The 140,406-nt window shown below is 31.1% G+C and overlaps 2 protein-coding genes across 3 annotated transcripts; one reads left to right on the forward strand and one right to left on the reverse strand.

Annotated features, from left to right (window-relative positions):
* Positions 1–4,115: 4,115 nt before the first annotated feature.
* On the reverse strand, positions 4,116–44,404 carry LOC127724872 (two pore channel protein 2-like). The gene is made up of 26 exons (XM_052231877.1): positions 44,252–44,404; positions 39,867–39,919; positions 38,858–38,934; positions 37,254–37,431; positions 36,146–36,262; positions 34,706–34,812; positions 33,811–33,883; positions 33,236–33,316; positions 32,426–32,513; positions 30,709–30,774; positions 29,689–29,753; positions 28,380–28,486; positions 23,790–23,865; positions 21,885–22,024; positions 21,358–21,475; positions 19,760–19,816; positions 15,994–16,122; positions 15,532–15,578; positions 14,902–15,004; positions 13,947–14,018; positions 13,273–13,358; positions 12,707–12,776; positions 8,820–8,902; positions 8,413–8,494; positions 8,058–8,164; positions 4,116–6,843 (listed from the first exon to the last, which is right to left on the reverse strand). Exons 1-26 carry the CDS (start codon positions 44,349–44,351, stop codon positions 6,750–6,752), a joined length of 2,376 nt encoding a protein of 791 aa, XP_052087837.1. The 5' UTR covers positions 44,352–44,404; the 3' UTR covers positions 4,116–6,749.
* A 263-nt stretch (positions 44,405–44,667) lies between these two features.
* On the forward strand, positions 44,668–74,349 carry LOC127724059 (transmembrane protein 39A-like). Of its 2 annotated transcripts, XM_052230842.1 has the most exons (9): positions 44,668–44,813; positions 49,196–49,400; positions 50,194–50,277; positions 51,103–51,257; positions 52,757–53,030; positions 67,312–67,341; positions 70,655–70,839; positions 71,372–71,492; positions 72,515–74,349. In XM_052230842.1, exons 1-9 carry the CDS (start codon positions 44,734–44,736, stop codon positions 72,737–72,739), a joined length of 1,359 nt encoding a protein of 452 aa, XP_052086802.1. In that variant the 5' UTR covers positions 44,668–44,733; the 3' UTR covers positions 72,740–74,349. The 2 variants fall into 2 exon arrangements, with proteins under 2 accessions (XP_052086802.1, XP_052086803.1); XM_052230843.1 differs by lacking the exon at positions 67,312–67,341.
* Positions 74,350–140,406: the final 66,057 nt, after the last annotated feature.

Raw genomic sequence — 140,406 nt, forward strand, 5'->3', positions numbered from 1 at the left:
TTTTAAATATAGATAATTTTTTATACTTAATAATTTCAGATACACTTTTGAAGAAGTTTCACTTTTTTTAGAATAGGGACCTGTGTTGTCAAAATTTGTATACCCCACCTCCTAGCACACTAGAAGTACAACGCTATGATATAGTTACCAGGTACTCCTTTTACATGGTGTATTATATATTTCTGATACCTAGACATTTTAAAATCCTTATAAACCGATTTGCATATCAATTGGTAGATTCAGCTCAATGAGGTATCCCAGGAGTGGTGTTTTATAAATACTGCTTTGAGAATTGTTTTACTTAGTTAAATGTAAATAGAGGGACGTTATGTAAATGTTTTTTCTAGATATGTTATTTGTTGTTGATATATTTTTCCACAATATATATTCTAATGTGTTCCTTATATTTGTTACTCTGAATTAATTCTTTACAAATAGTTAGATTTTAGAGAATTAATCATTTATATACTTGTAGTGTGCATGTATACTTTTTTTATAATAAACCTTGTTAAATTTATCTTAAATTAGTTTATTTAACTTCAAAACCCTGTCTAAAGAAGTCCAGGAGTCAAGACTTTAATTTGTGATATGATCAGTTTACAGGAAACCACTAATGTGTGGTCAATGATATTTGGTATGCAGTTGTATTAAGATTTCCACATCTCATATCCATGGAGATTATTTGGCCTGCATCGCTCAGTCATGGTTTTGATGACTTTGAAACTTTTGTATAGTTTACATGTTAAAGTTTTGTGTTTAGACAAGTTTAAAGGGAACAACTGATAGTCAGTCAATGGCATTTGGTATTCAATTGTTTGAGTATTGGCATATCTCATTGGATTGAGATTATTTGACCCTGTTCTTTCAGTCATGGATCTTGCAATTGACTTTGAATGATTTGCATAGACAATTAACATATTAAAATATAGCCATTTTAATTTCAACTTTTGCATTATACTATCAAAATTTCTTATAGATAGCCATATCTCTGTGTCAACAGTTTGTTAAATTAGACGCCCTAAGAATGATTTGCCATATTTGGTTTCAAATTGTTCTGACCAGTAATTTTCAGAGATTGAATTAATTTAAAAAGTTGACAATGTACACTAGAAAATGACTAAGAGACAAAAGATGCAAATTTTATAAATGATCAGAAAAGCTCACTCACACTGACCTTTTGTCCGTGGTTAGCTATGAAAACAACAAACTGTCACAAAAATACAAATGATAATCTTTCTTGATATAGGCACTTAAAACATAAATTATCCCGACCTGGTATATAAAATCGACAATGAAATATGGTCAAAGATTCAAATGGCTTATTGCTATTCTTTGGTATGTAATTTGAAAGGTCATGTATAATAGTAATGACACAAGCAAGAAGCATCTATTCAAATGATAGTTTGGAAAGATGATTGATTGATTGGTGTTTAATGCCACTTTCAGCACTATTGTGCTATTTATTCTTGACAGGATAGGGATACAGAGTATTAATCGACTCCGCCACTGAGGCCCCCAGGAGAGATAATAGCTACTGCTTTCTGGTCATTTCTACAAAGGAGAAGGCTAATCTAGACAAAACTAACAGAAAATAGGTTACTCCATTGTATAAAATCAGATATAACTTTTTGTGTTTTGTCACCATCAACATAATTTCTAAGTCAGATAAAGGATAAAACATGGTTGACTAAAGGTTTCTTCTAAAATTCTATGACTTTAATAGATACTGACTTTTTAAAAACAAATCGATTAATTTGAATAGTATTTGCACAAAATAAATTTTTCATTTGTTCACATAGCTGCCATAGTAAAAACAAATACTCGAACTACCCAATTCCTGCTGCTACTGTTAAAAGTTAGGCATATCACTGTAGCAGCAGAATTTCTGTTAGTAAGGGGGGCATTATACTGTCATGAACCAAAATTATCAAATAGGAGGGGGAAAAAAGTGTTTTTCACTCTCAAGTGAAGTCAATCAACGATTTTTTCCAACCTTCTGTTTCTATCATTAAACCTAATAAACTGTTGAATTTGCAAGAATTTTAACCAATCTGCTCCAGGAAAGTCATTAAAATTAGTGCTTCTCTTCTTTTAAAAAGGGGGGGCCTCTGTGGCCGAGTGGTCTAAGTAGTCGAACTACTATATCACTAGCCAGTCAACACTGAGGTTGTGAGTTCAAATCCCGATTGGGGCAGGTGCACTCCACTCCAATCTTAATTGACAAAGGATTGTCAGTTTGCCTACCAAAGGTTGGTGGTTCTCTCCCGGCACTTCGGCTTCCTCCAATAATAAAAACTGACCACCACGAAATAGCACAATAGTGTTGCAAGTGGGTTAAACACCAATCAATCAATCATCATTTTTTTTTAAATTAGTACAACTACTGCCCTTCCCCTCATTCAAATAAACATTACAGACAAAACAACACCGTTTTAGCTTATTCATTTATTATAAAAGCAACCAGTTTTGTGTAATCTACAAAAATAACTATTGCACTTTGCACCATTTTCTTCAACAGAAATATTATGTCAACAATGGAATGTTTCCTATATTTTTTGTATACCAATTTTTCCTGTATGAACTATCTGTTTCAAAGTTAACAATTACCAGCCATCAATCTATTAATTAACAGTTTGGATTGTAATATTTTTAAAATAAATTATTGATATATAAATACATGGTACTGTGGATTTATTTATTTTTGTGGGAACCAATTTTTGAGGATTGAGGGAAAATTGTATTTTCGTAGATATTTGAATCCATGGATTAGTTCAAGCGTATAGAAAATTTGTACATCGTTGAACATTTAAATTTATGGATTACTTTAACCCACATAATCTACGAATAATGGCATCCCACGAGTAAAAATGAATCGACAGTTATCTCTGTTTCAAAGTTTACAATTAAACAGTTTGAGTTGAAATATTCCTAAAATAAACTATTGATATACAAATACATGGTATTTGAATTTGAAGAAAAAATTTAGTGTAGGTCTGTAGATGTTAAAAAATAGGTATACAATAAATAATGATTTAATATCTATACTTAAACAATTAAAATACAAGCATTAACAATACATAGTTACAGTTACTGCAAAGATTATTCTACCGTAAATGAGTTTGCTTGCAACTAGTTGATTCCACTGTACTTGACGAGTTATATAAAAAAAAAAGAAATAAAACGTGCTCAACTAAAACAGAATAGGTTTCAACTAAGGATTTTGTACTTTTAGTTTAAGGATAATCTGCAACAATTTGGAAATAACTTACAGCTTGCAAGACAATTCATTTATGGTAGAGACACCATTGCTGTAATATAAATTTTGTTCAACTATATCCTCATACAAATTCTATAATAGACTATTTTCATATTGAGTGCAATTAATGGAAAATATTAATTGTTTTCTGATGATTTTGTAGGGTTTACAAAATAGGTTTTGTACGGTATAGGTGACCTATAATTGTTAACTTCTATGTCATTTGGTCTCTGGTGGAGAGTTGTCTCATTGGCAATTATACCACATCTTCTTATTTTTATAAAACATAAAACAAATATTTTTTCCCCCAAATTGACCAGATTGTTAGCTTGGTTTTACTCCTTTTAGTTGCTCTTACTTGACAGATTACCAGATTGTCCTACCACAGAGTAGGTAACCTGTTGAAAAATTATATACTTCGGAGTCAAAAGTAGGTAATATGAAAATAGTCTAATCCATGACTTCATCAATGATATGATCGTATATTCATACATTTTAATACCCTTCTTGCGAAATATTTTGAAATTAAACATTAAAAACAACTTCCTAAAACCAATCTCAAATTATTTTAAAAACAAACAATTAAAAGAAAAAATTATTGTAAAACTATTTTGATCTTCAAAACAAGCCAGTGGAAATAGTATAATAATAAAATAAATACTAAAACTAAATAGTAGAAAAAGTCTTGTGGATATTTTCTATGAAAAAAATTCAATACTATTTCATCACAAAACTGATAAGAAATAATATTTTACATCTTATTTTATAAGAGTTTTTCAATTAATAAAAGTACATTAAATCTCAATAAATGAAAATATAAATACCAATAGTATTCAGCACTAAAACCATTATGCCATTATGTGGTTTCCCTTTGATAAAATCAACGACAATTCCTTGGTCATTAAACATAAAATCAGGATTTACAATGTTAAAATTATGAGTAATCACCAAATCTATTTAAAACATTTGTTAATTTTTAAATATGCATTGTACAGTACAATAAAAAAAACACCACACAAAAACAAATAAATAATTTTAATTTTTTATTTTTCAGAAATAACAAACTAACAACAACAAAAATTAAAGCACAACATATCAATTTTGAAAGAAAACACACTGAAATGTCTTGCCTGCTTTACTGATTATGATTGAGTTTAAGCTGAAAGTCTTGAAGATGGTGGTTTAAGTATCATGCACATAAACTTAACATTATCAATGGTCCAAGTAAATAAGGTCACGGTCAGATGAACCCTGCCAGATGGACATGTACACCTAACAATCATTCCATACATTAAATATGTTTAACCTATTGCTTATAGAATCTTAGAAACAGACATAACCTCGAAAATGTAATGTTCGCCAATAATGAGGTCAAGGTCTGATGAACCTGTCAGAATACCTATACACCTTACAATTATTTCATAAACCAATCGTGGTTGACCTATTGCTTATACCGTCTAAGAAACAGACATAACCACAAAAACTAAACACTGACCAATGATCCATGACAATTTCTGAAGCCAGCAACAGATTAGCATCCCAATGTCTCACATTCTGCTACTTTTGTTGTCAGGTGAGACAAAAGTTACATAAAAATTATAAGGAAACATGCTGGAAAGGGATATAACTATGTAAAAATTTATACATGGGTGCCTCCTTACATCAGTTTATAATGCCCTATAAAACAAATAATACACTTAAGCATATTTTAATAAGACTGTCTCCTATAAAATTCTTTATTTAGGAATTTATTCAGAATAACCTAGGTTACTTTTTAAATGAAATGTACCAAATTTGTTTAATTGTTTACTGATTGTATTATTCAGAATTGATGAACTAAGGTGGTACATAACACTACAGGGAGATAACTCTGTAAAAATCAGCTGAACGTTTTATTCACATTCTATTGTTAAGGAAATATTAAGTACTCAATGATCAAAATTAGTGTTTGTCAAACTGCTATATATCCAATGAAATTTTTCTGATAAAGTGTGTGGTTCAAGTTTTTTGAAATTTTTATATTTTGTCAATGGGTCAAAGTAAATATTTTGTCAACATTTTATGAAAATTAAACGAGCCAAATTAATTTTAGTCAAGGTGTTTGGTACCTCCTTAATGATGATAGGTTTTCTAGATACTTAAATCAAAAAAATCCATTGGAGCTGTTGTTAATAGAAATTACAGGAATGAAAATGAAATATTAAATAACCCTCTAGATATAAAACAATTTATATCTTTCATATAAAAGCATCCCCTATCAAACAAAAACTTAACTGCTAAACTAATGTAATAATATTAAGGAATTTATTCAACTTTCAACATTTAAAAAAAGAAACAATGAACTTTAAAATACATTAAAAATTTAAAACAAAAATATGAAGAAATACTAAAGGAAGGATTAACCACCTTAACTGCACATGTAGGTTCAAAAACTAGAAAACTCTGAATAGCACTTTAAAAGTTTTTGTCTCAAATTTCAATTAAGAATTTTAACTATTTTTTGTTTTTATTAAATATCCAATTATGAATTTTTATATGAACATTATATATAACAAAATGATAGGACAGTAAATAATCAGAGAAAAAATGTTAAATAAAAAATAACTAAATATTTTTAGAATTCATTATAGTAATAAATTCTGCATATCTCTAGGTTCATAGTGTATAATTGATATGGTTAAACAGACCAATAAACTCAACTATGAAAGTTAAATCCACTCCAAAAACCATTTTGTATCACATAGCTTGAAATTAAAAACAAATACCTGTAAAACAACTTTATAATGCCACACTAAAATATTTACAAAATTATGAAATTACTGTAAAATTAAATACTCAAAATTAAAAAAATTGTATTTATGATAAAATTTTGATACTGTGTTTTTTTTCATCTGAGATAATGTGCAAATATTTGAGATTTAAACTATAAGTTACTTTAATAGCACTCTTATATCACATTCAAAATAACATAATTTGAATACTACCATTCAATTAATAAGCACTTTTTTGTTTAAAAGTAGAATAGCTAACCAAGGTGTTTTCAGAATAAAATTCAAAAATTTGAAAGCAAAATACCTGATGCAATAACAAAATATAGAATGTTTATTAGCCGAAACAAAACAATACCTTGGTAAAAAAAGAAGAATATAGGAATTGGACCATATGTTGATCTGCCTTTAAGAAATAAGTCTCAATGTCTTATATTCTTTGCTACTTATGATTTTACCAAGATTTTTTATGTCATAAATTTGGTACAGTTTTTTTTTTTTTTTAATTTAGTTTGTATAATATTTTAGTACTTTAAATGTCGATAGTTTTTAAAACATTTCGAACTATAAAAATATATATGTATATATCTGCAACTGTTTCTTGGCTTCTGAAATGTAAAAAAATATATTTGTATACATCTGCAAATGGGGAGATAACATTAATAATTTGAGATCTCATTCAGAGAATCATACAGAATAACATCATCGTCGTCTGCCATAGAATATCATGTGACTGATGGAATCTGTCTAAGTTTTAAATATCTGTGGTTACTAATCTCCTGCAGTATTTCTGATTCTGAAGGCTCCTCTAGTGTACTCCTACAATTATATAAAATTACATATATTAAACTTCATATCTACATATACCAATTGTATATATGTTTAAAAAGTCATTTAATTAATAAATATTGATAAACCAGATTTAGATGTGGTATCCTATGATATCATTATGTCTCCCCTTCAACAAATAGAGACATGTTTTAATAGTATTTTTTCTTGTTCTGGTTCTTCTTCTTCTCATACAACCTTGTCTTTTGACATATTTATGTCTAGACCATAACTTTAATATCCTTTGAGGTAAGTTTTTGATATTTGGCATATCCCATAGCCAGTAGTAGTATTGCAAAGTTATAAGGGTCTATTCCAATCAAAAAAGTTATTGTTCGATAATAACATCAAACGGTACCAATTTAAATGCATCAGATGTGCATTTTGACAATTAATGTCTCTTCAGTGATGTTCAGAGACTATATGTTCCTCCAAAATTTTTTTAAAAAGAATTCATGATATTAATTTACGTGTGGTGTGCAGAATGAGTTTGAAAGATCTACAATGATTTTATTATGGGGAGTTTAAATAGGTTGTGTAACAATTGTTGTTATTCGGTTTGGCAGTCAGTATATAAGGTAATTGCACAGGTTTTAATTACTAGTATCGAGGATTAAGTAGTGACTAAACCAGTGCAAGTTTTATAGTTAGATGTTGAATTTTTCTTTTACTTTTTGTTTTTCATAAAGTATAGGTATCTTAGGGCTATTCCATTAAAATGTATGTGGGAGGGTAGGAAGGGACTTTCAAAATATCCCTAAAACCAAGAACCATTTTTAAGATAATTTTGTATAATGGTAATGGATGCATACTGAAAAAAGACCCATGACCCACATTCAATAATTAAACTTCCCTTCCTACCCTCCCACATACATTTTAATGGAATAGCCCTTTAACATGTTGTTTTTATTTTAGAGATTGTTTTGTTACAGAACATGTATAGGGTTCTTCCATGCAGTTTCCTTTGTGTTGATATAGACTTTATATTTTAGTTTGATTAACAATCTCTTATAAAAAAAGGTCAGGCTTAATTTGAGGCAGTTTATCAACTCCCTTTGAAGTATATGTATCATCTCCCTTAGATAACTTGGTTATGGGTACATAAATGATTTAATTTTATTACTGAAATACATATGTTATTCCCCCTGTTCAACATGGTTTAGGGTAGACAAGTGACTATTATTTTAAACAATTATTGTTTTTACCTAAACATATCGTGAACAGACATAAAATGATGTGAGTCTTCAAAACTCGATGTTCTTCTTCCTCTGTCAGTATTTAGTTGACTTTTATCCCATTTCATTATAAAATTCTACAAATATAATTATACAATATGTTTTAATATACAAAGATAAAGTTTGATAAAAAAAAAAGATAATTTTTATTCTTAATTTGTAAAAACAGAAATTTTCTTTAAGATTTTAATTCATTTATTTTGTGGATGGATATTATCCACAAAATTGAAGCCTCAATGAAATTTTAACCTACCAAGAATATTACTTTCACATATTGGAAAACACAAAAATTAATCGTTAAACTGCAGTATATTGTAAATTTTACCTCTATTATAATGGCTGTAAACAACTGTAGGACAATAACAACAGAAAATAACCACCATATTATGAAAAACAGATAGGACCATCTGCAAATAAATAATAATAAATGTGATTAAAAACAGAAAGGGCCATCTGTAAAACAGATTAAGAATTTCGTGAAATTTGTGGGTACAGTTGAACCATGAATTTAAATGCTCAATGAAGTACAACTTTTGTTTTAGGCTTTTATTCAGACTATTTTAAAACCATGAAAATACAATTTTGCCTTAATCCTTCGAAAATAGGTACCCACGGAAATAGGTACCCACGGAAATAAACAAATCCACAGTATTTGTGATGCTTGGTTTGTGGCTGCACCTTCCTTGAAAGGTCCTTCTCAAATCTGATAAGAGATAGTTCTGATGGACTTACCGAGAGGTTGCACTTTTGTAAGCTGAAAGGAACACACTCCAGTTATTGACTACCATTATATCCCATAATACTACAATGGCTGCCTACAAAATCAAAAATATATTTCAGACATTATATACATAAATAAAGGCAACAGTAGTATACCGCTGTTCAAAAGTCATAATTCAATTAAGGAAAAACAAATCCGGGTAACAAAAACTGAAACCAAGGGAAACACATCAACTATAAGAGGAAAACAATGGAACAATAGAAACACTGAACTACAACAAAAGCAAACGCCGATCTTACATAGAAACGGACTGTCTGATAACAACTGCCATATTCCTGACTTGATACAGGACATTTTAAGAAAAAATGGTGGGTTGAACCTGGTTTTATGGCTAGACAAACCTCCCACTTATATGGCAATGTTAAAAATACCACTAAAATGACAACACTACGTGACAGGAATACAGTACAAACAAACGCAAGAACACTCTGCACAAAGAAATACATAAATAAATAATATAATAGTACATTACAACATGTAAACTGCAGAAAAACAGCAGACATCTCCCATGAATTTATGACAGCACACTAGTCACAATAGTTAATCTGACTGAGTCTGATATACAGACCCTGTATATATGATCTGACAACTCTCAGTTCTACTATCTGTTTTACAGACCTTTCAGGATCATCCTGTTTTGTCATAATAAAACACATGTAAAAAAAATCAGAGGGCTAAAATTTCATTTGCTGATGTAATAATTTCCAGAACAGAAAGTAGAACAGAGTGTTGTTAGATCCTTGTAAGCAAAGCATAGACACAGGGATTGTTTTTTTAATCAAACTGGGCCAAAAATAAAATTTGAATTGTTTGATGTTGCCTACTTACCCACCTAAAATGCAGCCTACCGGAAAAATTTTATGACACAAATTGGTTCAAATTTTTTTAAAGATATTTTCCTTCTCTAACATCGTTTTCTCATCTAAAACATGTAACCTTTGTTGTTGGCCAAAAAAAATTTAATCCTGACCTATCTACCCAACCTCACAAGGCATGGGTAGGCAACATCAAACAAAGATTTTCTAAGGGTGGCCCTGTATAACAGTGATCTTGGAGTACAGAAAGGAATGCTCTTGAATAATTGAATACAGTTGAATGAAAAAGTTATATTTCTCATTTATAAAGATCTTTTTAAAAAATCTCTTTTAAAATGACAAAGTATTAACAATTCTGATATTCTTTTTCAATAAAATCTTGAATTTCCAAAATCCAGAAAAACAATTAAAAAAAAAAGGATAAATTTTGAAAATATCATTGAAGAAAAAATAACCAAGAACGTTCTCACAAAATGCTTACACTGCACAAAAATGGTACATTATACAAAAATAACGAGATGTGGTATGATTACCAATGAGACAACTATCCACCAGTTATCAAATTATGTGGATTTAAGCAATTATAGGTCACTGTACGGCTATCAATAATGAGAAAAAACCCATCCTGTATAGTCAGCTTTAAAAGGCTCGACATGAAAAATGTGAAATAATCTAAATGAGAAAACTCACAGCTTAATTTATAACAATATCCTTTACGAAAAACAAATACTGTGAATTCAGAAATTATTGCAAGCATTTATTACTGCAATTTCTGGAGAATGGACAAAAATGTGAGTTTAAAAATTGCGATTTCAGAAAAAACTGCAAACAGATATATATATATATATATATATAGAGTGAACACGCTGAAATGTCTCGCCTTCTTTACTAATCATTGATATTATGTTGATAGTCCTAAATATAAAGCTTTATTACAACTGTCACATAAACTTAACATTAACCAAGTAAACTAAACATTGACCAATGAACCATGAAAATGAGGTCAAGGTCAGATGAACCATGCTAGGCAGGTATGTACAGCTTACAATTCTTCCATACAACAAATATAGTTGACCTATTGCTTATAGTTTAAGAAAAACAGACCAAAACACAAAAACTTAACACTGAGCAATGAACCTTGAAAATGAGGTCAAGGTCAAATAAAACCTGTGTGACTGACATAGATCATAAAATATTTCCATACACCAAATATAGTTGAACTATTGCATATAGTATTATAAAAAAGACCAATACTCAAAAACTTAACCTTGACCACTGAACCATGAAAATGAGGTCAAGGTCAAATGACACCTGCCAGCTAGACATGTACACCTTACAATCATTCCATACACCAAATATTGTAGACCTATTGGATACAGTATAAGAAAAACAGACCAAAACACAAAAACTTAACTATAACCACTGAACCATGAAAATGAGGTCAAGGTCAGATGACACCTGCCAGTTGGACATGTACACCTTACAGTCCTTCCATACACCAAATATACTAGACCTATTGCTTATAGTATCTGAGATATGGACTTGACCACCAAAACTTAACCTTGTTCACTGATCCATGAAATGAGGATCGAGGTCAAGTGAAAACTGTCTGACGGCATGAGGACCTTGCAAGGTACGCACATACCAAATATAGTTATCCTATTACTTATAATAAGAGAGAATTTGACATAACAAAAAATCTTAACTTTTTTTTTCAAGTAGTCACTGAACCATGAAAATGAGGTCAAGGACATTGGACATGTGACTGACGGAAACTTCCTAACATGAGGCATCCATATACAAAGTATGAAGCATCCAGATCTTCCACCCTCTAAAATATAAAGCTTTTAAGAAGTTAGCTAATGCCGCCGCCGCCGGATCACTATCCCTATGTCGAGCTTTCTGCGACAAAAGTCGCAGGCTCGACAAAAACTGCAAACAGCTTTATATATATATATATATATCAGTTATTAGAATGTGAATTCTAATTATTGTGAGACTCATCCAGTCGCATTATTCGCATTAATAAAAGCCTCACAAGAATTTCTAAGTTTACAGTATGACAGACATGAACCAACGACAACAACTGAATTACAGGCTGCTGACTTAGGACAGGCATATAAAAATTGTGACAGGGTTAAATATGTTTGTGAGCACTCAACCCTCCTCATCATGGGACATTATAGATATTGTTACAGAAGATACACTAATCGCTGAATCTGGTTCTTCACTGTACATATAAATATAAATATTAAATTGTTAGGTACAATGTATGTTTCTGTTTAAAACATCACTTACATAAATCAAAACCTAAAATTTCTGAACATGTCAATTCAGCATAAAATCAACAATAAATGTATATTGGTCCAATAAAAAGCCCTGAAAAAAGCCTGGTAAGAAAAAGTGTTTATCAAAAACTACCATTTCTTTCAAAATAATCAAATAAATCATGTCGGTGATACAGCACAAACTTTAGGGGAATATAACATTTGAAATGCAATATGAAATTGACACTTGAACATAGTTACTTTATGTCTCTAGTGCTTTTGTTAGTTGTTTTGTGCTTTGCATTGATATGAGGAGTCAAGCCCTTTTCAACTGATTTTTATAGTTTTTTCCTATGTTGTGCTGTTACACCACTGTCCCAGGTTAGGGGAGGGTTGGGCACCCACAAACATGTTTAACTCCATTATATTCCATATGTGCCTGTCACAAGTCATGAGCCTGTAATTCAGTGGTTGTCATTTGTTGCTGTACCGGTATATCATATTTGTTTTTTGTTTGTTGTTTTGTAAATACATCAGGCCATTGGTTTTCTCATTTGAATTATCTTAAATTTTATCATGTCTGGTCTTTAATAGCTTGCTATGAGGTGTGTGTTTTTCTCATTGATGAAGGCCTTATGATGACCTATAGTTGCTAACATCTACTTCATTTGGTATCTGATTGAGAGTTGTCTCATTGGCAATCATACCACATCTCCTTATTTTATACTACCCAAATATAAATTTATAATCACTCACGGCAAAATCATCGAAATTATTGGCCCAGTATTCCAACTGTTGGTATGATCCACATTTGTATAGTAGACCTCTACAATAAAATAATAAACACATCTTTCATCTATACCAACAATAGTGTTCAATATAATCTTGTTATATTTGAGCAAAGGAAATTTGTAGCAATGGAATTTGTAGTTAAAACAAAATGTAAGCCAAGGCAGTTTCAAAAATGCTTGACATGTGGTGTAGTTAAGTTGTCTTTCATTTTGAGGTGTATGTTGACCTCTCCATATCTTTTTTTTATAGTGTTGTTCGGTTGCTGTCATAGACCTAGAATCCTCATCTCTTTTTACTTAAAACCAACTTTGTATATCTCAGAACATTAATTTAACAACTCATACAGGGATCTTGAGAGCCAATCACATATTATTCAATAAAAAGAAAGTAACATATGCTTTAGTAATGGTCATCATACTGTAAAACTGATGTTCAAAATCCTAAAAAATTGTATCTTGTAAATAAAAGTTAATACTTAAATGTGAATTTATTCACTTTTTTTCTCCAGGATTATATGGTGTCTTCCTTACCCTGAAACTGTGGCATTAGGAGGGTTGTATTCTATAGACCCATTAAAGATCTCTATACCCATAATGGCAAATGAATAATATATCACCTGGAAAATATTATTCAAAAATTATTTATGCTACTCAGTTTGCATGTTGAACATGTACAGCATTATATTTAACTGTGGTAAATTTAAATATAGATATTCACCTTCATGTAGCCACCTACAACATTGTTTGTCTTAAGAAAAAACAAGCTTGTCCAGCATTTAAGACGATGGAAAAGTGCTTATTCAGCAGTTTAAATATTTAAATATTTAAATATTTAACATTTAAGAGTGAAAATTAATTCCAGACTGTGATATAATCTGTTCCCAATGAGATTTTTACAAGCTCTATGAATAACATCTATGCTTTTGTTAAATTTGAAAGTAGTATTTTTGTTCAAGTATGACACCATGAGGAATCAGGGAAAAGGGCATCATTCCTCATGTTTTGTCGAAATATCTGTCAATATGATTTAATTTCATCTTGTTTATTTATTTTTTATCTTTTATCAGTATCGTTGCATAAATCTTAAGACTTTAATGATTTTGTTTGTTTGAACTGAATTGTCGTTAGATGATTCAATATGTATTAAATTTGCAGGTTGGTTGTATTCTATAGACTCTTATATTTATATGCTAATTAAAACTTACAATTAAAATACCAGCAAATGCCTTCATATTCTTAATCAAATCTACCAAGGTATTGACCACTATGGACATGGACTAAAAAAGACAAATTATCAGTATCATAAAATAGATCAATACATATACAATGCATCTGTCATGCACACAAAAAAAAAACAAAAACATGAAACAGAATCTGAGGCCATTTTTCACTTCAAATTCTAAGGACTTTTTGCAGAAGAAAACATGTATAATTAGATATCTTTGTCTGTGAATATAAACTTTTAAAGTTTTGTCTCACTGTTATTAGAAATTTTAAGTCACCTATTCTGTTTTGCAATAAAATTTTCATGTGGGTGAAATACTACAAACAACTGGAAACATGATTTTAATCACTAATCCTTAGAACTTGTACATGTAAATACACCTTGTGCAAAATAAAATTAATTGATCCTAGCATGAGTTTTATTTGTATTTTGATGTCTATTTATAACAAGAAACTGTGTTCAAATCAATTCTTGAAAAACAGAAATAAAAAAATATCATATAAACTACCAACTGGTGCAACAATAAACCTTCTTTTTAAAATGTTTTTGATAACAACATATAAATTCATGCAAGTATTACAGTAATTAATTTTCATACAACTGATCATTTCAATTTGATTTTCATATTCAGCTATTAAAGGAGAAACAGCTTGCAACAAATTTACTAGAGTTTCAAATGAGCAATTTCAGTTTCAACACAATTTTAAAAACATCTCTTTAATAAAAAGGCTTCATCTTTTCCCAATACCAACTGCTAAAACCTATTGTGAAACTGTCCGTTTATGCCTGTCTCAGTTATTTTAGGATTATAACAAAGGAAATACAAAAAAATTAAATACATGGTTTCATATCCTAATAACATACAAAAAGAAAATGGCTAATAAATCTTGAGATACAGGCATGTTAGTTTTAACTTCATATATTTGACCACTCACCTTTATCTGTGGTATAATTCTAAGTATTCTGGCCATAATTAGTATGTTTATAATTCTGACAACATTCCAAAGGGTTACAGAATCTTGAGGGACTATTGCATCTCTACAAATAATCAAACAATTACATTATGTAAAAAATTCAGATAGCATAAAAGAATCCTTCGGCATATGTATCTGAGATAAGATTGAGACTATCTTTTCCCCAATTGCTTAAATAAAAGAATGGTCATTGATTGCAGTGTATTTACCTATAAAACATATAACAGCACCATAAATCATTCAGTACATTAAAAATTAATAAATGAATAAATAACTATCCTCCATCCTCATCCTCCAATTTGGTGTTTAAAAAAAATTAAATAGAATATAGAATATTAAACCCTTTGTAATACATAAAACATAAACATCATCACTACTCCTTGTATATTTAAAAAAATGAATGCCCTTGATTCCCCTCTTGATTACTCTGACTTGCTTGTATAACTTTGGTTACAAAGTTTAAATAGATTGATAATGGGATAAACAAATGTCTCGCTGCATCAGATGTTTTTATGGAAGCCTAGTCCTCATTTAACCTTTCTTCAAAACTGCATTAAAATTACTATAAACATTGTCTACAAAGCTACTTACCCAGTTAATGGAAGCCCATATTCAGCAACAGAAAATATTTCTGTAACCTAAAAGAGAATGAAAAAATTATTTTTTTAACACTTAAGCCTAATATTGATATTGACAAGTATTGAAATACATTACAGTATCTTATATTCCAATGCAATTACAACCTGTTGAATGAATGTTTAAATCAACAGAAAATGTCATATAACTTCATAAATACCTGAACCAATTCTCAACACCACAAACCTTGTCTGAGATTTTTTATTTGGATTTGTATTGATAATTTGCTAAGTCAAGTCAAAATATGTTATTATTTTTTTGTATATCCAGCCAATGATGATTTTTGCATTGATTTTCCTATAGATTGCGTTATGGATGTGACTTTCTATATTCAACACGATATTTTTCCAGAATTCTGTTTATGAGGATGCTATATGAAAGTTACGGTGAGTACACTGACATCTATAATATTCTTACCACTAAAGCTACTGTAATCAGGCCATCATAGATATTGGATTTTTCAAAAACATATCTTCTCCATCCAAACATTACAAATTTTAACACCTGTTCCAGGAGGTAGTAGGTTACAAAACCAAAATTTACAATCTGAAAGAACAAAATTTACAAGTTGAAACATGGATTTTTCATTGTTACAAACACAAATAAATCTGTTTTCTTGAATACTGTAAATTAAGAAATTATTGTGTGCATTTATTTTGTGATTTTTAAAGAACCGAAATTTATTATTGCAATACTCACCCAGTGGTAATATACGCATTTATAAAAACCTCATGATGTTGGAACTTACAATACATTGCAAAACAGTCAGAATTCCAATTCCCTTTTATTTCAAAATACTAATAACAATTAATGTTAATTATTATGCTAATGTATAATGTAAATAACATTTAACATACAATAAAATAATGATCTCAAGGATACAAAAAGTTGTACCCTTAAAATTTTGTGAATTGATTTCATTCAAAGAGGTCAATCCCAAACTTTCAAAGACTTCAATAAAAATACATAATTTGGGTTGCATTGAATAAAGAACATGATATACTGTGGATTCATTTATTTTCATGGGTACAAATTTTCGAGGATTTAGGAAAACTTACATGTTTTCGTGGATATTTAATTTCGTGGTTTTGCCAAAGTCTGCATACAAGCCTATGGAAATTTTGTTATTCGTTGACCATGAAAATTGGTATCCAACGAAAAATAATGAATCCACAGTATATATATAAAGACAAGGAGATTTGGTATGATTGCCAAGGAGACAACAATTCACCAGAGAACAAAGAGCATAGCCTACCTGAAAGACAACTATTGTTTGAATTACATTTTCAGACTTTACTTTTTCAAGTTAATTCTAGAGGACTATTGCCATTACATTAAAACATGTTTTAGAAAAAAAATAGATGCCATGATATAGCCAAGTTAGCTGAAAGTGGTGTTAAACACAAACAAACAAAACACATTGTTGTAAGCATTCAAATATTACATGACACTTTTCCCCCATACACATACTACGGGAAACCACACTCCTCTTTGTGTCCCTATAAATATCTTGTAATATGCTCCATTGCACAAACAAAATAACAAAACAAAACAACTGGACTTGTAAGCCTTACATACTACAGAACCTTCAAATCTGAGATGTGGTATCTGAGACTGCCACAGAAAAGTTCAGATGCAAGAAGAATCGGATGAAGCAGAATAACTTAGCATAAACAATGAGTTTTCAAACTTTGCTGAACTTCACCATTTTTACTTTTATTTTACTGTTTTAAAACATGTTTTTAAAAGAGAATAGCTCATCTTAACAACTATTATAAGTGTTATATCAAAAAGGTTTTGAAAATACTTAAAATGAATAGAAGAAACATTTCATTAAATATATAATATTAACTGTAATCTTGTTTGATATCAAGTAACAAATAAAATTTTAAAAGAAATTCTTATATTTCTGCATGAATCAAGTAAGGAAAGATGAGCACCTTCAGGCAAATCAGAATAAAAACATCTTCCTTCTCTACAACCTCAAATTGTGACATTCTATTTGATGCTGACAGTGTTCAAGATAAGTATAAGATAAATTGGATAATGTAAAATATTATTCCATGGTTTTCCTTAATTCTAGTTCAGTATATTTAGATGCAAGCCTAATTAAATACATGTAGCTGTATTTCAAAATGAACATCCTCATTTCTAAATAACAACCTATTTGAATCAAGTATAATACAGAGTCCATATTGTGCCTGTGGCACTCCACGTGAGGATGCATTTCATTTCTTCTTTAACTGCAATAAATACACCGATATAAGGAACGATCTATTAACCAACATTCATCCTTTTCAAGTGACAACAAATCTAGAGTTGCTCACTGAGGGTAGCCAAACTTTAACATACAAGAAAAACTGTGAAATCTTTAAAGTAGTCTTTAAATTTATAAAAAAATCAAAAAGATTCCTAGTAGTATAATCAAATAAGATTTGAATAAACAAAAACACCGTGTCCACATAATTTCATTTATTTATTTATTATTTTTGATTTTAATTTTTTTTTTATTCTATTTTATTTAATTTATTTATTTATTTTTTTTTTTTTTATTTTTCTCAATTCTATATTCTTTTTCTTGTTTATTGTGTTAGGCTATTTTTTCCAGACTGTGCTAGGCTATTTTTTTCAGAATGTGCAAATGTCCCATTTTGATATTACATTTAAGATATATCTACTGAACTGTGCATGCTCTGTATAATTGTAATTGTATTATAATGTAAAGGAGAAGACTTCATAAGTTGGTTAAACTTGTGTCCGATCATATTTGTATCTTTGAGCAAATAAAATCATTATAATCTAAAAAAAAATGAACATCATAAGCACTGTAAATTCAAAATTTTTGTGTGCATTTATTATTGCAATTTTTGAAGAATGAACAAAAAATGCGAGTATAATTGATGCAGTATTAGTAAATGCTGCATACACATGCATGATAAAAATAATGTTAACAAAATATGAAAGTGAGAATTTTTCATTTTTGTGATACCTATTCCATCACAATTTCGCAGCAATAAAAACATTGCAAAATTTCTGAATTTACAGTTATTGATTTACTATATAGCACAAAATTATCATAATCAATCTTTACATTGAAATCTTTCATCATCATTTGTTTTTAACATACACTTAATGCAAGTTTGGTGCTTTTCTAGAACTCTGCCTTGGCAATAAGAAAAAAACGACAGTCTTCCTGACAGATATTGTGTAGAATATTAAATATAATTAACAGGAAGAAAAACATTTCAAACAATACAAATGTGTGAGTTTGAAATATTTTTGAGAAGAAATTATGATTAACTGCAAGTGTTATATTTTGAAGCAAATTTATGTATTACCCCTAGCCTCATTATCTGAAATAATGTTTTTTGGGTTAAATAAAATACAAAAAAAATTTCAAACATACCAACAATTTTCTTTCATTTTATATCAGTACAAATTAAAAAATGATCCTCCATACATATTTATTTATAAGTAATTTAGGCATACTTTCAAGTTATTATGATTATTAAAAAGATAAAAAAAAAAACAAAAAAAAAGACGACTGGTATGGTCTTCAGAAACGATGATAGTCCGTCGGAAGGGGACGATAAATGACTGGCCCGTGTCATATCTCTTGCACGTAAAAGACACCCTTGTAGATTTCAAAAAAGAGCAGGCTAATGCCGCAACAAGGCAGCACTAGCACCCGAAAAGTGGAAAGGGATTAATATAAGTTGCAATTACTTGTTTCTCAATCCACTATAAATAAATATGTTTAAACTATGACTTTTGAATATTTTCAGTAGGTGGTTAATTCATTCAAATGCTGACCTTTAATTGGTTAAAAAACAAATTGTATGATCCTTTCATATGTTATCAATCTGTATGAAAACAACTCAAGTTTATATAGAATGATTAGCTCTGAATGCTAAAAAATCATTCATTTACTAGACAATTTCTACTGTAATTTTGTGTTTAAAGTTTTAGTTTCAGATTTAAAATGTTACATTTATTTTTTTCTTTCAAAGATCTGTAAATATACGAATTGAATGCTGTGTTGAAAAGTAAACAAGTGACGACAATATTTTTAGAAAAAAGCGCTTTCCTTCCCCTTTGTTACTCCATAAAAGATCAATTATTATCTCCCTTTGTTAGTATTATAAAAGATCATTTATTATCCAAGTAAGTGACTTATACTTACATTCAAAACAGATTTGCTGTAATTGAAGGATTTATCATATTGCGTAGCTAACTCAACCTGAAACAATGAAAAAGATTTAAATATTATCCATCTACTAAAAAAGGTGAGAAGATACTATAAAGGGGGCAATACAAATCTTGTCAAAAAGAAAAAGACAACAAAAGGTCAAATCTAGTAATCAATTTCCCTAAATAACATTCAAATGTTAATCAGTTTTCTTTCATGTAAGCCAATTTAAATTCAAAATTCGTAAGGGTTCCGCGGAACCCAGTGTCTCGCCTACTTTTTCTGTTAATCGCAGACTCAACAAAAATGAGGAAGTAAATCAATAAAAATATTCCTCTTGATCCTATCTTTTGATTGTAAGAAGCTTCTGTCCAAGTTTGGTAAAAAATCCAGGATAGTTTATGAATCTAATAAATGTTTAAAAACTTTAACTGCAGACTGAATGTAATGTTAACTGGAAGAAAACAAAATTTCCTTCTAGATACTAGCATTTGATCATAAACAAGCTTCTGTCCAAGTTTGGTAAAAATCCAAAATAGTATAAGAAAGTTATTAAAATTTTAAAAACTTTAACCACAGAGTGAATGTGTTGTTTCCTGGCAGAAAATCTAAGTCCATTTTAAAGTAAAATATGGAAAAAATGGATTTATTTTTTTACAAAATTTACTTCTGGATACTATCTTATGATCATAAACAAGCTTCTGTCCAAGTTGGGTACAAACCCAGGATAGGGTAAGAAAGTTATTAAAATTTTAAAAACTTTTAACCACAGAGTGAATGTAATATTTCCCGGCAGAAAAACTAAGTCCATTTATAAGTAAAATACGGAAAAAATGGAATTTTATTTTTACAAAATTTACTTCTGGATACTATCTTATGATCATAAACAAGCTTCTGTCCAAGTTTGGTAGAAATCCAGGATAGTTTAAGAAAGTTATTAAAATTTCAAAAACTTTAACCACAGAGTGAATATTTGTGGACGCCGCCGCTGCCGACGGAATGTAGGATCGCTATGTCTCGCTTTTTCAACTAAAGTCGAAGGCTCGACAAAAATTAGCAAGAATTATTTTAAATTTCTTATGTTGAAACCAAATTTTGTCAGGCAAAACTCAAGGTGAAACAAACATAGTCACAAGAATTAATTTTTTTTTTTATGAAATTGAAAATGAATATACCAGTTGCAAGAAAACTGGTTAATTCATGAATGTTTCTGCTGTAAGATTTTTTTTTTACTTGCTGTGTTTTGCTAGAGTAATAAAATTCCACAGACAAATCATATGGACATCAAGTTTTTCTTTAACTAAACACGTATATTAAGCATTTTAAATTTTTTCTTGATTAAAAAAAAAATACTAACCATTTACAGGCATCTGGAAAAATTATTTTATATAGAAAAAAAGTTGTATTTCTAATTTCTAATTATGTTTAGGGAATTTTATTTGAATGATGAGTTATAAATTAAAATACCGGTAGACTACAGAGATTGCAGTGATAATTCCTGGAATTTGTAAATAAAAAATATTGCAATTTTTCAAATTAATAAAACTGGAAAATTAAATAAAAACATCTGATATTTTATTAAAAGAACTTACTGTTATGACAAAAACATTGACCACAGCTACCAAATTACCAAAGTAGGTAAAAAATCTGTGAGCAACACATTTCTGTAAAAATCTCAAAACAGGATGTCCAAACCATCTTATTGCTGGTCTCTGTTAAATACAATTGTAAAAGAAATAAATGACCATGAAAATTGAAGAAATAACTTGTGTCCTTGCTTTCTTTAATTTATACAAATGATATTATTGCCCTTGATTTCTTAAAAAAAGATATTGTTGCCCTTGATTTCTTACAAAATGATATTATTGACCTTGATTTTAACAAAGGCAATTTTGTTCAAATTTCATAATGATTAGTTATCCAAAATGAAAGTAATTCCACAAGCAACATTCTCGATACTAAAAGCAGAATATATTTTTTGTGCAAATCCAGCACATCTTTGTTTACAATGACTGAAATTTGTAACAACATGACTTGCAATGAAAAATTTGTGTATGTTTTGGGAGTAGTAATAATAATGTCCTCTGATCAGTACAAATTTTTCCCCATCCTTTGTCACATGATAAAATTTTTGTAAGATATCATTTTGTTATTTATACTACTTGCATTGCTAGTAAACTTCTCTGATTGTATAACATCAACAGAGTCTTGGAATGCTTGGAAATTCAATTGTTGGTTAACTTGTTTTAAATCAATTTCCTGAAATACAAAAAAAAATGCGCATAAACTTCTACAGTAACAGATACCTGTATGAAAACTGAACACATTTAGAGAAATAAATGATTTAGTTATTAGCCAAAATTTGCTAAAATGGACATTTTAATGAGCAATAACTCCAAAATCAGTTGTTCGATTTTTCTGAAAATTTTATAGGAAATAGACCTTGAACTGCTAATCTTTTTTTTATCTGATGTCAGTTTTGCTCCAGCTGCTTAATTTAGAGATATAAGCCAAAAAATGCATTCTATGCCTATGTTCTCTATTTTTAGCAACAGTGGCCATATTTGTTGGTGGATCAAATCCCTGGATACAAATATTAAACAAGATTCCCTAAGGAATATTTAGGTAAATTTGGTAACATTTGGCCCAGTAGTTATAGAGAAGAACATTTTTTTTTTAAATTCACAACAACCAAAGGAGGGAAGACAAATGGCAACGACACACCCTTGTTTCCAGATTCTAAAAATTATTCAGTTGTATTAATAATTGAATGCCAAATTGTGTATATTGTTTAACTTGAGTTTAATTAATAAAATATGTTTACACTAAGGACTGACGCCAAGTGATGGCAACAGCTCTTATGGTCTGTTAGCCCAGGCAAGCTGGAAACAGTAATTCTGTATATTACAAGGAAATGTATATATAGACATTTGAATAGTTAATATCTTAAGATGCGTTATATATTCTTACATAAAACATATCTGTGTTAAATAAATATGGTTCTGACAAAGACTTGGGACAATTTAGACATGTTTAAGCTTGAAATATTGACCTTGGCATATTGTGTAGACACCTGTCTATTGTTGACATCGGTTTTTTGGTCATTGTCTCATTAACTGTTCCAAACCATTTTTTTATTCATATATATTTGATAAAAGGGATTACAATTGTAGCATGCAATATTACAAAAAGCTAAATATTACAAAAAGCTAAATATGGCTCAAGATAATTTTGAGCATACATGTAGTTAACAGTGACATCTATAGCACACCATCTTTCAGGCATAATATATCGATAGTGTTCATTTTTATGTACTTGCTAATGAATTTTCTAGTAAGAACATACATATATATATATATACAATATTAGGTCAATGTCAGAAAAATATCAACTTTTTTGTAAGTCTTAGAAACTGAGTAAGGACGAGGTTTATTGAGCCCGTCAACTGTTTCATGGCGATAACAAAAAAGTTGATATTTTCTGACATTGACCAAATATTGTTTTTTATCCTGCAGCTTAAAAAAATTATAATTAGTAATGAAAATGTTATCATTAGAATAAAACATATTTTCCATCCCTAAACGTACCTCAAATTGTTAAGTAAAGTGACGTGATATGAAATCGACATTGCATGAAATATCACATCGTTACTATATTTGGTAGATAAAGGCAACAGGAAGTATAAACATGTCTTTAACATCTAACATCCTTTTTCATTAATTTTATACTTGACCCAAAACATAGCAATGATCATTAAGACAGACTATTCAAGGATGACCTATTGTGATACTAGATATCAGAACAATTCAGTCCAAATTTTGATAGTGATGCGACATCATCTTATTCATATAGAATCTCCTGTCAAAAGTTTTAGGTAGTAGTATCTAGAATTGATGTTACTGAAGTAAAAAAAGGTTTAAAGAAAAGGTTGACCGAGGTCAAGACAGCATCGAAAGAAAAAAGAATTGCTGTGTTTGCCTCCAAAAGCTAGCCATAATGAAGATTTAATAGTAACCTTACTTACATTAAATATTTTACTTTTCCATCTGACAGGTATATTAGCTTCCTGTATTGCATTTTTCACTTTACTAACTTCAACACTACAAACATAGAAATAGAAAGCATATATATATATATAGGTAGTCATATTCCTGTGTGTTGACATTTATTATCGTACTACAGATATACATGTATGTAATTACTTTATGTGAGAAAATTAGTGAAAACAACTTGTTTCAACACATCGGCGAAACTAGTCAACACAATAAAACTTGCAGTTCACTAAAGTGTTGTTGTCAATCCAGCGGTATTTTATTTGTTTCAACACAGTACGATTTTTGGTGTTATCAAAAAACATTAAGTCTTTGAGAAAGAGAACTAGAGGCTCTAAAGAGCCTGTGTCGCTCACCTTGGTCTATGTGCATATTAAACAAAGGACACAGATGGATTCATGACAAAATTGTGTTTTGGTGATGGTGATGTGTTTTTAGATCTTACTTTACTGAACATTCTTGCTCCTTACTATTATCTCTATCTATAATGAACTTGGCCCAGTAGTTACAGTGGAAAATATTTTGTAAAAATTTACAAAAATTAACAAAATTTATGAAAATTTTTAAAAATTGATTATAAAGTGCAATAACTCCTTAAGGGGTCAATTGACAATTTTGGTCATGTTGACTTATTTGTAGATCTTACTTTGCTGTACATTATTGCTGTTTACAGTTTATCTCTATCTATAATAATATTCAAGATAATAACCAAAAGCTGCAAAATTTTCTTAAAATTACCAATTCAGGGGCAGCAACCCAGCAATGTGTTGCCTGATTGGTCTGAAAATTTCAGGGCAGATAGATCTTGACCTAATGAACAATTTTTTTCCGTCAGATTTGCTCTAAATGCTTTGGTTTCAGAGATATGAGCCAATAAAATGCTCCGCAGGGCGCAGCTTGATACGACCGCAGAGGTCGAACCCTGAACAGTTGGGGCAAGTATGGACACAACATTCAAGCTTGATACAGCTCTGAATTTGGATTGTGATTAAATATTTGACACAGCATAGGTTTCTGACACAGAATGAATGTGGTCTAAGAACTTAAAAATTTTAAATTGGACATTCACCTATTATGGTCCAATATCCAAAATCTAAATACATGGTTAGATTCAGCATATCAAAGAACCCCAAGAATTCAATTTTTGATGAAATCAAACAAAGTTTAATTTTGGACCCCGATTTGGACCAACTTGAAAACTGGGCCCATAATCAAAAATCTAAATACATGTTTAGATTCAGCATATCAAAGAACCCTAAAAATTCAATTTTTGTTAAAATCAAACTAAGTTTAATTTTGGACCCTTTGGACCTTAATGTAGACCAATTTGAAACGGAACCAAAAATTAAGAATCTAAATACACGGTTAGATTCGGCATATCAAAGAACCCCAATAATTCAATTTTTGATGAAATCAAACAAAGTTAAATTTTGGACCCTTTTGACCTCAATGTGGACAAAGTTGATAACAGGGCCCAAAAATCAAAAATCTAAATACATGGTTAGATTCAGCATATCAAAGAACCCCATATATTCAATTTTTGTTGAAATCAAACAAAGTTTAATTTTGGACCCCGATTTGGACCAACTTGAAAACTGGGCCCATAATCAAAAATCTAAATACATGTTTAGATTCAGCATATCAAAGAACCCTAAAAATTCAATTTTTGTTAAAATCAAACTAAGTTTAATTTTGGACCCTTTGGACCTTAATGTAGACCAATTTGAAAACGGAACCAAAAATTAAGAATCTAAATACACGGTTAGATTCAGCATATCAAAGAACCCCAATAATTCAATTTTTGATGAAATCAAACAAAGTTAAATTTTGGACCCTTTGGACCTCAATGTGGACCAATTTAAAAACAGGGCCCAAAATCCAAAAACTTAATACACGGTTAGATTCAGCATATTAAAGAACCCCAAGAATTCAAGAATAAAACCCCATTGAAATTGATCAAGAAATAAGCAATTGATACAAAGTATCTTCTTTTGCACAATACTGTGCAATTGAATATTTCTTGCTATTGCGCAATACTGTACAATTGACAATTTCTTGCTATTGCGCAATATTGTGCTATTGGATATTTCTTGCTATTGCGCAATACTGTGCAATTGAAGATTTCTTGCTATTGCGCAATACTGTGCAATTGAAGATTTCTTGCTATTGTGCAATACTGTGCAATTGAAAATTTCTTGCTATTGCACAATACTTATTAGATAATAATTTACACATCCTGTTTGGTGTGTATCTCCTACCATATCATTATTATTTGCTTTTAAATATTAATCAGAAATAACCAACTTAAAATGGAAAATTTTAAAAGAAAAAAAAAAGGAAAAAAAGAAAAAAAAAGAGAAAAAAAAAATCCCCCCCCCAAATTTTTTGAACCCCCTTATGATTCATCACCCCCAAACTCAATCCCAGCCTTCCCTTTGTGGTATGGTACATTGCAGTACAATTTCAGAGAGATCCATACACTTGAACACAAGTTATTGTCTGGAAACTAGAAAAATGCTTATTTTTGGCCCCTTTTTGGCCCCCAATTCCTAAACGTTTCGGGCAATTACCCCCAAACTCAATTCCATCTTTCCCTTTGTGATATGGAACCTTGTAGTACAATTTCAGAAATATCCAAACACTTACACACAAGTTATTGTTATGAAACTAGAAAAATGCTTGTTTTTTGCCCCTTTTTTGGCCCCTAATTCCTAAAATTTTGAGGCAATTACCCCCAAAATCAATTACAGCCTTTCCTTTGTGATATGGAAGCATGTGGTACAATTTCAGAGAGATCCATACACTTACACACAAGTTATTGTCTGGAAGTTACAAAAATGCTTATTTTTGGCCCCTTTTTGGCCCCTAATTCCTTAACTTTTGGTACCATAACCCCCAAAATCAATCCCAACCTTCCTTTCGTGGTATTGAACCTTATGGTAAAATTTCATGGAGATCCATTCACTTAAACTAAAGTTAGAGTGCGAAAACCAATGTGTCTTCGGACGACGCCGGACGACGCCAGACGACGACGACGACGCCGGACGACGACGACGCCAACGTCATACCAATATACGACCAAAAAATTTTTAATTTTTGCGGTCGTATAAAAACTGCATTTTACCCTATGTACTATTTTTTAGTCATGTCGGCCATCTTGGTTCGCGGGCAGGGTCATCGGACACATTTTTTAAACTAGATACCCTAATGATGATTGTGGACAAGTTTGGTTAAATTTGTCTCAGTAGTTTCAGAGGAGAAGATTACAAAAATTTACGAAAAATTGTTAAAAATTGACTATAAAGGGCAATAACTCCTTAAGGGGTCAACTGACCATTTTGGTCAAGTTGACTTATTTGTAGATCTTACTTTGCTGAACATTATTGCTGTTTACAGTTTATCTCTATCTATAATAATATTCAAGATAATAACCAAAAACGGCAAAATTTCCTTAAAATTACCAATTTAGGGGCAGCAACCCAACAACGGGTTGTCCGATTCATCTGAAAATTTCAGGGCAGATAGATCTTGACCTGATAAACAATTTTACCCCTGTCAGATTTGCTCTAAATGCTTTGGTTACAGAGATATAAGCCAAAATCTACATTTTACCCCTATGTTCTATTTTTAGCCATGGCGGCCATCTTGGTTGGTTGGCCGGGTCATCGGACACATTTTTTAAACTAGATACCCCAATAATGATTGTGGCCAAGTTAGGTTTAATTTGGCCAATTAGTTTCAGAGGAGAAGATTTTTGTAAAAGTTAACGACGACGACGACGACGCCAAGTGATGAGAAAAGCTCACTTGGCCCTTTGGGCCAGGTGAGCTAAAAATGTCATCGTCACATCATTAGAAATGAAAAAAAATAAATGAACTTTTCTTTGAATTAGATGATTATTACAACTGTAGTTCCATAAACAAATTTAAATATATATTTTACGTTCATATATATAAAGGAGAAAGTTCACTAAGCGCTAGAATTGGCCATTAAGATTTTAATGTTTTTTAATCATGCAAAAAGTCTACAAATTTCACATAGAAATGGTTATAATATAATTACTATTGATACAAAATAATTTCTTTTTGGCAACTCACATTAACAATTATGACATGTTAACACCTTAACTGTGCATTATTTGTGTTGTAACATCAGTTTTTGGTCCATTTTTTCCATAATTTATAACAGTTTTTAGCAAAATTTTCTTTGACCGCAATCCGTGATCCAAAACGATTTTGTGTCTTGGGATTCAATATCAAATTTGGCACCTTTTGGTTAAGAACATTTTTTTATCATAGGTTGCAACCAAGGTTTTCCTAAAGCTTTCAGGACTCAAAAATGCGTAAAATCATCATATTTTGACAATTTCTACAAAATCTGCTGACTCTGGCTTAAAATGTACTATTATGAAGAAATTTATTTAGCGAGCATTAAGGCTTTTGGTATAGATCCATTTAAGAACCAAAATGTGGCCTTTTAGTATTTTATGATTAAGCTGAAATTCTATATTTGGCCATAAGTGAACTTTGTCCTTTTTTATTTGTATTATCAGTTATATGTACCTTGATTCAAGCATTACACTGCTTGTCTGAAATTCATTCTTCAATAATACTTCATATGCTGCTCTCAGTCCCACTCTTCTCCTCAGAAGACTAGCTTGCATAGAACTCTAAATTAATTATAAAACAATTTTCAATGATAATATTTCTTTATTTGTTGGCAACTGATTCATATTTTGTCTTTTATAATGTTTACTAGCAAAATTATAAGAACTATAATGCATGTTTATGTTTTCTGTTAAAATGTGTTGAATTGAGTTTTTTTTATCTAGATAAATTCTATTTTTTTGGGCTATCATTAAGATAACTTGGTAAAAGTATTGTTTTACTCTTTATTCTATGGTCCTCAGCACTTCAAAGCAGCACAACTGGTTAAGATTGATCAATTATCAAAAATAGCAACATAGCAGAAAGATATTTGGTTTTACAAATTATAATTGTTTCCTCTCTTTGAGGCTCATTAGGGATATTAACCAATTTTACTGTTAAGAGATTCCAAGTGGGGTTGAGGTTAAAGAAAATAGTTTGAAACTGCAACATGTTCATGTGACTGGCTAAAGTCAGAACAGTTTTTGTTAGATATTTATGTGTTTAGCATACTCTATCAAAAAGAGTATTTAATTTTTATTTATTACCTAATAAATAAATATCAAAACTCAACGTTATAATTTTAGATCCAAGGATATAGCTGATATACCCAGAGTATACACTACAAGATATGGACTAAAATCGTTCCGTTATAGTGCTGCACAATTATGGAATGAGCTGCCAAACCACATCAAACAGAAAACTTCTTTAATTCAATTTTTTCATTTTAATATAGACCTGGAATGGCAGCTCATGCCAATGTAATGCATGCAATTAGTGCTTTATGATCTGAGCTTAGCTTGGCTTTTTTGCTGCTTTTTATGTTAAATTAGTTTGCTTTGATTTTATAATTTATCTGCATGAACAGTATCATTTTATTTTGCTTATGTGCTTGACTGCTTGCTGTCTTATGTCTTATTATATGTACGTTTGTCTTGATATGTGTGTTTGTTTGCATGTCATTTTGTTTGTGTGTAATGTATTATAATGTCGATTTTAAAAGCTCACCAGAGCTTGTGTTATGTTGTTTGTAATGTATCGACAATAAATAAAACTTTGATTTGATTCGATTTTTTGATTGATTATGACATCAAATTTATCATAACTGTGTTCAAAGCTAACTTCATATAACTTTATAATCTGCTAAAATGGCACTTAAATTGTGCAGGAAAATATTTCAATTTTCTGGCAATGGAATGAAGACCTATAAACAATGTATATATACCTTAAAATATCCTCTGAATTGATTATATATCACAGCTAGGAACATATTCATAAAACAGTAGTTACCTGTTTCATAGAGAAAGTAAAAAATAAAATACATAATAAGTACAAACTATAATATATTTTGTACTTATTATAACAGCAATCAATCTTCTAGATTCTACTCATCGTTTAATTTATCAATCAATGAACCTGCTTTGTAGAGAAGCTGCTAGGATCCTGTTGTTTGTTTCCTATTGCAGTACCAAAGTTATATTTTTGTCAATCAAATTTCATGTCAATCACTTTACCTTCACAATAACATGCTCATTTAGGAAAAGGAAAATATTTTATTTTTGTGTTGGCTAATTTTTTTATCTTTACAGCAGCAGTTAAAAAACAAAATATAAGTTCAATATCTGAGAATTTTTAACTTTGTACTTGGAACAAAATTGTTAAAGGTCTCAGTTAGCTTTCTACACCCTCAATTTCTAAGCCTCATACAAAAAATCTGATATATATCTGACATTGACCTTTTAATATCCCTGCTTACCCTTACAGAGTACCTGGGTTCATTCAGGTTTTAGTGTGTTTCATGTTTCTCAATCTTTAGTTTTCTGAGTAGAGTTTTGTCAGTTTTCTTTTTGGTCATTGTGTTGTCTTTTTTTTATTCAACTAATGATTTTAAGTTGCCACCCCCTTGGTACGAGATCCTTGGTATCTTCTCACTCTTTTTTTTTAAAATTGACCATTAGTTATAATATTGGATACTTGTAAATCATAAATAGATGACATCTTTTATCAATAATCTTTTAACTATCTTCACTGATATTGCTATTACTTGCAGAATTAGCTACATTTTTTTTCATGACATTTGCAAGTAGAAAAATAAGACGAATATAAATAGTTGTGACTATTTAAAATTGGATCTTCCCTTATATAAATACATATTAAGGAACATTGGGAAATAGTGAAAATAAATTGCAGAGAAGTATTAAAAAAAAATAAGTTGGATTACATTATCTTTTAATTAAGAACTTACCAATAATCATAAAAACAATAAAATACACAGAGAAAAGTCTGTTATCTTGATAGGCAGGCATCATCACTGAAATAAAGAATAGCATTCATAGTAACTTTTGTTTACTCCTTAAATATTTCACTTACATATTTCAATTTTCATTATTTCTTATTCCAAAATAAATACACCAGGGGACTAAAACCCTCCTCTACCATTATAATTTTTATCAAAGAGCCTCCTTACTTCTAAAGTTTGAACATGTCAGGGTTACTGAGCATTTTAAAATTCAAAATCTTAAATATTGAGAGTGGATAACTATTGTAGTCAACAAGATAATAAACAGCTGCGCCATGAGCGCATGATACGCCCGTCTTTGTGTGTGAATTTTTATGCAATAAGCATAAATAGTTTCTGACATACGGCGTGACATGCGAAAACCCCCTTTTTTTTTCTTAAAAAAACTCAATATCTCTAAAATAAAATTTTGAATCAAAACCAAAAAGTATACAGATCTTTAGATTAATATAACTAAGAAGTGTGTAAAATTTTAAGCAATAATCATAAATCGTTTTTGAGATACGGCGCGACATGTGAAAAACCCCTCCCCCTTTTTTTACAAAATACTCAATAACTCAAAAATAAAATTTTGAATCATCACCAAAAAGTATACAGATCTTAAGGTTAATATAACTAAGAAGTGTGTAAAGTTTTAAGCAATAATCATAAACTGTTTTTGAGATACGGCGCAACATGTGAAAAACCCCTCCCCCTTTTTTTAACAAAATACTCAATATCTCTCAAATAAAATATTGAATCATCACCAAAAAGTATACAGATCTTAAGATTAATATAACTAAGAAGTGTGTAAAGTTTTAAGCAATAATCATAAATTGTTTTTGAGATACGGCGCGACATGTGAAAAAAAACACACACCTGTTTTAGTTACTAAGTCCCGTAACTCAAAAAGTTTTAATCTTATTTTCACCCAAAAGTATACAGATCGTTTGACCATCATAAGAAACAACTATGTTAAGTTTCATGAAATTTGGATAAGTCATTCTCAAGTTACGGTGCGACATGTTTACGCCTGACAGACAGACGGACGGACAGACAGACGGACGGACGCCTGACATTTGTATACCATAATACGTCCCGTCAAAAATTTGACGGGCATATAAAAATGGTAAAATCTGTTTCTCTAATGATTAAATAGAAAATGCTTAGTGCAATGTTCTGAACGGATATGGCAGGAAATTACACAAGAGAAATTTAATCAACATGTGGTTTATATTTAAGAAATATCTATAAGTAATTTTAATTTGATGTCATAGACATTGGTTTTATGACATGTGATCAAGATAGATTATGCACAGGAAAAATGTTTTACAACAAAACATTTTGTATCTATACCAAATCCTGCTATCTGGACCATGTGTTACTTGTTGTTGTTAACCTTAGTTTATACATCTATTTTCTTGGAGGAATCTTGTGTTTAAGTTGATGCGATCTGTTCAATTGTTCAATACTTCAAAAAGTTTATGTTATTCTTTTTAAGTACATGTAATATATGATGTATAAAAATGTGTACATCCTTGTCATTTGGTCTTTGGTGGATAGATGTCTTATTGGCAATCATAACACATCTTCTCATTTTTATATTAAAGAAAATATTATATTTTTGAATATCAGCAGCAATCGTCTTTATTCAATTATAATAATTTATTCCATATAACCATACCATCAGGATTGTTTGCAGTAGTAAGTAGCACCAACAGGCTCATGAAGGATTCCAGCAATGTCTTGAAATACTCATCTCCTTCTTCAGTCTGTTTGAAAATAAAATGATATGTGTCTTGAGCAACAGCTGTTGCTATCTTAGATACCTTCCTTAAGTAGTGAGCACATTTTGACATTGATTTTAAATGTATGTGCTGTTTTTGATTTCCTTGTTCAAGAAAGTGGTCATCCTGTTATTATCTGTTGTGTGTAGGTTTTTTTATTGTGTTTTAGTTGTAAGAGATAGGATCTAGATAGGTAATTATTTTTATTTCCTTGTTAAAGTTAGTTGTCATCCTGTTGTTGGCTGCACTGTGCAGGTTTTTATTAATATGTGTCTTAGTTATTTAATATATGGTTCAGATAGGCAAATCGGGTGGTTTGTGTGCACATAAAACTGTTTTAATCCCTCCAAATGTTACAAATCAGAATATCTTGACCATGTGTAATTAGTTGTTTTTGTTTTCGTTTGTAATTCTTTTTTGTGTGAAGTCAGGTGTTAGTGTGGTTGGTTGTACTGTGTGGTATGTATGGCAACCCATTGATGGCCTTGGGCTGTTTTCTGCTCTTTGATCAGGTTGTTGTCTCTTTGACACATTCCCCATTTCCATTCTCAATTTTAATGACTTTTATCTGTTTTCATGTATTATGTAGTGAAATCATTCACATAATAAAAATAGTTGATAATATAAATTTGTTTTTTACTGGTACATAAAGAACACCGTCAGAAGAGGTACTAGTTATAGTAATCATTAAGTTACCAGTTACTTACCACGTTACTATCAGTAGAAGAATTACTACTTGAATTACCATTGATAAAATGTTCTGTCTGGTTGTGCATTGGAATAAATGACTGTAGGAGAAAAAATTAATTAAAAATTTGGCATTACTTTTTACAAAATTTTAAATTCATATTCATATGTTTTTTCTAACATCTTTTCTAAGAGTTTGGAACACTGTAATTCTTATGTAAATGGAATGTCCTTTTGGTCATGTTAGTTGATTACTCGGTTTGATTGCCTAATGTTAATATGTTTTTCGGTAACACATCATTTTTCAAAATGCTTCATTAAGTAACTGATGTAGGGAAACAGTTTTAACTTCTGGTCAAGACAACAGCTGCCAACGTAAAGACGAGACAATGAATTTTCATTTCAATCTTAAGGATGTAGGGTGATTTTATCGTCGAGTCATACTTGAATCAAAAGCAGTGAGTAATTATCAGACTCAAAAGTTTTACATTTTTAAGATGCAGAAATTTTTACTTTCTAATTTAGAATATTTATTGATACTCAACATTTGTAGGTTTTTAAAATGATTTTGAGGACATTTAATAAAAATATTTACCTGAGGTTTGGGGAATAACAGCATTCCCAGCAATGTAAAAATGTAGAGATGTATAAATAAAAGCAATAAAATTCTGAAAAGAAAAGGTAAAGAAAGCTTTAAATAATAATTATAATAATGATAATACATGATACATGTCCTAATAATAACATAAAATAACATATTCAGATTTTCAACTAATAGATTCGTGTGAAATGATATATGAAGGCTGTTCCACATGGTGGGATGGTTGGACTTTTTTAGACCCCAACCACAAATAATATAAAATTTTCCTTTTACTTATAATTTTTACAAAATTCTAAAGAAAATGCAACCATCCACCACTTATTAATTTAAGTGCCTTCCATTCCCTCATATGTTTAAATCTGAAACATCACTAAACAACAGGCCTTTAATAATTCAATTGCAATTGACTGAAATATCTACATACAATTATTATATTTAATGAAATTGGTGAATCAGTGCATTAATATTAACATTTATATCTACTGGTAAAGCCTTCTGTAGTATCTTACTGTGACTTGACTGTCAGCGTTTTACTCTAAACTATTGCAAAATTGCTGATATGGAAAGCAACCTTCTGACTTTTAATTGCTATCTCATATATTTTTTCTAATAACTTTGGATATTTCCATGTGTAAATTTACTGTAAATTCAGAACTTTTGCGATGTTTTTTTTTAATGTTAAAATTGCTACTTGATAGGTTTCACAAAAATAATAATTTTCAATAATTGTATGCAGCATTTCCTGAAATCGCAATAATCAATATTCACATTTTTGTTCATTGTTCAACAGTCACATTAAAAATTGCATACAAAATTCTGAGTTCCCAATACTTCTTGCTTTCTTTTTTCACTATAGATATGAATAAGAATCTGTAAAGTAACGTCTTACGTTATAACTTCTGGTAGTGTTTTCTGTACACATTTTACAGTTTTCTTCATTAGTTGAGAATTACTAAGGATAAAAACTGGCCTGAGTATTCTTCTGTATCTGACAACCTGAAATATCATCAACATATGTCATTATCTCCAATTCTAGTATAACACAATAATTATGGAAATTTGGTATGATTTCCCATATATACTGAGTAAATAATGTAAAGCAACAAATATTTGAATAAAAAAATCTTTAATTTTAAAATTTCAGATGTTTAAATCTTTATATGATTTTTGATGAGAAAACTTGCACCTAGTGGTTTTTTCTTTGTTACAATAATTTATTTATTGTCATGTTTAGAAGAATAGTTTATTTTTGAAATATAAAATATAAAACTAAAAATATTTTTTGCTAAACTTTTACTCAGTAACCCGTCTATACAGATTTGTCAGAAGCATTTACTTCCTATAAAATACTAAAAATTAATCCATGTGGGTATGCAGTCTTCATCCAAATAATGGAACACCAGTGACATTAAGTAGGTTACTTTATGAAAATATGAAGGATGTAAGAAAAATGCATACAAAATAAAGTTAAAGTAAAACTGTAATTTCCAGTATACTGTAAACACATGGCCCTTCTACTTAACTATGTTTTGTCCTTGTGTTCATTGTCAACTTTTGCAGTCTGTTTGCATTGCAAACAATAAGGGACATTAAAATAATTTACTTCTTGGTTTCCCAATTAACACACAAACTGTAAATCAACATTAATACTCTAAGAGTTATTGTTTTTATCTATTTACTTTAAAAACATAATGGACCAATGGATGGCCATGTGGTACTCATTTTCATAAAAACATATATTTATAATTTATATTTTGACAGAAGCATAATTTGAAAGGTAAAAGATATAGTTCCTGGACAAAATATAAATGGTCAGAGACTTGAAATTCTAACTAAGAGATCAAAAGTACCGAAATATATATATTTACGTCAAAAGGTCAAGTGACAACAACCTATATTAAAGACCCAAAATTTTATTAACCTTATAAAACAGTCCATTTTGGTTTAATTTTTGTCACCAAAACAAGTTGTTTACTTTAATAGAATAACACTATTTTTGACATTGACATGACATCAATTTAAAAATGCAAGCTATTGCATCACTAAATATTTGGTATACCCAAAACAAGATAGTAATTGATTTTGATAGCACTGCAGAATCATTGAAAACTGTGTGTTTTCTTACTTACTAGGTCAACTTGAAAATGAAACTACATATATTACTAGTACTGTTAAAAGGACACAAGGATTCCAACCTCAGAACAAATCATACCTATCCTCATAATTATTGCAGCCAGTAGGTTTTGGGCTCCATTCTGGTAGATATTTGTCAGGCCCCATATACTATAAAGTGACCCTCCTATTGAAAACAAGAGAGTTAATAAGTTACCTCTTTACAAGAAAATCCAATAGTTATAAACCAGTCTATCAAAGATAAAATTAGTATAATGCTGGAAGCCCATAACCATTTCTTCTTTATAAACTCTGATCTGCCTATCAATTTATACTGAAATATAAAGAACAACATTGTTTTAATGGCAGGTATCCAAAACCATTTCTAATCATGCTAATACCAAAGTGAACATTGAAAATTGTGTTTTCCTTCCACCTTACGAATCTCTTATCAATAAATGCAAAAAAAAGAACAAAGTGTTCACAAAATAAATTTAAAATTAATATTATAAACATAAAATTTCGTTCTGATTCTAGGCTGGTTATTTTCATAGAAGTCTAAGATGTGCTGGATGAAGCTTTTTCCACAAAAATATAAACAAAATTCTGAATTTCTGTCTATAATTTTGGGAAATTTGTATAGGCAAAATTTGTTATCTTATCAATTTTTGTGGAATATAGAACACATGTAAAACATCTTCTTTTTTCTAAATCATATCATTATGGGAAAGTTTTTATCCTTCTTTCAAAAGTTTTAAGAAGGTTTTTTTTCACTTCAAAGCAATTTATCTACCAAAGCTTTGAAAAGATCTCTAATTATTAGCTGAAAGATGCATGTATTGTCTGGAAACAATCTTTTCCAAAAATCTTAATTTACTTATAGACACGGTGACCTTGACATACTGATATATATTAAATTTTTCTTTCCAAGCAGCATTTTCAAGCTATTAGGTGAAAGTTGAACATGTGGTTCAAAAGATGTTGAAGGACACAAAAGTTTTGGCCAAAATCAGTTTATAACTTGCGGCCTTGACCTTGACCTCAAAACCAACAGGAGTCTTCTTCATTTCATCCCATAAGTCATTATTATCAAACCAAGTTTGATATCAGTTTATAGACATATGGTTCCCACATGTTCTCTTTGTCAATCTAGCTTTGGCACTGTTGTGACTTTTGAATCATGTGACAGGATATGCATGCAAAGCAAGACATGCTTAATTCATCCATGCACCTTGACTTGCTCTGTTTGATGCTAAATTTATTCAGTATTTTTTTCTGCCATGTGTGTCAATGTGTTTTATACTTAGATTTACTTGTTTACCTACCTTCAAAATAAGATCAGCTGCTATAAGTAAAAAACATATCATTTCTATTCCTTCTGTTATCCCACATGGCACTGCTATTCTGTTTCCTCTGTTCCGTATGTCAGATGTCCATGTCAATGAAGAGGGGTATTCAAAGAATGCCAAAATATGTAGAACAAATATAACAAAATAGAAACTCCTGAAAAATGCATAAACAATACCAAATACTATAATTACCTCTTGTTCTTTTCTCTTGGCAACTTATTAAACACGAAAATACAAAAATATATTTTAGCCTTCAGAAAAGTTAAATTTTATTGAAAGTTTAACTCTTTTAAAAAGTTCCATAAATCCAGAGTATCGTATTTAAAAATTAATGTAATATTTTTCTTACTGCTGACATTAAATTTCTATGATTAAATTAATGGTTTCAAAATCAAGAATATATGAGCCTCCACAGAATAATTATCTGTCTCAATGATATTTATTCTATTTACAAGATGTTTCTGTAAGAGATCTTTGGTTAACTTTTTTCATATTTTCTTAGTAGTAAAAAGTTTGTCCACTTAAACCTTGCTCTGTGGTGTTAGTTCTTGCTCATCATTGAAGGTATGGTGTTTGCTAATTTTTTTAATAACATAATCATATTTCCTCATTTTTCTCCCAGAAAATGTGTTTTTTCCTAAAAATAATTCTTCATGAGAATTTCCAGTGGACCATTTTTTCCCCTTTATCAATTCTTTTCAATTCTCTTTAAAATCAAAGTGCTTGTGAGCACTGAAGGGCAAAGATTGCATTCATTTTGCAGTGGAATAAAAAAAACACCATTGCAATATATTAAGCTTTGGAAGGCACACACAATTGTAGTTGTTTCAACTGCAATTATGTATGAAGGATGAAGTCCAATTTTAAATATTACTTTAACAATGACATCATTGATATTTTTAGAACAGTTACTAGATTCATGTACCATGCACAATTCATGTAATTTTCTTGACAAGTATGGTATAACAAATACACACCATTTTGTAACTTCAGTATTTGAGTATACATGTATATATCATTGATCAACTTTTTGAAATTTTCATATTTAGGATGTAGATTGTTTTCACTATGTTTTGTGTTTATAAAAAGTAGTCATAAAATCTGGAAAATTGATAACTATCGAGCCAGCCACATAAGAGTTTTGATTGTATATATGAATGCAATCTTTACCCAAAAAAGTGCATGCAGTAAATATGCTGATTTTTACAGTTTGTTCTCATGTTGTGCTGTTACACCACAGTCCAAGGGTAGAGGGATGGTTGAGCGCTCACAAACATGTTAAACCTGGGCACATTCTTTATGTGCCTGTCCAAAGTCAGGAGTCTGTTATTTCATGGTTGCCCTTAGTTCATGTCTGTTAATTTGTTTTTTGTTAATTGTATTGCTACATGTGCAATAAAAAAAGGCTGTAATAAGTTTTCCTGTTTGAATTATTTCACATTTTTCATGTCAGGGCCTTTTCTAGCTGACTCTAGGGTACCGGTTTTTCTCATTATTGAAGGTTGTAGGGTGACCTATAATTGCTTATATCGACATCATTTGAACTCTGGTTATTTTTATAACATAAATACTATACCTACACTCTGACAGGTTTTGAATGGTACCATCTATACCATAATAAAGTCTTTTTGTCCAGTTTATGACTTATGTCTCTGTACTGAAAAAGCAAATTTTATAAATATCATAAGTTTTCTCCTGGATATATACAAATGAACTTTTTAAATGGTAAATAAAAATTGTATAATATTATTTTGAAATATTTTCTTAAGTAATAGTATTGCAAGGATCATCATGATTAGCCCTCAAGGATGGGGATCATGTAAGTTAAAATAATAATCATATTAAGTCACATTTTTAATGCTTTGGAGATATGTTGCAAACCTCGCTCGCCTTTAGCATGTCCTTAATTGCAAAAAAAAAACCTCATCCCGGCCTCGTTAACATTAGTACTGATATTAATATATACAGGAGTTAGCAGTTGTTAGTAATATTCATTGAATATAATATACTGGAATAAAAATCATGAAGGACATACAAAGTTACTAACAAATAAGATGGTCCAACATAAATGTCTAATATAAAAAACATACAGATTTTCAAAAATGTAATGTTTATGTAGTTTTAGTTATAAAACATAAAGTATGATGTTTGAAAATCTCTTCAGTTTTTTGTGTTTTTAGGGATGTAAAAATACCCTGCTACGTCCGATCTGTGATTTTGTTAGATGCTTTTCTGCTTTGTATTGATCTGATGACTCAAGCCCTTTTCAACTGATTTTATAGTTTGTTCTTGTGTTATTGTTACACCACTGTCCCAGGTTAGTGGGAGAGTTGGCACCTTCAAACATATTTAACCCATTCTATATGTTCCTGTCTTAAGTCAGGAGCCTGTAGTTCAGTGGTTGTCCTGTCTTAAGTCAGGAGCCTGTAGTTCATGTAGTTCAGTGGTTGTCATTGGTTTATGTCTGTCATATTTGTTTTTCGTAAATTGTTTTGCTATGAAATAGGCCATTAGTTTTCTAAATTGAATTGTTACATATTTCTCATGTCAGGACCTTTTATAGGCCACTCTGTTTAACTTATAAATTACCTTGGCAGCATCTTCTATAAATACAACAGCACACAGCAAATCTATATCATTATCTGTAAAATATAAATGTAAATGTAAAGGGTTACTGAAAAAGAAAATATATTATAATAATAATAACAAATGCAATGTGTCTACATGTATGAATAAAACCATATGTTAGGTATACATTAGTGAGACAGCTACCCAACAATACAAAACAGCCAAAAGTATCTATATAAATATAAGTTGACATGTTATTATTGCCAACGAGACAACTATCCACAAGAGTCAAACTGACAAAGATGAGAGTAACTATGCTTTGTAGTACCACTCCTTATTGATTTGTATTCAACCTTACCCAACAATGTCTTACCAAAAATTCTGAATAACAAAAAGAGGTTTCATCTTGTTGAAGGGTTTTTCAAGTCCATAGTACCGTGTATACAGACCTAAATAGACATGATAGACAGTTCTAAAAGTGAGCATATTAAAACAATTATAGAGATCAAAGATATAATGGTAATCATGGTACATTTGTAATAACTAATCAGCAATGTAAATAACAATCAACAGTTATTGCACATGCGATCAATTGTTTATAAATGAATGCAAATAGCTTTAAGACTTATTGCTATTTATTTGTTTACCTTTACTGGACATCACAAAGGTTCCTTAAATTTCCACATTATAATACAAAATATCTGACTCTACAAAGGAAAAGTGATTGTTGTATGACCTTACACATGCAAATTCTGGAGTTTGAAAAAAATGTGGCACTCTAGTTAGCCAAACTATAGTTATCTCGTACCATTGCAAACTTGTACCAATGTCAACTTGTACCATTCAAAGCAAACTCGTACCACAGTAAATTCGTACCATTGCAAACTTGTATTAACTTATTTAAATGCATTCAAATGGTGTTAAATGATGAGTAAATATTCAAATTTCACTAAATAACTCATACATGTCATAAGTCTGTAAACATGGTAAAGAGTATATACCCCTAATTCAAAATCACAATGACCAATTTGTAGCGGATTGTTCCTTGCCTAATTGGATGAAGAAAACTGTAGCAGATTGACTTTGTTGTCTCCCTTGAACAGTTCTATTATTTAACTTTTACTGACATGACTGATAATTGTTTGATTTAATGTTTAATTATTACAAAGTAGTTAAATTAAATAGATTTTGGTATTTATAAATTGTTTCTTAAGGAAATTTATTTATTTAGAGAATTTATTTATTTTGTTTTGTTTTGAAAAGTTTAAAATTGTTGAGAACCAAAATTAGAAAGTTTGAAATTTATGTACAAAAAATATATAATCTTTACAGTCTGACAGTTGTTCCATTCCGAGGTATTTGGAATAGATATAAGAAGATGTGGTATGAGTGCCAATGAGACAACTCTCCATCCAAGTCAAAATTTATAAAAATAAACCATTATAGGTCAAAGTACGGTCTTCAACACGGAGCCTTGGCTCACACCAACCAGTAAGCTATAAAGGGCCCCAAAAATTACTAGTGTAAAACCAGTCAAATGGGAAAACCAACGGAAGTCTACTTTACTACATTTGGCATTTATGGTCAATCAGTCACAGGCTAGCATGAGCTGTGTAACGGTTTTAGTGTTGTATCTAATTGTATCTTGACTAGTAGGCATACATGTAATAACATATAACATTCGTAAATTGTATATTTTTTCAATCTAAAATTCAGGAAATTCCATTAATATTTTATAAAGATTTGCAAAAACATTCATGTGACATTGCATATATTTGGTATATTTTTAATAGTACGAGTTTGCAGTGGTATGAGTTCGCAATGGTACAATTTGGCAGTGGTACGAGTTTACATTGGTACAAGTTGACGTGGTACAGGTTTGCAATGTTTCGAGTTGACTTGCTTCCAGTTACCGGTATCCAACATTTGGACAGATACTTAAAAAAATCTATGTATTTATCATCCCCCCCTTAATCCGCCTCTGTGTCAACAGTTCAAGTGTCAGGATATACTTAATCTTCTGGAGCACCTGATCTCACTCCATGGTTTTTGGCAGGGTTTGTGTTGCTCTGACAGTCTTTAGTTTTCTATATTGTGTTTTGTAAACTGTTTGTCTTTTGGTCGTTCATCATTTTTTGCCATTGCATTGTTTTCACCTCTCTTTCACAGATTCTCAGGTCAAGTGTCAAGATTACCAAAGAGCAATCTATACTTAGCAGATGTAAATATGTGCATACAACCCAGGATTTGTATGCTAAAAACCATTAATATTCATGCATTTTTAATTAAATACTAGGGACAACAGATTCTTGTGAGAGGGTTGTATCACTGAATAAGGGAGCTACCATTTGATTTTTATGGTGGGGGGTAGGATGAAAATTTTGTCCTGCATTTTTTTCTAGTTGTAATCTCTGTCCTGCCTTTTTATTTTTCACTCTATTCAGTCCTGCCTTTTTTTTTAAAGTTTATCCTGACTTTTTTTTTACCTAAATTGTCATCCTGACTTTTTTTTTTTTTGCAAGTGTCTCATCCTGCCTTTTTCTTTTTACTCAAAACTCCTGTCCTGCCTATATTTTCAAATTTCATCCTAGCCCCCCCCCCCCCCCCCCAAATCAAAATCAAATGGTAGCTCCCTAAATGGATATACAGTCAGGGGACTTATTGAAATAAGTGATTTTTAAATCGCTTATTTAAGAACCAAATTGGAAGTTTTGTCTCAAATTGTGATTTTGTAGTTTTACCAAAATTTTAAACACATAGGTTTAGTAAAATTGAAAAAATGAACTTTTTGCTTCTTTTAAGCAGCAAGGTTTATGCCTTTGATGCAATCATTTAGCTGCAAATTCTATTTTAGTTGAAAAAATGCTATAAAAATGGCTTTACATAATGAACTGATCCTTTCTTAACAGATTTTTGCCAGCAGTGGGAGTATATTTCCTGTAAAATTCAAGGTTTCATCTTATAGATTATGTAATAAAATTCTACTGTTCGCGATCAAAATTTCACTGTTCGGGGTTGTTGAAATTAGTGGGGGTTATTAAAATAATGATACTAAAAGAAGTGATTTTTATGTCATTATCCTAGATTTAGTACAAGGTCATCACCTGACATGACCCGGTCATCTTATCAACACAGATGTTGGTTCTGATAATTTTAGCAACATAATTAGTCCCTGGATCATTAGCCCCACCGGACGTAATTACGACTGGACACAATTACAAACGATTTCAAATGTTTGTCCTCTGAAATCATATTCATTTATGAAAATTAATAAATGTTTCTATGTATAAAAACCCTATTAAAATTCCCTTGTTTTCATGATAATACAATTCATGTGCACTTGGTGAATGTTGATGACGATGACAAAATCATTCTGAAAATATTAAATGGACGACACTCTCGCCTGGAAATTATATTAAAATAAACATTAAGGTAAGTGCATCTTGCCTTCTTTTGTTAATATATAGAAGGAAAAATATCTCCTGATTCTGTTCGTATGCGTGATGCCTTTTATCTTGCCCAAATAACCCCAAAATTGACATTTTTTTCGACTCTTGTGAACCTATTTATTGTCAAAAGAAAATACGGTAACTTTATTGAAAAGTCCAGAGAACTCCAAATGAAATGTTGACCTATATAAAAAAAATCATAGATGAATGATAGGTTCACCAACAAAATGGAGAAACTTGAATTTAGTGCTCCTTAAATGGAGGAACTTACATAAAAACAAAACAATTCCGAAATCTTTCCTTTACACATACGAGACATTTCGTCTGCAACCACTGCTGAAGTATTTGAAGTAAAATACAAACTTGCACATCTTATTTTCCTCTGGAAATGTGTTTGAGATTAGATTTATGTATGTTTTATCAATCTAGACTGTTGTCATTGTTTTCTTCTACAAGATATATTAATATAGCGCTGTTCGGAATTGCGTCCATATTTGGCTCACTTGACCCGTAAAACCAGGTCAAGCAAATCTTACAAGTATATATCCTAACGTGAATAGAAAATTATGTGGGATATGATGCAAAATGGAAAGCCTCCATACATCTTAAATTATATGGAATAAACAATTCCAGAAAAGTAGTCTACATAAAAAAATATTAATCACAGTTCAAAAATTGTTCGTAATTGTGTCCAGTGAGGCTAGTATTCTATATTTAAAGCTACAATAAAATTAAATCACTTAGTCTAGTGATTAATTTGTACTACTTAAATAGGTGATTATGAAGAAAGACAACTCTTACTTCCAACCTTTATGGACATAGTGTTACTTGAATCAGTGATTTAGAAAATCACTCATTTAAGTAAGTCCCCTGACTGATATACGCCACTACTTTGCACACAGAAGACCAGAATTTATTTGTTGGATAACAGGATAATAGAATGACAGTTTTATTTACCTTCGTTTGTGCTAGTCTCTTGAATTAAACCTGCAGTAGTTTGTTCGGGAACGACACTTTCGTTTTTATAAAAGCCTTCCTTGGAGGAATTGTCAGCCATGATCAGTTACAAATCATTTTGTGTAGAATAAAAAATAAAAATAAATTGCCGGAAACACCCAAAACAACTCTAAACAATTTCTATTGGCTGGTGACGGCTGTGTACGAGTCCCGGAAAATAATAAAATTGGGAGAAATAAAGAATCCAATAACATTTTGATCAAAAGAATATCTTCATGTGCTTCTTGTTATTTAATTTTGTAAATTCACTATCCATATTTAGCATCAAATATATAACTGTACGTTATAAATTCGGCAATTTAATTCGGGTTCATTCCCTAAATGATTTAGATTTTAGAATTGTTGTTTCCGTTTTGGCTTTCGCCATTTCTTATTCACAAAAACAAATTGGAAAAGAAAACATATGGAGACACGTTTGTATCATGCCTGCATGTCGAAGAATTTTATCAAGGATACAGTCCGCGTCCTATCAAAATAGTGGACATAAGAATAGTAACGGAGGGTAATAAATAAAACCACTATAGCTAAAATGTTCACTCCTATCAAAATTTTTTTTGTTTTTTTGTTAATTGTTTTGATGTTAGTTTGTAATTCTAATCGAGGAATCCGGTACCACGATTTCCAGAGAACTCCCAAGAACCGAATATTGACATGAGAACCGATATATGTTGCCCGAAAACTTTATTATATGTTGTGACATACTTCTTTTAGTTTTATAGATACTAGAAGATGCCAGCAAAATCGCGGTACAATTGGGCAAGTGTTGATACAAAGAGTGTCAACAGTGCCTGTGTTTACACATAAAAAGGGGGGAGGGGTTCCGGACATCGTGTGCCTGTGTTTACACATAAAAAGGGGGGAGGATCACTTCGACACGTTCAACTCCCATTTTGTTTTTGGACAGTTCTACACCTGAGTAAAATGGGTGGATGTCGTTTTATTTAGCAAAATGATGCACTTACAATACAGTACAGGATCCTTATAGGCCTAACTACTATTTTCTATCCTTTATTCTTATTAAATTCAATTGGATTTCGCGGGCAGTACGTCGACTGAGCATGTGCGAAAGCATATAAGACATGGATCGATAACAGTCTCTGAATTTGGATATTTTCTCAAAAATTGGTGTTTTCTGTGGAAAAAAGATTGTTTCAAAGACAAATTTAGGAAGTACAAAACACTACATTAATACGTCATATCACAAATATTTCCGACTTTGTATGGTTTCAGAGGAGTTGCGGCTCAATGAAATCGGTCTCTTCCTTTAGCATGTTTAGTAGTATAGATTAAAGTATATAATTTTGAGATATAAGTCATTATTACTCAATAAAATTACAATTTCACTTCAGGAATTCGATTTGGTTTGAGTCATAACATGATGTTTTTGTTGTTTTCTGTGTTTAAGGTTTGCTGTCTAATTTGCCATGACTAATTTGTCTGGAGCTCAGGAATTTTATTTTAGACGTAATGTGCTGTCTCTTCAATGAAAAACTGGGAACAAAACAATTTTTCCCGACCTCTGTGCTTACCCTGGAATTTATGCTCTGATGCGGCTCTAGAATATTTTGACATACTGAAAAGAAATAGTGCTGAACGTTGAGGAAGAGAAATATAGCTACATGTAGGTCTGATCTGTTTGGCGTCAACAACAAAATCATACTCTGATAGGCCAATATTTTTAAAATGTCTATAGTTCATATTGTTAGAAAATACGTTGATATTGTCTTAGCTGGTTGATATGATTTATATTAATGAAAACATAGATTCAGAATTTTCACCGTTTTTAACTTTTAATTTTTACTTGCCAATCGGACAAGTACAGTGCAGCTATAACTTGCTCGATTATGACTTTCACTTGTCCCGGCAATCGGACAGCTGTTATTGTTGACCCCTGATGTTCATGTTTTTGAAAAATCAGTCCAATGATTTTGAGGAAGCTCAATTAGTCAATAAGCCAAATAAGTCTTTTCATATTAAAACAACAGGACATACTATGGACTAGTCAAAATTTACTGGGACTCATCAGATTTGGCTGGGACTCACCTTTTCAAAAAGTGATGAGTCCTAGGAATCACCATAAACATATCCTAGTGAAAACCTAGAATGTGGTTAACTGTCACATGGTGAAAAAAAAAGGGTCGGTAGGTCAGATTTTTTTTTTTTTACCCATTTACCTCAGACAAGTAAAGAACAGATTTAGGTGTTAATAGTTCATTTTGGGATGTTACATATTTGGGCATTTGATTGCTAAAATTGTTTTCCATTAATCCACCTAGCTGATGAAGCACCAAGAAAAGGAAGTGACTTTGACACAAATATTCCACATTTAATGGTTTCTTGCTTTCTTACTGACTCAACTCCTTTAAACAGGAAAACTGTATCAGGTCAAAGAGAACTGCACAAACATGCTAAATTGTTTACAATGAGCTGTTGGGCCAATATACTTGCAAAACAGTTACACTGGGACTCTATAATAACAAGATCTTTATTTATGTAAATATTAACTTTGTAGATGATTTCTCCTTTCATTTCAGTTAGCTGCGGAACCATAGCATTTAGGTCCTTCTGATATTTTTTGACAATTTGCTGACCAAAGAGGTCTGCAAACTCAAAAAGATATATAATAAGGACCATGAGAGTTACGGTTCCGCGGCTTCATTTTGGTATGACTCTTTAATTTGACAAAGAAATGATTCAATTTCGGTCCCCAGTCGCAAGTATTTCAGAAATCTATTGTACAATCGATTGCTTAGCTGTTTATTGCCCAGTATTTACCCCCATTGATTCCAGATATACCTCTATTGATTTTGATGTAAAATGTGCAAAGTCATTTATTAAATTCTTCTTTCTGTCATATTATTTTTATTTAAGAATAATAAATTTGAAAAAGTATGTTGTTGAAAAACCCATCACATTTTGCATTTAAAGATAGATTTTGCTGGTTTTTAATTTGTCATATATATAATGTATGTTGTCTTTTTCCTGTTTTACATTTTGTGAAGTTTATTTAAGGAATAACACAAATAAAAAACTCGTAATATATTTGAATGTTTTTGTAAATAAATTTAATTATTATTATTTATTCATAAATATATATACATGTATCTAAAAACTCTTCCATATTTATTTTTTTTAACGAAGAAAGACACATGCATTAATATTTATAATTGGAAATATGTTAAAAAACTATCTCAATTTCCAAAATTTGACACATTTGTATCACTAATATATTAAATAGTGAATAAGATAAAAATGAAACAAAAGAATTTATTATGATTAAGGCTTAAGTATCAGCATACACATATTTGTGTATCATGTGCCAATGAAAGCATGCTGGCTTCCTTATCATGCAAACAGATGTTGTTGGACCTGATCTACCACAGCGCCACCTGTAATTAAGTGGGGATAATCTTCACCAATGTCTCTCATTAACTGCTGCTTCATTTAGCAATATAAGGATACGAATTGAACAGCAATTGGTTTCTACAGTAATTAACAGATTGGTGACTTTGTCTTTAAAGTTTGATATTTTTTTTGTTTTGTTGTTATGAACATGACGAATATAATTTGTACTTGCAATGGTAGAAATGTTATTTCCATGGCACAAACATTAAATTCAACTTGAAATATTCATAACTTCCATTTGAAGAGCCATTGCATTTTAGCCTCTTGAGTAATAATCCCTTTTGGGATTCGAATCTGGAGAGATTATCTTCTTTTGCTGCCCACAGAATCCCATTCATGTATCAAGCCCTTTTAATTTTTATTCAGGTAAGAATGTAAACAAGATCTATTTGCCTTTCAGAATCCGTTAAAATTTTGAAAACAGTCTACCTTAACAACTGGTACTTTTTCGATCCATTTTGTTACCAGTTTTAAATTAAATGCACCAATTTTCCTCTCTTTTCAGACATGCCTCACACTATGTTATATCTTCATATGAAGTTAATTCATTCATATGAGAGATCAAAATGTCTTTAAATTAGGTTTCCTGCCTTATCAATAACTGTTGGAAAAGCTTTTTCTGGCTAATCTTTACCTGTTGGAAAAGCTTTCCTAACTTTAATAGTATAAAGCATAACAGGACATCAATTTGTGTTTACAATGTAACAGGAAGACAAGTGATACATTTTAACCATGAAGAAAGTTGAAACTGCAAAACTGTTAATTTTGTTTTAAAAGCTAAGTATTTAAACATCAGGAAGATTTATTCTTATCCCTATTTTATTAAGTGGTAAGGATAAGAATTTAAAATTTTGTATAACCGGTAGCCCAAATTCGATATGATTTTACATTGCAAAAAATAAGAATTTTTTATTTTTAGTGAAAATTTTGAGAAGCCCATTTGTTTAGATCAATAGTACATTTGGTAAGTGACTTTTCCTGAGACTGAGTAAGCTGCTAGATTGATCTCTCGGAAATTCTATATCTTCCTATTTCTCATATCATAAATAAACACTTGGATATTAAGAGATATGTTAACCATTTTGGTGACTGTTCGCAACCTGTTGAGCTAGCATATTTTAATCTTCCTTTCAGAAAAATTGAAGAAAACATGGTGATCTGTTAATTTTTATATCTATTCACCTTTATGATTAATAACATGACTATTTGTAATAGTTTTTACTACACTTTCAAGAAAAATGAGTGCACAGAAGTTAGCAAGATGTTTCCTCAAGCAAGAAGTAACAACAGCTTGTTATAATGCAATCTACATTATTTCACTTTGATATATATATATCAACATCTTTCATAAAAAAAAATCACTTTGTTGTCATTTGATATATGTATATATATCAATATCTTGAATTCATAAAAAATTTAATTGTTAACATTTTTTTAACAATCAGATTTATCTTCATATGTGCAATGTTGTCATTTCAGTGAAGAACGAGAGCCGAACATGGTCCCATTGGCATCAATGGCTGTGCTTCCAAAGCACTGTCACCTTCCAGACATCCCTTCTGACAGCAACTTGTCATTTGAGGCTATGGTTTATGTGTTTGGAATTATAGTTATGGGATTACAGTATATCAACTTATATAAAACAGTCTGGTGGCTCCCTCACAGTCATGCTAATTATGCATTGGTTTGTTTATATTATATAGTACAAAATTTTACGCTTTTTTAAAAAAGTTTCATTTATTTTATTATTATGAAATACATGTCTAGGTAAAGATATAATGCATATATGAATGAAAGGAAATTTAGTAATCAGATATCAACCCAACAAAAAAATAACATCAAGAGGTCAACATACGGTCTTTGACAACAGACATGTCTATGTATGTTTGACCTTTAGTAAAGGTGCCATTTGAATTTTATTTATATATCTATACATTGTGTGTTTATATAACTAAACTATAGTATACTGTATTAACTGATATTAATCATTTTAATGGAAGTTTATGATGATAACACAATTTTCAGAATTTTCAAATGTAAAAGAGTAAGAATAGAATCGCTAGGATTATAATATATATCTATGAAATATTAATCAAGTTTCACAGATGACAGCGGATATGTTCCAATTTTCATAACTACAATACCTTCCCCTTTTCCCCGAATGTGACCTATGGAATTAGACTCAGTGTTAGTTGTCTATGTTAACCATGGCATTGTCAGTTTATTTTCTACTTATGAGTTTGAATGTCATTTGGTATCTTTCGCCTCTCTTTTATGCTGACATTTCAATTTTGTGCTTTTCCATTGTGTGTCATGCTTATTGCATGGGTTATAGAGATTAAAAAAATGTCTAGACATATAATATAATGAATGTTACTTTGTTATTGTCATTGTATCAAATGGTTGTATTTTTAAAAGTTTTATAACATAAAAGCCACATTTTAAATGATTATAAAACAAGTTTTTTTTTATTTCAGAATTTTTATCTTATTGATCCATACCTCCTGTTGTTCCTCTGTGTTTTAATGAGTAGAAGACTCATCTGGTGTTTGGCTCAAGAGGTAACAATAAACTGTAATACCTCATTAGATTTATACTTACACACCACTTTTTAGCTCACATGGTCCAAAGGGTCATGTGTTCTTAACACTTGCAATGTCGCCCTTCAACTTTTACAAAAATATTCTCCTCTGGAACTATCCATAACTTTTGAATAGTTCATGAAAATCAAAATTCGGATATTACTCACAGTATTAGTACATACTTATAGACTTAAAACTGTGCTCAATTATAAACAAACATAGACATTCATAAGACCAATGCACATAACAAAGCAGTCAAATATATTGTGGTAAAATATTAGTAAAAAGAAAAGTCCCATAGATGTGTCATCAGCTTATTACTATAGCTGAAAGTTCATTTACACGAAGCATACACTAACACCTAATACTTCAGAGTATTGTTGATCACTGAGTATTTTGGCCTTTTATTCCATGAGATAAAAATTTTAGTCTAATGGTATCAGTATGACATTGCTAGCACTTACTCTTTTAGAGTTGACCAATCCTCTTTTGAAGTTTCATTCAAGTGACCCCAGCTATTTCTAAAGAAAAAGTTGGAAATGATATATGGGTATGAGGGATGGTAAGGCTGGTTGTTTCTGATATATGAACATTGCTAGTTTTGTTTTAATGATATGGTTAACATGATTAAATATCAATAATTGTAGAAAAGCAATCATGAAAGCATAATGTATGGTGTGGTGACATGACAAATATAATTAAAAGGCATGATTTAGTAGAAAGTATGAAAAACTGCTAATTTGTGCATTTTTTCATGATAATGGAATTCAGCAAATATTTCTAATTGTTTTGATTCTGTTTCAGATTTCAGGATCCAGATCTAGCAAATCACCATTATTTTGGGTAGTATGGTTAATAAAAGTACTGGTTTGTCAGCTGATTGTCGTAACCTTAGCTATAACAGGATACTATGTGCTTATTAATCATTCACTGTTATACAGTTTGTTTTTATGTTGTCCGTAAGTATGAAGGTTTCACACAGACATAGACAACAAAACTTATACAACCTATTGTCATAAATGAATAAAAAAGTTATGAGGAAAACCTGGTGAGACACACACCTTTTAAAAAACACTCATCAACTTTAAATGAACTTAGATTGGGCTGTTGTTGCTCTCATTGTCATTTTACTGATACAAAATAAGTTGATCTCCAGATGACAGTATTATAATTTAATTTTGGATGTAACACATCTTCTGATTGGCTGAAAGTTTTTTGTCTATGAGCTTATAGACAATTTTGTCATGTGAGATTGTGACTGTGACTTCATCAACGTTTTTTCATGATTTACTCATTAAAAATGGAATTTAGAATTAAATTTTAAGGAATGACTAATATTTTCTCTGTCTATTCAAAATAACCTCAAAAATGTGGTGCACACTTTTAAATAACATGCTAAGCAGGTTATTCAGTGTGCACCACATTTTTTTTATGTTATTTCTTCATAGACAAAAAAAATATTACAGTCATTCCTTAAGTAAATTCAGAAATTTTTCTTATGTTTTTATTTTTGGCAAAATGCAACAGTGTCAGGTTTGCATTTTGCAATTTATAAAAACTAGCATTCATAATCTCATCTTCCTTCTTAACATTTTTATTGCAATTGCATTAATTAGATATCACATTTTTGCCAGTGGCACAAGAATAAATGCACTCATTTATTTCTAAATTTATAATAGTAAATGTAAATCATAAAACATTAGATAATATTTTGCATTTGATGATTGGACAAATATTAAAAAGATCATTACATGTATCTATGATAGTGTTACAAATTATGTATCGTAAAAAACAAGCACAAAAATATATTTTTTCAACAAAGTTAGAAAGAAAAAAAAGAAATATGTTACAGATGCTCCTGAGACATTGAAATTAATTACTAAAGAAAAATATCCTATTATTATAAGGTTTTAGGATACACATGTAAATGCTTGAAGATTGATTGATGACTACTTAACTTCCTGTGGCAATAATTACATGTATATTCAGGACAATACCACCATGTCATTATGATATGAATTTGAAGATTTCTTTATACTAGGCAGACATGCTGAGTCAGATTATTAATATGCAAAATCCCACATGTTGATATGTCACTCTACTCTGACACATTATTCTGACTTCAGGCCTTTTGGTTTTCGCTTTTACTTTCTAATTCCTCAAGCTGAGGGCCTGGTAGAAAAGCTGCAAATGTCTGTTTTAATGATTTTGGTTTCACTCAGCTAAGGATTGAACACTCAACATCCAGCATTCAAGGCAAACATAGTATGACCATATCACCAATGAACTAATCTGTTGAAGAGGAAACTCTCACCAAAGGCCAAGGTCAAGAGTATCCCTATTAAAAGCTCATAAACATACACATAAAATTATGAAAAACTGTCTATTAAACACAAGTGGTTTAATGTTATGTCTTTTGTTTATAATTTAATCGAAAATTTTATGCATTTTTTTACAGGATGTTAACATATGTATTTATGTTTGGACCAACAGTAAAACCCCTTTATCATAAGATGTTTGTATGGCCAGCACCTGTTTCAGATCGTCCGGTTCTTAGACACAGAAATAAAGACATGGATATCTTGTTCCACAATTGTTCCATGAATCCAGATATGGTCCGACAGGAAGTTGAAGTTTTAAAGCGAGATTTTAACCAAAGAATCAAGCAGATTTTATTCAATTCCTTATTGACAGCATATTACATGACATTTATTCCTTTATGTTTTGCACAGGTGAGTTTAGTAAACATAAATACTGGAAAAACAATGGCTTTTAGAGATTTTCCCGCTTTGATATATTTTATCCATGCCTTTACAAATTACAAAGTAACAATGTCACTACTAGGGGTTGCCTTTGCACTGCCTGGGTTGTTATTTTGCAGTTTGAACCAATGTTTTTGGACCATGGCTCCTTCCATTGATACAAAAAGATAATTATTTGACATTTTTTATACGACCGCAAAAATTGAAAATTTTTTGGTCGTATATTGGTATGACGTTGGCGTCGTTGTCGTCGTCGTCCGGCGTCGTCCGAAGACACATTGGTTTTCGCACTCTAACTTTAGTTTAAGTAAATGGATCTCCATGAAATTTTACCATAAGGTTAAATACCACGAAAGGAAGGTTGGGATTGATTTTGGGGGTTATGGTACCAACAGTTAAGGAATCAGGGGCCAAAAAGGGGCCAAAAATAAGCATTTTTGTAACTTCCAGACAATAACTTGTGTGTAAGTGTATGGATCTCTCTGACATTGTACCACAAGGTTCCATATCACAAAGGGAAGGCTGTAATTGATTTTGGGGGTAATTGCCTCAAAATTTTAGGAATTAGGGGCCAAAAAAGGGGCAAAAAACAAGCATTTTTCTAGTTTCAAGACAATAACTTGTGTGTAAGTGTTTGGATATTTCTGAAATTGTACTACAAGGTTCCATATCACAAAGGGAAAGTTGGAATTGAGTTTGTGGGTAATTGCCCGAAACGTTTAGGAAAAGGGGGCCAAAAAGGGGCCAAAAATAAGCATTTTTCTAGTTTCCAGACAATAACTTGTGTTCAAGTGTATGGATCTCTCTGAAATTGTACTGCAAGGTACCATACCACAAAGGGAAGGCTGGGATTGAGTTTGGGGTGATGAATCATAAGGGGGTTCAAAACATTTGGGGGGGGATTTTTTTTTTTTCTTTTTTTTTCTTTTTTTCCTTTTTTTTTCTTTTTTTTTCTTTTTTTCCTTTTTTTTTCTTTTAAAATTTTCCATTTTAAGTTGGTTATTTCTGATTAAAATTAAAAGCAAATAATAATGATATGGTAGGAGATACACACCAAACAGGATGTGTAAATTATTATATAATAAGTATTGTGCAATAGCAAGAAATTTTCAATTGCACAGTATTGCACAATTGCAAGAAATCTTCAATTGCACAGTATTGTGCAATAGCAAGAAATCTTCAATTGCACAGTATTGCGCAATAGCAAGAAATATCCAATAGCACAATATTGCGCAATAGCAAGAAATTGTCAATTGTACAGTATTGCACAATAGCAAGAAATATTCAATTGCACAGTATTGTGCAAAAGAAGATACTTCGTATAAATTGCTTATTTCTTGATCAATTTCAATGGGGTTTTATTCTTGAATTCTTGGGGTTCTTTAATATGCTGAATCTAACCGTGTATTAAGTTTTTGGATTTTGGGCCCCGTTTTTAAATTGGTCCACATTGAGGTCCAAAGGGTCCAAAATTTAACTTTGTTTGATTTCATCAAAAATTGAATTATTGGGGTTCTTTGATATGCCAAATCTAACCGTGTATTTAGATTCTTAATTTTTGGTTCCGTTTTCAAATTGGTCTACATTAAGGTCAAAAGGGTCCAAAATTAAACTTAAGTTTGATTTTAACAAAAATTGAATTTTTAGGGTTCTTTGATATGCTGAATCTAAACATGTATTTAGATTTTTGATTATGGGCCCAGTTTTCAAGTTGGTCCAAATCGGGGTCCAAAATTAAACTTTGTTTGATTTCAACAAAAATTGAATATATAGGGTTCTTTGATATGCTAAATCTAACCATGTATTTAGATTTTTTATTTTTGGGCCCCGTTATCAACTTTGTCCACATTGAGGTCAAAAGGGTCCAAAATTAAACTTTGTTTGATTTTATCAAAAATTGAATTCTTGGGGTTCTTTAATATGCTGAATCTAACCATGTATTTAGATTTTTTATTTGTGGACCCGCTATCAAATTGGTTGATATTGAGGTCAAAAGGGTCCAAAATTAAACTTTGTTTGATTTCATCAAAAATTGAATTTTTGGGGTTCTTTGATATGCCAAATCTAACCGTGTATTTAGATTTTTAATTTTGGGTCCCGTTTTTAAATTGGTCTACATTAAGGTCCAAAGGGTCCAAAATTAAACTTAGTTTGATTTTAACAAAAATTGAATTCTTGGGGTTCTTTGATATGCTGAATCTAAACATGTGTTTAGATTTTAGATTATGGGCCCAGTTTTCAAGTTGGTCCAAGTTGGGGTCCAAAATTAAACTTTGTTTGATTTCAACAAAAATTGAATATATGGGGTTCTTTGATATGCTGAATCTAAACATGTATTTAGATTTTAGATTTTTGGCCCAGTTTTCAAGTTGGTCCAAATTGGGGTCCAAAATTAAACTTTGTTTGATTTCAACAAAAATTGAATATATGGGGTTCTTTGATATGCTGAATCTTACCATGTATTTAGATTTTTTATTTGTGGGCCCGCTATCAAATTGGTTCATATTGAGGTCAAAAGGGTCCAAAATTAAACTTTGTTTGATTTCATCAAAAATTGAATTATTGGGGTTCTTTGATATGCCAAATCTAACCGTGTATTTAGATTTTTAATTTTGGGTCCCGTTTTTTAAATTGGTCTACATTAAGGTCCAAAGGGTCCAAAATTAAACTTAGTTTGATTTTAACAAAAATTGAATTTTTGGGGTTCTTTGATATGCTGAATCTAACCATGTATTTAGATTTTAGATTTTTGGCCCAGTTTTCAAGTTGGTCCAAATTGGGGTCCAAAATTAAACTTTGTTTGATTTCAACAAAAATTGAATATATGGGGTTCTTTGATATGCTGAATCTTACCATGTATTTAGATTTTTTATTTTGTGGGCCCGCTATCAAATTGGTTCATATTGAGGTCAAAAGGGTCCAAAATTAAACTTTGTTTGATTTCATCAAAAATTGAATTATTGGGGTTCTTTGATATGCCAAATCTAACAGTGTTTTTAGATTTTTAATTTTGGGTCCCGTTTTTTAAATTGGTCTACATTAAGGTCCAAAGGGTCCAAAATTAAACTTAAGTTTGATTTTAACAAAAATTGAATTCTTGGGGTACTTTGATATGCTGAATCTAAACATGTGTTTAGATTTTTGATTATGGGACCAGTTTTCAAGTTTGTCCAAGTTGGGGTCCAAAATTAAACTTTGTTTGATTTCAACAAAAATTGAATATATGGGGTTCTTTGATATGCTGAATCTAACCATGTATTTTGATTTTAGATTTTTGGCCCAGTTTTCAAGTTGGTCCAAATTGGGGTCCAAAATTAAACTTTGTTTGATTTCAACAAAAATTGAATATATGGGGTTCTTTGATATGCTGAATCTTACCATGTATTTAGATTTTTTATTTATGGGCCCGCTATCAAATTGGTTCATATTGAGGTCAAAAGGGTCCAAAATTAAACTTTGTTTGATTTCATCAAAAATTGAATTATTGGGGTTCTTTGATATGCCAAATCTAACCGTGTATTTAGATTTTTAATTTTGGGTCCCGTTTTTTAAATTGGTCTACATTAAGGTCCAAAGGGTCCAAAATTAAACTTAGTTTGATTTTAACAAAAATTGAATTTTTGGGGTTCTTTGATATGCTGAATCTAAACATGTGTTTAGATTTTTGATTATGGGACCAGTTTTCAAGTTGGTCCAAGTTGGGGTCCAAAATTAAACTTTGTTTGATTTCAACAAAAATTGAATATATGGGGTTCTTTGATATGCTGAATCTAAACATGTATTTAGATTTTTTATTTTGTGGGCCCGCTATCAAATTGGTTCATATTGAGGTCAAAAGGGTCCAAAATTAAACTTTGTTTGATTTCATCAAAAATTGAATTATTGGGGTTCTTTGATATGCCAAATCTAACAGTGTTTTTAGATTTTTAATTTTGGGTCCCGTTTTTTAAATTGGTCTACATTAAGGTCCAAAGGGTCCAAAATTAAACTTTGTTTGATTTTAACAAAAATTGAATATATGGGGTTCTTTGATATGCTGAATCTTACCATGTATTTAGATTTTTTATTTGTGGGCCCGCTATCAAATTGGTTCATATTGAGGTCAAAAGGGTCCAAAGTTAAACTTTGTTTGATTTCATCAAAAATTGAATTATTGGGGTTCTTTGATATGCCAAATCTAACCGTGTATTTAGATTTTTAATTTTGGGTCCCGTTTTTTAAATTGGTCTACATTAAGGTCCAAAGGGTCCAAAATTAAACTTAGTTTGATTTTAACAAAAATTGAATTTTTGGGGTTCTTTGATATGCTGAATCTAAACATGTGTTTAGATTTTTGATTTTTGGCCCAGTTTTCAAGTTGGTCCAAATTGGGGTCCAAAATTAAACTTTGTTTGATTTCAACAAAAATTGAATATATGGGGTTCTTTGATATGCTGAATCTTACCATGTATTTAGATTTTTTATTTTGTGGGCCCGCTATCAAATTGGTTCATATTGAGGTCAAAAGGGTCCAAAATTAAACTTTGTTTGATTTCATCAAAAATTGAATTATTGGGGTTCTTTGATATGCCAAATCTAACAGTGTTTTTAGATTTTTAATTTTGGGTCCCGTTTTTTAAATTGGTCTACATTAAGGTCCAAAGGGTCCAAAATTAAACTTAAGTTTGATTTTAACAAAAATTGAATTCTTGGGGTACTTTGATATGCTGAATCTAAACATGTGTTTAGATTTTTGATTATGGGACCAGTTTTCAAGTTTGTCCAAGTTGGGGTCCAAAATTAAACTTTGTTTGATTTCAACAAAAATTGAATATATGGGGTTCTTTGATATGCTGAATCTAACCATGTATTTTGATTTTAGATTTTTGGCCCAGTTTTCAAGTTGGTCCAAATTGGGGTCCAAAATTAAACTTTGTTTGATTTCAACAAAAATTGAATATATGGGGTTCTTTGATATGCTGAATCTTACCATGTATTTAGATTTTTTATTTGTGGGCCCGCTATCAAATTGGTTCATATTGAGGTCAAAAGGGTCCAAAATTAAACTTTGTTTGATTTCATCAAAAATTGAATTATTGGGGTTCTTTGATATGCCAAATCTAACCGTGTATTTAGATTTTTAATTTTGGGTCCCGTTTTTTAAATTGGTCTACATTAAGGTCCAAAGGGTCCAAAATTAAACTTAGTTTGATTTTATCAAAAATTGAATTTTTGGGGTTCTTTGATATGCTGAATCTAAACATGTGTTTAGATTTTTGATTATGGGACCAGTTTTCAAGTTGGTCCAAGTTGGGGTCCAAAATTAAACTTTGTTTGATTTCAACAAAAATTGAATATATGGGGTTCTTTGATATGCTGAATCTAAACATGTATTTAGATTTTTTATTTTGTGGGCCCGCTATCAAATTGGTTCATATTGAGGTCAAAAGGGTCCAAAATTAAACTTTGTTTGATTTCATCAAAAATTGAATTATTGGGGTTCTTTGATATGCCAAATCTAACAGTGTTTTTAGATTTTTAATTTTGGGTCCCGTTTTTTAAATTGGTCTACATTAAGGTCCAAAGGGTCCAAAATTAAACTTTGTTTGATTTCAACAAAAATTGAATATATGGGGTTCTTTGATATGCTGAATCTTACCATGTATTTAGATTTTTTATTTGTGGGCCCGCTATCAAATTGGTTCATATTGAGGTCAAAAGGGTCCAAAGTTAAACTTTGTTTGATTTCATCAAAAATTGAATTATTGGGGTTCTTTGATATGCCAAATCTAACCGTGTATTTAGATTTTTAATTTTGGGTCCCTTTTTTAAATTGGTCTACATTAAGGTCCAAAGGGTCCAAAATTAAACTTAGTTTGATTTTAACAAAAATTGAATTTTTGGGGTTCTTTGATATGCTGAATCTAAACATGTGTTTAGATTTTTGATTTTTGGCCCAGTTTTCATGTTGGTCCAAATTGGGGTCCAAAATTAAACTTTGTTTGATTTCAACAAAAATTGAATATATGGGGTTCTTTGATATGCTGAATCTTACCATGTATTTAGATTTTTTATTTTGTGGGCCCGCTATCAAATTGGTTCATATTGAGGTCAAAAGGGTCCAAAATTAAACTTTGTTTGATTTCATCAAAAATTGAATTATTGGGGTTCTTTGATATGCCAAATCTAACAGTGTTTTTAGATTTTTAATTTTGGGTCCCGTTTTTTAAATTGGTCTACATTAAGGTCCAAAGGGTCCAAAATTAAACTTAAGTTTGATTTTAACAAAAATTGAATTCTTGGGGTACTTTGATATGCTGAATCTAAACATGTGTTTAGATTTTTGATTATGGGACCAGTTTTCAAGTTTGTCCAAGTTGGGGTCCAAAATTAAACTTTGTTTGATTTCAACAAAAATTGAATATATGGGGTTCTTTGATATGCTGAATCTAACCATGTATTTTGATTTTAGATTTTTGGCCCAGTTTTTAAGTTGGTCCAAATTGGGGTCCAAAATTAAACTTTGTTTGATTTCAACAAAAATTGAATATATGGGGTTCTTTGATATGCTGAATCTTACCATGTATTTAGATTTTTTATTTGTGGGCCCGCTATCAAATTGGTTCATATTGAGGTCAAAAGGGTCCAAAATTAAACTTTGTTTGATTTCATCAAAAATTGAATTATTGGGGTTCTTTGATATGCCAAATCTAACCGTGTATTTAGATTTTTAATTATGGGTCCCGTTTTTTAAATTGGTCTACATTAAGGTCCAAAGGGTCCAAAATTAAACTTAGTTTGATTTTAACAAAAATTGAATTTTTGGGGTTCTTTGATATGCTGAATCTAAACGTGTTTAGATTTTTATACGACCGCAAAAAAATTTTGTGGTCGTATATTGGTATGACGTTGGCGTCGTCGTCGTCGTCGTCGTCGTCGTCGTCGTACGGCGTCGTCGTCGTCCGGCGTCGTCGTCCGAATACATATTGGTTTTCGCACTCTAACTTTAGTTTAAGTGAATGGATCTTTTTGAAATTTGACCATAAGGTTAAATACCACAAAAGGAAGGTTGGGATTGATTTTGGGGGTTATGGTACCAACAGTTAAGGAATTAGGGGCCAAAAAGGGGCCAAAAATGAGCATTTTCTAGTTTCCAGGCAATAACTGTGGAACGGTGTATGGATCTCTCTGAAATTATACTACAAGTTTCCATACCACAAAGGGATGGTTAGGATTTGCTTTGGGGGGTTATGGCTCAAACCGTTTAGGAATTAGGGGCAAAAAAGGGGGAAAAACAAGGTTGTCCTGGTTAATGGACAAATACTTTAGTACAAAACATAATTTAAAGCAGTGTAAGGGAGATAAATCAAATACATCATTGAAATTATCTCCCTTACACTGCTTTTAAATTATGTATAAAGTAATGGTTAATGAACAATAAAGATAATCTAAAACAGTGTAAGGGAGGTAATCCAAATACAACGTTTTGGTTACTTCCCTTACACTGCTTTTAAATTATGTTTTAAGAAATGCATATTTATAAAGGAAGACCAGTAAAAATATCTGCAAATGTTTTCATCTTTTTTTTTTACAAAAAAATCCATATGAAAGATTTGACACTATATTTTTATTAATTCTATTATAAAATAGATTAAGTTAGCACTATGGTAAATTTAAATGGGTAATTATAGTTGCCAACTCCATTGGAAATTTGAATTGAGATTATGACCATATCTTGAGGGAAAGAATTTTTTTGGGGGAAAAAGGGGGGGGGGGATAAAAAGAAATTGTGGGGGGCCAATTTTTTCTCATTTCAGATTTCAGAAATTAAAAAGAATTATTCTTCAAATATTATTTTTTTTTCAAATTTCAAATATTGAAAAATTTCAAGAAGTAATCTTTAATTGCACAGTATGGCGCATTAGATTTGTAAAATCTTTGATCACATTTATTTATTTGTTATGCCGAATCTAACAGTGTATTTAGATTTTTAATTTTGGGTCCAGTTTTCAAATTGGTCTACATTAATGTCCAAAGGGTCCAAAATTAAACTTTGTTTGATTTTAGCAAAAATTGAATATATGAGGTTCTTTGATATGCTGAATCTAAACATGTATTTAGATTTTTGATTTTTGGCCCAGTTTTCAAGTTGGTCCAAATTGGGGTCCAAAATTAAACTTTGTTTGATTTCAACAAAAATTGAATATATGGGGTTCTTTGATATGCTGAATCTAACCATGTATTTAGATTTTTTATTTGTGGACCCCGTTATCTAATTGGTTCATATTGAGGTCAAAAGGGTCCAAAATTAAACTTTGTTTGATTTCATCTAAAATTGAATTATTGGGGTTCTTTGATATTCCAAATCTAACCGTGTATTTAGGTTTTTAATTTTGGGTCCTGTTTTTTAAATTGGTCTACATTGAGGTCCAAAGGGTCCAAAATTAAACTTAGTTTGATTTTAACAAAAATTGAATTCTTGGGGTTCTTTGATTTGCTGAATCTAAACATGTGTTTAGATTTTTGATTATGGGCCCAGTTTTCAAGTTGGTCCAAGATAGGGTCCAAAATTAAACTTTGTTTGATATCATCTAAAATTGAATTATTGGGGTTCTTTGATATTCCAAATCTAACCGTGTATTTAGGTTTTTAATTTTGGGTCCTGTTTTTTAAATTGGTCTACATTGAGGTCCAAAGGGTCCAAAATTAAACTTAGTTTGATTTTAACAAAAATTGAATTCTTGGGGTTCTTTGATTTGCTGAATCTAAACATGTGTTTAGATTTTTGATTATGGGCCCAGTTTTCAAGTTGGTCCAAGATAGGGTCCAGTATTTAAACTTTGTTTGATTTCAACAAAAATTGAATATATGGGGTTCTTTGATATGCTGAATCTAAACATGTATTTAGATTTTTGATTATGGGCCCAGTTTTCAAGTTGGTCCAAATTGGGGTCCAAAATTAAACTTTGTTTGATTTCAACAAAAATTGAATATATGAGGTTCTTTGATATGCTGAATCTAACCATGTATTTAGATTTTTTATTTGCAGGCCCCGCTATCAAATTGGTTCATATTGAGGTCAAAAGGGTCCAAAATTAAACTTTGTTTGATTTCATCGAAAATTGAATTACTGGGGTTCTTTGATATGCCAAATCTTACCGTGTTTTTAGATTTTTAATTTGGGTCCCGTTTTTATACGACCGCAAAAAAATTTTTGTGGTCGTATATTGGTATGACGTTGGCGTCGTCGTCGTCGTCGTCGTCCGGCGTCGTCGTCCGAATACACATTAGTTTTCGCACTCTAACTTTAGTTTAAGTGAATGGATCTCAATGAAATTTTACCATAAGGTTCAATACGACAAAAGGAAGGTGGGGATTGATTTTGGGGGTTATGGTACTAACAGTTAAGGAATAAGGGGCCAAAAAGGGGCCAAAAATAAGCAATTTTGTAACTTCCAGACATAACTTGTGTGTAAGTATATGGATCTCTCTGACATTGTACCACAAGGTTCCATATCACAAAGGGAATGCTGGGATTGATTTTGGGGGTAATTGCCTCCAAATTTTAGGAATTAGGGGCCAAAAAGGGGCAAAAAACAAGCATTTTTCTAGTTTCATGACAATAACTTGTGTGTAAGTGTATGGATCTCTCTGACATTGTATCACAAGGTTCCATATCACAAAGGGAATACTGGGATTGATTTTTGGGGGTAATTTCCTCCAAATTTTGGGAATTAGGGGCCAAAAAGGGGCAAAAAACAAGCATTTTTCTAGTTTCAGGACAATAACTTGTTTGTAAGTGTATGGATCTTTATGAAATTGTACTGAAGGGTTCCATATCACAAAGGGAAAGCTGGGTTGGAGTTTGGGGTAATTGCCCTAAACGTTTAGGAATTAGGGGCCAAAAAGGGACAAAAAAACAAGCATTTTTCTAGTTTCCAGACAATAACTTGTGTTCAAGTGAATGGATCTCTCTAAAATTGTACTGCTAGGTACCATACCACAAAGGGAAAGCTGGGATTGAGTGTGGGGGCGATGAATCATAAGGGGGTTCAAAAAATTTGGGGGGGGGGGGATTTTTTTTCCCTTTTTTTTCTTTAAAATTTTCCATTTTAAATTGGTTATTTCTGATTTATATATATAAAAGCAAATAATAATGATATGGTTTGAATAGCATACATGTGAACCTCCCGACAGGTGTACAATAATCCTGTTTTCAGGAGTCTCCTCCTGACCTCCGGTTGAAGAGGAAAATTATAATCCCGTGTATGAAATTTTTCACGAATGAAAAATTTCTGCCCAACATATCATCTCAGGCATCTGGTGTAACTCACATTACCTGAAGTTATATTTTACCTGTAAATCAATTAACATGCATAATTATATGGCTTCACTTGTCAGCTTGGGTGTCAAACATACTGGTAATCAATGATTTTTTACCTCAGGCTAACTGCCGTTGTGTAACAAAAACTGTGTATTTATTGGGTTACTTCCCTTGATTTGTCCTGTTTTAAGTTACTTTCCTTTTAATAATGAAAATTTTTAAAAGAATATAAATAAAATATAAATTGAACAAATAATCATAAAAGGATGGTAAATAAATGATTTTAAATGTCTTAGGACAAATAAAAAAATAATAATTTGAAAATTATTTGAGGATTCTATACTTCCTTTCAAGGCTTAAATTGAAATTTATATAATAACTATGACCCTTGTTGTACAGTTAGAATGATTTTCTGAGTATGCAAACAAAAGCTATTTGCAGATAGTTAAACAAATGTTCTGGTTGCAATAAATGTTTTATAGAATATGAAGTAAAAAATTTAAAGAACATACTGAAAAAAAAAATTGTTAGATTGAACATGTAAAATATAAAGATGGAGAAACTTTATAAGTACAAGGGTACTATAAACATAATAAATTGGATGGAAAGTTGAAGAAAACACACTTTAAAAGACCATTTTTACAGCACACGGTTACACTCACGACAAAATTTATGTCGATTAAAAACCTCCTGATCTGAGTCCTAATCTCCTGACCAAAATTTCCCAATCTCCTGATCTGAGTTTCACAGTCCATCACATGTATGAATAGGTAAATTAAAAAATTATAAGTTCTTAGACCACTTTCATTCTGTGTCAGAAACCTATGCTGTGTCAAATATTTAATTACAATCCAAATTCAGTGCTGTATCAAGCTTGAATGTTGTGTCCATACTTGCCCCAACTGTTCAGGGTTTGACCTCTGCGGTCGTATCAAGCTGCGCCCCAGCGGAGCATTTTATTGATTATGGGACCAGTTTTCAAGTTGGTCCAAGTTGGGGTCCAAAATTAAACTTTGTTTGATTTCAACAAAAATTGAATATATGGGGTTCTTTGATATGCTGAATCTAAACATGTATTTAGATTTTAGATTTTTGGCCCAGTTTTCTAGTTGGTCCAAATTGGGGTCCAAAATTAAACTTTGTTTGATTTCAACAAAAATTGAATATATGGGGTTCTTTGATATGCTGAATCTTACCATGTATTTAGATTTTTTATTTTGTGGGCCCGCTATCAAATTGGTTCATATTGAGGTCAAAAGGGTCCAAAATTAAACTTTGTTTGATTTCATCAAAAATTGAATTATTGGGGTTCTTTGATATGCCAAATCTAACAGTGTTTTTAGATTTTTAATTTTGGGTCCTGTTTTTTAAATTGGTCTACATTAAGGTCCAAGGGGTCCAAAATTAAACTTAAGTTTGATTTTAACAAAAATTGAATTCTTGGGGTAATTGATATGCTGAATCTAAACATGTGTTTAGATTTTTGATTATGGGACCAGTTTTCAAGTTTGTCCAAGTTGGGGTCCAAAATTAAACTTTGTTTGATTTCAACAATAATTGAATATATGGGGTTCTTTGATATGCTGAATCTAACCATGTATTTTGATTTTGGACATTGGACCATAATAGGTAAATTAAAAAAAATTGAAGTTCTTAGACCACATTCTTTCTGTGTCAGAAACCTATGCTGTGTCAAATATTTAATCACAATCCAAATTCAGAGCTGTATCAAGCTTGAATGTTGTGTCCATACTTGCCCCAACTGTTCAGGGTTCGACCTCTGCGGTCGTATCAAGCTGCGCCCAGCGAAGCATTTTATTTTATCTTGAAAAAAATCACATAAAAGATAAATTTTTTCCAAAATTTTGTGTGATGATCCAATTGTGATTCTCTTAAACATGTTAAAGAATTATTGTTTAGGACCCCATTTTCTACCAAAGATGGTGATTGTCCAATATAGCCACTATTTTTTAAAAAAGGGTTTTGTGTCTTGTTAGTAACATTTATATGTAAACTAAATAATTTCTCTAATTTACGGGTATGGAATCACTTACTTTGGATTGAAACATTCTGTTTGAACTTCTTCATATGCATGGTTTTAATATATGTATGCATAGTTTATTTAAACCATAATGAAAAATTCAATATATTTTCAATAGACCAATTTCTCCGGAGTGTATTTTCAGGGTGGTCTGAGTTATCAAATGTGAACTCTAATTACCTTTTTTTAGGCTTTAAGAAGATTTATATTAAATGTTGTCCCAGGGAACTGTGATATCTCATTAATTTTTCTGCTATCTTATTTATCATACCCTATTTCAATTTCATTGATTTCTGTCAATAACACATATGTTCCTCTAGATCTCCTACAATACAGTTGGGGACCAGGATTTACATTTATCAATGCATTGATTTGTGCATAAAGCAATTTTTTTATTTTGTGATGTGCTGGTCATCAGACCAATAAGATCTGTAATAAAGTACTATTTCATAAACTATTGTAAAAGGGATGGAGGTCACTTCCATTAAATTTAATTGATTTTTTGGACAATTTCTAATAAAAAAAATGACAGTCAAACATAGGACAAAATAACATTAGATTTTTGCAAACTGGGGTAGAATAACAAATGAATTTTTCAACATCCAAATGGTTTTTGCTTCAACATTAGTCAGAAAATATCAGAAATAAAAAAAAGAAATATATACTGTAAATTCAGAAATTATTGCGATGTTTTTATTATTGCGAAAAATGCGACAGGGTTATAATCGCGACAATTTAAACTCGCATTTTGAAATTTTTATATGAATTAAACAGGATTTTTCTCAATATCGCAAAAATTAAAATCAGATTTGAGTCTAAAATGACAAAATCGCAGTAATAAATGCACGCAATAATTTCTGAATTTACAGTAACGATTTTAAAGTTAATAAAAATCTACATATTAAGACTACTGTGACAGCTTTGATATTGAAGATTATGAAGGAGCATGGTCAGTTGTAGTTCAAAATTTATGTATTTACAGTTTGACATCAGCAGCACAGTTAATACATGTCTAAAGAATATTAGGGGCCTCAATGGCCGAGTGGTCTAAGTAGTTACTACTGTAATCACTAGCCAGTCAACACTGAGGTTGTGAGTTCGAACCCCGCTCGTGCGGGTGCACTTGACTCCAATCTTAATTGACTAGGATTGTCAGTTTTCCTATCGCAGGTCGTGGTTTTCTCTGGGCACCCCGGCTTCCTCCTCCAATAAAAACTGGCCGCCACGAAATAGCCCAAAAGCGGTGCTTAAAAGTGGCGTTAAAACACCAAAAATCAAAATCAAATCAAATCATCTAAAGAATATTGAATTAAATGAAAACATACGTGTAAAGTACCTTTCAATGTGTTACATGCATTACTTATGATATTTTATGTTAATCTTTAGAAAAATAATATTTTGATTTCTTTTGGGGGTATATTCATATGCTTTTGAATTAAATTGCTATTACAAAACTTGGTGACAAGGTGATCCTCATAGAAGTGATTAAGATGCTTCAATATGCTTAGTTATTCAAACTGTTTAAAATGGATTATTGGAAAAAATACATTTGATAGGTTTTTTTCAACATTTTGTTCATAAATACTTGACAGAATATATATACAATTTTGGAATTTTAAGTAAACTGTAGAGGAAAGACAAGTATATTCTAAATTAACAGTCTTTCTGATAGAAAAATACTTCAAGGTGTACAATGAAGTTCATATAAATTCTGTTTGTATACAACTATGAAGGCTTATTTTAATTAATTTGATCTTTTGTTTTAATGTACACGTGTAATCTAACGATTATAAGATGAATGCATACAAGTACTAATATATAAATGTAATCTAGCATGAGTACCTCTATCTCGGACAAAATTAAAACAAGGAGGAGGAGTAATATAACAAATACTAAATGTATTGTAGCATGTACAAAACAGTTGTCAAACTTGTTGGGTAAGTCCCATTGTAGTATTTTGTGCATCATTCTGCATGAGTTGTATCCAATTATATTTTTATTTTATTTTTGTTGTATGGAAAAGCGAATGTTTTGTAATTCTATAAAACAAATATTGAAGTTTTCATTTTAGTGCATGATTTGTTGTTTGAATTCGTTTTTTAGCTCACCTGGCCCGAAGGGCCAAGTGAGCTTTTCTCATCACTTGGCGTCCGTCGTCCGTTGTCGTCGTCGTTGTCGTCCGTCGTCGTTAGCTTTTTACAAAAATCTCATCCTCTGAAACCACTAGGCCAAATTTAATCAAACTTGGCCATAATCATCATTAGGGTATCTAGTTTAAAAAATGTGTCTGATGACCCGGCCAACCAACCAAGATGGCCGCCATGGCTAAAAATAGAACATAGGGGTAAAATGTAGATTTTGACTTATATCTCTGAAACCAAAGCATTTAGAGTAAATCTGACATAGGGTAAAACTGATTATCAGGTCAAGATCTATCTGCCGTCAAATTTTCAGACAAATCTGACAACCTGTTGTTGGGTTGCTGCCCCTGAATTGGTAATTTTAAGGAAATTTTGCAGTTTTTGGTTATTATCTTGAATATTATTATAGATAGAGATAAACTGTAAACAACAATAATGTTCAGCAAAGTAAGATCTACAAATAAGTTGTCATGACAAAAATTGTCAGTCGACCCCTTTAGGAGTTATTGCCCTTAATAGTCAATTTTTAACAATTTTTCGTAAATTTTTGTAATCTTTTATAAAAATCTTCTACTCTGAAACTACTGAGACAAATTTAACCATACTTGGCCATAATCATTATTAGGGTATCTAGTTTAAAAAATTTGTCCGATGACCCCGCCTTCTAACCATCATGGCCAACTTGGCTAAAAATAGAACATAGGGGTAAAATGCAGTTTTTGGTTTATATCTCTGAAACTAAAGCATTTAGAGCAAATCTGACAGGTGGCAAAAATGTTCATGAGATTTAGATTTATCTGCCCTGAAATTTTCAGACAAATCCGACAACCCGTTGTTGGGTTGCTGCCCCTGAGTTAGTAATTTTTACAAAAATTTTGCATTTTTTTGTTATTATCTTAGATATCATTATGATATCTAATATCTAATACTATTAATTATGATTTTAACCTTAATTTACATGATTTCCAAAGCATCAGTAACTACAGGTGAGCGACACAGGCTCTTGAGAGCCTCTAGTTTTAATATTTATTTTATAGATCATCTTTGTATGTTAAGATTATTTTACTGAAGTTTTTGGTATTTAAAAAGCTATATACCTATATTCTGCTATGGACACTTCCATGATAATGAAAAAAATATTGCTTCTGGGAGTATTAAGCATACTTCATTCCAGGAATGTACTATATAGCACATTCCAGTTTTAATTTAAACAATTTTTTCATAAGGATACAAATTTTGATAATATCCATTTACAATATGCTAAAAATATTTGGGTTTGAATAGGTTCTTTTTTCAGCATATGGGATATATCACCAAGAAATATATCAGCAGCTTCATTAATTTTCTGCTTTTTTTCAGTATTAAATATAAAACATTATCAATTATAGCACTCTTTGACAGGAATTTATTCTCAGGTTTCTGTTGGGTGATTTAATAAGATAATTTATAAAGGATTGGAACAACTTTTCTTACTTTTTAATGTTTAAAAACAGAATTAAATTATTTAGTCTAAAAGTATCACTAATTTGGTTAGTCTGAAAAGAAAATATCACTTATTTCAAATTAGTATTCATTATGAGATTTTTTTCTAATTGGAAAAATGAAAGATATTGGAGCCAATATTAAACAGAACCGTGTTGTGTACTGCTTGGGCAGTAGTAGAGACCATGAATGGTTTTAACACCTTAAGTAAAAATACAAAAGAGATATTTTTTTTAAATTTGGAAAAATTATCTGGCTTTCTCAGATGATTTTTTTTTTAAACTTTGAATCTTTAGTTTTTAGACAGATTATTTTTCATGCCACTATCATTTTAATTCTAAATTTCTTCTTTTTTCCCGAAATACAGTTTGTTTGTTAACAAATTGTCTTAGAAAGCTTAAATCTATCAGCCAAATGCTATTTATCTGCTTTTAAAATGATTATAAACATTACCTCAAAGATTTGTGTAATGTCCAGTGATGATTCCTATCAAATTCAGAAAAAATTATGCAAATTATACAAAACAAAAGTTCTTAAATTTTTATTTGCTGGCATAGAATTTTTCAATGATACGACAACTGTTCACAATACATTGAAATAGTACTATCAGGTAGATTTCAAAATGATTTAAAAATCAGTTACTAGAGTTTAAGTTTGACTTGTTAGTTTTAGATTTAGATAAAGTTCATTTGTAACTAATTTTCTATATAATTACTCAAGTTACAGAATTAACTTTTGTGTTATATGTTGTAGGTTCATTTATTGCATTCGCTTACTCTCTGCAAATGGCATTTTCACCTATGAGATTGCTAGCTTCAGCCATTTTTGTAAAGAATTTTTGTTCTTTGACAAATTACTTTCAAGACATTGCTCAAAATGCAAAATTTGTAAAAATAACATTATTCAATGAATCTGAATCAGAGATGTAGATTTGGCATTTCTATAGATGAAATGTTGGGCTGAAAATAAGCAGCACTGATCTGATGATACCTATGAAAGTTTCTATTCATGTGATATATGATATAAAGAAAAAAAATTAGTTTCTCGGATTTAGCCTCCATAAGGTATTTAAAGATGAGACTGTCTTTTCAGGTTTGTTTTTTGATAAATCTAATCTTTAGAAAAGGTTATGAACTGTCTACATGCAATAAGTTTTAAATTACCAATTCTATGCGAAACTTTGTAGATGGTAATAATTTTTCTTTCCATCCTTTCTGGATAAGTTTGACATTAACATTCCAAAAATTGAGATAATCATTGAAACTTAACCAATATTCCTGTTTATTCATTTAATTTTCCATCTGGTTAAGTACATAACATGATAATAAGATATCATGCTGATTTATTGTGATTATTTCTTTACTAGATAAAAGAAAACATTATTTCAAATTTTTGCTTTTAAGAACCGGTTGGTAGCTGTATAAATTTGTTGATTATTCAGGTCTTTGATTGTGCATGTTTAAAGGCATTACAAAAAAATATAGCCCAGTATATTTCCTTGTTCCAAAATTTTAAGGGCTATCATCCCTGCAGATTAGTTCCTGAATTTGCTTTATTTAGCTTTTGGCCTTGAGGTCTGTGTTTATTTCTCGAACATATTATAAGTTTTTATTGTTTGTCTTTCTAGAATACATTATACTACGACACATGGTGGGTCGGACAACATGTTTGTATTACCTGGGTCAGTGCTTTTCTTATTTTCATGGTACATTTTCTTCCACCAAAGTACCTAGATTTGTTACACAGGTGTGCCCAACATTTGGGAAGATGGCAAAAGGTAGAAGGACGTCATGCACATGTTCCATATAATGCGTAAGTTGGAAAAAGATGTTTTACACTGAATAAAAAATTCTCCACTTTGTGAGGAAGTGACACTTTTTCCCACAACTTTGAAGGTAACAATGACAACATTTTCTGACAATTTATGCCAAGCATCAAATGTTTAATACTCAAAGTTGCAGAAAAGCTAAAACTACTTACATTTGATATAATTTCAAATTTCATATACTTTAAGAGGTACAGAACACCTAAGGGAGTTAACTCTTTAAAGATCAGCTGAATGTTTTAATCACAAACTATTAGTAAAAAGAAATCAAGCTTCTCATGATAAAAATTAGTGTTTGTCAAATTGCTATATATCCAATGAAATTATTCCTGTAAATTGTGTGGTTCAAATTGCTTGAAATATTTATATTTTTGTCAACAGGTCAAAGTAAATATTTTGTCAAAATTTGATGAAAATTAAACGAGTGGATTTGATTTTAGTCGAAATGTTGGGTACCTCCTTAACAGAAGTTCATTACTCCTAATTTTTTTACAAAGTGTGTTTTGTTTGATTTTACAGGTGGTCTGAGCTGACAGTCTGGCCCCAGGGAGCTCTAGTCAAACATGTACGAGGATTATTTAAAGCTGAAGGAGTAAATGTAACTGCTGAACCCGGCAATAGTATGCATGGAAGATTTTATGTAAGTAAAAAATCTTATTTATATGTCAATTTTATTGGTTCAAAACTTTAAAGTGATTGTTTTTCGTCGTTTGTCTTTTGGCCAGGTTATTGTCTGTTTTTTTAATCTTATGGTTTTTGATTTTTTTATTGCCATCTGATTCACTTAGTGTTGATATTTTGTCATCCAGCATCCATCCTCTTCCATTAGTTAACTTTTAAAGAAAAACTTTTTTGAAACCACAGTGCTGATTGAAACCAAACTTCTTCATTATAATCCTTATGGTACACAATTTAAATTGTTTTCCTAATATCCGTGCTTAATCAACTAACATGGCTGCCTTGAAGGAAAAACAGACAAACAAGAAAAAAGGGTACTCTACCATTTTAACTCCTGTAATGAGCAATCTTTAAAGTCAATGTTCAATTAAGGAGGCCTACATAATGTTGGTATATTTTATTTCAATTGAACAAAAAAATCACCTGCTTTTATTTTTTTAGCAAAAATTAGGGGTGATCTTAGGTGCTTCAGAAGAGTAAGCCGATCCTGCTACACTAGTGTGCTTTGCTCTAATTCTTAATTGTTTGAATAAAATTGGTTAATATTTTCCACAACGAGTATTTTAATGTCAATACAATTCCATATCATTTGCTCTCCATTTTGTTTTGGGGTTCTCTATCATCCAGACTGACATGTGCATGACTGTATATTATGATTTTATAATCATGTTTACCTCACAAATATGTTGACACTTCAATACATCTGAAAGTACTTTACAATATGTTGAAAAATCAAGGGTCATAACTCTTTAATGATGAATAGAAAAAATGTATTTTCCATGCACAAGTAAGGGTTAGTTTAATGTTTATTTGTATAAGTATTAATTCTTTGACAATTACTTTTTTAGTAAAATAGGACTGACAACACACATTGTAAATAAAATTAATCATTTAATTTTGAAAACCCAAGATTTACAGAGCATGACAGATCAAACAATATTATAAATCAATAAAATATAATTATCTGTTTTCTTTTCTTTACAGTTCTTTTTTCACCAGCCAATGAGAGTTGTTAACTGGTTGCTAATATTAACATGGTTACTAGTAGGATACCAGTTTTTTAGCCTGATACAAAGTACAGAATGGAACCATATTATATGTGTTGCTCTTATGATGTTTTGTAATTACTATACTTTATTTAAATTATTACGAGATAGGATCATATTGTCAAAAGCTTACAAGGAAGAAACTGGTTCAGACCAGTTTTAACCAGAAATAGTTAAATGTTGCGAAGAATGTTGCGAAGAGATATAGTATACATGTTCATGAGGATCAAGCTTACATTGTCTGTTAACATACATGGACATATGAAAATAGCTGACTGATATTCAGAATTTAAGGATTTATATTTTATTGTTCTTTTAGTCATTTTTTTTTTGTTTTACATTTTATTGTACTATTTTATCATACCATTGTTGTCAGTATTATTGTTATGAATTATTTTACAGAGCAGAAAGTTCATCAGAATATTTATTATTGTTCTCAGAGTAACTTTTTTATTAATAAAACTCACACAAAGAATTAATAGAAATATCAGTTTCTTACTGATCTTCCAACAACATACTGAAGTGTTTTCTCAAAACTTGAAAAATCACATTATCTATCAAAAGGAATTTTATATCAGTAAAATAGTACACTTGAATACTCTGAAGTACTTATTGATTGGGTTTTAGGTCACTCTTGCAATTTCTCAAATGCACCACACCACATCCAGAATTGAAAAGAATGTAATAAAAATTTTCAGCTACCTGCCAGGGTTTTTAGTCCAACTTATCCAAAATGTGCATGTTCCAAACACACCAGAAAGCTTAATTGATAAAAAAGGCATTTCTCAGTATTAGTACGTCTTCTATGTCACTTAGCTGTTGACTATATTTCATTTATTTTTTTAGATGACATATTTTTGTAATCCCAGTTATCTTTCTTTATTACTATTTCTATTTTATTGATTCTAATGGTAGAAATAAAAGATCACCTAAAAGCTACTTATTGTTAAAATATTGACAAGATAAGGAAATGGTTTCACAGAAATGCTGATTTGCTAATAGAAAAGTAAGATAATTATCCAGTAGGTTAAATAGCAAAATTTTACAAATTTTTACAAAAAAGTAGCACATTGAGTAAAGTAAATATTTGATCCTTGATCTTATTTATATGAGAAGCATAAAAACCCATAATCAAGCCAATATGAAAAAAATTTCCCTCTGACCATGTGCTCAATACAAAAAATTCCCAATTTGAAAAAAGTGCAAGTAGCCAAAATGCCTTGAAAATTTCTGGAAGCTAAAGAAAATTGATATTATAATATAAAAAAAATCTATACATTTAATATTAAGAGGATTTAAGAACAAAACATTTTTTTTAGTTTTCTCTTATTTTATGAGTTACAAGATTAAGAAAATAATTAATTTGATATTTAAACTTGATATTTCAAGTTAAATATTTATATTGTTTCATCATTACACGATAATTTATTTTTTTATCAATCATAAAGATATTTTTGTGAAAGAAGATTTCATTAAATATATATATTCAACATGAATATTTTTGAAACTACATGTTTAATCATATTAGACACAGTGACTGTCATATTAGCAGTAATCGATGCAATATACATGATATGAATAGAGAAAAAAGCAAATTTTTCTGGTACATTTGTTATGAGATAGAAAAAATAATTTAAAACTTTTATAGACATGGTATTCTTTACTTTTTGATGAGTAATTTTAGACATAGTAATAATAAATGTTCTGTGATAGTATGTTGTTAAGTGTATTGGTGTATCACTGCCAGTAATAAAGATTTATAACTGCTGATAATTATGTGTTTTTTTTAACTTTGTTTGCTAGTGACGATAGCAGACCAAGTAACAGCTCATTCACAGCTCGGTCAGCCATTCCATCAGTCCATCAAAAACACATTGAGGGTACCTAGTTTGTATCAAGAAAATCAACTGAACAGATTCCCGTCAAACTTGTTTAGATTCTTGGATATTAAGTTGTGCACCTGCTATTCTAATTTTTGGTCAGTTATTTTTGGTGTTCCCATATCAAAACAGGGATTTCACCATTTTTGCTTGTATTATTTTGAGACAGCCTACAACATTAGTACCATTGAAAGATTCTCATATTTTCTTTTTATGAAATGTCTTTGAGGGTACCTTGTTTCATGTGTTACTCTACAGCAATATTATTCAGACTTTGCACAAGATATTTTGTCAAAATTGTCTTGACTATTTTACACAATTGATCGGTCAATTGCACTGAAAGTTTAGCTTTTGTCTTGCTTGTGAAGAAAGTCGAAGTATGTGACATGTAGGGATTAAAATCCGGCGGCTGTGAAACTATTTGTATTAAGCTTTATACTTCAGAAGGTAGAAGAACTAGATGCTTATTACCTTGTATACAGATACCTTTTGATAGGAAGTTTCGGTCTGTCATATGTCCATTGTCCTTGACCTCATTTTCATTGTTCGTTGACTGCTTGAAATAAAATCATTTTTTTTATCAAGTGAAATACTCACTTATTATGAGTAATAGGATAATTATATTTGGTATATTGGTTCCTTGCAATGTTAACATGTCTGTTAGGTAGGGTTTACCTGACCTTGACCTCTTTCCGTGGATCAGTGATCAAGGTTAAATTTATGTGGTCAAGTCTGTATCTAAGATACTATAAGCATTAGGTCAACTATATTTGGTGTATGGAATGATTGCAAGGTGTACATGACTGGAAGGTTTCATCGAACTTTGACAATCAATTTCATGGTTCAATGGCCAATATTTATTTTTTGTAGTTTGGTCTATAAATTTATAAGATATTATAAGCAATAGGTCAATTATATTTGGTGTATGGAACGATTGTAAGGTGTACATGGCTATCTGATAGAGTTCATATGACCTTGACCAAATGTTCATGATTCATTGGTGAAATGATTTGTATTTGTAATTTTGTCAGTTTATCAGATACAATAAGATATAGGTCAACTGTATTTGGTGCATGAAATGATTGTAAGGTGTACATGTCTGTCTGACAGGGTTCATATGACCTTGATTTCATTGTCATGGTTCGTTGGTCAATGTTATGATTTTGTGGTATGATCTGTTTCTCAGGTACGATCAGCGATATGGTGCCTTAAATGATTGAAAGGTGTACATGTCTGTCTAGCATGTTTAATCTGACTGTGACCTCAATTTCATAGAACATTGATAATGCTAAGTTTATGTGAAGCTTGCAGTAAAACCTTCATATTACAGACTTTTAGCATGAATTCAATGATAAGTTAAACAGGCGAGACATTTCAGGGTGAGCACTCTTGTTTTATTAAGTGAAATATTATATATTTCACAAAAAAGTCTTATGAGAAAAAATATTTATAAGTCATTAACATTTCAGTATAACTTAAGGTCAAATTTAGTTGAAAGATTTTTTGTTAAAAGAGCCCCTGCTAGTCTTCTTATTGAAACAATTGTATGTTTGCTTAAGGCAGAGGCTAACATATGTGTATTGGAGATCACATAAATGTTATTTATTTTTGTAAAAAAAACCTACACATCATACGTAACCATTTTACTTAAATCTAACTTCAGTGCTATAAAAATAAAACCATCCATTAGTGTAAGAATATTGTTTTAAATACAACTAACACTATAATATTCATGCATATTGATATGTTATCATATGACAATTGAAAAAAATTCTTATACTTTTAAAAATCTAAATAGTGCTGAAGGCAGTTCTCCCAACAGCACCTCAGAGGTTTGTCGTGGTCGTGTTGTCAACGTACATTTGTTCCCCTGGAAACTTTGTTATAAACAATGCCATAATATATGTTCCTGTTGGAACAAATATTCTATACCCTTTATTCCGTTAGTAACAAATACTGTATTTGTTCCAGTGGAAATTATACTACATAATATTTCATCCATTTGGAACTTCTATTATGAAGGAACTAATATTTCATGACAGTGTTGTACTTGTCCACAAAAACCATTGGGCTATTTTCATCACATTGCATTTTTGGTTGTCAGTGTCAACAATACTTATTCAACTTTGGAGAAATGATATATGTGAGGTGTTCTGCAAATATTATTGATTGGTTAGTTTGGGTGAATAACATGACAGGAAAATGCAAATTCTGTAATTCTGATTTAATTCTGATTTGCCAATTTTCAAAAATAATATCTTATCTGATGAAACTACAAAATGAAATATTCGGAACTAAAGGGATTAATGATTTGAAGACTCTCTTGAAATAATCAACATTTTACTTTGACCAGGTAGCAAACATGGCAGTATCGCTGTCAATTCGATCTTATTTAAATATTTTCCATTTCCTTTAACAAATATGCATATACTCCAATAATGATATATATAGAAAGACCTCTACAAGTGATCCAGATATTTGATCAGATAGATAAAACATGGTTGCCAGAGACAAGTTCTTATTCTGATTTGCAATTTTTCAAACACCTCTGAAAAAAGAAAGATAAAATGATTTGTAATTAATGTGATCAATAATTTAAAGACCCATTGCAAACAATCATCATTTGATATTGACCGGGTGGCAAAATGACGACATTGAGCTCACATTGAAACCCTATGAAATTACATTTTCATCTTCTGTAAACCACTTCATTAGGGAGCAATGTTCTAAAATGATCCTTAGAGGCAATCTTTTAGCCTACAATTTTTCGAACTCCTCTTCTCTGAAACTACAAGGTGAAATATTTTGAAACTGGTTTAGGGGATTGCTGATTGGAAGCCCTTTTAATTTATGTTGATCGGGTGGCATAAAAGGGATGTTGGTTCACATTGAAACCCTAAGCATCCTGACATTATTCATTTGGTTCTGTTTGGAACAAACACAAGTTTACCGAGTCGATCTTTGATTATGATAAGTATTAAAAATTTCACTAAAGATATGTTCAACTGTTTTGAAACAGTACTGCATTGTCAAAGGAAAGCTTCTATATAAGCTTTCGTCACGTTAAATTTCACCCATAGTCACACACCGTTACTATTCAGTCAATGCAAATATATGAAATAACTTTTATAATTTCTTTTAAACTGCTGGGTCATTACGGTCCAAACTCAATTCTCCATGCAACTAATACTTGAAGCAACGTTCTCTATATGAATTATTTCTAGTGAATACGAATCCATGCGACAATTTATTTGTCAGAAGTTATCATTTTTTTTAGCTATATGGGGATAAACTTGCTAAATGAGAAATTATCACTCTTAAGGGCAATTTATTCATTTATCCGGTGATTTATCTCGATTGAACTTTCACTTAATTTGTGCAGTGTTGGCTGCTACCATTATTTAAAAAAAATATCCGTGTTGAAAAAAAATAAGACCATATAACCCCCCTAATAAATAGAAGGAGAAAAATAATGATTAGCACATACATGTAATTAAAAACGAAGATACTCGCATAAATTAACAAAAGAAAATGCTGAATACTGACAGAAAACTATGACCAAAAGAAACAGGACGAAAGACAAGTAACATCGCACAATATACAACAGAATGACTTAAGATCCAGCAGCACGAATCTCATAAAAAAAAACTTGAGTAAACGAAGCTCAAGTACAGTAAGCAATAGTTTTCAAAATAACTATAAATCCGTTGATAGTTCACACAAGAGATTATTTCTAAACGAAAAAAGATAGATGAACGAATAAGATTTTTATTCCTAGAATTTCGAAGAGATGCCATCTACAGTTTCATTTAGATTTCTTGGCATTGTAGTTCGCCTCTACTTGCCGACCTCTTCTTATTTTCATATGAGTCGGAGTTCCTTCAGACACTTGTCAAAAACAAGACGATCAAAGAAGCCAGATCATTTAATTTCACATTCAGATATATTGATGATGTTCTTTCCATTAACAATCCAAACTTTTCTGATTGGGTTCCATTAATATATCCTCCAGAACTAGAAATTAAAGAAACAACAGACACAGCTTCCTCTGCCTCATTTTTAGTCTTATACCTCGAATTTGACATAAGCGGTCATCTCAGTACCAGAATCTATGACAAACGAGACAATTTTAATTTTAAAATTATCAATTTCCCCCACCTTAGTAGCAATATACCAACTTCACCTGCATATGGGATATACATTTCCCAACTCATTCGGTATTCAAGAGCTTGCAGCTGCTACTCAGACTTTGTAAAACGTCACCAGTGTCTGAGCAGAAAGTTGATGAACCAAGGGTATGTCAAATAACGTCTCGTCCTTTTTCTAAAAATTGTTCATCGGAAGATACCAACCCCTTGTTGATAAATATTCCGTTTCAACTTCACAAATAATACATGATGTTCTTGAAGTATAGATTCTAGGTACTGACGTTGGTTATCATTTAAATAACGTGTTATAGTATTTTTTATTTGTCTTTGTAATTTATTACATTTACTGTTTAGCCTATTTTTAGCAGTATCCATTTGACGTGGCTCGGTACTTGTACATCCCGTCATTGTGTTGGTGTGCTATGGTAACATTTTGTATTCTTGTCTTTCGTTTTTGCTAATGTGCCTTGTCTATATGCCTTTTTGTTTGTCTTTGTTGACATATTTACTTGTTTTTGTAGTGATTCATTTGACGTGGCTCGGTACTTGTACATCCCGTCATCGTATTGTGCTATGGTAAATATTTGCATTCTTGTCTTTCGTTATTGCTAATGTGCTTTGTCTATATGCCTTTTTGTTTGTCTTTGTTGACATATTTGTTTGTTTTTGTAGTGATTAAGATTATAACACAATGCTGACTGCTGTACCCCTTTTTTTGACATTTTTGCCTATTATATTCTGTTTGTTTTGTTCACACATCGTTGCCAATATAATAGAATTGTATGCGACTGTCATACAAGTGAGAGGTTTAGCTAGCTATGAAACCAGGTTTAATCCACCATTTTCTACATAAGAAAATGCCTGTACCAAGTCAGGAGTATGACAGTTGTTATCCATTCGTTTAATGTGTTTGAACTTTTGATTTTGCCATTTGCTTAGGGACTTTCCGTTTTGATTTTTCCTCGGAGTTCGGTATTTTTGTTATTTCACTTTTTTCTTTGTAAGCAGCAACACTCTCTCAAGGAACGCCAGTTCGAAAATATCACATCAGCTGCACGATACGATATATAGTAGTAGTAGTGCACATTTAATTTCCATTGAAATTTCGGCCGTTTTTTAACCTAATTCACCAATCAAACGACTGAAGAATTATGTAAAATAAAGAAATCAAGGTCCCAGTACCAAAAACGTTCTGATAGGAAAGTAGGTATTTTTCTCGCAAAATTTTATTTGTCTCGTGCTAAAACAGGACACTGGCCTTTCTTTTCTATGACACAACTTTGCATCAGTTTTGCTATATTGACACACCTTTGAAGACAAATATGTTCTGATGAGTTTGCTTATGAGTTTGTATATAGAATGAGTTTCTAGTTTTTATTAAAACATTCTTATAAGTCTTTAATTGCTTACGGTCATGGTCAAACGATTGAACAATCAAAGAATAAGAGGAACATATAAAGACGTCTTAGGTAAACATATGCATCAGAAAGATCATCCCTGACTTAAAAAAAATTATGAATTTTAAAAATGTATACAAGTAAATTTTAATAACTATGATCTGCCACAATGGAGAACGATGTGTTATTGAATGTTAATCTGAATGTAAACAACCACAAATATGGACCAGTTTTGTGATATCTTTTTCGATGCTGCGAACTAGCATAGAAAGGAATGAGTGATCATGTTGAATGAAATGCTGATAAATCACGATCATTATAATTGATGTCTGATCTATGACGACTTATTCCTTTGTTTAGCCTTTCTTTCATGTCACCGATTTATACCAATCTTGTACTGGATCTGCAGGAATGATTTTGTCGTTGTTTACATTCATATTTATATCATATTTATATTCTATAACACACCGTTCACCATAGTGGCACATCATAGTAATTACACATGTATGGCTTTCTAAAATTCATTAATCTTTTTTTAAACCAGTGATAATCTCCCTGATGCAAATGTTTACCTCATACGCCTTTATCTATTCCTCTCATTCTTTGACTGTCATTCGTTTGACCATGACCTTAAGCAATTAAAGATTAATAAGAATGCTTTAATAATAACTAGAAATTCATGATAAACAAACTCATATATAGGGGACATATTTGTCTTCAAAGGTATGTCGGACGTTTCGAACAGTAACTTATAAATGAACAGAATAATTAGGACACAGTGTTAAAATACTATTTGTTGCATTTTTCTTGAATTTTATTTAAACTGAAATGTTGAAGTTCTTGTTTAAATAGTTTTATCTCACCATCTTATATGGCTATTGTAAATACAAAGAGGAAACGGTAAAAGATTCCAAAACACAATTTCTGCTCAGTGATAAACATGGACTCCGGTGGCCTCTAGTTATATTCATTTCTGATTTTCAACTTGCCATATCTTACATAATTCGAATTGAAATTATAACAAGGATATCTTTATTCAGACGAATATTTGAATAGCTGACAATTTACACCTAAGGATAATTGATATTTATATATATCAAATCTCCCTCCCATGTGTTTCGGCACATGCCAAATTTTTTTGGTTTAACTTAATAGTTATATGACAATCAAATAACGGAACGTATGTAAAAATACGTTCTAAGGTAAAATTGGATCACAATATATGTAAAGATATTTATATTTATCTACACGAAGACATACAGCAGGTATTATACATTTCTAGGAAAGATGAATGTATGGGTAGTTTAACAATATGAACCATATACAATATCAATGGAATATTTCAGATAAGTCTAAGCCATTTGTATACTATGTCTCAGAATTTTTTTTTCAAAGAACGGACTTCCTTATGATCCTGTAAATATATAATTTGCACAAAAAAGAAAAGACAATTAAATGGTCAAATGTTATATTGAATTCTTTTATTTTCTATCTTCTTAGCGAAAACTTATAATAAATGTCAATGAATAACGATAGTATCTTTGTTTTCCTCTTATAGTTGATGTGTTTCCCTCGGTTTTGGTTTGTGACCCCGGATTTGTTTCAGCTAAATCGATTTATAACTATTGAACAGCGGTATACTACTGTTTCCTTTATTTACTTTAAAACTAGAATCATCTCTTCAACAGTTTGGCGACCGACATCATGATTTGATTTACAGTTATGGAATTTGTATTTGTCACAAATAACCACTTGTCGAAACCGAATGCTATTTATAACCTGATTTTTACTTGGTATCAGCTACACGACGTCTGGCTGTCACTAGTGGAGTAGAAATTGCTAACCATTCTCGAGCACCTAATATCAACTATGATTTGTTTGTTTTAGTGTTTTATAAACTGTTGTTTGTCTGTTTTCTTCTATCTATTTACTACGACTGATGTTTGTTTGGCATGCCCTTTCCTTTTTGGTAATCATTAGTAGAAAAGCTTCTTTGTGTTATATTTTTTGTTCAGTTTTAAGGCTGATAAAATGATTCTATGAGTAGACATGTGGACTGACAGGTCAACGCGACCATATATTGTAATTTAAAGACAACAAAAAGTAAAATAACGAACTCCAAGGAAAATTAAAAACGGAAAGTCCCTTATCAAATGGCAAAATCAAAAGCTCAAAAACATCAAACGAATGGAAACAACTGTTATATTCCTGACTTGGTACAGGCATATCCTTATGTAGAAAATGGAGGATTAAACCTGGTTTTATAGCTAGCTAAACCTCTCACTTACATACTAGTTAAAATTGTCAAAAATTGGGGTATAGCACTCAACATTGTGTTATAATCTTAATCACCATAAAATCAAACTATGTCAACAAAGAATATTAATAGAACAAAAGAATATAAAGAAAAAAGTATTGATGGTCTCACTATAGATAATAATTTGTGCTTTAATGGTGTCTTTTGATCAAACTGCATATCTTTTGTAAACCAATCTTCATAATAATACTTTTAAAATTAGTATCATACACTAGCCATTTGATCAATAACATGTCGTAATACTCCGTGTAAATAAATCTACGTTTTAAAGCGTCCTTTTTTGCCTTTAAAGTTGAAATGATGATTTCGTGCAAAAATTAGGTGACCGCTGACCGCGTTAGACAGGTGACCGCTGAAATGAGTTAAATTATATAGAGAAACCGTTTGGAAGGGTCTAAAATTACCTTTAGAGGTAGGTGACCGCTGAAACGAGGCGACCGTAAAGGCAGGTTTGACTGTATCTTGGACTAGATGGCTGAAATGATATTAAAAAACTCATCAAGGACACCAGGCTTATAATCTTGTACACCAGACGCGCGCTATGTCTACAGAAGACTCAACAGTGACGCTCAAATCAAAAGGCCAAATAAAGTATAAAATTGAAAAGCATTGAGGACACAAAATTCCGAAAGGTTTTGCCAAACAAAGCTAAGGTACTGTGGATTCATTTTCTTTCGTTTTAAAACAACACTAGTTTATTGTAAAAATCCTGAAATTTAGAAATATATACATAAAAAAATGTAAAAATAAATCAACTGAATACTTTAGAATTAAAAAAAAACCTTTCCTTACTCCTTTTCTTGCTTTACAATTCGCACTGCAAAATTTGTTAAATGCAGAGAGGAGAACGGTGCAAACAATATTTTTGTGACTTCCGTGGCGAATCACAAAATCGTTTTCAATTTTTTAAATATTAAAACAAAAATCTTTCTGTATTATTTCAATTATTATCAATGAATGAACATGTCTGTTTATACTTTTATCAAAACAAAGCATTCAGCACTTTAAAATTAAAGCTGACTACTTCAAGTAAATAACTTTATACCCAAGATCGACATATTTTTGACAAATCCCAGATAGAAACGTTTTTAAGTTTAGATATCAATTAAACATGACAAAGCAATTAACATATTTTCACTAAGAGGTTGAAATGGTATATTAACTATTTAACCTGTAAGGATATTGAGAATTATACATTAAATCTCCTTCAAATATGTATCGGCACATGTCAGTTTTTTTTTAGGTTTGACTGAACAATCAAATGACAAAAAATTTACGAAAACAATGATAAAAAGTTCTAAGGTTAAACTTGACCACAATATACTTTTAACCATTTGTATACTTTGTCTCAGAAAGTATTTTCAAAGGACGGGCTTGAAAAAATATAATATTTGCACAAAAAAGGTAAGAAATTACTTTTTGCATTTTTTATATATATTAATTTGTCCTTCTTAGCGAATACTTATTAACATTTTAATGAATAACCAAAGTATCTTACTTGGAAAACAGATGTCCTCTCTTTGACAGTTTAACCACCAACATCAAGATTTGATTGACAGTTTTTGTCACAAATGATCACTTGTCGTAGCCACAATCTCGTCTCCCTTTCTATTCTATGACATTATCTAATGCTTCTTATATCTGGATTTTTACTTGCTATCAGCAACATTACGATTGGCTGCCACAAGTAGAGCAAATACCAACCTGTAACACTGGATACCACCTCCAATATTTCATTGTTGTGAATTTTAACTGTTGTTTATCTGTGTTGTCTTTTGTCTTCTGGTTATTGTGTTATTGTGTTGTCTGTTTTCATCTACTAATGACATCTCATTTCTATTCGTAATCATAAGTAGAAATGTTTCTTGACAAATCACATTTTTTTTCAATTATTTGAATATTTGGGAAAACATTCTGTATTTCTTCAATTATTATCAATGAATAAAAATGTCTATATTTTAATGAAAATAAAGCAAACAAAACTACAACATGAAAACTTGCTAATTCAAGTAAAAAACTGTATTTCCAAGATTTTCGACAATTCAAAGGTGAAAATTTTTTCAATCATTTTTTAGTTTCGAAATGAACTGAAATGACTAAAAGCACGAAACACATTATTGCTAAGAGATTGAAATAACTAAATTAATTATCACATTTTGAACAATTGTAGCGAATGATCTATATACCAGAACAATATAGATCTATTAAATTGCGATTTGTAAGAATCTTAACCGATATAGTAGATATTGTATTATAAGTTGATTGAAGTTCGACAACACAATTGCAAAAGCACCATAAACAACAGTCGAAAAAAAAGAACTACAAAGATTGAGAATCACGAACCAGACCAAAACTAATGGTGAAGTTCCATTCGTGACAACCGTAGGGCTCTCATGGCAAGAACATTCGGTGTTATCATAAACCAAAAAGGTAGACGATATTTTAGCAACGACAAATTAAACATGTGAAAAATATTCCCCAACTCATCTTAATCGTCATTTCTTCGGTAAGCCTTTCGAAGAAAAGACTCCAGCTTAACCATTCAGAACCCTTGTTTGAATGTCTTTCCTGTGAGCAATAGCTGTCTATCAAGGAAATCTTCATAGTTAACACAAGCATAAAAATGAAATAGCTCACATGTTGATGCTGCTTTAATGTTGTTGCATAGAAATAGACAATATATTTCTTGTCGAAAGTTAAGTTTTACTTTAAGGCGAAGTGTACGTAATTGCACGCCTCTAGCGGAACTCAGGATAAAAAAACGTGCGTCGTTAGTTACGCGGGTTATCTCCCCTACTCCAAGAAAGGAAAAATGGGCACATGAAACAGAAATGACTTCGTGTGGTCTATCATGAATTCAAACAAGTATTCATGTGCTATCTCAAAACTTCAAAGAAATAATTAGAATGACTCCAATCAGAAATCTGAGTATCCTATTGTGAGTTAGTCTGACTCTATTACCACTGTTTTTGTTTTAGACACGCAGGAGCAGGTACACAATACGACTCGTGTTTATTTCAACAGAAGGTAAAAACGCCTAAACAACAAAATTATAACCAAATAAAAAATAAACCAGTGACAATTCTGCTTCTATTCGTATCAAATTCATTAAAATCAAACCAGAATTGACCCCACAATAGTTTTTAAAAAACCATAGTTTTGAATGAAATGCACAGTGTACTGTAGATCCCGTAGCGTAAAATTGTAGGTAACGAATAATTATATTGCATGTGAATTTGTGTCTTAAACAAGAAAGACGTTGGCATGTCCGTTTTTATGCAATTGAAAATTTTATGATGTTTTATATTTTATTATTTATGTAAAAAGTATAAAAGATACTAAGGGGTAATCGACCACTAGTACATATAAGCCGAAGAAAAAGCCAACAGCAAAAAAAAACCCATCAGATTCCGTCCACAAAACATTACACACTCAGAAACTAAGAATTGTTCACTATTAAATTTATCTCAGAATATGTAAAATCTATGTCATCCAAATCTCAGTTTTCAAGGTGCAGAAAATAAACAGGTGTCTTCTATTCCGTCCGCAATTTTTGGGGAAAGTAAAATCTAAATTTAGAACCATGGTTGAAACTGAAACTACACATGTATGATAAAAATAGAACGTGTTATTTTTTCTTAATCAAATTCCGATTTCGAAGGGATAGCGAAATTTGTTCTCTTTTGTTGTGCTTTTGTGTATCATTCAGCAGTAGTATAAGGTAGGGGAAGAAGGGGTAGGGGTGAAAATAATAGTTCTACAATGTCGGGGCTTTTTATAACCCGGCGAGTATATACGGTATGGATTTTCTCATTGTTGAAGGCCGCATGATTGCCTATAACAATTGCTTACATCCACACCCTTTAAGGTAGCTGCATGGGGTGTCTAAATGTTGGACGATAGATTTTTCTTAAACTTCTGTAAGACTTCTGTGTCAATGTTATTTTTAATTTCAATATAAAAACTGGGGATCACGGACCTTGTTTTTTCGTAATAACACTTTGAAATTAACGAAATTTGGGTTATTTTATATTGTTGATATAGGGGAAACTTAAGTTTTCCTTATTGCGGAAACATTAAACGATAGAATTGGCTAAAATTCGATGAGAGAATTGCTTTTCATTAATAACTCCGAAATATCAAATAAAAATAAGGGGTCACGGGCCTTATTTTCTTGAAAAAATCCCCAAAATTATAAATATACTTTACGACACTTAATTTCTTGATAGTTCAATCTTTAAACTTCAAGTTTTAGGTATTTTGTTGTATATTAAATGATACTTGGTAAAATATTTTTAAAACAAAAAAGTTTTTGCAATTAACATGATCAGAACGGACGCTCAGAAAAAGACACCCGATCTACCTTAAACGTGGCAGATAGTTGTCTCATTTGCAATCATACCACAGCTCCTTATGTTCATATTATATTAACAAAACTGCAATTCATTTGCATTATATACAGGAACAATTTGTATGGCACTATACTAGGTAAACTCGTATAGCATCGCTCTTGGTACATTCTTATAGCATTACACCAGTACATTAATTTATAGCATATCACTATGCACAAAGCTTTAGCATTACACAATACACAATGCTATAGCATTATACACAATATACGCAATGCTAAGGCTAACACTGGGAATGATCTGTGCTACGTGAAGTTAAAACTCCGATCTGTTTTACTTTGCTAAAATTCATATGCGGGTTCTTCTTTTGACCTTATTACAGTCATAAAAATTCTCAAGATAATATGCAGATGCAGTTTTCTTATTTTTTGGGAGTCGTGCATGTGGATATTAAACAAATTATGGAACAAAAAATTATTTCCTTGTTTACTTAAAATCTCCAGCAAACATTAAATCATGCTTTGTCGTGTAGTTAAAGAAAAGGGAAAGCGATCGAGACAGGAAATTTTTTAAATAAAATTGCAGAGTTGTGTCACGTGCACGCGTGTGAACCTAACAAAAAATGGGCTTTGTGCGCAATCCCTCGAATAGCGCCGGAAATGGTGAGGATGAAAAGATGCAGCAAATTATATTCACTTTTTTAAAATACAAACATGCAGAAATAAGATTTTAAAAAAGACGTGTATACGCGATCCCAATATTATAACCGATTATTTAAATACGTATAGAATCATTCTGTCAACGCTGTGTTTACTGGGACAATTTTAAACTTGATATTTGATTCATAATTATTAGAACATTACAATATAAAAAAAGAACATGTGGCATGATTGCCAATAAGACAACTCTCCACAAGAGTCCAAATGACACAGAAGTTAACGCTTGAGCATTTGCAATAATTAGGAAAATGGGTTATACACACTCACGATTTTGTCACGACACTGTACGGTATAATAGCGTTATAGAGTAGAAATTGTGATGACGTTACCGAGGACATCAATAACGTCGCCGATTGTTTTTATTCTTTCCGCTAGAACTAGCACGGTTGCTAAGGACTTTCTTTGCTCCAATGGGTTCGTCGTTCATTTTTGAATCGCATATCGATTTTTAAAAAAATTCTGTGGAGCAACGAATTCGAAAACCTTGATAAAGTAAAAATATCTGCCGATTTTTATGATTTTCCCTATATATCCTTTGTATTTTTGGCTTATCATGCTGTTAATTTCAACAGCTTGTATCTGAAAAACGAAAACGGCTACCCCCTTTTTTATTTTATTGTGTGATGTATTTTTACAAGCAGAATCCGCATGTAAAATTTAAAAAAATTCTGTGGAGTAGTTAATTACGTACACTTCGCCTTAATGGCATTGTCAGTTTGTTTTCGAGTTTGAATGTCCCTTTGGTTTGGTATCTTTCGCCTCTATTTTCTGTTAATACTTATGTGTTAGTCAAGATATGGGGTAGACAATGCTGTATCAACAGTACCCTTTATGTTACGCTAAATGTGATAGATGCAATCAAATTATTACATATAGTATATAGTAAGCTATAGACCCCAAACATGATAAAATATGAAACAATTAAAAAGGTAACAAACGGCCAGATTTATGATAAAAACAATAAGCGAATTACAAATATATGTATTACAGACATCAACCAACGACAATTACTAGTTTACAGGCTGCTGACTTGGAGCAGGCACCTAGGTATATGGTGTACTTAAACATTTTGGTGGGCTCTCAAACCTTCTTTGGATAAGGAATTTGTATAAGACATTATCCACCAGTTTTCCAATCCTTGGAGTGAATTATTTTTTTTTGTATGCATGCATATATTTCCAAATGTGAATTGTTTACACTGACCTTGGACAGTGTTGTAACAACACAACATACGAACAGCTGTAAAAATCAGTTGATAAGAGCTAGACGCCTCATATCGACACAAACTACAAAAACGTACACTAACAAAAAGACAAAATACACAAAATACCGATCTAAGAGTACTCGAAGTGTCTGAAATCAACTTCAAAGCCATTTTCCACTAATTATAGATAAACCATGTTTCCCCCAGACTTAAATACCAGTCAGTACACATCCAACGCATTTAGTAGAAACACGTCATAAAAAGCATCAGAAAAACATGACCTTGTGCAAGGCAAAAATTTAAGTATCGACACCATGTAGGAACATAAGTTTTCATAATTCTATAGCAATTTACGTTTAGTTATTTTAAAAATATTCAAACTAAATCAATGTGAGATAAAGACATCATTTAAAAATCCTACTACAATTATATATTTATGACCTTTCAGAAAAAAATTATACAAAGAATTAATAAGTTTACATGGATCGTATCTTAATCAACAGGCCCTATAAACATCAACCATTTTTTGTGATAAGGTTTCTACATGCACAGCCAAACTTTCCAACTAAATCTTTGTATCTTTGAAAGAATTAAGTAATTGTAAATTATTTTCTGTATAGGAATGACGACTTTAAAAATGCATGTCAAAAGAATGTAACAAATATAGTTATCAATTACAATTTCAAGTATCTTATTATCTTATCAATGGTATACAAACACTAACATTACATATGTTGTTCATGCTCTGGTGCAATGTTTGATTATACCTTTGAAATTTAAAAATATCTAACTGACTATGATAATTCGTCATTAGACATCTCAACTCCACCAAAATTTATTTCCCATACTAAAAGATTTTATCAACGTTAGGGATGATGTAATTTAGTATTATGGATATTTTTTTTAAATTAATGTCAATAACCTTAAATTTGAGAGACTTTCATTATTCCGACGTTTTATTCAAATTGAATCGAACGCCTTTAATATTGTGATTTATGGGCCGTATTATTGGGAAAATAAAAATGTCTCGCCTCTTTAACACGATATATTAAAAAAAATCATACACTTTTTATTTTTATTTTAATTTCAACTGTGTTCAAATACTTTATTTTCGTATAAATAATGAAAAAGACTTTTGAAAAACATATATACAAATTAAACAAGACAAGACAAAACAAAACAGTGTCATGAAATAGAAGTTCCTTCATAATATAAGTTCCAAGTGGAAAAAATATTCTGTAATATTATTACTTCTGGAACAAATATTACAATATTCGTTCCTTATTGCAATATTTGTTCCTGATGAAATTAAGATTATAGAATATTTGTTCCTACAGGAAAATATATTATGGCATTGTTTATAACAAAGTTTCCAGTGGAACTTCTGTTAGGCTGAACAAATATACGTTCACAACTGAAGGCTCTCTTTTAGATGCATATGTGTGATAACTTGCTATTTTGGAAATGAAATTCAACAACCCACAACGAAGACCCTTCGTGTAGCTTTTAACAAGGAAAGTTGACAAAAAATGTTAATTGCTGTTCAGTTTAGGTCTTTTATTTTTAGATGTTTTATATTAATAGTCTCAAAAGAGAGGCGAAAGATACAAAAAAGGGACATTAATGCCTTTCAAACATATAAAAATTGTTAAAAACAAACAATTACTCTCCCCCGACATTGATATTTCAATTCTCGAAAATTGTGAAATGAGGTCCGTCATATATTTATCTGTATGACGCTATATGCTACAGATTTTAATTTGTTGTGTGTAAGCTCAATTGAGTCAAAGCCAACCTATCGGATGAGTCAAGCTCTTTCCAACTGATTTTAAGTTTATTTTCATTTTTTTCTTATGTTGTGTTGTTACTTAACTGTCCCAAGTTAAGGTAAGTTGTAGCACCCATAAACATGTTTAAACTCCGCCACATTCTGTATGTGCCTGTCCAAAGCCATACAGGAGCCTGTCATCCCGCGGTTTTCGTTGATTACTGTCTGTCATAAATGTTTTTCGTTTATTGATGTATTAAATATCAGACTGTTGTTTTTCTATTATGAATTGTTTAAAATTTTGCCTTTTATAGCTTACTATATTGTATGGCATGCTGACCTGTAATTGTTCACATCTTTGTTCCTTTGCCTTTAAATGATAGTTGAAATGTCACCATATTTTTATATTTCATACAATTTGCATTCAATATAAGCAATTGTAGAATTTACAAATCATTACCGATTTAATTAATAATGCTTTACAATATAATGCATGATCTAAGCTGGTGAAAAAATGCCAAATGGTCTTTCAAATTATAGAGACAAAATCAAGTCAACTGGAGATTAAATAAAATATAACTTATTTAATCTAACGCTAAGTTTAAATTGTTTATGAGTGAGTTATGAACAATTATATCCATAGATATTTGTTCATAAATTTTACATTAAAAAGAAAAATGGCTTACGTTTAAAAGCACCGAAGTTTATCAGCTACTTTCTTTTTTTGTAACGCAAACGGATTTTCCAATTACGAAATAGCAGAATCGGGCATATGTACTTAAAATAAGTACTAAATACTATGATTAAAATAGATCGTCTGGATTTTTCACTCGATGCTCAAATCTGGATTAACCGCAGAACTTAAAATTAAACATTACGCAAGACTTTGCATTACACTGATTTCAATGCGCAAGACACTGCTCACTTTTTTTATGTAATTCGTCTGGTATGCTTTAGACCAAAACTTTGTTAAGCAAATAATATGAAACAAAGTGAGCATCAACACCAACACGGCATAAACAGAACATCAAAACCGTCTAGGTTACACCGAAACTCTGGCTATTTGAAATTTATCATAGCAAAACTTGTTTGCTGTTACAAAATGAGCGCTACTCATTAAACACGTGGGAGGGTCAACAAAATTAAAAAGTATTTACAAAATGAGCGTAACCTCTTGTAGAGGTTGAGAATTCATTGCGTCTTGTATATGCGGGATTAATATTGAGATTTTCTTTTATCAGTTTGAATCATCTATTTTATTTCCGTTCTTCAGTACAGTGTTCCTAAGTATTTTTTCACTAGCTTTCTGTAGTTTTGTGTTTACTATATGCAATGCCGCTAGTGTTTTGTTGTATGCCATGTCGCTAGTGTTTTTTCTGTATACCATACCGTTAGTGTTTTTGTTGTCTACAATACCGCTAGTATAGAGTTAAATGCTTCTTTTAACCTTACTTTATGGTACGTTCTACTATGTATGCCATTTATTCCATGGATCGAGATACAAACAGAGAATTGGGAATACTAAAAATAAAAAAATTTAACCCCCGCATGCTAAAATGCCTATCCGAATTTAAGAACTCCGTCAGTCGTTGTCTTCCTTTTTTTCTTATTTTTTCAATACATTTTTTAAATTGATGTTGGTGTCAGAACCTTGGCAGCTCCAATGTTTTCTTCACAGCTTGTCCAGAATTGGACCGATTTTCAACTTTACAAATGCTATAGTCACTTGTAAAATGTTGAAGACATCTTAATGTATATTTTAACATCTTTGGATTGCTGTCTTACCCAGTCTCGCTCCTTTTGGAGTTCATGCGATTCCCCAGGTTTTTGTATTTTACCGAGATTTGAACATCGGTAAACTACTGTCGTCTAATTACATTGGCGTATACAGTACCATCTTTCTATTTATCCATCCCTATCAATTTAAAAAGCGTAAATAATATTTCATAATAATAAAGAATTCCTACTTATAATAACAAAATTTGTTTATATGTTCAAAACATTGTATCTAATTATTTTTTTAATCGATTTCGCTACTAAACTTCTGTAAAGTAAGTTAAACGCTTAATGCAATGTCATTTGTTGATGTGTCATGCTTAATTGGAAATTGCATATTTTGAATAAAGACGGCGTTTTATTTTGACGACGAAAGTTATCAGTTTTGTGCACTAAAGAAAATGTCGTCAATAGTTCTTTAAATGCTATTTTTTTACTGTAACGATTATTATATATAAACTTCCATATTTGTAGGAGATGCAACCGGAATAAGACCATAGTATCATTGATTAAACATTTATCTTTATACAATCCCCCAAAAGTTGCATAAATTGACAGTTATATTTATCCATGTAGAAAAATTGCAGTTTTGTTACTTGTTCAGGCAATAAGGATATTTAAATAACTGTTAAAACATCCCTCGTTACATCGAAGCATATACCTTTTTATCATGAATATTCATGCATATCAAAAATATCGAACCAATTAAAAGTCATTATTCAATTTCTATCGTGTGAAAAATGAAAATGAAATTTGAATTAAAAAAGCACGCGAATAAGTTAGATACCATCAGGGTTTGAAGACTACTTTGCTGTGGTGAAAAAAAAGTGATATACTTTGACATAATATACTGAAACAGGATTAAAATATACAAACTATTATAAAAATATAGTGAATTTAAAGATATATATTTTTCGTTTTCGGATAACCAGCCAAACATCAAAGTAAGTTATAATTTCTTCAATCTTATGTCTTATATATATCTCAGAATAGGCACTCCTCCCCACAGCAGACGAGTGTGACGCTTCTTATAACAAAAACCTTGGTTTATTATTTCACCAAAGTAATTGAATATATCTAATATATGTGAATAAAAAGGATGAGAAAAGGTATCAATACTCCTACTCTTTTGAAATACACAGAATCTCATCATTTTACCATTTAAGTGAAATTATCATTTCTCAGTTGAAGAAAACACATTGTTTAGTTCTATAATATTGATAAAATTTAGCAAAGCTATTGTCTATTTGTCCACGTTACATGACAACTGAGATGCTTGATTGGTACAATTTAGGTTTCTTGTGATGTAAAACTTGAAGAGATTTTTCTCTGCCGCATCATAGTCTCTTCGTCTGGTATTTGTCTCCAGTTCCTATTTTTTCAAGGACAATTAGCATTTGTAGTTTATTCTTACATCCAGTTGTTTTACAAACTCAATTATGAATAAGGGAATACTTGGGCAAAATGTAAATAAGATAGCAACGTAACAACACTTTAAAACGAAAAACAAAAAAGGGGGTAAGGCAGGGCGTTGGGTTGTTGTCTCATTTAAGTATACCATACATTTCTTTGAAAACGTACATCGCTTGTTGATGACACATGAATGCAATCAACATGTTGACCCGTTATGTAAAGCAATATATTTATACAAATTACCAACACATAAAAGTACTTATCCTATTTTGAAAAATGAATATTTGATCCATTAACATTTATCGATGTAAACTTGATGTCAATAGCAGCATCACGTCACAGATAACCATCATTTAAAACTACTGTGAAGGTAATTGACAAGTCTTCAGTTAAGTTATAGGTAAATTGTAAACTAAATGGGAAAACGAATTTTATCCTAGGTTTATAATGATGCGGAACTTATCATAATGTATATAGATGAATGAAAAGTGTGAAAGTTGGTAGTAATTACCATGTAGGTCCAGCTACAAAATGTTAATTATATATTTTTAAGTTTTGTGGTCCATTACATGCAATCAGTCTGGCAATTGATAACTAATTAATGTGGAGTAAACTTTCCTTGAACCACACACCTTAATCTGAAGAGTTATTTGAATTTATCTTGTGAAAAATACATTGTAAAATTTTAATTGAAATTGCTTTTTAAAACTATACTTTTATCTATCATATATTCATCAACCAAGGAGGGAAACCGAAGTCTTAATTTTATAGTTATCTTTCTATTTTGTGTAAGTTGAATTGACAACTTGTTGATAAAAATATATAAATAACTTGAAACTTGGAACGAATAAGCATATGGAAAATTAGAAGGTACTAAAGGCGCTATACAAATCTAAGGTCACAGGACAACAACACCATAGTCAACAAAAAATAGAAGAAAATTCCAACAATCATTCGGAAAATAAGGATTAAATGTTTCGAAAACCAATAATTCAGAAATTACAACGCAGAAGCTCTTCGAACACTTCTAAACCCGTGGATAACTTAAGGTACTCCGGAAGAGAAGAAGTTCTTACTCAACTAATGACACGTGTCGTTTTTCTAACTATATATGAAATGTGAAACTCATCGATAAAGCATTATAAATCGCCAATCGTTAAAAGAACAGATAAATCTACATAAATAGCTAGTTGTTAACAAATAGATAAACCATCGGTACATAAATTCTCAAAACCTTTAAGATACTTGACCAAATGTTGAAGTTTGAAACTGAAATACGAACAGTTTGTTTTCTGTCACTGTTTCAGTTTATTTCAAAATACAGGTCAGCCTCAGCAACTGCGTAACCGGAGTGAAAATACATTCATGTTTATACATAGCAAAGGAATCTCAAAACGAATGGCCCCGATAAAAGCAATGTGTACATTTCACTTATGGACTTAAATAAGTCACAGTAGTTTGTATATTTATCTGTTTTAACTGTCCCTGACCATTTTTTTATACCCTTTTGTCTCTGGTCTTTTAATTATTCATTATGCATCCATGTTCTTTTTTTAATTATATAGGAAGTACATTACAAATAATGAATTTACCTTTTTTAATTGGATTGTTCACACGAATGAATAAACATTAAGATTAAAAAAAAATGTTGGTTATCCGTTACATACGATTTGAAAAGATCGCTAAAATAAAGAAACATAAAAGTGACGTTTTTTACACGTTGATTTTAATTAATGATTTGAAAAGCTATATTTTAACTGACTAATCTCATGGACTAGAAAATATTTTACAATTGTGCATCTAGTACTACCATGCTCAACTGAAATAAAAAATTAGAATAATTCGTGACAACATGCAATTTAAACTAATAATTAATTATTCAAGAGATGTGTTAAATTGTAGTGTTTTGTGAGAAAAGAGATCGATTGTTATAAAATTTTATGCAATTTTTTTTCACCGTTTTAACTCAAATTCTCACATTTAATTTATAACATACTAAAACGTATATCCAAATTACAAAAAGTCTTAATTAAACAATTAACAATGCAAGGACTCGATAATATGTATCAGCATTTCGTGTGTATTTTAGTCTAGAGGTCATCAAATTAACCATCGAGATGAAATCCGAAGACTGCCTATGGTCATATAAGCCGATATAAACTTAGAACATACTCACTCATTCTCGTCCAATGGAAAATCAGTATTTTCCTTTCTTTTTTTCATAGTATATGGCTTTCCATGCACTATAAAATGCTACACTTGAATGACTTTTCATTGTAGATTAATTATGAAAGTGAATTCTTAAAAATTGTACTAACGAAATGTACATACCCCAAGGCAGTGTCCAAGGGAAAAGATTAGAAGAAAAAAATCATGATTACTGTTGTTTGTCTAGTTACACGGTATTATAAATGAAATCAGGAGAATAGGACTACAAAAGCATTTTAAGTTCAGATTTCAACATTGTAAATGATATTGAATGGTATAAATAAAGACCCCCTACCCCCCCCCCAAAAAAAAAACAATTGAAAAGGGGGCAAAGGTGTAGGTAAAATACATTTAATATTATTTAATCTAATTTTTATACTAGACCTCAAACTCAATGTTTTAAGAAACAATGAATGTTGATGAAAAAATCAAAGGAAGTTTATGAAGAAAAAAACCCAATACATTCATCAATATCAAAAAGCAAGCAACTGATGTTGAAACAATTGTAAATTAAAATTTATTGATGAAGTTTTGTCCTTATTAAAAATTATACAATTTTAGAAAAGCTGATTTATATAACATTTTGTGCTTTTTAAAATGAAGGAATTTTAGATATATAAGATTAAATTGTACCTGAAGCAGAAAAATCTCCATTTTTGAATAATTTATCCTCTTTTGTTATCACAAAACTATCTCATTGCTCTTTCATTTCATCTGTTGAAATGACCATTAAATGATTTACATCCCTTTTACTAAACATGTTAACACTTAACGTGAGCTAATATCAAAGTTTGATTATTACAATGAGAGGCGAATTTTGTTATGTCACTCGAAGGCTTGAATATGTTCTAAATTGGTCAGACAATACTTGGTCATGTTTTATGAACATGTAAACCCCTCGGCTACGCCTCGGGCTTTAAATATTCATAAAACATGACCAAGTATTAGGTAACCTATAAATAAAATAATATAAATAGATAGTCTGCACGTGCAATTGAAATTTTCTAGGTCTGTTTGATCTCATGTTTCAGGTTTAAAAAAATATGTTAATCATCGATTTTACCTGTATAAGAATGATTTCTTGTGGATCGAATCAATCGAAGAAATGGTTAACCCTTGTTTCACTTTCTTTTTTGACATTCTTTTCCTTTTAATAACTGAACACGCCTAGAACATGCGTAACTCATCTTCACCTATGGAGTAAATCGAAGGTCACATGAATACGTATTGAATGAGGTTAAATTATTGACCTGCAAGTTGCTAATACAGCAGCAAAGTTTTTTTTAGCTTATTTTGACAAATTTTGGCCATACTGACGGCTTATAACATAATACTTGAAACAAAAATAATCGTAATCTAATTTTTAGTCAAAATCGTAGCTAGTGCCCCTTAAAATTACAAAATGGATTAAATAATTGTACCTGCGGTGATTTCTTTTGATTTTTTAAAACCAAAACAATATATAAAAGAAAGGTAGTAATTCTGAAATCGCAAACCACTTGGGGTCTTTTACAAATATCTGTCTTAAGGCAAAAAATTCCCACGACATAAACTATTACAGTATTATTGAGCATGGCCAATTTCTATAAGCCATGAATTAAGAACAATGATAGTGTGACCCATATGAGTCCTTTTGTAGACAAAACACGCGTCTGGCGTACAAAAATTCTTAATCCTGGTATCTTTGGTGAGTTTATTTAGATCATTTCACGGAACTTCGGCGGGGATATTGTTGTCTTCCCGACACTAATAAATAATTTTTTTCTGTTGTTCGGGTGGTTCATGTTATTATTTTTTATAATTCATTGACAATGGTAACGTATCTCTTAGGTATTGCGTCCTGGTTTAATTCAAAGAAACCGTCAGAACGAGCATGCAGTGTTATACATCTTCACATATTGTCTGATAAATTCTATTGTGTTGTGGAATATCGATCACCGAGCAAATTGAAACGAATTAACATGTTTCACATTTACTTCTTATTAGTACTATCACAATCTTGATACAAATGGCAGCTATGTAATAAAATGATGATTATCAAATCTAGTAAATAAACAACTTATTAAAATTAATGGTTTCTGAAATCATGGGCAGTCAGACATTGAACTACGTTATGCCTCGTTTAATTCTATATATTTAGTGGTAGTATACCTTTTTATCTTTTAAAGATATAACTTTGATAATACTAACATGTATAACATCTTGTATGAGTAAGACCGTTAACAGCTGTCGAAATAGATTTTGACATGTTTATTAACTAAATTTGTCGTATTGTTATTAATGTCATATTTGGGCGGTGGAAGCTATTACCTAAACATATTCAGCGCAACATGTTAGACAGCAATTACTCCTTTACAAAAGGTTTATTAAATAAAAACTAAAATGACATTTACGAATATTAGATTAAAATTCATGCATTGTCTAAATTAAATGTTACAACTTTTCTTTCGTATGACTTATTCAGAAATCTTATAGTTAGTATAAGACCATTGAGTAATAATTTTTTACATGTCTTTAAACTTATTTGAATTTTAATTTGATTTTGATATTTCCTCAACAGAGAGATAGAGAGCTATTATTTCCTGAAATCAATGATACATTTCGAATATTCTAAATGTTTCGTGTACACGTTATAATGCTTAAACTAAGATTGTAACCTATTAAGGCAAAAATATAAAAAATGTTCTGTTTAAACAATTTTTGTCCTGGTGCATCAAAACGTCTTATATATTTGATATCACATTTTTTTTACCTCTATCATATTTGAAGAAAATTATTCAAGAAACAAGGCGTAACTAACTAGTGGTGTTTAACGACCTTGACTGGCTGGTAAGCCCTCGCACGGTCGACTCGGTGCCCGAAGGCGTTTGGTGAGCATTTAAATGTTTTTGTTGTCAAGTTGGAACATGGCGGCCATTTTGTTTTTACTGGATTTATTTGGTATTTTACTATTGTTGTTTGGTTGGTTTGCAGTCAACTTCCTTCACAACGGCTGCTTTCAGGGCCAGGTTGGTCAGCTGTGCAGTCCGCTAACCACAATGACAGAGTACTGGTCGGTGAGTCTCGGACATAGTAATAACGATGACAGGAAGCATTATCAGGACCAATGCCGTGAGACAGTGAAACGGCGGTCCATTATCTAACACCTAGGATACAGGCCCTCGGACGTCAGTCGGCATAACACTCCCCCATCCATAATGGGTTTTGGAGTGTATGCTGACGCGGGTAATTACATAGACTACAATGTAGACTGTACAGCGTTGGATTGGTTTCTGTCATCAAAAATAGTAAGTCGTTGATCCATCTATCAGTAAACCGACATCGCAGATAGTGGGTAAAGAGGAGCTGACCGATCACGTCCGTTCAGTTGTAATGACTGAGACGTGACTGTGATGATGATGTGGAATGTGGATTGCAAGACGTCTAATTCTTTCTGAAACGGATATCGTTACTTTGAATTTGAATATTAGAAAAAAAAACTCGCTCAAACACATCAAACGAATGGAAAACCACTGTCATATTTCTAACTTGGTACAGGCGTTTCCTTATGTGGAAAATGGTAGATTATTCCTGTTTTTTTTATAGCTAGCTAAACCTGGCACTCGTATGACAGTCGCATAGAATACCTTCAAATCTAAAGATTTTTTTGAAAGCCGTCTAATTACGAAGATCATGCATGTTTTTACCTCAAAAAATAAGATTTAATTCATTCATAACTGAGCTTTTAATGAGTAACCGGTATCCTAAATCTTTAAAAGTTTAAATATTCCTGAAAATAATTAAATAATGCAATTTTCAAACACTCTTATCTTTATGTTTTCCATATCCGAAATTCAAAGAGTATATTATACCATTTATCACATTGTAATATCTCATAGTCTTTAAATGATCAAACGTAAGAATTAAGGTAGATGACTTTCGGTGGTATTTGAATTATGAATCTCCTTTTCGATTTCGATCTTTGAATGTTTCCAGTTTGACTAACTTTGAACGTGCTTAATTCACTAGTAAATGAACATAAGTTTTAAACGGCCATTTCAATCTTAACATCACCTGAAACGTCAACCTGAAAAATTTAGTCTTGTTAAAAGTTTTTTTCACATATTTTCTTGTTGTAAATTTAAAACCGTTCAGACACTTGGCATGCAGTCATTCATGTACTGTTTGTAACTATTCGGACAATTCAATATGTTGATGTTGTATATAGGCAAGTAACAACCACTGAACAGTATGAACATAGATCGAACGGTTCTTAATTAACTGCAAGCATATTGTCAGAACAATACTAAATGTACCGTAGTCAATAAGTCTCAAAATAAACTGAACAACTTTTAAAAAAATGAAGCAATAATTTATTGTCAAATCTTTTAAGAGCCGTTTGAAATTACCGTTTCAGTTCAAAATTGATAAACTGAATATTTTTTACACGGAAACGCATGTCGTTTGCAAAAAAATTTTTTTAAGAATTAGCCTTGGCTTTTTTATTCATAGATATATGTATCATGAACACAGCATGTATATATCGTAAGCGTTAACGCGCTCGTGCATCACATTTTTCGATACATTTTAACTCAAATACTTGTGTAATTATCTTTTTCAGTGGTTTAACTGTTTAATTTTGATTTGTTAAGATGAACTACTTTGACTTTTAAAATCGTTATTGTATTGTAACTTTCATCAATATTTGGTTAATTGATATGCAATATCATTTGTGAATTTTATTCAGTTTGATGTATTATTTATATACACTCTTTAGAGTCCATGAAAGTTTACATCTTATCGTAAAACAAATCGACAATATCGCGGTTAGAATATTAGAAAGTTATGCCCAAGATGAAAGAACTCCTGTGTTCGAATGCCAGTAAAGATATATTTTTCTGCCAAAAATCATTCTAATAAATGGTAATGCTGTTTGTGCACTAAACTTATTCGGAGGTGAACTGATTGATATTCTAGTCTAGTGAAATATGACAAATCAATTTTGTTTCTGAAATAACTTTTAATAAGTTTTGCACTTCTTGTAATTTGGATTCTTATATATTGGTGAATACTGAGTACTGATCGAATGCGTTATTAGATACAGTTATGTTCATTTAATATAAAAAAAAAAAAAGATGTGGTATACTTGCCAACGAGACAACTCTCCACCAGAGACCAAATAACATAGAAGTTAACAACTATAAACCCATACCGCATAGTCAGCTATAAAACGTTTTTAAAGACACCAAAATGTCAAATGTAAAACAATTAAAACGAGAAAACTAACGGCCTAATTTATGTACAAAATAATTAACGAAAAACAAATATGATATATAACAACAATCGACAACCACTGAATTACAGGCTCCTGACTCGAGTTAATTCTCAGTCAGAGTGTCTGATACATACCATTCATAACCAATGATATATAATACGACTTTTTATTAATTTAAGAAAGAATTTATTATGCAGAAATAAGTGTTTGATAAATCTTCTTTATAAGTAGAAATCGACGTACAAAACGTAAACAACAATGTAAAGACACATCAAAGTTTGTCAATCGTCCATGAAAGAAAGTTTAACAAGTAGAATTTTAATTCATGCTCAGCTCAATGATATTTTATTATTTCTCACCGAGATCAACCATTTCATGCTTGTTTTATTATTTTGTTTGATTAATTTCTCGAATAATATCGATTACTTTAAAATTACCAAACACAAGAGACGTCAGTACGCAAATTATGATCATTCACATTACGCCATGCTTCTCGAAGAAGCCGAGATATATCTTTTTGCGCTGATGCGGCGTAAAGCAGTCATCAATCAATCTATCAATCAAAGAAGGTGCAGGCATCTGAAAAAGGGTAATGTTTGACTGCGTATATTTATTTTATAATCTATCCATACTTGCCCGAATTGTTCAGCTGATTTCACTGATCCCATATTTACCTCTAATTGTCGATATATTGTATGGCAATCTGAAAGATAATTTTTTCAAACAAAAAAAAAAAAAAAACAAAACATTTTAACCTTTACTTTTGATTGTTGAATGAAGCCATTCAAACACATTCCGTACTTGGGACCAGTACGTCTGTGTGACATCTTGGGATGTGTAGATACACTGTCGTGCACGATTAAACTTGGGTCACCTAAGGCCAATATACGAATATTGAATGCGGAGAAATTATGCAATTTTATTATTTTCTTGTTTCTTAATTCCTTATTTATGGTTAAATCCAAAATTTAAAACACATTCATATGTATGTATGTATATACGGTGCTCGTAAATTGTTAAATGCAGCGCTCTTAAATTGTCTACAAAAAAAAAAAACATCTCTAAAACTAGTTCATATTTTGAGATGTGAGAAACACTGTCATGCCCGATTAGATTTGGGGCACAAAAAGGGTCAAAAAACGTATTCATATTCATGTACAGTGCTCGTGATATTCTAAAAGCCACACTCTTTAATTATCGTTAAAAACAAATATATCCGAAAAAATATAGTTCATAGATTTTGTTTTCTTTCGTCACGGATGCAGACCAGAACATTTATTACACCAGGGTTTTCGATATCACAAACTAGTCAAAACATTTACTAAATTTTATCATCGGTACAAGGACATCATTCGTAAATATAAATCAAAATGCAGACACCTTATACGTTCAGGTATTTCACATCCAATTTTTTATGGTAATATTCTTACAAAGCACAGAAATGTCGACATTCACCTCAAAAGCTAACCAAACCTTTAAACAGACTTATTCAGAAGGGATATAGTTATGATACTGTTGTCAGATCATTAAAAATGGCATATTTTGGTATTAATATTGATTCACTCATACGGTTTTTGCATCGGAAATAAACACATTTATTCTAAAACCAGTTGTTGGCATGATACGGGTTATGTTCTTCTCATATATTTTATGATGGTATGATACTAAACCCCTAACGGGAGGGATTGTTCTTGATTTTCATATGATGAAGACATAATCTTTTAATCAGTTTAATTAAGGTCTTGAGCTGGCATGTCAGTAACTGCTAGTAGTCCTTTGTTAATTTATGTATCATTGTTATTTTGCTTAGTTTCTTAAGTTACCTTTTCTGACATCGTACTCGGACTTCTTTTAAACTGAGTTTTACTGTGCGTATTACTGTGTGTTTGTTTATTCTACATTGGCTAGAGGTATAGGGGGAGGGTTGAGATCTTACAAAACATGTTTAACCCTGCCGCATTTTTGCGCCTGTCCCAAATCAGGAGCCTCTTGCCTTTGTTAGTCTTGTATGTTTTTTAGTTTTAGTTCATTTATATGTTTTGGAGTTTAGTGTGACGTCTATTTTCATTGAACTAGTACACATTTTGTTTAGGGGCCAGCTGAAGCCCGCCTCCTCCGGGTGCGGGATTTTCTGGTTGTGTTGAAGACCCATTGATGGCTGTCGGCTGTTTTCTGCTGTTTGGTCGGGTTGTCGTCTCTTTGAGACATTCCCCATTTCCATTCTCAATTTTATGTTTCGATTTATTACACTAAGTCTTGTTAAATGTATATATTTTTTGAATAAGAATACATTGAAACCATTATGACGGCGTAGGGTCAACCAGTATATTAAAATGTGTAACAATATACATTAAAAGATGGGACTGTAAAGATTTTTTTAAATATGCCATCTTGTGAAAGAAAAGGATTAAGTCTAGGATGTTTGGTGGTATTCGGATTTTCTTTTACACCCTTAACTAATACAAGCATTCACTTATTTTCTTGATCCTTTACACCATGGGTTATAGAAATAAGTAACATATACTTTCTCCCTTCCGACAGTAAGCCCCATGCTTTTGTCGGGTACTTGATGACGGATAGCGTTTGACGTCTTTAGTCGTACAGTTTTATCTTTTTACCTTATTCAATTCCTGTGTGCTGGTTCATATTCTGGACGCTAGTCTTTGCTCCTTTCAATTCAAAATACGGATAACAAAAACTGCTCTTTGGTCGGGTTGTTATCTCTTTGACACATTCCCCATTTCCATTCTCAATTTTATTATGTCTCCACGGGATGTAGAAATACGCAGGCACGCGTTTAATCAAAATGTCAAATACTAGAAGGTCTGCATAGGGTCCTTCATGTCTTTATTCTTTAATGTTTTAGACCATTTTTTTCTATTCTTAATTTTTTTTTTGGGGTCTATTTTTCTCTATCCTTTATTTTAGTAGCCCTTTATTCTGCACTTTTTGATCATTTTTCCCTATCCTGTTAACCCCATCCATACCCTCATACTAACGTTAATTCTAATGTCTCGTGATGGGAGAGTATCATGATCTTTACACGTAAAAAAACCATTGAAACAACTATTTGATGGGACGGTCCGTTGGTTGTTTGCAAAACGAAGATTTCGCCCATTTTTCAAAACACCCTTTTTTCCAGATACAGTCAAAATTCCCCACACTTGATCCCTTTTAACCCACTTTGTAGAACCTACCTACCAATGTATTTTTTTAATTTGTTATCGTCGTCTTGAATTTGCATGAAATACTTGCCACTAGAAATTTAACAAAACACACTAAATCGCTCTTTCGCCTGGTCAGTTGTGTTTGACTTTTACTGAACTCTAATTGAACACTTGTTGCTGTAGGGAAAATGAATTGCTCAGTTCAAGTTTAATTTACCTGAGTCCCATCTGATCACTTTTGATTTCAAACCACTCTTTATTATTGATAACCTACAAGAAAATGGGTTAAGACTTGTATGATTTTGATTGTATATTTGCGATTAAGTTTAAATGTATTTGACCGGAAAAAGAGTTTGAATATTTTAGTTGCATTTTTTGAATATCAGAATGTTGTTTTCCTGAACTAAAAGTAGGATACCATGTTTGTACCTATTGCGTGCAAGAGTTGATATCTTAATATTAATTAAAATCAAAACAGCAGTTCGTCTGATGAACTTACAGAGTTGAAGTGTAAAATATACTGTTTAAGGTACCGTCATGAGAAGTCGTATACTACGAAATCTTAATTAACAAATACTTCTGACAGATTTATATTTTGATAATATGTACCTCGATCAAAAAGTGATATAAAAGCCATCGATCAATATATTGATTTCAAATGTGAAGTATCGTGGTTTTGATTAACAGCATCATGAAAAGTACAAATTTTACTTTTTCAATTAAAGCCGCACCCCTGATTTGTGCTAAATCTCATATCAAATGCCATGCGTACTTTGTACCCATTACAATACGCCTATCTCAATTAAATACATCGTCTACTAGCTCTAAAAACTAATATATCCATCTAATAGTACAATATTTAAGGGCGACGTGAAATGTACATACAAGTATTAGGTACAAAACGGATACTCCTAAAGGAATATTTTGACATTTGGTCCTTGTATGAATGTTAAATATGTTAAGTAAGATTTTCTATATAGAAATTATCGTGTACGTCACAAATTGATCTATGCCTCATCTGATGTTTCCACGGAAATGAAATTCTTATATTATGTTGATATTTCCGAAACTGTTATAATGAATTGTGGAACGAGCAATTAGCTAAAGATTTGTTGAAATGGGGATAAATAAAGACTTCGGAACAAAAGGGCGATAGTGTAAAACAATAGATTGGTAATTTGTGAATAGATAAACATTCCCTGCTATGAAATATTCAAAGGGAAAAACAATTATAGCTTTTGCTATCTCATTGACATACCCTTATTGATTATACTCATGTTGTTTAATTATTGCGTCTTTTTTTGATCTTTTTAAAGAAATAATATAAAATTTAATTTTCTTATTTATAGTTTGTGGCAGGACTGAACAATTATCTTTTATTGCTTTGAAATTGAAATCTTGTACGAATCTACTTTAGGCATTGCACAAGATCGTGTCTTCCTATTCTGCTTATGGTGGGGGGGGGGGGGGGGGGGTTAAATGTTTTCCTATAATAAATCAGACAATTTTTAACTATTGTTCAGTATGTGGTTTGTTTTTCATTTTACTCATTATTAGGTGTATTGCAAATATGATAGAATAATTTCAAATATATAAATACAGATACCTGACAGCCTATTGTGTTATTTACATCAGAAGGATGTTATTTGTTAGAATTATGGTACATTTCTTTGTTTTCAAATTCAATTGGCATATCATATTGTTGTATACCTCTATTTGAGTATTTCAGGTAACAGTAGACATATAACCCAATTCAACTTGTTTGAATTAATATCCTCCTTTCATTCTGTTCAGGTGTACAGAATTTACTCATATGTATGCACATGTTGATTACAATTAAATTCATGCATGTTTTGATTGCAACATTTCTAAACTCGCAACAAAAAATTATCAGATCTCAAAATTACTGATGTTTAGCTTTGCAGTACTTTGGCGCTGGCATAATCAAGAACATATTGCTGTTCTTTTCGGTTGTTTAAGCCTTTCAAGTTTTGTTTTATGCTTTAATTTAGTTTGCCGAAATATTCCGGGTTTTAAGAGACTACGATGCATCAAAAGTGCTATTAATGCAATTATAAATTAAATGTAATTAATAGAAAAACAAAAGATATGGGGTATCCATCCATGACACAAAATCAGTATATGCACAGCAAAAAAAAAAACACACTTAAAGCAAAGGAACAGCGCTCTTATTGCTGTTCTTCATCTCAAAGTCACAGTGGGGCCTTCAACACGAAGCAAAAAAAAACAACAAACAAACAAAAAACAAACAAAAAAACTCTCACCTCACTGCAAATTTAAGACAGCCCCTAGCACCGGCTTGAGCGGAATCCTTTGCAAAATAATTTGGATAGACTTTATAAGATGTAACAGCACCTAATCGTGCCGGTAAAAAAAGAACATACCGGAAAGTAGTACATATTTAAAACAAAATAGTTCCTACGCATAAGGGTAAATCTTAAACTATGCAGCATATATTTTAGTAATTAAGGTATCAAATAAAAGGACTGGTGGTGCTTGCAGAACACACAATTTTAATGATAATTTTGAATAATACAAAAATGTATGAATGAATTCTAAAATTGAGGGCATATATAGCCTGTTTCTCTGATATGAAGTGCCTGGTTAGGTGTATTCAAAATTCCGGTAACCAGTGCAGAACGGTCTGATGTATAAATACAGGTATATGATCCCGCTTCCATAAAATGTTTTGAAGTGAAAAATTTAACGTGGACAAAGAATAGGTGGTGTTCGTCTTATTAAAATTGCAGTATACAAACTGGCCTAAAATTGAGAGAATGATGTGGCACACATAAGAGAAGTTATCTCAAGAATAAATGCACCATAACTTTAAAAATACAGAAGAGCACGGGGAAACTTTCTACGGCCTCCACACAGCACGAGAAACATACTTCGTAAATATATGCCTTTATATTTTATCAAATATATATAAGCACTGAATTAAAAAATACCGTAGAATACGTATTATTTTATTGTTTGAAATCAGACAATCTTTCTGACTCATATACAATATACAAGTCCACAGTGTTTTTGTCAACCGGGAAATGTAGGATTTAGTCCAAGGTCAACAAACTGATCATACAAATATGAAGGAAACTGACCTTACAACAGTTGTCGATATTTTATAAGGATTATCTAAAGCATACTGTGTCATTTTCAAATGTGAATGATTTAACGCCTTACACCTTCAATGTGAAATACCGAGAAAAGTACTGATTATCTTTTTATTATTTTTTTCCTTGACTTAACGTAATTTCGTTTTGAACAAATATGTGTATTTTCACGAATTTGTATACAAATCCTTTGTATTTTTTATATTTTTGTTTCGGCCAAAGTATTAATTTGTTTATTTATCTTGGAGACAATCGGAATATTTGGTTTTTTTTATAGCGCTTAAATGTTTTGAAATTATTTGCGCAGGACTAATGTCACAAATAGAAACTGGGTGTAAATGTCACAAATAGAAACTGGGTGTATCTTGTGACTGGGTAATGTGTTGGCCTGGAACCACACACACACAATAAACAGTACGACAAGTCTGCAAGGACTCCGACTCTGGGACTAGCTCTTGCAACAAAAGACGACATTGGTTAGCGCGATGTATAATTTAATAAGTTCAGCATGGAATACAATTGTACAGAGTTGGAACTGCTCAGTGTAACACTAAATCCAATCTGCTACATCAAAATAACAACATAGTTTATATAACAAACCAAAAATTTCTTGAATAGACTTGACAAATATTTCTCTAAATGAGTGAGAAAGTTCAATTAAGGGATTACAGAAAAATTAGCACACAGATAATAATTAACAATAGAACATACAGACTTATTTATGGAATTAAAGTCTTGGCTTGTCATATACGAATAATAGACCAATTGAAGTAAAATGTTGCTAATTGAAAATCAAATTAAAACATGAAATTAGATTATCTTAATCTTCTAAACTTGTCTTTAAACCTTTCACAATAAAATTAACAAAATCCTTTTTATAATATTGCCAATACAACAAAAACAGTGATTCTACAAAATCTTTTACGAAATGTCCGAAAAGTCTCAAAATCAACTTTTGTCCATTTTTCCACTGTGACACTAACCGGACTTTTTTTTACCAAGAAAAAGTTTCAATTCCATGTTTTTTTATAAAAACAAATTATAACCCAGCAAATAATGATCTGACTGATCAGCAATTAAAGATTATTGCTTATAATTAATGTAACTTTTAACACCGCGTTTAAAAGTACTGTTGGATGTTATTATTTTCATATCAGCATATCAACACTTGCGGTTTCTGTTACGGTTTGTTACATTACATTGCAGATATCTAATAAGTTTACATTTCTCCGTTATTAACAGCTCATTTTCATGTGGTTCTATAAAACATAAACCAATTAGTTACAGACAATATAAAACGTTACAAGTTCAATCCATAGATTTTCCTTGTAGATGCTATATACAAGTAGCATATTTAAATTTCATCATTTTCCGTATATAAATAGGTCTACTCTTTCGTTTTGGTTCTTTATTGCTAGAATGAAATGTTTAAATAACAAAAAAGCAAAACTTAAATAGGGTTTTACCAGAACAGCCAAACACAATTGAAGGTCGACTTGTTTGAAAGAGCTACAACCAAAGTGTTTTTACAAATATATAGTTTAGGAACTGGAAATTTACAGAACAAACTTATCATTTAAATCATGGCAGAAACATTTAGCACTTCGATACTGCGCGAATGTTCCCATCGGAGAACTATCGCCTACAAGCAGCGATAGCGACACTGTGGTAGTAAATCTCATATGCCACACATTTTTATTCGCAAGACACTTGTTTGTTAAATATATTTCAGGTTGTACCCACGAGACCAAAAGTATCGAAATTATGGAAATCCAAAAGTATAACAAATTTGTGAGGAATAAATAAATAAAGACGTGATTTTTTTCATGATAATTTAGCGGGATTACTATGGATAAATATAAAACTAAATTAAAAAAAAAAAAGTCTCTTACGATGGTTGTGTTTTACAGAAATAATGATGAACTCAATGTGAAATGGAAATTTATAAGATTTTGTTTTATATAAAGTAAAAATTATAGATAGTCAGATATGCAGTTTATAGAACTTTGATGTTATTGCTTGCTATAAAAAATATTTTGTATTTGAGTGCAGTTCAAATTATTTTTAAAGTTTTCGTGCTAGTCTTAAGATTACACGCTTTATGTTTAGTGTTTTTTTAAGTGTCTCATATAGTCTGTTAAGTCTGGGTGTTGATCTATTTCTCAAGGTCTTGTTTATTGTGTTTATGAGGTTGATCAAAATGTAACACTATAATAAAATATTATTCTATTTATTGTATTATGAAATTTTCGTGTTGTATGCAAATATACGACATGCAGTATTATTCCATAATTCAAAAAAAATAATTATTTGAAATTTATTTAAATTGGTGTGCATTTAAACAACTAGTAGATAAATATTTACATGATAAACTTAACGATGAACTAAGGTCTACTTATTTATCATAACTTATGCGAGAAATTTTAAACAGCAGTCTTTTAAAATAATCAACGACACGAATGGCTAATTTTGTATTATGAGCTACGAACATCCATGTCAACTACCAAGCACATTTAAAACAACATTTACTCCAAGCCCAAACTTTAAGTAAATACCAAAAAAAATATTCGAGTTTAATAATAATAATAAAGAAAAAAAAAGTAAAACCTACTGTCTACGGTAGAACTTTCTTTCTTTTTATTGAAGAACGTATTTTAATTGACAATGTTACATGAAAAACTAAAAGTCTTGTTTATTTTATTCAGTAATTTGAATAAGCCTAGAAATGGTGTTAAGCATACGCAGAGATATCTCTTACGTAATGGAAAAGATGGGATATCGTGTACTTGTTCATGACATAAAATTCCTACTCGCACTTTAAAAACCGAATTCATGAGTACATCACGTGTATAATTGTTCTTCTCGAGGTCAGAGTAGAACACTGAGCAAAGTTTACATCTCGTTACAAGTTAAATACACAAGAGCACCGGTTTTGATGGATCTCTGCTAGATGTCAATAATACTGCATCTATGCATTGAGGCACGCAATGCGGAGTAATATCAACAGTATTAGAGATTTCAATGGGCAAATACATATTACAAATACTGTCATAATTCGTCTGTCAGTCTTATTGCGGAATACAGACAAATGAAAAAAAAAAATAAAAAAAATGGACAATTGACCCTGTCTCCAAAAGAAACTGTAAAAGCTGCTACTGATAACCACACAGTTCTAACTATGTATTGACATTGTAAGTCTTATAATAACATGATACATTTTATTGCAAATAGTGGAATTCATTGTGAAAGTATAATTCCATGGGATGGAATTTAATAAATTTACACACTCACCTATTAAAGATCTATATAGTATTTAAAAAGCAAATAAATATAAGAATTGTCTATCTAGTCTTTCATATTGGCTTGCGATTTCTCATTGATCGATAAAGGTTACATCTATACGTTCGTTGTTAAATCACTGTGGATAATATTTTATTCCTTTTTGGCGGGGGTTGGGGGGATTTCATATCAGTTTGCTTATTTACCGTTTTAAAAAGTTTCTTCATTTTAATTCTTAATACACGGTTAGTTTATGCATTGCACAAGATTATCCTTTTCTTCATTGATGATGACTTTGCGGCATATTTTCTAAATCGGAATAATTGAGTTTGCTTGAAGTACTTGCTAGCATTTATTTAAATGGTATTGTATAGTAGTTTATACCATGTACTTGTGTTTCTTCAGCCATATATTCTTTACATATAGTTAGATAATCTTAAAAAAATAATTTATAATGATGTTCTTTTATGTTCATTTTATTATTCTATTGATAAAGATTAAATGTTTGGTCAAAAAGGGGGATAGTATGAAAACTTAATCACTTGTTAGACCGGTCCTCTACAATAAACAAGTGTATTTGTAATGTCAAGGTCGAAATCTCATCAACTCAAGACAAGTTATGATTATATTTACAGAGACAATGAAAGAAGTGCATCAGCGTAAAATCATTTAAAAGGTAAAATAACAAATACACCGAACTCCAAGGAAATATGCCCTTATCAAATGGCAAAATCAAAAGCTCAAACACATCAAACGAACAGAAAACAACTGCCACACTCCAGAATCGGCACAGACATCTCCCCATGCAGAAAACAGCGGACCAAACCCGACCCTACAGCTAGACAAACAACTCGCTTGCACAACAAGGACAAAAACCATAAAGATGCAAACAAAAGACAACCACTGAAAAGTTCCTGACTTTGCACTGACAGTATATAAATAACACATAGCTGAGAGGGTGATAGAGTAGATTGTTACCCCGAGAAAACATTATCAACTGAGGCGAAGCCAAGGTTGACAATGTCTTTTCGAGGGGTCACAATCTGCTCTATCACCCTCTCAGATATGTGTTATTTAATTTATTATACTGAATGTTCTGTTATTACTGTCTATTAAATTTCAAATTCAAAGTAATAAACTATGACGTCTTGTACATAACAACGATCCGTATTTGATAAAGCGCACACTTGATCAAGCGTCTCTGTGAAGGGTAATAGAGTATTTACTATAGGATAGAGTAAATTGTCTCCCTCGTATTAACCAATCATAATCTGGCATTTTGAAATGAAGTATAATAAAGTAAATTGTCTCCCTCGCATTAACCAACCAAAATCTGGCATTTTGACATGAAGTATAATAAATTAACATGTTATCTCAATGCTCTTCAACTTCGTACTTTATTTGTCCTGTTTAACCTTTTTATTCGAGCGCCACTGATGAGTCTTTTGTAGACGAAACGTACGTCTGGCGTACACAATTTTGAGCGTGGTATCTATGATAATTTTATTCACTTTATGTTGACTTCTAGATGATTTCGGTTTTTTGTTGATGTGTTGGCTTACTATGTTATTGATGCACGAAATGTATACCCTAAACGCATTTATAAAGACATCGTAAACTTTATTTCTTGAAGCGAAAATAGAAGATAACTTAAGTTTCATTTTGCAATTTTAGTTTAGAAACAGCCTAACTTTTTAATCTGGGAAGATATATTTTTGAACGACTATTTTCTTTTATACGGTGAAAATAAGACATAAGCTATGCAACATATGCAACCTATCCTTTATGTAAGAATAGTATTCATCCTTCATCGATTTCATATTGCAATCCTCTATTAAAAACATTCAATGAGCTGCGTAAAATTTGTACGTTTGATTACTGATTTATAGGGTGTAAATTTTGACAACGCCCTTTATTCATAATCTGTTTTCCGTTACGCACAAATTGTCGTACATTCAACTATCAATATATATATATAAAATATTCCCGTTAAAAGTCGGACGTGATTGGATTGTATAAGAGGAAACGTTAAGAAAGGTACCTAATGACATTGCAAACTTTAATATAAAGCATAATCACGATCATACGAAGTGATAACCACAATATATGTTTAAAACCACATTTTGTTACTTGCTCCTTTCAAGTCTGGAATGACTGTTTGTATGCAATTGAAACTACTCAATCGATAACAAATAACTGTCTGGTTTAGACAATACCTAAGTACAACTTGACCAATCACATACTTTCAATTCTTCATTGACCTTTTCGGTGAGTGATGTATATGGAAGAGGGTCGGAGATAAGAATATATATATATATATGTGTGAAGAATTTAAATAAAAGCGGTTTGAAAATTTCCGGAAATTCTATTTGAACATTTGATTTTGTCCTTTTTATTTTGACAAAATTTTTAAATGAGAGGAAATGTTTCCATATCATGTTTGCACAAGTGCAATTCTTAAAATATACTATATATCCACACACGAACGGGAATGAATTTGATTTCTGTACGCAGAAGAAGCTCTGAAAATACCACCATCAGGTACGCTCGAGAGCAAAAGTTTGGGAAGCTAAAGATTGTAAAACGATTTAGATAAGGGCCTAAATAGAACAGCATAAGCCCCCAAGGTCAACATTGTCTGTTGTTGTACCCTTAGTTTATCTTATGAACTTGAATTTTCGGAGAAGCGAAACTGTACTATTGAAATCATGCCAACAAATGACCATCAGTGTCGCTTTATGAGAAAGATATGCATGTGGATATTTTTTTAGGAAAGGGAAATTTTTTCTCCAACAAACATACTGTTTGTTTATAGAGATTATCAATGAAGTGTTGACATTTGCATATCGCGTGCTAATCTATCTCAGATTTAAGATATTTACCACTTTTAAATGATCAATTACCCGGCAATATAAAACCACAAACCCGATTGTTTTTAGAGATAGGCGCTAGAAAAAAGAGGGATTGATTATAACCTGCTCGTTCTTAATAACAAATCAACAAGCATTTCTATTTGATATCTAAGGTAAAGTCTATCATCAGTGAAATATTAAAATCAGTTATAATTTTTTCAAAGAGTTACAAATGTATTACTTTAAAACACTGCCACATTTTTCCACATACATTTCAAGGAATAATGCACATGGTTTAGTAAATTATTAACAACAAAATAACAACTAATATCAATAAATAGGATATCAAAATTCTTAGGAAATAGTTTACCGTATCGTTAAATATTTCAGCAGGAAAAACCTTCGAATTATGCCCTATTCAATACTTCTGGGCATTGACATTTAATCTTAGTAAACGATTTTTAATTTAAAAAATATATTTTTTTGGTAAGGCAGATTACACAATGAACAAAGCTTTTATTATGCGTAGAAAATAGATTATTCAAGTGTCCTAACATCATCTTTTTATACGGATAAGTATCAAGCACAACCGTGAAATACGTACTGTAGTAGAAATACTTCAAAGTAACGGATACTAATGTCATTAGATGCAATTTTTTTAAAGATTCCAAGGACGTTGACATAGATAAGTTGTTTGAGCAATCGAAATCTTTACTACTATTCAAAGGTAGGTCGCGTGCGAACCTCAACAGAGCATTCACATGTACATCATTTAGAACCTCAGATATCTGTTTGATTTAAACGAAATAGAATAAGATTATAATTTGTTTATTATCGAAATTTATATATTCGTGTCAGCAAATCACACAATTCAAGGCATAAACAAACCAGGGTTTCGTTTCGTTTTGCCTCAGGAAGTTAAAACCATAGTTTCTTAATAATTTGTAATTCTATAAACAGACAATTTAAGAAAGTTAAGCTTGTCACTGTATCTGACAATGGCCGTTCTCTGATCCAATGTATGCTATCTCAATTTCCAACAATAAAATATCTCAGACGTGCCAAGAAATTGTTCCTCCTTTTGAGAATATTTGCTTTTCGTATAAACGCTTTAATTTGAATTTGAAAATCAATCATTTGTAATGTCATTGATTTTTATCTAAAAAAGAACAAATCTTACATATGCCTAAGTTTAATGATGGCAAAAACTGTGAACACATGGAGAGTAAACAAGAAAAGAATTATAAACACACAAAAGCATTGGACAAAAGCACTAAACCATAAACAAAGTAAACAAAAGTTTAATTGTATTGTTCTTTAGATGTGTTTGAATTAAAACTCTGACATCAAACTTACATAAACAAATAATAGAATAAATCATCATTCAGTCATTTGCATGTAAATAGATGTAAAATTTACTCGCGATACCAATATCGTGGGTAGGAGCAAATGTATTTGTGATGAAATAGAAGTTTCTTCATAATATAAGTTCTAAATGGAATAAATATTCTGGAATATTATTTGCACTTGAACAAATGTTACAGTATTGGTTCCTAACGGAATAAAGGGCATAGAATATTTGTTCTAACAGGAACAGATATTATGGCATTGTTTATAGCAAAGTTAAACTACTGTTAGGCGGATAAAATATTCATTGACGTGTTTACAGATCACCAATTAACTCCTTAAAGAGTTGCTACCAGGGCCGGTGCTTTTAAATTTCACCAAACTCGTGATAAAATGTCAGCAATCCGATGAAAAAACCCAATCTATTATTCAATTTTCAATTTCTTAACGTCGTCTGATTGCCCCGTTGGTATTGTTCTTACTTCCTAAAACATTTTGGCGCACCTAAGAACACATATATTTGAAATTCCGGCAATTTAATATTTTTCTTTAAATCAACAGGATGTTTCAATATTTATTTTAAATTGAAGATAAAATTTAAATGTATTTTACTGAGTTTTGTGTGATATCAATTTCACACCAGCTGAACAACAACGAATTATGAAGGTTAAATCATCAATTTTCCAAATGGTTGATTTTCCCATAATACAACAACGGTAGATGATAGTAAAATATGGTTCATGTATCTTTAAATAAAATAGTTTTTTTTCCAAAAAAGTAAAAAAAAATTAAAGATTGTTTAACTTTTACTTGTATGTGAAATTACATGTGAAATATATTATAAATATAAACTTTATGTGAGCTACCTAGTAAGTGTATAACATTTTGAACTAAATTATAAGTAAATGCTGTAATTCATTTGATTTAATTAACTTATTTGACGTTTGTTACAGCATATCCATGGAAGTAATTTCTTCCTTAAGTGTGCAATAATTCAAGATTTTACCATATTGACATTTGTGTAACACTAGGGTCTTGCATACCTAACTGAATATGTCCCATTCTAGAGATGCTAATTTAACGACAGGTCTCCTGTTTTGCATGATGTAATTGATATTTATTTGTACGCAACGTGGATAGGTAGGATTCTCTTACAAATAACATAGTCTTCCTTTTGATAATACAGCTAAGTCTGCCTCATATCTTGACTTACATCTAGAAATTGACAAAGATGGTCGGTTCAAAACAAAACTTTACGACAAAAGAGATGATTTCTGCTTCCCAATTGTGAACTTTCCATTTCTATGTAGCAACATTCCAGCAGCGCCTGCATACGGAGTATATAACAACGGATATGTTCCAATTGTCGTAACTATAATCCCGTCCGCTTTTCCCCGAATGTGATCTACCGAATTAGACTTATCACCGGGTGTGTACTAACATGAGCAATACGACGGGTGCCATATGTGGAGCGGGATCTGCCTATCCTTCCGGATCACCTGAGATCACCCCTAGTTTTTGGTGGGGTTCGTGTTGCTCAGTCTTTAGTTTTCTATGTTGTGTTTTGTATACTGATGTTTGTCTGTTTGTCTTTTTCTTTTTTAGTCATGGCGTTGTCAGTTTATTTTCGATATGAGTTTGACTGTCCTTTTGGTATCCTTCGCCTCTCTTTTAAATGTTTACTATTGCTGTTAATGAATAGATTCCTGCATATCAACTTGCGGTTTTCGCTCTCTGTTCTGAAGTTGTTCAGCATTTTTACTGTAACCGGCCATCAATTAATCAGTTAATTTTGTTGCTGTCGGGCTGTCATTGTTCAAATGAGTAATCCAAATAGCAACACGCTTATTCTTTAATATGTTGCACACACGTTGCACAAACGTAAATAGAGGTTACACGCAAATTTTTGTTTGTCTTTTAAAATATTTGAAAAACGTTATTTTACGCGTTTGACTCCCCACCTGACTTTTTTTTAGTAAATACTAAGAAATTGAAATTGAAATTCCGACAATTCTTTGAAAGGGATTTTTAGGGATATTTTTTCCCCTTTGAAGTGGATATTTGTTTTTATCATTCCGAAAACGAAGTGAAAACAAGATATCAAGAAGGTTGCGAACGTCAAAACACTTTTCAAAATTAAACAACTTATAAGGATCAAATAATTTTGTAGGTTCATGTATAAATAGAAAAACATTCGATTTCGAAATAAATAACTCACTTGACTTGATCTTAGAATATATGAGTTGTTAACGTATCAAATAGTATCCGGAACTTTTAATTATTAATTACCATTAAATATAAGCCGATAATAAAAAAAAATAAGACACTGAAATTTTCAGGTACTATATGGGTCTGATATCAAATTAAAAATTAGACCTTTCGCGAACCAAGGAATCTAGTTCATTTTTTAGTAGTATAGATAAACATCTGTTATATAGAAGATATGTTCCATTTGTTGTAACTACAATCCAGTCTCCTTTTCCCCGAATGAGACCTACCGAATTACACTTATTACCGGGTTTGTACTAACATGAGCAACACGACGGGTACCACATGTGGAGCAGGATCTGCTTAATCTTCCGGAGCACCTGAGATCACCTCCAGTTTTTGGTGGGGTTCGTGTTGCTCAGTCTTCAGTTTTCTATGTTGCGTTTTGTGTACTGTTGTTTGTTTGTTGGTCTGTTTTTTTAGCCATGGCGTTGACAGTTTATTTTCGACTTATGAGTGTGAATGTCCCTTTGGTATCTTTCGCCTCTCTTTTATAAAACTGAAAAAGTGTTCATTCAGTATTAACATCCAAGTATGATAAAAGCATGTAAGTTCAAACTTAGGTGGTACAGTCAACTTTACATAATATTTATAGGAAATTATTTTGATACAGACCTTTTTAATTACGACTTCAAGGTAAAAACGCAATGTTCCAAATCCTTGGATAATTAAGAAAACGCCCAAACACAACAAATAGATCGAACGCATAAAGGTACATATGAAAAGAAATTAAATAATAGAAGTTACATAAATTGAGAAATTTAAAGAATATTCCCACTGCTGATGTATAATAACTGTTCATGTATTTTTAATACGATCACGGCTCATTACATTTAGTGATAACCTTATTGAAAATGTTCACTGTACCTGCAGTAACTTTTAACTTGTTATCAAACAATAAGTTTAAATAGCTGAATAAATTTTATTTCACGTTTGAAACCTAATCTAAATAAAGTGAAATTACTGGAATCATCATAAAAAGTCACTTTAACAATTTTAAGAACGTTTTTGGCTCGTCATGATTTGATGAATAGAAATATTTATAATTGAATTATTAAAAAAAAACAAAATATGCACGTGTATTCAGTTAAGTGTTTTCAGGGAGGTAGTTAATTGTTCAAGGTACGAAATATGTGTTTTTTGAATTTTTACTCAAATATTTGTAATAGGTTAAATATCGAGAATATATTGATGCGTTAAATGACCTTTAATGGAAAAGTTGATTGAATACACCGTCCAAACAACTCTGTACAATATTTTTGAACAAAATAAATTTAAAAAATCAAAGGAATTCATCATGGACAAGTGTCTATTATTTGTATCTAAATAAATGGTATTGTTAGTGACTTCAGACATTCTGTTCATAACACATACCTCACCATGTATATAACGGCTCGTGAAATACATATTAACCATGATAGTTATCACGTTGTAAAATACAAAATACTAGTAAAAACTTAAAGCAAAATATGAGATTTCGTATAAAATAAGACAAATATGGATCTGAAATCAGTCCCCATATTTGAAAGTAGGAAAAGTAAAATAATAAAAATACCGAACTCCAAAGAGAATTCAAAACGGAAAGTCCTTTATCAAATGGCATATCAAAAATTTGAACACATTAAACGAATGTAAAACAATGTTAGATTCCTGACTTGCTACAGGCATTTCCTTATGTAGAAAATGGTAGATAAAACCTGGTTTTATAGCTAGCTAAACCTTTTATTTGTATGACAGTCGCATATAATTGCATTATATTGACAACAATGTGTGAGCAAAACAAACAGACATAATAGGAAAAAATGTCAAAAATTGGGTATAACAGTCAAAACTGAAATAAAGCATACCGAAGTTGTTGTGTTCGAAGCGATTGCTAAGATTATTCCCACTAGGAACTCGCAGGGTCAAGTTTTTGAAAAGTCATAGGGAAATCGATGTATATGTTAGACTACCTAAAAATAAACTCATCATAGATACAAGGATTTGAATTTTGAACGCCAGACGAGCGTTTCGTCTACAAAAGTGTCATCAGTGAAGCTCGAATCAAAAAAATTAAAAAGGGCAAATAAAGTACGAAGTTGAAAGCATCAAAACCTATTGGAGGTCAATTAAAAAACTAGAAATAGATTTGTTTTAAGAAGACCAAGACGTGAATATCATTTTTGAGTAAATTAAGATGAATGTTACAAATCATGACTAGATTTGAAGCACACACTGCATTGTGTAAAGTGGTATTGACGGATATATATTCAATCAAAATGAAACATTTGAAGCTTGTTTCTGGATTAATCCCCATTAAGAACGCCCGAAATCAGAAGTTTTTAAAGTCAAAATATTTAAATACATGGGAAAGATCTCTCCAAAGAGAGTTTTTGTAAAAAGAAAAAAGTTACCGACTGAGATAGATGCATATAATTCAATATAATGTATACTCTTTTCATATTTAAATAATTTTACTCTAATCATAACATATTAAATACATATTCAATCATTTTATCCCATTTATGATAAATTTGCTGTTCACAAATCGTGCACATGCGGAATAGTAATATCGTTTTAGACATTAAAAAGTGAGGGCGTTTTCTTAATTCAAGAGCTCTACAACTATTCATATTTAATACGAAATTGCTATAAACGTATCTGGTTCAATTATTTACCAATTTTGTATATTGAAAATTAAAACGGTTAGAATACATATAAATCGCTGTCTTTTACAGTCAAACGAATGTAACCTTCATTCTGTCCCACCTATGTTCAAATTCATATTAAATTGAATTTAAGCTATATATGCAACCATTTCGACTACGGTTATGCAACTTAAAGTCTGTAATTTTTATTTTTATGAATGATTTTCAGAAATGAATATAGTATTGTCATGTCGGAATCTACATATTTAGCTGAAAATGTCCATTTCACGCATCGTTTTTATCAAATTAGATATAGCCACATCCTTACGTCTGAAGATATTTTCCCGACATCAATATCTTTGTATAAGTTACCTCGTAGAACAGTATCTAATTGGGAAACGCTGTTGATCGTATCTTTTTTTAAATGAAGTTGTTTGGCAGTTGAATTGATATTCAAACAGACAGTTGGTATTCCATTTTGTACTAGCTATTTGCACTTATAATAGCCGACTATCGTTTGTACTCAGATATGCCGCAGAATTTATAGAGCTACCCTTTTCAATAGAAGAAGAATGGAATCATCAAAATTGCACTAATTGCACCCTTGATAGCCGACTATCGTATGCAAGCATACGTGGCAGAATTTATAAGATACTTTTTTCAAGACAAAATCTGACAAAATCCTTTAATATCAGATATATTGTCGATTCCTTTCAATATCTCTTTATTCAGTGAGTACTTACATCTCATATATACCTGTGAACTAGACAATAAGGATAATGTGCAGGACGATAAAATTCTGCTTCATATCTTGAACTTTTTTTAAAACCTGCTCAAAGACAAAAAAAAAAAACTTCCCTTTACGAAATATAGAAGATGTTCTGTCACTCAATAACCCACATTTGAATGAGTGCTTACAGCTTATGTATCACAGTGAACTTGAATATAAGGGCAGAAAGTAGAAAGTCTGCTTCATATCTTGATCTTTTACACTAATTTGAAATATACAGACGATTTCAAACTAGAATCTATGACAAACGCCTTGATTTCAACTTTCCAATTACCAACTTCCAATTTCTTTGCAGTAACATACCATTTGCCTCATCTTATGGCGTTTAAATATCACAATTAATACGATACACTAGCGCATCTTCATACTTTACGGACTTAATTAACAGGGGTCTGCTACTTAGACAAAAAACTGACCCAACAGAGTTATTAGGAAGACGGAAATCGACTCTACATAAGATTTACGGTCACCATCACAAATTGATTGACCGATACGATGTGTCGGTGTCTTAACTCACTAGCGACATGTTTTAGCGGCATAAGATCTTTAGATATCAGTGTTGTCGTCTGATCTGTAATTTTACTGATTGTGTTAGTTTTTGTTTGTTAGCTTGATTTGAGATTTAACATTGGTAAACTACTGTCGCCTTGATATGACACTTATCACTAAATGTGATTTATGGGATCCTTTAACCCTGTGAAAGATGAATAACAGGACCTGCGGATTTTAGCAAGTGTAAGTCACAGTATGACTTTCAATAATGAACAAAACCCATAACTTACAGTCAGCTATAAAGGCCCCGACATAACAAAATGCGAAACAATTGTAACGAAACAACTAACATCCTTTATATATGACCAAATAAACATAGTAGGATACGCTTACCATGTCAACGCACCCGGTCTCGTTCCTTTTGGACTTCATGTGATGCCCTCAGTTTTTGCTTGTTACCTTGATTTGTATCTTCTTTACAGACTTATGAGATTTGAACATCAGTAAACAACTATTTTCTCTAATTAAACATAAAATCATTCCAAATCGGTAAAACCCCACAATCGAAAAATATACCGATCAGATGACTATTCTGTTGTCTAAAGATCGAAAACTTTCTAAGAATTTCATTGCACTCAAATTTGATACTTTTAAGTAGTTGTAATTACACATAGTAATGCCAGAAGAACAGACAGACTAAAAGCCACAGTGATTACTTTGCGTTCCCAGCTGTAGAATGACGACAGGAACTCAGGCTATCACACCAATTCCTCATTTAGCCAAAGTAATGTTAAACACTGACAATAAACGATGAAGGTTATATTGACCTTGGTATATATATAATTTTCAATATATATTCCAAGTGTAAACATTGAATTATCAGTATGATTGATTATTGATTATATGGGTCTATCCACCCATACATGCTCCCATGTAGAGCAATATTGTAGATATGTTATCGTCTTTAAGCTCACATAGAAAAACATAGATGGGTCTCAAGTATTGCATAGCAGATCGAAACGAAATTTCATATAAATAATTTCTCGTAAATGTAAACAACATTTTGGGTTTTCGCCATGTTTGTCTTTTTATATTTTGTAAAAAAAAACAATTAACAAATATTATGATGTCCGCCATTAAAGTACTTAATTACATAGACATATACATATGTGACATCAATCAGACTAATAGTTGACCCACAGTTGTTAACTTCTATGTCATTTGGTATCTGGTGGAGAGTTGTCTCATTGGCAATCATACCACAACTTCTTATTTTTATAAAAAGAAAAAATGGGACACTGAACATACCCTTTTGAATGTGAGCCATATCAGGGGATTCATGGGGTAATTGTTTGGTGTTCTTTGAAAGGATTTTTTCAACCAGGTTACTTATTTAAGATTATAAGCAATGATAACACATCACAAGTACACACGAAGAATCGAGAAAGAATAAACTTCCCTTCTCTATTCTACAGTCATCCTTCGTCTATTTTTTATTCATTGAACAAAATTCACCAACGATACAAGGCTTATAGTTTGGTAATCCAGACACACGTTTCGACTACATAAGACTCATCAGTGGCTCGAATCAAAACAGTTGGAATGTCAAATTAAATACGAAGTTTAAGAGCATTAAAAAAACGAATATTCCGAAAATTTGTGACAAAAACAGCTTAGGCAATCTATGCAAAAAAATCTTTAGTGTTTCGAATAATTCATTAAATATTTATAGTAAATTTACAGAAAAGAAACACATCAATGATATTTCATGTCAACCCAAGTTTTTGACTTCTGTGCTAGTGATGCACTCAGAGACCAAACGCCAACCAGGATTGGTATCGACCTAGTGGTTGTAAACATTCATCAAATATATAGATTTATAATTTGGTACGCCAGACGCGTGATTCGTATACAAACAAGACTAATCAGTGACGGTCGAAAGTCAAGATTTAATCAGATGTCGGCGCAATCTTTACATTTCCGACCCTTTTAAGAAGGATCTTTTGGTCCATCATATAGAACAATTGAATCGTAACCAGTTGAATCATAAATTGTCATTGAATTATGACCATTTTTTGGCACATATAGGTTAGCTATAATTTCTTCAGTTCATGTCGTTGAAAGATTTCAATGAAAAAAAAAACAAAATGCAACTGTAATAACATATAAAACTACCAGGATATAAATATTAAAGAGACCAGATTAATACGCCTACTTGAATATACTAGACACTTTTAAAATGTGTTATTTCAAAATTATTAACTTGTTTTATTTTTCATAAATCTATTAGAAAAGTAAATGCCAAGTATTAAAAGTTTATTAAAAACAACATGAAAGAGAAAACCTACTTAAGTATAATTAAAGTCTATATGCACATAATCTTATTGCAAATGTCAGGTGCACTGTGGATCTATTTCTAATTAAAACATTGCAAAATTAAATAAACACTTATGTTACATTTCACAGTACATAAATGAAGGGAAAATGAACAATTTCATGCAAAAGTATTATAAAACTATCCTTTGTTTTACATAATTTAATAAAGGGTGATAATTTGTAAATAGTAAATAAAGTTTGATGTATGGCCGTCAAATTGTGGAGTTATCTTTGACTTAAGGTATAAAGAATATTTAATATACATTCATTTGGATAGACTTTTACTAGTATTTAATGCATAGGGATGCATTATTTAGTTTTTCTTTGTTGAAATAGTTATTTGTTTTTATAGTGATCAAGATTATAACACAATGTTGACTGCTTTACCCCAATTTTTGACATTTTTACTTATTATGTCTGTTTGTTTTGTTCACACATTGTTGTCAATATGATGGAATTCTATGCAATTGTCATACAATTGAGAGGTTTAGCTAGCTATGCAACCAGGTTTAATCCACCATTTCTACATAAGGAGATGCCTGTACCAAGTCAGGAATATGGCAGTTGTTTTCCATTCGATTGTTGTGTTTGAGCTTTTGATTTTTCTATTTGATAAAGGACTTTCCGTTTTGTTCCCAAAATGATAAGGAAACAAATTTAACACAATTACAAAGAGGTCCAACACTCAATACAATGAAGTGTTTGCGTAGAATATTCATTACGAAATGGTGACAAAATATACATTATAGTATAACTGCTTCTAAATTTATAAACATCTTTGTATCCTCAAAACTTTTCAACATGATAGAATAGTGCATTCATGTTTTCACTCAAAAGGTGTACGGAAATAAACCTTGGACTGTAAAATTATATCCAATATATATTCAACATTTCTATTAATGTATTGGTTAATATATTCATAAACAAATATTATACAATTCTTATAGGATTGTATATTGTATATTTGTTTTATGTGAGATGGTCCATGAAAAAAAATTCAAATTAATCAATTCCCCCAATTGTAACTAAACTAGTTTTTACAATCTTATAAAGAATCCAGACTAATCTATATCAAAGCCAAGGTCAATGGATTTTAACGTGAGTGACCCTTAATAAAAGGTATTGAATTCTTCAGGGATGGTTTTATCAACAGAAAGAAATATTTTGCACCGATTAGCCAAAAACACACTTTATCAATTTCGGCAACGCGTATAAATGTGAACATTTTTTTGTAAGCACCGGTCAACATATATAGGCCTATAACTATATTTCTAGGATATGATGAATGTAATGGTTTTGTACTGGTTCATCTGAAAGAAACATGCTACAGCAATATACCGACAGACGTCATAAAACGAGAAAATGTAGAAATACATTAATTACAAAGGCGCATTTTAACAAAAATTCAAAACTGCTGTTGGTCATTTTAGGGCAGAAGTAATAGCCCAGTTTAGCGCCAGATTTATTCCATCTAACTGCATTTTTGATGGCCCATTTTAGCGAAAAATTATCTAAATGTATACTCTCACTATATAAACACAGTGAACAGTAGTTTATGTAGGTATTCCGTTGATACTCTAAACTGTACAAAAATAATTGCATTGATCAAAATATAATCGAAACATTCAACAAATTCGATTATGTAAGAAAGCTTTCCATAGTATTGTTGTCTGTTTTTTTCATGCTAGTATTTAGACTTTGAGAACTGTATTTAATGAATATGACGTTTTGACATTGTGCTGTCTTGATAAATACATATTTTTACTTTACTATTCTATGTTCTAAAGAAGGAAAATAAGGACTTATTTGTGTCGCTAAAATTAACATTGGTTATTTTACCTTTTGCTATAATGGGCTAAAATCTAGCGCTAAAATAGGTTATTCTTTGGCGCAAAAACGTTCCAATTTCCCCCCTGCTAAAATGTCCTACCGATTAGCTAAATGTCCTCCGCCAATTATGGGGGGGGGGGGGGGGGGGGGGGGGGATGGTGCGTGTTGATTTTATTTCCCGATAAACTTCGAATTTGTACCTTTTTTTTTTAAATACCATTATTTACAAAAAATAGATTTTCAAAATGATGAATGTTCCAATTTGTTGGTTTAAAGTCAACGTCCTTGATAGTTTAAGTCAAAGAGCTTTTAGTACAATTACATATCTTTATTATATGAAAACCCCAAAATTCACTAACTTTATGAATGTCATTACGTACTTATTGAATATTCAAAAAATAAAACTTCCTTTGTGTAGGTGTGTGAATTATTCACATAATTGTGCTTTTGCTTATCCTTTCACTCTTGGATAGATACAGTGATGAAACATTTTTCTTAAATTGTGCACCTGATCCAGGTTTAGTTCTAACCACATTGCTATTTGAATACAAATAAAATAGCAACGCTAGAAGACTTAATTGGCTTGTTATCGTTCATCTATCAATGTATTTTCCCTTTCAGTGAACGAGTAATTTAATCGCACACAAGTTAACTTTCTCGCGAAACACACAAAAACAATTGTTAAAAGAAAATAAAGAAACGAAAGAATTTTGGTTAGAAAAGAGAGGCGAAAGATACTAAAGGGACATTCAAACTCACAAGTCGAAAATAAACTGACAACGACATGTCTAAAAAAGAAAAAAGACCAACAGACAACCAACAGCACACAAAACACAACATAGAAAACTAAAGACTGAGCAACACGAACCCCACCAAAAACTGTGGGTGATCTCAGAAGTAAAAAATATCAGCATGATACTCGTCAGATCTACATTTTTTCCATAGTTCTTCGTTAAATTTTTTTTCTCATATCCTGAATATACGTTGACAGTTTTTCTTTTACTTCTAAAGGATATATATAATATATATTTCCAAACAAGTCTAAATTGAAAACAACGTTCAAACCTATGATTGCGTTGGATAAAAATCGCAATTTTTATACGTGTGCATGTAAAAAAAAATTCTTGGTAGAGGGGTCTAAATACAGCACAAACAACAATTTCAAAAAGACCAAAATAGTGAAAAAGTATATTTTAACAAATCGCATTTGACTAACAGGTCGTACAAAATGAATCTTAATATTAATTTAATACCAAACAGAAAACAATAAACTTTTGGAAAAGATGGTATACCACAAACATGAGGTGCAAACATTTGTTCACCATATCCGGATTTCGACAATAAATGTCTCTTCAGTGATGTTAGGGATCGAAACGGTATTTGGAAGGCCATATAATTTACCTCAATTTAGGATAGACTCTTGAATTTTAAAGAGTCGAAATAGGATGAACGGATCATATAAACCCGAAGGAAAATATAATACAAGCCAAACGGAAAAATATAAACAAGTCTAAATTGAAAACAACGTTCAAACCTATGATTGCGTTGGATAAAAACCGCAATTTTTATACGTGTGCATGTAAAACAAATTTCTTGGTAGAGGGGTCTAAATACAGCACTAACAACATTCTCCAAAAGACCAAAATAATATATATTTCCTATACATATAGGACAACAATATTACAACACATTACATTTATGGTAAAGAACCAAATGATTTATTGTTTTAATCATAAACTATCTTATCACTGTAAAGCGCGACCTGTATACAGTTTGTAAAGTCAACCAGCAGTATTAAAATCCTTTTCCTTTAGACTCTGTTTAATAATTATATTTTGAATATTTGTGTTGCTGACTTGCTCACTCATTGATATATGAAATTCCTTTTTTTATTTATGTATTAATTATTAAATTCTTAGGGAATATCCCTCCCCGTGTACAGGTATTCTTTAGCATGTTTTGGCATATTCTTCAAGTTATTTTCTACAGTTGCACATCATCTTTTGAAACTTTCTTATTTGCAAGAATTGGTGTCGAGCACCATCGGTTATCGAAATGCGCATTTGGATCAATCAACATATACGGTATTTTTGTAATTTTGTTTTTAATTGAAATAAAATAGAATTTATATGATATCAAGTTTATATTACAATTTTAACGGCGTGGGACGTTTGTGCTTTTTCATAGGACATGTGTGCTTTTTTTAATAGCCATTTGCGCTTCAATTTATAGGTGATTTGCGCTTTTTAAAGACGAAAATAAAATCATTACACAATTCAAAAAGTACAATGTGACATTTAGTTATTACATAGTTGTTCATATATAATTAAAACTTAGTGTCTGTTGTTATAGACAAAATTGACTAAATATATTTCATAATCATTATACAAAATAAATGAAAATGCTTTACTCAATTTTTATATGACATAAAAGTGTTTAGACCTTAATATATTATGAGTTAACGTTGTAATTGCAATACTAGTTTGACAATTGAATAATAAAGTTTTAATCATGTCAGGTTGTATAGAGATATCAATTACTGTAAGTTTCGGTGGGAATCTATAAACAAGAATTTTCGAAAAAAAAGTAAATACTTTTTAACAAATTATAACTAACTTTGATATATATGTTCTTTTCAATCGGTTGAACAAGACATAATTGTTTTCTGTTTTTTGTACTTGCTGTGAGCGCTATAACTACCAATCGTTTCTGCAATGTTATTTTTTCTTCCCTTTTTTTAATTTTATATGCATTTTTTGTCTTCTTTTACTATTATGTGCGTCGTTCTGGAGTATTCCACCGTCGTTTAGGTATCTTTACCGAAACGGGTTTCCCCCAGTCAACTTGTACAATAAGATAAAAAATTGAACAGAATTGAAATGGAAAATTTACAACATTAATTTATTTCAGTCATTTTTTTACGTTATCGTGTAAGTAAATAACGACTGTGAGGTGATATTGGTAACACAGGAAAGTAATATAAGGAATTTCAAATGCAAATACCAGCGAAAATATACTATGATTTTTCTTGGTCAAGGATTTCCGATGTTCCAGATCTTTATTAGGCACTGGCGAAGGGTGTGAGATATCCTAGTTTTGCAACGAGTTCAGGCCACCATAGTTGTAGGTGGTAGGATGAATCCATGAAACACCGGATTCAAAATACACTGACGGATTCAATAGCATAAATATATAAAACAAAAATTTAGACCATGTTAGAATTTTTGTTGTATTCATTGAATTGAAATGAAAGCAAGATATTTTTTATTGTACAAAATCAGTTACAGTGTTTCATTTTAAACGTTTATCATAATGAGGCCAATGTTAAAACATTTTATCACTGAAGCAACCTTATGTACAAAAATATACACTCAAAATATCATATAGTACATATGAATCAGCTAAAATGAAAAGAACTATTAAAGATATTTAGTTAGCTGTGTAAAATTTAAATGCATTTTAAGGATAATTTGCATTTATAAGTACAAGTGTTTACATCTGATCATTGATTTATCAGGCGCAAATATTATTGACTACACCCTTCACATAAGTCTGCTTGTGGTACGCACCAGTTGTCTAACATGTAACTAACAAGATATTTATATATAAAAATAAAGCGTGATCGGAAATTTAAGTTGATACTATAGAAAACTATATATAAAATTGCTTGCATAGAGTTGCACTTCCCCAGGCTAAGTTGACCTTTCGTTATAAGGCGTCTTTTGAAGCCTTTTGTTCACCGTTGTCAAAAGATTAACACATTTTGACTCTCTATCTTCTTACGTGAAAGTTTTTGATTATAGGATTCAATAAATATAAAATATAGGTTTGATGTTGTTTCATTCTGATAAAAAATGCTGACCAGTCATTTAATAGTCCGTTAACTGGTATATTTTTAAATACATAGTTTTAACAAATAATTAGATTTAATAAAATAATCAACCATGATGTTTACAGTCTAATAAAAAAAAAAAGCATTTAAGATAATTATCGTCTTATTTAAATGCGTTTGCCTCAATATCTTTAGTGACCATCGTTGGAATGATACACTGCTTCGGCTATAATGAAGTCAAAATCTGGATTCGATCCTGTGATATCGGTATCCTTTATTACTCCTACTGAAGTGCCCGCTGTAGTTGCTGAAGATTAACAGGAATGATTTTGTCGCTGGTGTCCTTCCGGTCGAACTCAATGCTTAAACGTTCAATTGGAGTCAAATCCGGGATTCAGCATGACCAGGGTAACATGGTGACATTTTGATTCGCATTAAAGTCCACAATAGCTTTTGATGTATTTGGTCTGGCGTTGTCAAGCTGAATAAACACACTCTTTTCACAATAATTTCTGCTGTATCTTTCAATTTTCAACTGCCTTGGTTGTATCTGCTATAACTTGCTCACTGGAAGAAAGGACATCTTTGACTTGATCATCATAGTGGTGAAACCAGATTTGAAGATATGATATTTCTTGCTTTTTATTTGGTATTTGGGAGTATAAGGAACGACTGTTCGCAAGGAGACAGGATAATGTATCATGTTAAGATGACATGTCTCCTTTTTACTGTTGTCACTCAGCGTGTCAGACAAGTAGGGTACATGCATTATACATTAGCATATATCACACTAAATATGCATGTTTTATTTGCGGATACCAACTAAACAGCCATTAATTTAAAGTTATCAAAGAAATTTTCAACTTTCCACTTTTGTGTCTGAACCTTAAATCTTTATCTTGATTCGTGACTGAAAGTATATGCATTTCATTTCAAAATGCAATTTCCATTATGCAATAAAAGCCGGTACAGCAGTATTCTTTATATTCAAAACAGTGAAAATTAGAATAAAATAAATGCCATATTTGTGATTAATTTATTTATGTAGTATAAATCAGGGTGTTGGTTTTCTCTTTTAGATTTTTCAGATAACCTGCAGTATCTCATATTTTTTTCCTTTGGTCGTTGATGAATTGATGTCTTTTTGGTGTCACTCATACCACACCACGTTCTTCTAAATGACTAAGTAGTTGGATTGGTTTTTATGCGTTCAAATCAATATGTATGAAAGATTACACTGGGTTCGGATTTCAAACATATTGGTAATTTCAACCGTCGGGCAATGCGGCGGCCTTGTATCGGTAACAAATTTGATAGTGGCGGATATACGAATACAATTTATGATAATATGAATGCTCATATAAGGCGAACAGTTAGCGAAATGAACTTCAAAGAAACTTTGCAATTGCGCTTTATGACTAGTCTATTCGTATGTTGCATGTTAGTATTGTTAGATCTCTTCGACAAACGGGATCTGACTGTCCCCTTGGTATGCCCCTCTTTTTTGCACCCCGTAAGTAAATATTTTATGTACAACATAATCTTCTCTGATATTGAATACTATTTACTCCGACATAGTTTGAATTTCTAATGCGTGGGCTTCGCGCGTATCTTCCTATTATAGAACTAGGATTTAACAAAATGAAAACAACACTTTATAATTCATGCATTCGAAGCGCTTTTCTAAATAAACTTTCCTCAGGAACGCTCAAAGTCGAATATTTGAAAGACAAAGATGTATAAGAATCGAAACAGCTGAAGAGCTGCATGACCAAGAAGTACCTAAAATGATAGCAGAATGATCTAGGATCATCTTTTCTTGGGGGGAGTTGAAACCTTAATTTCTCAATACTTTCTAAATTTAAAAACGAACAATTTAAAAAAGGTTTGTTAGAAATCATGTCAGAAGTACTGACTACTGATTATGAAAATAAAACCTAATTGAACTCTTATCTTTGTTTTAAACTACCATTGAGCATATCATTCATCAGTTGAAAGAATTTAGAGCAAAGATAATTTCAACTATTTTAAGGGTTCCATTTTTTATCTATGTTAAGTTCATCAGTTTTAAATTATGACTAATTTCATTAATCGCAAATAAATTTGATCGTAAACTAAGCTTAAAGCAATTTTCTGGCTAAGGAAGATATTTCAAAAGGGTATTAAAAATTATTCAACGTTCAATTTCGTGTGAAAAACGTGAAAAGGGATTTGAGTTTCTTGCATCATAACTCGTATGAAGAAATAAGATATCAAAAGGAATTTTATCCATGCATGTACTGCTTATATAGGAAATAAAGATTTGAAATTATTGACCTTTGATTACAATTTAAATACAACTGAAACCTTTACTATTTATATTGACATACCTATAAGTCTTATTACTCAAATGTTGCTAGTTTTAAAATTATCATCATATTTTCGCCTTACCCTTAAAATCACCTGAAATGCCTTAATATTTATTTCATGATTGAGTAAAAATGCAATCTGGTTTATTTGTTAATTGCTCAAGATAGACTTAAGTGTTGTCAATAAACAAGAGCATCTCTCAAACTGGAACTCGGTGACGCTGTAAAGCGATAAGGGACTTTCCGTTTTGAATTTTCCTTGGAGTTTGGTATTTTGTTATTTTACTTATTACACTTGCAGTCTGTTGTGCGCTTTTTGTCCATGTTAAAGACCCTGCTGATACTGAGAGATAAAAACTAGCATTTAAAGATCTGTTCCTTTTCATCAGGACTGGCCAAGTGCATGTTGGGATTTTATGTCATGAATCAATAAATCGTATCGTTTCAGTTCCGTAAGATTAATCTAACTAAGCTCTTCCATAAAAGATGATAGTTCAAACTCTGAGATCGTACAGTAATTTTCCGTTCGTATCATGCGCTGACCCTATTTGTTTGATGTCAATGTTGTCAGCGGATTAGGCTTTGCTTAGATTTGCACGTTGTAATTTCCCCATTGTACAATGTTATACAATCTATAATTTTATTACACTATCCATTCAATCCTGTTTTTTTTTACATTCCAACTCTTCTAAATTCAGAGAGTACACATATTAATCTTGCAAAAATAGTAATTAGACAGTTTGAAGTTTATACAAGGTGTGGATTTTCATAAGTTAAATTGGAGATCGTCTAACGCTTGTCAAACAATTAACAGAAATTGAAATATTTTCTTGGTTCTTTTTTTTAAAGTTTGAGATATGGTAATTTTTTATTATTTCATGGAATCATTATGGCCCATAATTTCTCATTAGGCTAAAATGGAAGTTTTTTTAAAATATAGTTCTCATTATTAACGTCAAGTACGTTTGTAACATAACAATTATATAGCCAATGACAAAAACACATCTTTATAAGTACTGTGTAAATGTGATGAGCTGGTGGGAATTCAGTAACGTAGAAGCTGTCCGTAACCTTTTATTCCGATTTTGATAAAAAAAGGGAAAAGGGGTGGTAAGTCATTATATCAAATATAGAAAATAGTAAAAAAAATCGATGAATAAATGATGATTAAAAAATGAAACGTCACAAATAAATAGAAGGATACATTCCCCTATCGGATGGTATGATGTAATATGGTAGTGTTGACGTTTTTTGAAACACTACAAACGAAAAGATATCCATACTAATAAAATTCACACATAAATCAGTGATGTAAAGAATTAGACAAGTTTCGTTCAGTTGGTAAACGTCTTTTCAAATATTTGAAAATAATTGAAAATACATCAATATCATGTTTTAATTACTCATTGAAGATGAAAATCCTATATTCAGGTACATGTAATAATTTACGTAAACGCCCAAACTAACGAATAATTAAAGTCATAGATGATGTTGAAAGAAAAACATATTATATATTGATACATGACGTTAAATTTCCCAAGAATATTCCCACTGCATATCGATAATTTTTCATGCATTTTTGATGAGATTAAGGTCATAAGTTTTGCTTATAAACTTAATGACATTGTTCAATGCAGCTGCAATAACTTTCCAACTATCATCCTTTGGTTATGTGAACGATTGGATGATTTTGATTTTACCCATTAAATTCGTAAAATAAATGGAATTTATAAATTATTTTAACTGAAAAGAAACGGACACCACGATGTGCAAATTATTTTACAGATGTTTTTTTATTTTTATTTAAGTTCATTTAAATATATCACATAATGAACATCAATAAATAAATTAAACAAAACATTTCAATCGGCTTGTATTAAAGGAATTCGGTACATTATAACATTATACAGGAATATTTAAAATTTTGTCGTATTTTATAGCGAGAAAAAAATTACTATCTTGAATATATGTTACCTCACTAGTTGTTTCCCGAATATGATCTACCAAATAAGACTTATCACCGGGTTTGTAATACCATGAGCTACACGATCTGCTTACCCTTCCGGAGAACCTGAGATCACCCCAAGATTTTGATGGGGTTCGTGTTGCTCAGTCTTTGGTTTTCTATATGTGTTTTGTGTACTTACTGTTGTTTTAGCCATGGCGTTGTCAGTTAATTTTCGACTTGTGAGTTTGATTGTCCCTTTGGTATCCTTCGCCTCTCTTTTATTCAAACAGCACATATTCAGGTTTTGGATTTTTTAGAAATTTGTTAAAATCTTAAAACAACCTTGAAACTTTTTGGAAACGAATTTAAGGAGATAAGATAATCGAAATTAGTTATGATTTTATGCTATAGTAAAGCATTTGTGAACGATTGAATTGTATGCAAGTACTATTATCGCACCGTTGTGATTGGTTTAACGCCGTCACGTGGTGACCCCCTATGGATTCGTAAGGGGTTAGTAAATTTCATAGGGGGTTCATGACGTCACGTCTACTGTTTATGGTGACGTCATCTATCAATGTTGTGTTTCATTGTTTATTTTTCTACAAAACGCAGCAGAAACATTCGTTATACGGTTCACTACTGACCCCCTACGGACCATAAAGTGTGAAAAAAATCCATAGATTCGGCCTTCGGCCTCACCCCTTATGGATTTTACTAACCCTCTATGGATCCGTAGGGGTCAGTAGCGAACCATATAACTTATATTATTTCACTTCTCAACTCGAACAAAAATGTCGAATTTAATTCAAAAAGTGATTTTTTTCTAATTTTAGTCAGAAGTTTTGCAATGTTTTAGTTTAGACTTTTTTTTTAATAATTTGATACATGTACACGTTGACTTTCTTTGTGCATTTTTATATTAATACATAAAAGTAATTGTTATGTATTCCTAGCTTATTGTGATGAAACCTCTAAAGTTGTTGTAAACATTTTTTTCTCATGTTTTGCAGGGTTCTGATTTCATGTGGAAATCAATCTTTAAACGGCACCTCCCGTCGGGTATAATATATGATATACAAATCTTAGTCTTCTGTTAAATTTGAAAATGGCGAGATATTTCTGCTATTCATAATTAATTATACACGTAGTTCGATTTGTGCAATGTTCTGATGTTCAAATTGCGATTCCCGTTTTTATAGTCTGTTATTAAGACGACATGAAAAACAAGACTGGCAAAATTGGACATTCAACAGTTACTTCCCCTAAATTTAGAACATCTTATTTTGATAATGATTACTTGATTGATCGATTGATGGTATTATTTAAAATTATCAACTAGATAGTATAACATTAATCTAAATTTATTTGGTTATAGTTGCAATTAGTCCATCTACGCGCCACTGTTTTGTTTTATTTCAATATATTATTCTAAACTCAAATTGTACACACATTGTACTCTAGCGTAACAGTAATACCGTTCTATATGTTGAAGATAAGGGCGTTTTCCTTTATTCCACAGTTTTACAACTATTTTTATTCAATTAAAACGCCATATACAAATTTGCTCCCATTATTTTGTAATTTTGTATATTGAAAACGACAGCAGAAATAATCTACATAAACGGCCGTCTTGCTGCTTAATGCGAAAGTAATTTTTTTTCTGTCCCACCTATAATAGAATTCACATTAGTTTTAAAATGTCACATAACATTTTTACCTATATATGACTTATTCGTTTTTATAGAATGTTATCTTACTATAACATGTTTCACACAATCGCATGAATGCATTTTGGGAAAAAAGTTTGTTCTAATGTTGGTAATACACTCATCATAGATACCAGGCTTAAAATTTATACGCCAGACGCGCGTTCTTCTCCAAAAGTCTCACCAGTGACGCTCGAATAAAAAAAGTTAAAAGGCTTACCAAAGTACAAAGTTGAAGAGCTTTGAGGAATTAATATTGCCAAATACAGCAAAGGTAATCTATTCCTTAAGTAGAAAATCCTTAGTATTTCGAGAATTATTTTCTTAGTCTTTCCGCATTTCGACCGGTCCTGACCAGTTGGGTACATATCTGATACAAATTTATCAAAATGGCAATTTCCAACAACATGTATTCCAAAATTTATGAGATTTTCATTAAATATTCAGCGAAACAGATTGCAATTTTTTATACAAATAATAACGATATTTTCCAGGCTCGATACTTTAATTTTTTTAAATCTAATTTTCGAGGCTTCCAAAAAATTTGAAATTTGAAAACTTTACAATCACATTAGAATCAACGGGGTTTTAGAGAAGAATCGATATTTCTTCCAATTATTAATTTATCTATAATTTAAATGCACATTGTGAGTTTTAAACCACATTAAAGTTAGTGAAAGAGAGGGGCGAAGGATACCAAGGGGACACTCAAAGTCATTAGTAGAAAATAAACTGACACCGTCTTGGCTAAAAAAAAGACAAACAGACAAACAACAGTACACAAAACACAACATAGAAAACCAAAGACTGAGCAACACGAACCCCAATAAAAACTGGGGGTGATCTCAGGTGCCTGGAAGGGTAAGCAGATCCTGCTTCACATGTGGCAAACCTTATACAATGATCAAAACCCATATCGTATAGAAAGCTATAAATGACCTCCGATATAATTCAACTTGTTTCTCTACACGTGGCCACTAAGGTTTTTGTGGAGTTAATTAAATGTGTATAGTATACTCAACATATTATTCTTTTTAACAGGCGATTCAGGTTCACGTGGTATAAATTCTTTGGAAATTTTGAGTTATATTATAGATTTAGATGTCATTAAAGGGGTAAATTTCAAGCGCGGATCTAAGAATTATGTTTCTAAGTTGATAACTACCATTTGTTAGTGTGTCAGAAAAGGAAAAGACAAGGATTTAAAAAGTTGTGCAATTTCTAAGTATTTAAATCTTGTCAGAAATGCTAATTACAGCAACTGCCCAAGAATACAAAGAAAAAGAGAGAGAACAGGCTGAACATCATATTTTATAATTCTTTAGATCGAGACAATTAGAGTAAAACAATCCAAACTGCGTCTTACCCATACTAAGTATTTGTTTTGATTGTATTTTCCAAGAAAAAGTATTCTCTTAAGGCTTTTGCTTGTTTTTCCTAGAAAAAGTATTCTCTTAAGGCTTTTGCTTGTTTTTCCTAGAAAAAGTATTCTCTTAAGGCTTTTGCTTGTTTTTCCTAGAAAAAGTATTCTCTTAAGGCTTTTGCCCGTTATCTATTTCTCGCATGAAGAGATATTTCTCGTATAACACTACATGGAGTGTGAAACGAAAAAGTGATACCAAAATCAGCGTTAATTTGATGTGATGAAAAGATATTGCGACATCTCCATTGGCTATTCGTTAGGTCATTGATGACTTTCAGATGTCAAAACGATGTTCATTTCCTCCATGGCAACGGAGGTATGTGATTTCTTTCATCGTTTACAAAACACTCAAAGTTTATTACATTCTAAGGCGTACAAAAAGTTTCAAACTGTCTGATGTTAAAGTTTTACGCCGGAACAAGATATATTACGTCATACTGGTTTGTGCAAATGACTAGATCAAAAAGAACGTTTTCCATCAGAGAAATAGGTTTAACAACTCGTTAGAATTGATACATCTTGATATCAACTGTTGTTATTTAATTTAAATAATAATAATAAACTCGCCAAAGGCTCGTTTACTAACATATTGAAATTGAATAACTCTAGTTGATATCAAGCGATATTACATTATCATCCGTTATGAAACCTATAATTGTCTAGATTTTCATTTGACTTTTAAAAAACAAATTTCATTATCACTGCATAACAAAAAATACATTTGTCAGTATCAATTTATAGTCATATTAATATTTAAAAATCAATCTTTATCTTAACCAGACCGATATGTAATAAAAAATATCAGAGGCCTTTTAATAAATACTTGCATCAGTCAAACTTTCATAATTTATGAATCGCCAATTTAACAAATTACATCATATCAAAGCAAAAATTTAAAACTTTTTAATAAAATAAATATCACTAAATCATTTATAATGTGTAAATGCGTCACTGGATCTGTCGTTTCATTTACCGACATTATGTAGATATATATGTAACTATATCTTTGATTACTACATGTACCTTTTTATATAATATAATACCTTAAAAAATGCTTAAGAAGTATAAAAACAGCTTGTGGGTATAAATGAAAATAGTACTTTATATATTCATTGCGTCAGTAGCGAATACGAACAGCCGAATTCATTTAAGGTCAACTTTGTCTGAGGGAGTTGGAACCTTAGTTCCTCAATCATTTCTTAATTTATCGACGGGAAATTTTTGAATAGAAGATTATAAGTCATGTCAGTACGAAATCAATGAATAATGAGCTGATGATACCCTCTGGTCCACCAGCAGCGGAATCGACCCAGTGATAGTAAATGAAATTAAGACTTAATAAAATCATATCGTCCCTTTATGATTGCGTGAAAATGAAAATTGAAGAAAAAAAAGTTTTTTGTGTAATCAAAGGAAAGATTTAATTTCTCCTGTATCCATTCACCATCAAGGTGATTTTCTAAATATCTTTGAATCTGTGTGGAAGTCTTAATTATTACAGCCTATTCCACAACAATGAGTTGTGGTATGATGGCCAATGAGACAACTTTCCATCAAATTACGAGGATGTAAAATACTAGAGGTCACCGCACGACCTTCAAAAACGAGCGAAACCCATACCGTATATCAACATATGAAACGCCTAGGAATAGCAAAGTCTAAACCAATTCAAAGGAAAAATCTAAACGTTTCCTTTTAGGCACACAAAGAAAAACCAACAAAAACAACCAGTTCCAACAACAGCCTCTTGATTGCAGGCTCCTGACTTAGACAGTCACATAAAGAATGTAGCGCGGTAAATATACTAGTGAGCGCTCGACTCAACTTTGGATAGTGGTGAAAAACTCATCAAAGATACCAGTCTTAAAATCTTTTTCGCCAGACGCACGTATCGTCTACATAAAACTCATCTGTGACGCTCGAATCAAAATAGTTTGAAGGCCTAACCAGATACGAGGATGAAGATCATTAAAGCAAAAACAGAAAATCCCGAAAGTTGTGCAAAATACCGCTAAGTCAATCTAAACCTGGGGGTAGACATACCTGTAACAACACAACAGAACAAACTGTAAAATTCAGTAAGACAAAGATTGACAGATCAGATCAGCACTTAACACAAAGACAATAAGAAAAACAAAATACAGAGTATTAAAAGTTAAAGAAAGCTTGTTCATAGCCCAATTGCTTTATTAAATAAACCATGTTTTCCAGACTTATATATCAATTAGGACTCTACCAATGGTTTTAGTGTAGGGACGTCATTAGCAGTCTGAAAAAAACATAACTTTGAGTTTAAAAATTCCAAAAATCTGCAATTTGGTAGAGATTATGCACAAGTATTTATCGTAAAATTGAATATGGAGATCTTTACAAACGAAAGACTAAATTAACATTTTGAGTTAATAAAGGTTTACTGTGATCATTATAAAACATTCTCAATATGACAAGCTCCATGAAAGACATCTTTTTATCTTATTAGTTTTTTCACACTGATATAATTACACTCAACAGTAATCCTCTATATTTCTGAAAAGAACGTTAAAATATTCAATATGAAAATGAATATCAGTGATGCAACTCTGTTATAATCCTAACAAAGTCGTTCATGCTGATTATTTAAGTAAAGTACAATGTTTTTGAAACTGATGTCAAGAAACCGTGACAGAGAGTTATTTTTTAATCATTCCTTTATTACATGTTTTTGCCAATTATACCATATGTTTCAAACAAATTGTCATAGTATTGACATACTATTTTTGAAATGAAAGTTTATACGGTAGATATAAAAATTATTACTGCGGAAGTCACGAAAAGAAGTCTTATCGGTAAACATCGTACGTACTTTTTAATGATTTACTATATATTATCACAGTACCGACCCCTCTGTTAATTGCAAATATTGTTTAACACTTTTTTTCTAGTTTGATCTTGTCTTGCTTTACACGTTCTGTTCCGCCATGACTGACTCTGTTTTAGACCCAGTATCTGTTCTGTCTATAACATACCAGGTTTTCGCTGTTCTGTTTATAACATGCCAGGTTTTACTTGGTATTATTGAGACCCTGGTAGGTTTAAATCGTTCTGCTTAGACCCAGTAAGGATTTTACGCTTCCAATATTTATTAACTTGAACTTTACTTTCCGAAAGTGTTTTCCTGGACCATTCAACAAGAAACTAATTCTGAAATGTATGGCGTTTGTACTTTAAAAGAAATGACTGTTAATCTTATACACGTGTTGTCCTTCTGAATTTTGTTTGTAATACATTTGCCAATTTTTACTTTAATTTATCACAATTGCAAAAGAAGATATGGATCTGATGAACGGTTAGTCCTGCCATATTTTACTTTGAAGAACGCAAACGTTAACAAAAAATAACTTACGGTATTCAAAATATGACACGAACTGGCGTATAAATGTTGGCTCATGAAAATTTAGACACCGAGATCGAAATTTTGGACGCCAGACGAGCTTGATATCCAGATTAACAAAAAATTGATATCATAATAAAACATTCTCAATATGACAAGCTCCGTGAAAGACATCTTTTTATCTAATAAGTTTCTTCACACTGATATAATTACATTTAACAGTAATCCTCTATGTTTCTGAATAGAACGTTAAATATTCAATACGAAAATGAATATCAGTGATGCAACTCTGTTATAATCCTAACAAGGTCGTTCATGCTGATTTTTTAAGTAAAAGTAAAATGATTTTGAAACTGATGTCAAGAAACCGTGACAGAGAGTTATTTTTAATCATTCCTGCATTACCTGTTTTTGCCAATTATATCATGTTTCAAACAAATTGTCATAGTATTCACATACTATATTGAAAATGAAAGTTATACGGAAGATATTAAAATGATTACTGCGAAAGAAAAAACTTATAGGTAAAAATCGTACGTTCTTTTTAATGATTTACCATATACTATCACAGTACCGACCCCTCTGTTAAATTGCGAATATTGTTT

This window comes from Mytilus californianus, unplaced genomic scaffold (assembly GCF_021869535.1).
Source record: "Mytilus californianus isolate M0D057914Y unplaced genomic scaffold, xbMytCali1.0.p SCAF_14, whole genome shotgun sequence".
Classification (NCBI taxonomy): domain Eukaryota; kingdom Metazoa; phylum Mollusca; class Bivalvia; order Mytilida; family Mytilidae; genus Mytilus; species Mytilus californianus.

Bases quoted from the DNA above. Each gene is read 5' to 3' on its own strand.
- LOC127724059 (XM_052230842.1), top strand. From the start codon at position 44,734: ATGCCTGCATGTCGAAGAATTTTATCAAGGATACAGTCCGCGTCCTAT. The intron at 50,278-51,102 runs GTAACAATAAAC...ATTCTGTTTCAG, and splicing joins TCTGGTGTTTGGCTCAAGAG to ATTTCAGGATCCAGATCTAG. The intron at 51,258-52,756 runs GTAAGTATGAAG...ATTTTTTTACAG, and splicing joins AGTTTGTTTTTATGTTGTCC to GATGTTAACATATGTATTTA.
- LOC127724872 (XM_052231877.1), bottom strand. From the start codon at position 44,351: ATGGCTGACAATTCCTCCAAGGAAGGCTTTTATAAAAACGAAAGTGTC. The intron at 16,123-19,759 runs GTAAGTATAAGT...TTGTTCTTTCAG, and splicing joins ACAGCAAATCTGTTTTGAAT to ATTGTAAATTTTGGTTTTGT. The intron at 8,165-8,412 runs GTAAAATTTACA...TTATATTTGTAG, and splicing joins TTACAGCCATTATAATAGAG to AATTTTATAATGAAATGGGA.